The 121,896-nt window shown below is 57.2% G+C and overlaps 11 protein-coding genes and 2 long non-coding RNA genes across 31 annotated transcripts in view; 9 read left to right on the top strand and 4 right to left on the bottom strand.

Annotated features, from left to right (window-relative positions):
• Nucleotides 1-7,908: 7,908 nt before the first annotated feature.
• On the top strand, nt 7,909-9,909 carry LOC109497746. The gene is made up of 2 exons (XR_002154166.3): nt 7,909-8,616; nt 9,248-9,909. It is a non-coding gene; the product is annotated as an uncharacterized LOC109497746 (long non-coding RNA).
• Nucleotides 9,910-18,068: 8,159 nt separating this feature from the next.
• On the top strand, nt 18,069-32,790 carry CAMSAP3 (calmodulin regulated spectrin associated protein family member 3). 5 transcript variants are annotated; one of them, XM_045045170.1, is made up of 19 exons: nt 18,069-18,299; nt 23,722-23,975; nt 24,298-24,420; nt 24,500-24,595; nt 24,763-24,795; nt 25,687-25,734; nt 25,986-26,124; nt 26,732-26,871; nt 26,956-27,049; nt 27,123-27,177; nt 27,319-27,392; nt 27,645-27,714; nt 27,862-29,248; nt 30,502-30,641; nt 30,722-31,020; nt 31,500-31,599; nt 31,855-31,967; nt 32,051-32,169; nt 32,259-32,790. In XM_045045170.1, the coding sequence occupies exons 1-19, from the start codon at nt 18,152-18,154 to the stop codon at nt 32,562-32,564; spliced, it is 3,738 nt and encodes a 1,245-aa protein (XP_044901105.1). In that variant the 5' UTR covers nt 18,069-18,151; the 3' UTR covers nt 32,565-32,790. The 5 variants fall into 5 exon arrangements, with proteins under 5 accessions (XP_044901105.1, XP_044901090.1, XP_044901094.1 ...); XM_045045155.1 differs by having other exon boundaries at nt 18,071-18,299; nt 27,811-29,248; XM_045045159.1 differs by lacking the exon at nt 24,763-24,795 and having other exon boundaries at nt 18,071-18,299; nt 27,811-29,248.
• Nucleotides 32,791-33,900: 1,110 nt separating this feature from the next.
• XAB2 (XPA binding protein 2) lies at nt 33,901-46,768 on the bottom strand. The gene is made up of 19 exons (XM_003981809.5): nt 46,613-46,768; nt 41,800-41,948; nt 41,364-41,487; nt 40,938-41,135; nt 39,381-39,515; nt 39,114-39,278; nt 38,112-38,256; nt 37,674-37,825; nt 37,473-37,592; nt 37,190-37,321; nt 36,963-37,094; nt 36,753-36,866; nt 35,650-35,812; nt 35,364-35,554; nt 35,097-35,219; nt 34,837-35,008; nt 34,454-34,583; nt 34,121-34,236; nt 33,901-34,028 (listed from the first exon to the last, which is right to left on the bottom strand). The coding sequence occupies exons 1-19, from the start codon at nt 46,661-46,663 to the stop codon at nt 33,967-33,969; spliced, it is 2,574 nt and encodes an 857-aa protein (XP_003981858.2). The 5' UTR covers nt 46,664-46,768; the 3' UTR covers nt 33,901-33,966.
• Nucleotides 43,867-44,307, top strand: LOC102901624 (ATP synthase F(0) complex subunit C2, mitochondrial-like). The gene has a single exon (XM_045045200.1). It carries the CDS (start codon nt 43,882-43,884, stop codon nt 44,305-44,307), a length of 426 nt encoding a protein of 141 aa, XP_044901135.1. The 5' UTR covers nt 43,867-43,881.
• A 76-nt stretch (nt 46,769-46,844) lies between the features above and the next one.
• Nucleotides 46,845-48,496, top strand: PET100 (PET100 cytochrome c oxidase chaperone). Its single transcript, XM_006928353.4, has 4 exons — nt 46,845-47,000; nt 47,751-47,837; nt 48,007-48,039; nt 48,366-48,496. The coding sequence occupies exons 1-4, from the start codon at nt 46,974-46,976 to the stop codon at nt 48,447-48,449; spliced, it is 231 nt and encodes a 76-aa protein (XP_006928415.1). The 5' UTR covers nt 46,845-46,973; the 3' UTR covers nt 48,450-48,496.
• On the bottom strand, nt 48,488-52,248 carry PCP2 (Purkinje cell protein 2). Of its 4 annotated transcripts, XM_019816911.3 has the most exons (6): nt 51,946-52,237; nt 50,923-51,026; nt 50,469-50,491; nt 50,281-50,395; nt 49,865-49,989; nt 48,488-48,680 (listed from the first exon to the last, which is right to left on the bottom strand). In XM_019816911.3, the coding sequence occupies exons 1-6, from the start codon at nt 52,002-52,004 to the stop codon at nt 48,561-48,563; spliced, it is 546 nt and encodes a 181-aa protein (XP_019672470.2). In that variant the 5' UTR covers nt 52,005-52,237; the 3' UTR covers nt 48,488-48,560. The 4 variants fall into 4 exon arrangements, with proteins under 4 accessions (XP_019672470.2, XP_044901129.1, XP_044901127.1 ...); XM_045045194.1 differs by lacking the exon at nt 50,469-50,491 and having other exon boundaries at nt 52,126-52,248; XM_045045192.1 differs by lacking the exon at nt 50,469-50,491 and having other exon boundaries at nt 51,946-52,231.
• Nucleotides 52,249-54,138: 1,890 nt separating this feature from the next.
• On the top strand, nt 54,139-62,501 carry STXBP2 (syntaxin binding protein 2). 3 transcript variants are annotated; one of them, XM_003981805.5, is made up of 19 exons: nt 54,140-54,246; nt 55,480-55,529; nt 55,798-55,879; nt 56,384-56,460; nt 56,648-56,726; nt 56,812-56,915; nt 57,321-57,469; nt 57,659-57,743; nt 57,833-57,963; nt 58,051-58,158; nt 58,469-58,526; nt 58,665-58,730; nt 58,840-58,920; nt 59,264-59,402; nt 59,928-60,037; nt 60,937-61,032; nt 61,678-61,763; nt 61,878-62,035; nt 62,359-62,501. In XM_003981805.5, exons 1-19 carry the CDS (start codon nt 54,210-54,212, stop codon nt 62,442-62,444), a joined length of 1,782 nt encoding a protein of 593 aa, XP_003981854.1. In that variant the 5' UTR covers nt 54,140-54,209; the 3' UTR covers nt 62,445-62,501. The 3 variants fall into 3 exon arrangements, with proteins under 3 accessions (XP_044901117.1, XP_003981854.1, XP_023100503.1); XM_023244735.2 differs by lacking the exon at nt 54,140-54,246 and having other exon boundaries at nt 55,483-55,529; nt 55,773-55,879; XM_045045182.1 differs by lacking the exons at nt 61,678-61,763; nt 61,878-62,035; nt 62,359-62,501 and having other exon boundaries at nt 54,139-54,246; nt 60,829-60,966.
• A 12,751-nt stretch (nt 62,502-75,252) lies between these two features.
• On the top strand, nt 75,253-76,965 carry RETN (resistin). 2 transcript variants are annotated; one of them, XM_023244723.2, is made up of 4 exons: nt 75,253-75,455; nt 75,588-75,765; nt 76,136-76,213; nt 76,726-76,965. In XM_023244723.2, the coding sequence occupies exons 2-4, from the start codon at nt 75,648-75,650 to the stop codon at nt 76,860-76,862; spliced, it is 333 nt and encodes a 110-aa protein (XP_023100491.1). In that variant the 5' UTR covers nt 75,253-75,455; nt 75,588-75,647; the 3' UTR covers nt 76,863-76,965. The 2 variants fall into 2 exon arrangements, with proteins under 2 accessions (XP_023100491.1, XP_023100492.1); XM_023244724.2 differs by having other exon boundaries at nt 75,254-75,455; nt 75,638-75,765.
• A 5,064-nt stretch (nt 76,966-82,029) lies between these two features.
• On the top strand, nt 82,030-84,931 carry MCEMP1 (mast cell expressed membrane protein 1). Of its 3 annotated transcripts, none has more exons than XM_023244712.2 (7): nt 82,030-82,386; nt 82,689-82,826; nt 83,357-83,485; nt 83,713-83,763; nt 83,842-83,988; nt 84,268-84,333; nt 84,450-84,931. In XM_023244712.2, the coding sequence occupies exons 1-7, from the start codon at nt 82,278-82,280 to the stop codon at nt 84,464-84,466; spliced, it is 657 nt and encodes a 218-aa protein (XP_023100480.1). In that variant the 5' UTR covers nt 82,030-82,277; the 3' UTR covers nt 84,467-84,931. The 3 variants fall into 3 exon arrangements, with proteins under 3 accessions (XP_023100480.1, XP_023100485.1, XP_006928409.1); XM_023244717.2 differs by having other exon boundaries at nt 82,034-82,371; XM_006928347.4 differs by having other exon boundaries at nt 82,036-82,338.
• A 1,034-nt stretch (nt 84,932-85,965) lies between these two features.
• Nucleotides 85,966-88,255, top strand: TRAPPC5 (trafficking protein particle complex subunit 5). Of its 2 annotated transcripts, none has more exons than XM_006928366.4 (2): nt 85,966-86,060; nt 87,643-88,255. In XM_006928366.4, exon 2 carries the CDS (start codon nt 87,655-87,657, stop codon nt 88,219-88,221), a length of 567 nt encoding a protein of 188 aa, XP_006928428.2. In that variant the 5' UTR covers nt 85,966-86,060; nt 87,643-87,654; the 3' UTR covers nt 88,222-88,255. The 2 variants fall into 2 exon arrangements, with proteins under 2 accessions (XP_006928428.2, XP_023100475.1); XM_023244707.2 differs by lacking the exon at nt 85,966-86,060 and adding an exon at nt 86,153-86,177.
• Nucleotides 88,256-91,458: 3,203 nt separating this feature from the next.
• On the bottom strand, nt 91,459-102,819 carry FCER2 (Fc epsilon receptor II). 4 transcript variants are annotated; one of them, XM_023244681.2, is made up of 13 exons: nt 102,784-102,819; nt 102,636-102,687; nt 100,176-100,262; nt 98,255-98,375; nt 97,119-97,238; nt 96,743-96,796; nt 96,145-96,207; nt 95,857-95,919; nt 95,691-95,753; nt 95,508-95,597; nt 93,212-93,696; nt 92,979-93,085; nt 91,459-92,753 (listed from the first exon to the last, which is right to left on the bottom strand). In XM_023244681.2, exons 4-13 carry the CDS (start codon nt 98,274-98,276, stop codon nt 92,615-92,617), a joined length of 1,206 nt encoding a protein of 401 aa, XP_023100449.1. In that variant the 5' UTR covers nt 98,277-98,375; nt 100,176-100,262; nt 102,636-102,687; nt 102,784-102,819; the 3' UTR covers nt 91,459-92,614. The 4 variants fall into 4 exon arrangements, with proteins under 4 accessions (XP_023100449.1, XP_023100460.1, XP_023100444.1 ...); XM_023244692.2 differs by having other exon boundaries at nt 93,212-93,363; nt 102,784-102,810; XM_023244676.2 differs by lacking the exons at nt 98,255-98,375; nt 100,176-100,262; nt 102,636-102,687; nt 102,784-102,819 and adding an exon at nt 97,896-98,243.
• A 12,477-nt stretch (nt 102,820-115,296) lies between these two features.
• On the bottom strand, nt 115,297-120,426 carry CLEC4G (C-type lectin domain family 4 member G). 2 transcript variants are annotated; one of them, XM_003981803.5, is made up of 9 exons: nt 118,448-118,643; nt 118,016-118,117; nt 117,612-117,665; nt 117,337-117,399; nt 117,100-117,204; nt 116,689-116,778; nt 116,337-116,485; nt 116,102-116,217; nt 115,297-115,833 (listed from the first exon to the last, which is right to left on the bottom strand). In XM_003981803.5, exons 1-9 carry the CDS (start codon nt 118,581-118,583, stop codon nt 115,695-115,697), a joined length of 954 nt encoding a protein of 317 aa, XP_003981852.3. In that variant the 5' UTR covers nt 118,584-118,643; the 3' UTR covers nt 115,297-115,694. The 2 variants fall into 2 exon arrangements, with proteins under 2 accessions (XP_003981852.3, XP_019672422.2); XM_019816863.2 differs by having other exon boundaries at nt 115,820-115,962; nt 118,448-120,426.
• The window catches only part of LOC109494075, a 5,705-nt gene continuing 182 nt past the window's right edge, over nt 116,374-121,896 (top strand). Inside the window, exons 1-4 of one of the 2 annotated variants that reach the window (XR_006589855.1) lie at nt 116,382-116,510; nt 117,275-117,857; nt 118,972-119,082; nt 121,783-121,896. The exon at nt 121,783-121,896 is cut by the window's right edge and continues 182 nt beyond it. This is a non-coding gene — a long non-coding RNA (uncharacterized LOC109494075). Of the gene's footprint in view, nt 116,511-117,274; nt 117,858-118,971; nt 119,083-121,782 lie in introns of both variants that reach the window. The other variant, XR_002148672.3, reaches the window with a different exon arrangement.

Raw genomic sequence — 121,896 nt, 5'->3', positions numbered from 1 at the left:
CTACTTCTCCCTGGTTCTAGAGATTAAGGCTCAGCTAATGCTAAGAAATCTTGGGGTTCCAATGAGGGCCTGGGTTCTGGATCAGGAGGTTTACCTGCAGCTCAGGAGCTGACCCAGTGGAGTGGGAGCAGAGGAGACCGATGGAGCCAAGCTAACAAGAGGGTTTGCTTTACATGTTTCTGGCCAGCTCTCTGAAAATGGCCACATAGAGGTCAGAACCCTAGGACATCTGGAAAGCTGAGTTAAAGGGTCTCTCCTGTATAGAACGATCTCCTAGGATCTCTCCCTCCCCCAAAATAAAAACAGATGTCCACCAAAATCTTGTCCACAGAGGTTCATATGAGCATTATTCATAATAGCCAGATACCCACCCACTGATGAACAAATGAACAACCTGTTATACCCACACAATGGAATATTATTTGGCCACAAAAAAGAAGTGAAGTACAGACACATGATACAATGTGGATGAAACCTGGAAACTTTATGCTAAATGAAAGAATGTAGGGGCACCTGGGTGGCTCAGTCAGTTGAGCATCCGACTTGGGCTCAGATCATGATCCACATTTAGCAAGTTCGAGCCCCGCAATGGGCTCAATGCTGTCAGCACAGAGCCCACTTCAGATCCTCTGTCCTCGCTTCTCTCTCTGCCCCTCCCCGACTCGCACCCATGCGCACCTGCGCGTGCACACACACACACTCTCTCTCTCAAAAATAAATAAACGTTAAAAAAAAGAAAGAATGTATAATGTGATAATTCGATATACCCATACATTGTGAATGGATCCCCCACTGACTTAATGAACATATCCATCACCTCACATATTTACCATCCCCCTCTCTGGTGAATACATTTAAGTTCTACTCTTGGCAAATTTCGGTTGTAAAATACAGTGTTATTAACTATAGTCTCCGTATTATATATCAGCTCCTCAGACTTTATTCATCTTAGAACTGAAAACTTGTGCCCTTTTACCAACGTTTCCCTATTTCCCCCATCTCCCAGCCCCTGGCAACCACTTTTCTCTTCTCTGTTTCTATGAAGTCAACTTCCCCCTCCCCCACCCCAGATTCCACATGTAAGTGATGCCTTGCAGTATTTGTCTTTCTCTGGCTTATTTTGCTTAGAATAATGCCCTGCCATTTCATTCATGTTGTTACAAATGACAGGATTTCTTTCTTCTTAAAGGACAAATAAGGTGGCTCAGTGGGTTAAGCATCCCACTTCTGTTCAGGTCATGATCTCGCAGTTTGTGAGTTTGAGCTTGAGCCCCGCGTCTGAGCTGACAGCTTGGAGCCTGCAGCCTGCTTCCGATTCTGTGTCTCCCCCTCTCTCTGCTTCTTTCTCTCTCTCTCAAAAATAAACATTAAAAAATAAAGGATATATAATATTCCGTTGTATATATACACTATATCTTCTTTATCCATTCATCCATCCATGGACACTTGGGTTGTTTCCATACCTTGGACATTGCGAATAATGCTTCAGTGAACATGGCGGGGGGGGGGGTGCAGATATCTCTTTGAGATATCATGATTTCATGTTCTTTGGGTAGGTCCCTAGAAATGGAGTTCCTGGGTCATAGGGTAGTTTTATTTTTAATTGTTTGAGGCAACTCCATACTGTTTTCCATAGTGGCTGCATCACTGTGTGTTTCCACCAAAGTGCACGAGGATTCCCTCTTCTCCACGTCCTGTGTTGGAAATGCTTTCGCGCTGATAGTGGTGATGGTTGCAGACCTCTATGAATACACTAAAGTCCACTGAATTGTTCACTTCACCGGGGGGAATTGCACGGTGTGTGAATTAGATCCACAGACTCAAGGGAGTGGAAACAGGGACCTGGATTTTCTCAGAGTTGAGGAAGCGTCTGCCCCTTGCCAGCCAGGTAACTCAGATTTCTCACCTGTGTCTTTTACCTAGTTTTAGTCCCTGACTCAGAGGGTTGCTTTATGATTAGAATAAGATGAAATACAGCTCCGCACAAGAGGGGACACATACACACGCACTCTGAACTGTCCTGGATCAGCTTCTTATTTCTCTGCCACCAGGGGGCAATCTTGCTGTGATATTTGGGTGTCGCGCCCCTGGAGTGAAGACTTCAGGGGCGGGGCTTTCTTCTGCCGGCTGGGGGAGGTTGGAGGTGCAACAGTTGGCTAACTCCTTGCTTTTTTGGCCTTCGTGGTAAACGTTTCCCGGGGAGGGGGCGCTTTTTCTCATCATAAAATGACTGCTGGTGTGTTTAAAATAAATTTAAAAAACAAATGAAGCATAAAAATAAAGGTACTATGTGTTCATCAAAATATGAAAGCACATAACCTTTGACCTGGCCACTCTCCACCCAACAAGGGAGCCCATAAACATATGTGCCTAATGATATGTGTGCTCATCACAGCCCAGCTTGCAATGATGCCATTGCCTGTAAAAGTGAAACGTGGCAGACCGTCTCCAAGACTGACAATAGGGGCATAGTTAGGCAAATTAGGGCACGGCATGCTATGGGAACGTTCTGCAGCCATTAAAAAGAATGAGACAGACCTATATTCACCGACATGGAAAAATCCCTGTGTACCTGCTCAATGGGAAAAGAAAAAGCCACGTAACATTCACTATAGTATGATTGCATTGATGTTGGAGAACACGAATGTATACAAGTATGTCCACGCATTAAACACCCTGAAAATCTCTTCCAAACAGTTGACAGTGGCTCCTTCTTAGGAAGAAGAGGCGGGGTGAGAGTTTAAGGGGGGGGGGCAGATTTCTTTTCTGTTATTTGAGCCTTTTACAGTGAGATTGTGTTGTTTTGTTACTTTTTAAAGCCCCAGAAAATATCTTGTTAAATATTCTTTTAAAGCAGGACCCCTCCCCCTCTCCCCTGTCCCCTTCCATGGCTGCATAGTTATTTAACCTGGTCTTTCCTGCTGGGCGTTTAGGTTGGTTGCAACTTTTCACACTTTTACAGGAAATTGGGATGAATATTCATGTTTGTTCATCTCTGTGCCTCCGTGATGAACTCTTTATGTCTCTCCCAATTCATCAGTGAAGAAATGAATGAACGAGCACATATTTCTTGTTTCTCTGCTTGTGTTCTTAGAAAAACATCTCAGATGTGGAAATACTTGATCCAAAATATTGGTTTTGTTATACTTCTTGATGCATTTTGACAAGTTGCCCTGGAGAAAGTAATATACATCCCTGGGAATGGGTGCAAAGTCTTGCCTCCTAGAACACTTGAAAACTCCAGGCAGGATTGCAATTTTAGAATATCTATAGATGCAATTGAAAAGAGACTAGCTCACATTCATGTAGTGGTATTATTGTGCCAGGTTCCATTCTAAGTGTTTCACACGTATTTTTTAATTTATTGTGTACAACAATCCTACTTTGCTCTTTGCTTTTTTAGTAAACTGAGGCACAGGATGATGGAGTGACTTGGTGGATGGTCTGATTTTTTAAAAAAATTATTTATTTATTCTTGAGAGAGAGAGAGAGAGAGCGGAGGTGGGGGAGGAGCAGAGACAGACAGACAGACAGAATCCCAAGCAGGTTCTGTGCTGTCAGGGTGGAGCCTGACGTGGGGCTCAAACCCACGAACCTCGAGATGAGCCAAAATCAGAAGTCAGACGCTCAACCGACTGAGCCACCCAGGTGTTCCAATGGTCTGACTTTTTAACTAAGAAGCCCAGGGGCACCTGAGTGGCTCGGTGGGTTAAGTGTCCGACTTGAGCTCAGGTCATGATCTCATGGTTTGTGAGTTCGAGCCCCATGTCGGGCTCTGGGCTGACAGCTCAGAGCCTGGAGCCCGCTTCATATTCTGTGTCTCCCTCTGTCTGCCCTCTGCTGCTTGCACTTTGTTTTGTTTTGAGATTTAAGTAGTCTCTACACTCAACATCCGGCTCGAACTCACATCCCTGAGATTAAGAGTCGCACGCTCCCTCCCCTCCCCCGTTCCCGACTGAGTCAGCCAGGCACCCCTTAACTTTTCTATAGTCTTTGTTGGGGCCAGTCTTCGTTGCTCCGTTCTGCTCTCGTAACTCAAAAGCAGTCAGACAACATGGAAGTCAGTGGGCATGGCTGTGCTCCAGTAGAACTTTATTTATGGACACATGGAGTTTTGAATTGCATATAATTTTCAGGAATTGTCAAATATTCTTCTTTTGATTGTTAAAAATCAATTAAAAGTTTACTGATTTTGAGAGAGAGAGAGAGAGAGAGACAGTGTGAATGGGGGGGGGGGGCAGAAGGAGAGGAGAGAGAATCCCAAGCAGGCTCCACACTGTCAGCACAGAGCCCAGTGTGGGGCTCGGTCTCACAACCCGTGAGATCACGACCTGAGTCAAAATCAAGAGTCGGTCGCTTAATGGACTGAGCCACCCAGGCACCCTGGATTTTAAAAATTATGTTAAAATGTCGGGGGGCGCCTGGGTGGCTCAGTCGGTGAGGCATCCGACTTCAGCCCAGGTCATGATCTCGTGGTTCATGAGTTCCAGCCCCACGTGGGGCTCTCTGCTGTCAACACGGAGCCTGCTTCAGATCCTCTGTCCCCCTCTCTCTCTGCCACTCCGCTGCTCGCATGCGCACTCCCTCCCTCTCTCAAAAATAAACATAAAAAATAATCAAAAAAATAAAAATGATTTTAAAATGTCAAAACCATTCTTAGCTTGCAAGCCATGCAAAAAAAAGCATTGAGTCATACTTTACCACCCCTGTTTTAGATATTTCCTATATACTAAAGATGTTACACCCATTGTCAGTTACATTGCAAATATTTTCATTTTCATTTATTATTTTAATAAATATTTTAGTAATATTTAATAATAAATTATTTTTAATTTTTAATGTTTATTTTTAAGAGAGAGAAAGAGCATGAGCAGGTGAGGGGCAGAGAGAGAGAGAGGGAGACACAGAATCTGAAGCAGGCTCCAGGCTCTGAGCTGTCAGCACAGAGTCTGACGAGGGGCTCGAACTCATGGACCACGAGATCATGACCTGAGCCAAAGTCAGATGCTTAACTGAGACTCCCAGGCGCCCTTATTTTGAGTTACTTTTTATATATGGTGTGAGGTAAGGATCTAGGTTTATTTATTTATATATATTTGCATATAGATGCATCATTGTTTCCATACCGTTTGTCAAAAAGACTATCCTTTTCTCATTGAGTTACCTTGACAGCTTTATCAAAATCAATTGATTATATATGTGTGTGTCTATATTTTATGGGCTCTTTATTCCATTGATATATATGTTTACCTTATACCTGTAACTTTATATCTTGATACCAGGTAACTTAAGTCCTACAATTTCATTCTTTTTCTTTTTTTTTATTTTTTAAAAGTTTATTTATTTATTTTGAAAGAGAGAGAGAGAGAGAGAGAGAGAGAGCGAGCAGGGGAGGGGCAGAGAGAGAGAGAGAGAGAGAGGAAGAGAGAATCCTAAGCAGGCTCTGACTGTCAATGCAGAGCCCTAGTGGGGCTTGAACCCACAAACATGAGATCATGACCTGAGCTGAAGTCAACAGTCTGATGCTTAACCTAGGCGCCCCCTCATTCTTTTTCAAATTGCTTAGGCTGTTCTAGGTCTTTCACAATTCTGTAATTTTAGAATGAGCTCAGTGACCTCTACAAAAAACAAAAACAAAGACAAAACCTTACTGAAATTTTGATTGGGATTGCATTGAAACTATGGATTATTTTAGGAAGAAATAACATATTACCAACACTGAATTTTCTAATCCATGAATGTAGTGTATTTCTATGTTTATTTTTGCTTTCTTTGATTTCTCTGAATAATGCTTTCTAGTTTTCAACATAAAGGTCTATGTTAAATTTATCCCTAAGTATTTCATATTTAAATTTTTTTAATGTTTATTTTTGAGAGAGAGAGAGAGAGAGAGAGAGAGAGACCAAGCATAAGCAGGGGAGGGGCAGAGAGAGAGAGGGAGACACAGAATCTGAAGCAGGCTCCAAGCTGTAAGCACAGAGCCCAATGGGGGACTCAAACTCACAAACTGTGAGATCATGACCTAAGCTGAAGTCAGATGCTTCACTGACTGAGCTACCCAGATGCCACTAAGTATTTCATGTTTTTGATGCTATTGAAAATAGTACTGATTTTTCAAATTTTCATTGTATTATCTATTTTAGTTTGTAGAGATGGAATTCATTTTTATATATTGACCTTGTATCCTATAACTTTGCTAAACTCACGGTAGGTCTATTCTTTATGATTTTGTCCATTCTTTATGATTTTCTATGTAGATTATTGTATTTTACTTGTTTTCTTTCTTTCTGTTTATGTAGATTATCACATTTAACTTTTCTTCCCAATCTGTGCTTTCTTATTTCTTTTCTTGTCTTATTACACTGGCTATGACCTCCAACACAATGTTGAATAGAAGCCATAAGAGATGACACCTTTGCCTTGTTTCCAGTCTTGTGGCAAAATACCCCAGCATTCACTATTAAATATATTGTTTTGGCTACAAGTTTTCATAGGTGCTTTTTAGCCCATAGAGGAAATCTCCTTTTATTCCTGGTTTGCTGAGAGGCATTTTCAATAGCAGGAATCCGTTTTGATTTTTGTCAAATAAGTTTTCTACATCTGTTAAGATGATGATTCTCATCTGATTTTTTCTTTTCTGATCTCTTGGTATGGCAAATTAGATTGATTTGATTTTCAAATGCTGAATCAACCTTCCATGCCTTAAATAAGCCATCATGTGACCATGATGTGTTTTCCTTTTTATAAGTTGCTGGACTCTATTTGCTAATATTTTGTTAAGGATTGTTTGTGTCAATAGTCATGAAAGATATTGGTCTGTGGTTTTCTTTTATTTTCTTTCTTTCTTTCTTTTTTCTAAGTAGGCTCCCCACCCAATGTGGAGCCCAGTGAAGGGCTTGGGCTCACTACGCTGAGATCAAGACCTGAGTTGAGGTCAGGAGTCAGATACTTAACTGACTGAGCCACTAGGCACCCCATTTTGTTGCTTTCTTTTCTGGTAATATCCTTATCTGGTTATGGTGCCAAGATACTACTACCCTTCTAGAATGAATTGGGAAATGCACCTTCCTATTTTCTGGAAGAATTTGTGTAGAATCAGTATTATGTCTTTTTTATATTTTTGTAGGATTCACCAATGAAGACATCTGGGCATGGAGTTTTCTTTGTGGGAAGGCTGTGTTTTTTTTTTAAGTTTATTTTGAGAGAGAGAGAGAGAGAGAGAGAGAGAGAGAAAGAGAGAACGTGAGCAGGGGAGGGGCAGAGAGAGGGAGAGAATTCCAACCAGGCTCTGCACTCTCAGTGAGGAGCCCGATGTAGGGCTTGATCTCACAAACCATGAAATCGTGACCTGAGCCGAAATCAAGAGCCAAATGCTTAACTGACTGAGCCACCCAGGCACCCCTTCTTTGTAGGAAGGTTTTTAATCATAAATTTTATTTATTTATTTATTTATTTATTTATTTATTTATTTATTTACTTAAAAATCACTCTTCTGACCATCTTTATTATTTTTTTATTAAAAAAAATTTTTTTGACATTTTTATTTATTTTTGAGAGACAGAGAGAGACAGAACATGAGCAGGGGAGGAGCAGAGAGAGAGAGAGACACAGAATCCGAAGCAGGCTCCAGTCTCCGAGCTGTCAGCACAGAGCCCGACTCGGGGCTCGAACCCACAAACTGTAAGATCATGACCTGAGCCAAAGTCAGATGCTCAACCAACTGAGCCACCCAGGCGCCCCCATCTTTATTATTTTTTAATTTTTATGTATTTATTTTTATGGGGAAGGGGCAGAGAGAGAGGGAGATAGAGAATCCCAAGCTCTGCACTGTCAGCGCAGAGCCCCCAAGCAGGGCTGGAACTCAAGAACCATGAGATCACGAGCTGAGCGGGAACCAAGAGTTGGACACTTAACCAAGTGAGCCGCCCAGGTGCCCTCCGAATTCCATTTTTAAACAGAGGACTATTTAGGTCATCCATTTCTTCCTAAGTAAGCATCTACATTTCCAGGAATTTGTCTATGCCATGTAAGTTCTCTGATTTGTTGACATAAAATTGTTCATAAACTTCCCTCACTATCCTTGTAAATGTCCGAGGACCTATAGCAATCTCCTGTCTTCTTTTCCACGATGTAAGTACTTTTCAAGCCTCTGCTTCTGTCACCTATCCTATCGTCCCATTGGCCAAAATAAGTCCCAGGGCTAAGCCCTGACTCAGTGTGGATGGGGATCCCCTGAATGGGTGGAGACAAGCAGATGTGAACAAATTGGGAGCCATAACTTCAACAGTCTGCCATAGAGAAACCTCCTTGCAGAAGGTTTCTGCCCCTAAGGAACAGATCTGTTCTTATGACTTGCTTGGCAACTTCGTGAGGCGAGTTTCATGCCCGCACGTTCAACAAGAGTGTTGGACATTCATTAAGACCACCTTGTCGTATGGTCTCCCTGTCTATAATCCAGGCTACATCTCTCTCTCCCAGAGCGCTCACCACAACTGTAATTAAATAATTGTGTCTTTGGCTGTTCTGTGTCTTGTGTTCCCACAGGAACATAAGCTCCATGAGGACAGAGACGGCGTCTGTCTTCATCCAGGATGAATCCCCAGCTCCTGGCACATAGTAGGTGGCTGTATTGATCCATGTATTTGAAATGGAAACCTATCATCTGCAAGTTACCCCGCACATTGGCAATTAGCTTCGTGTCTGGGATATGTAATTTGCTAGGGAGGTTAAGAAATGAGTCGGGGGGACAGTGACACAAACTCCACAAACAGGAACTGAGGACCTACTGTGTGCATGATTCTCCCGGAAGAATAGATCTGGAGCCTCTAGTGCTGGAAGGAGCTGTTTTTCTCAGTAGTGAGCCCCCTTCCCACAGAAAGAATCAAAGATAGGCTGCACAAGAGGGGACAGAGATGCTGTAGAGGGAGCTTGTTTTAGCTTGGGGGGGAAGGTTTGGACTAGCCGAAGGTTACGGTTCCTTTCCTCTCCAATACCCTGCAATTCCACAGCAGGGATTGACTTGCAGAGAAAGCTAGGCTGTGGCAAAGGCACGCAAAGGGAGGCCTCCCGGAGGTGGAAGGATGGGGTCGTGGGGAAGAATAGCTTTGGGGAGCAGTTGGAGGGTGGTTGGAGACGCAGAGGGGTTGCAGAGGGAAGATTTTAGACAAAGTTTCCACTGCCTCTCGTCTTCTTTGACTCCCTCCCTTGTACCTCCCACACACATACGCTTGACTCTGCCTTCCTCAAGGTCGTTGCCGGACTCTCTGTTCCTGTATCTACTGTGAACCCTCCAGCAGGCCCCAAACACCGGGGAGCACTCCCACCTTCCAGAAACCCCCACCCTCTGTGTTTCCTCTCCCAGATTCTGTCTCGTTTTCCACGGGGGGTCTTGTTTTCCACGGGGGTTCAATTTCTGCCTTCCACGCGGACATCCCAGGTCCTGGCCACGATGACTCTTGAGAGTTCCCAAGCCAAAGGGTCTTGGCAGACGGCGGCATCATGGGACCCAAAGTTTATACGTGACTTGTTTTTTTCCCAGTGTGTCCTTTGCTGTGCCCTCAGGGTTGGCAAGGGCCGGTGGGGCGCAGCAACGAGTTAGGGGGTGCTACGCAAGCTTCATCCGGGTTGAGTCCTCACAGGCTTCACCAATGTCAGAGAAGCAGCCAGAGCCCCCCTTCTGTCTCCACTTCTCCCTCTACCCTCCATCCCCTGCAATCACGTAGGTCTTCATGCTCTATACGTGCAAAGTGATGGCCTCACTCTGCCCAAAGACCGTCTCCTACCAGAGGGAGAAAAAACAGACACGAAGCGGACAGAAAATTTCTTCCCACCAACGATGTGCAAAACAAAGAAGGCGTTCTAGAGATAATCTGTCTCCCTTGACCTACATCAATACAGACTGTGTGTGTGTGTGTGTGTGTGTGTGTGTGTATTATAGACGATTTTAAAAAACAGTTTCGGGGGGAGGGGGGCACCTGGGTGGCTCCGTCGATTAAGCGATCGACTCTTGATTTTGGCTCAGGTCACGATCTCATGGTGTGTGAGGTTGAGCCCTGCATCAGGCTCCTTGCACTGACAGTGTGGAGCCTGCTCAGGACTCTCTCTCTCTCCCTCGCTCTCTGCCCCTCCCCCACTCGTGCTGTCTCTGTGTCTCCCTAACTAAAGAAATAAACATAAATGAATAAATGAATAAATAAAGAAATAAAAATTAAAATCATGTTAAAAAAAAAACAGCTTGGGGGCGCCTGGGTGGCGCAGTCGGTTAAGCGTCCGACTTCAGCCAGGTCACGATCTCGCGGTCCGTGAGTTCGAGCTCCGTGTCAGGCTCTGGGCTGATGGCTCGGAGCCTGGAGCCTGTTTCCGATTCTGTGTCTCCCTCTCTCTCTGCCCCTCCCCTGTTAATGCTCTGTCTCTCTCTGTCCCAAAAATAAATAAACGTTGAAAAAAAATTAAAACAAACAAACAAACAAACAAAAAACAGCTTGAAGTTATGGCAAAATTGAGCAGAAAATATAGAGTTCCCAGAGAGCCCCTGCCATCACAAAAGCACAGCCTCTCCCACTATCGACATGAACCTGTGCTGAGGTACCGTCATCACCCAGCATCCATAGTTTATGTCAGGGATCCCTCTTGGTGTCATACGTTCTGTGGGTTTTGACAGATGTGTAATGACAGGTGATCACAATTATAGTCTCCTAGGGAGTATTTCATTGCTCCGAAACTCCTCTGTGCTCCGGCTTTTCATCCCTCCCGCCCCCACCAACCCCTTGGCAATCACTGATCCTTTTCCTGTCTCCACGGTTTCACCTTTCCCAGAATGCCCTAGAGTTGGGATCAGACCCTCTGGAGCCTTCTCAGATCGGCTTCTTTCACTTAGAACCAAGCATTTAAGACTCTCCCGTGGCTTTTTGTGGTGTGAAAGCGCATTCTTTTCAAGAGCTGAATGATATTCCAGTGTCCCACTCGAGCGCAGTTTATGTTTCTATGTACCCGCTGCGGGACATCTCGGAGCCTCCCAAGTCCCACTGCGTTTTTGTGTGAGAGGAGAGGGGCGGGGAAGGAGCGCAGAAGTTCGTGAACCTGTACACATCATGATGAGTGAGTGATGCCCCATGTGCCTAATCAAATGCACAGTGTTCCCCGAGGGGCCACGTCAGAAAAGCAGCCAACGTGATGGTTGCAGGGGAGGAGGGAGAAGGGGGCTCTGCTCTTCTGGCCTCGCCCCTCGGGGAGCACTGTGCATGGGATTAGGCCCGTGGGGCCTCCCTCATCACGATGTGTACCAGCCCGTGAACTTCCGCTCTCCCCCATGGCCCTCCGGGACCCGAAACTCCACCTGTCCAAGGCGAAACTCCTCACCCTCCCCTCCCTCGCCCAGCCTGGCCCCTCATCTCACGTTCCCATCTCAGCACATGACACCGCCAGCTACCCAGTTGCGAAAGGCGGCAGCAATCTGTGCATCTACCCCAAGCCCCTCCCTTCCCCTCTTCGCTTCCTGCCCCCATCGATCGGCAAGTCCCGTCACCTCTCTCTCCCAAACACATTCTGAATCTTTCCGTGCTCTCCGGGCCCAGAGCCACACCCTAGGATGGGCCTTCCGAACGAAGCTGCCACAAACCAGCCGGCATCAGCAGGGTTGTTTTGGAGACACCAGGCCCTTCATGGCAGACCTGGAACTCCCAAACACGCACGGGGCTTCCTGGACCACGTTTCCTGATTTGACTTGGTTGCCTGCGTACGTGCGTGCACGTGCGTGGTTTTCGATGGGAAAGTGATTTGACCTGCTGGGGTAATGTCTGGAGACATTGTTGCTTGTCACGGTCGGAGGGGGCTGCAAGTGACATCCAGTTGTGTAGAGGTCAGGGATGCTGCTGAACACCCTGCAATACACAGGCACCCCCCCCCCCGCCAAGAATAATCTGTCCCCAAAGGTCAACAGCGGTGAAGGTGAGGAACCCTTGTCTAGAACCACTCAAAACCTGCCACAGACCAGGGCCGGTCCCGAGCTGCTGACCACCGTCCAGATGAGAAAGTATAGAAAACAGTAAGTGTAGAGAAGCTTTATAGTAACTTGATAGAATGATTTTGACCATTGGGCTCATGCTTTGCCTGTCTTTTAAATGTTTTAAAATCAGGCTTTAGAACAGGTTGAAGCAACATTAAGAAAATAGCACAGTTTCCATAGACGCCCTTCTCCCAGCGCACGTGAGCGCGCACGCGCGCGCGCACACGGTTTCCCTTCTTAGTAACATCTTAGACTAGTATGCGACATTTGTTACAATTAGTGAACGAATTTTGATACATTAGTATCAACTAAAGCACATGCTTTATCCAGATTTCTCCAGCTTTACCAGAATGTCCTTTTTGGGGGGTCCAGGATCCCACACGAGACTGAGTTGGCTCGCTTCCTTAGGCTCTTCCTGGCCGGGATGGTCTCTTGAGCTCTCCTCGTCTTTGACGACCTTGACAATCTTCAGGGGTATTGGTCAGGGGTCCCAAAGGGTGCCTCTCTGTTGGAATTTTTCCGATCTTTTCCTCACGGTTAGGCTAGGGTTATGGGTTTGGAGAGGGAAGATCACAGAGGCAAAGTGCCATCTTCATTGCATTTTATCACGAGAGGACGTACTGTCCGCCTAATTATGACTGTTGATGGTGGCCTTGATCACCCAGCCAGCAGGTGACGTGGGTGTTTGTCACGAGGCTTCTCCACTGAAAACTTACTCTTTTCTCCTCTCTTTCTACAACATCCTTCTTGGAAAGACATCACGCTGTGCAGCTGGACCTCTTTTGGGGGGTGCAGCATGTTCATGAACGATTTGGAATTCTGCACATCAAGTTTGCCTCTTGTCCCTCAACCGTTAACGTATTTGATCATTTCTTTGCATCGGTGCGAACTCATGGATAATTTACTTTATTCTTGGGGTTATAAGCCAATGTTACATTAATTTCGTTACTCAGACCGCTCCAGCTGTGGCCACTAGGGGCTCTTTCTTTCAGTGGGGCTCCTACGGCCTCTGACATACCCAATCCTTGCAGGTCGTTCCTTGCTTTCTGGCACTATGCATGTGTTTTTCAACGTCATTCTTTTTTTTTTTTAACTTTTTTTTCAACGTTTATTTATTTTTGGGACAGAGAGAGAGACAGAGCATGAACGGGCAAGGGGCAGAGAGAGAGGGAGACACAGAATCGGAAACAGGCTCCAGGCTCCGAGCCATCAGCCCAGAGCCCGACGCGGGGCTCGAACTCCCGGACCGCGAGATCGTGACCTGAGCTGAAGTCGGACGCTTAACCGACTGCGCCACCCAGGCGCCCCTCAACGTCATTCTTCTAGAAATTAATTTTCATTGCATTTTATGGATGGGGGGGGAGGCGACTCGTTCCTCACTGGAGAGAATTTGAGAAGCACTTCAAAGAAGCTTTCTCTGCACGTCCCCCACGGTGACCTTCCCTGAGGAGGCCAGGCTTGCACCTGCCCCAGGGCTCTTGCATTTCTCCGAGCCTGGAATGTTTTTCTTACAACTGTTCCTTTTTTTTTTTTTTTTTTTTTACTGTTTATTTATTTTTGAGGGTGGGGGAGGAGCAGAGAAAACGGGAGACAGAGAATCCAAAGCAGGCTCTGCACTGACGGCAGAGAGCCTGATGTGAGGCTAGAACCCAGATCGGACGCTTAACAGACTAAGCCGCCCACCCACCACAACTATTCCTTTTCATCCTTCCTGTCTCTGTCCATCTGTCCCACCCACAGAGTCGCCTCCCCCTCCCAAGCTGAAGCAGCCCTCACCCCAGCTGCCTTCAGCACTTGCACTCTTGCTTTGTTTTATTATCGTCCCAATATTTTTTCCCCTGCTGAAGTCATCTCTGTGGCGTACTAACAACTGCTTCTAAATGCATGTGTCAGGGGGAGCCTGGGTGGCTCAGTGGACTTCAGTTCGGGTCATGATCTCAGTGTGTGAGTTTGAACCCCGCGTTGGGCTCTGTGCTGACAGCTCAGAGCCTGGAGCCTGATTCGGATTCTGTGTCTCCCTCTCTCTCTGCCCCCTCCCCTGCTTGCATTCTGCCCCTCTCTCTCTCTTAAAAATAAACTTAGAAAATAATAAAATAAAATATTTATTTATTTTGAGAGAGAGAGGAGAGAGAACATGAATTGGGAAGGTGCAGAGAAAGGGGGAGAAAGAGAATTCCAAGCAGGCTACACTGTTAGCACAGAGCTTGACATGACTCTCAATCTAATGAACCTCAAGATCATGAGCTGAGCCAAAATTAAGAGTCAGTCGCTCAACTGACTGAGCCACCCAGGCGCCCCTGTATTTAAAAAAAATTTTTTTTAATCTTTATTTTTGAGAGAGAGACAGAGTGTGAGTGGGGGAGGGGCTCAGAGAGACGGAGACACAGAATATGAAACAGGCTCCAGGCTCTGAGCTGTCAGTACAGAGCCCGACGCGGGGCTCGAACTCATCAGCCGTGAGATCATGACCTGAGCTGAAGTCAGACTCAACCGACTGAGCCCCCAGGCGCCCCTGTTTTGTTTTTGTCTTTGTTTTTTAATGTTATTTTGAAAGACTTCAGAATTGTCTCCCTGAGATCCCTGGATGGGGGGAGTCCGAGAATAATCTCCCTCTACTGAGGCCAAACTTCAGAAAGGCCGCCATGGGACACTGTGTGGGCGGGTAGACAAAATCAGTGGCCAGACTTGAATCCGCATCACTATAGTTCACCGTGGACGAGAGGTACTGAGGGGAGATCCCAACCTTCCCCTGCTCGGAGGCCCCCCAGCCTCGGGCTTCATCCAACCCCATCTGAGGGTGACGAACGATTAGGGAAGGTAGGCCAGCCTCAGAACGGAAAGGCAGCATGGTGGTTCAGTGGGTGAATCCAGGTGCCTTGGGCTCAAAGCCTCCTTCATTCTCGTAGCTGTGTCATTTTGGGGCCCTTGGCCTCAATTTTTCTGTCGGCAAAATGGGTATAATACTCGTTACGCTCGGGATGTTGTAAGAATTAAATGAGATCGTGCTGGGTATAAAATAGCCTCAAAAACTGTTACTTGTTGATACGATCCCCAAAGTGCACACATATCCAGAATTTTGCAGGTGAGTTTTGGGGGCTTCATACACTTCCCCAAAACCTAGTCCTGAATTCCGACCTATGAACCTTCTAAGTCATCCCCACCTCCAGCTTCATAACCAGAGCCTGTCTGATGAGTTAGGAGGTGTGAGAACCAAAGGAAGCCCCAGGTGAGGGAGGAGGTGGCAGGCAAGGGCTTGGGGAGGGCCGGAGGGGGTCTGAGGGGAGGAGGCCACCTGCTCACAGGGGAGCCAGTGTGTCTGGAGCTGCGTGGGCCCCAGGAACTGGCCCTCAGGGGCAGGTGGGACCTCGGTTCCAGCCGGCTGTGTGTGGGTGGGGCAGTCTAGCCCAGCCAGGAGTTCCAGTTGGCCCAGTGTGGGGGCTGGGCCTGAGGAGGCCCCTGGTGCCTGAGGGGGGAGCACCGTGCCCAGTTCCTACTCTGACACCAGCAGACTCCCCCAGGCCCTCCAGTCCAGGACAGGCGAGGGCCTGCGGGTTCCCTCCCGGGGCAGGAGCCTTGTGCTTGTGTGTTTACAGAGCATCCCCAGGAGTGTGTCCCAGCTCGTGTTTGTCCTTGGGGTCCATAGAGGTCATGAGAACCTTCCCAGAAAAGCAAACACGCATGTGAGCCAGCGGGACGTGCCACGCTCATGGGAGTGGCACCCCGTGACGGTGTGCCCTTCCCTTCCCGGGCACCTCCCGATGCCAGGAGCCCCGGACCCCCCGGCAGTGCCACCAATGGGGAGACCAAGGCCCGGTGGGGAAAGGACATGTCCAGGTCATTCAGGGGGCTTGGGACAGGAGCCGAGACACGTGCATCGCGCATATCAACACGTGCACGAAAACACACGCACACTGGCCCCTTTGTGTGCCCACACCCACTCCTGCACGGGCACATCCAGACAGGAGGGCCGACACCCCAGCTCCCCTCCCTTGGGCACACCCACCCCCTCTCCAGTCACACGCTCTGGACCATGAGACCCATGCCTCAAACACACCTGTGCAATGTATGTTAAGGGGCCCCAGGAATTTCTACAAAGAATAGGCTTTGGGGACCATCTGAGCCTGAGAGGGGGGCTGTCTCAGGAAACTGACTCGCTATTGTGCTTTTTACAGAGTCAAGAGCCCCCCGATTGCTGTGTGTGTGTGTAGGTGTGGGTGTTGAATGAAACTCCCTCTATAGTTGTGAATGCAGAAACTCACATTTACATTCCCTTACATGGGATTCACCCACCCAGCCTCACTCATATATGGCACTCAATTGCATCTAGGTACACATACATACCCTTACACGCTCACAGAGCCATTCAAAACCCAACTTCTTGGGGCGCCTGGGTGGCTCAGTCGGTTGAGCGTCTGACTTCAGCTCAGGTCATGATCTCGCGGTTCGTGGGTTCGAGCCCCGCGTCGGGCTCTGTGCTGACGGCTCAGAGCCCGGAGCCCGCTTCGGATTCTGTGTCTCTCCCTCTCTCTGCCCCTCCCACGTTCATGTTCTCTCAATAATAAATTTTAAAAAATGTGAAAAACCTAACTTACTGCGTGTGCATACCTACATGTACACTACAGTCTTCGATTTGCCACCAGGCGCACATGTACTTGCACGCAAAGAGGGAAGCTCAGATACTCAATTTGCATTCAGCAAAGAGATACCCATGGACACTCTGACACACTCATGCTTCCACACAGATCCGTGCCAACGTCCCAAATTTCAAACGTAAATACCAGCTTCACACAAAAACACACAGAAAGTCATACATGTCAACACTCCTGTGAAAAGATAACATACAAACCCAGATACGTATGTGCACTTACTATACACATGTGATCACACCCGGTTATACACACCGTGGATATACAGGTCTGCGAAGACAACACACGATTCTACGTTCACAATTAGACACAGCTGAGAGGCACGTGGCAGATGTGTTGACACAAAAACACAATGGAATACACAGCAATTAAAAAAATTGTTAAATATTTATTTTTGAGAGAGAGAGAGAGAGAGAGAGAGAGAGAGAGAGAGACAGAGCACGAGCAGGGGAGGGGCAGAGAGAGAAGGAGACACAGAATCCCAAGCAGGCTCCAGGCTCCGAGCCGTCAGCACAGAGCCTGACACAGGGCCTGAACTCACGAACCATGAGATCGTGACCTGAGCCGAAGTCAGAGCTTAACCAGCTGAGCCACCCAGGCACCCTGACACAAGCAAATATTAAACAAATGTCCACAAAAAGGGCTCAGACATTTGCAAGTGTCCCCAGTAACTGCCATTAGCCCATCCATAGATATAAGTAAACACACTCCTGCATAAATACACCTGCTCTCAATTTCTCTCGCGTGCTCCTTCATCGACACCGATCACATCCTTATACAAAACATCCTTAGATGCTCACAAACACGTACACTCGCAAATCCACTGACAAAACACAAATGCACACGCACACTCGCCACCACTATACCCTCTGGACACAGACACCTACACCATACGATCCTTGCACACACATGAAAAACACGGACGCACACGCATACACACACACACACAGGTGCTGTCACACGCCCACCCAGAGAGCACACGCAGACACCCTCAAATTCGCGCGTTCACCACCCGAATGCGTTCGGAGACGCACACACGGCTACAAACACACACGCTCTCTACGCTCCCAACTCGCCATCGGACACAGGTGCAGCCACGCACGGACGCTCACGTTCACATCCAAGCGTACACGCTCGGCCCAGCACACACATCCGCAAACAGAGGGTCCCTCGTCCTCCCCAGCGCACGCGCGCACACGCACACGCACACGCACTCCTCCGCAGCCTCCCGCCAACACCGCAGTCCGGGCCCGCCCCACCCGCTGCAGGCGGCCAGGCGAAGCCGGAGGGGGGCGGGGAGGACCGGGTCGGGGTCTGGGCCGGGGGCGGGGCGCACCTGGGCTCCGCCCCGGGGCGGGGCCGACGCTGCGTCGCGAGCGCGAGCGGCCGCACCTGGCTCGGCGGCGGCGGCGGCGGCGGCGGCGGGCCCGGCCCGGGTGCGAGCGCGGCGCAGCCCAGCCCGAGCGAGCGCGGAGCCGGCTCCCGCAGCCCCGGCGCCGCCATGGTGGAGGCGGCGCCCCCCGGGCCCGGGCCGCTGAGGAGGACCTTCCTGGTGCCCGAGATCAAGTCGCTGGACCAGTACGATTTCTCGCGGGCCAAGGCGGCGGCCAGCCTGGCGTGGGTGCTGCGGGCCGCGTTCGGGGGCGCAGGTACCGGGCCGGGGGTGGCAGGGGCGGCAGGTGCGGGGGGCGGGGCGCCGGGCCGCGGAGGCCGGGGCCGTGGGAACAATAGCGCCGGCCGCCGGGTGTGGGGGGGGGGGGCCCGGGCTCGGGCCCCGCCGCGCCGGGCCTCCGGGCTTCCTGCTCGGCCCGGGCGGTGGACTTTGCCCGCCCGGCTGCGGGAGCGCGGTGGGGGTGGGGCCGGCGGCCCAGATCCGCGCCGGGACCCCGGCGTCCGGGAGTCCAGGTGAGCGGGGCGGGGTCTCCCGGGCGGGCCTTGCACGCCCTACCCCCCCCCCCTTTACACATCCACATCACGCACCCCCGAGGACCCCCCCCCTACCGCCCCGCAGCCGAACCCACACCCCGCGTCAGCCCTCCCTGCGCTGCGGGCGGCGAGGGCAGCTCTGGGAGCCTCTTCTTTCGCCTCCATGGCCCCGGCCAGCGGCTGGCAGCTGTGACTTATTACCCCATTTTGCCTGGGAGCCCAGAAGGGAATTGGCTTGTCCGAGATCGGCGGGGGTGGGGGCGCAGGTGTAAGGCCTTCTCCCACCCGGGGCAGAGCCTCCAGCCCTCCCCTAGGGCCACGTGTGTGGGGAAGTCAGGCCAACCCAAGGGGGAGGGTGCGGGTGGGTCCCCGGGATTCAAGGGCGCCTGTGGGCAAAGTCAGGGCCCTAGGGCAACCTCATCACCCAGGCCAGAGCTGGGAGCCAGGGCCTGCTGTGGGGCAGGCGGGGTTAATTAAGGTCTGGGCCTTCCCAGGCGTCCTAAGGGGGACGCCTGCTCTCCCACCCGCCTGGCCACTGGTCTTGGCACCTGCTGAGCACAGCCCATCCCCCCACCCCTTCAGTGGCCTTCCCAGATCAACCTGTTCTGGGTGTGGGGCTCGGGGACAGCTGCCCATCTCCTGGGTCCGCCCAAGCCTGTGTCTTTCTCCCAACACCCTCCCATGCAGGGTCCACTCTGGGGCCTGCCTTTCCCTGAGGATCTGCTTGAGGAAGAAAGGGGGCTGGTAGGCAGAGATCTGGGTCTGCCCCAGCCTCTCCCGTCCCGGGTTATGTGGCCTTGGTTAGAAGGCTCGACTTTGGGAATCAGAGTTGGGCTTAAGTCCCAGCTCCACCGGGTTATGGAGAAATTATGTCAATTCTCTAAGCGTCTGTTTCCCCTGTGTGTAAGAAGGCATTTATGTTCACTCATTTATCCGTTTCGCAAATGTCTGTGGGGCACCCACTAAGTGCCAGGGCAGTGCTCGGGCGGCTGGGATCCCGGCACCTTCCTCACAAGGTTGGTTCTGGCGCACAGTGCCTGGTAAACAGCTACTCGCTGTCACTGCTGCTGTGACCCGTTGTGGCACTGTTATTAATAATATTATCATGGAGCAGAAAATGCCATCCCATTTCATAGAAAGGAAAGGGAGGTCTCCTGAGGAGATGCCCCGACTCACCCAGTCCTGTTCTCCCTGACCCAGCTCCCTGCACTGTGCGATCTCCTCCCCGAGGGTGAGGGTCAGGGTGAGGGTCACGTTCAGTCGGCCTCATACCCACCTTTTCTAAGCAGAGGGGGCTGAGGAAGGTGGGACGCCTGGCCCAGAGGGGGAAGTGGGCCACAGAGCTCTGCTTGATTCACGAACTCTGGGACTTTTTACCGATGCCTGTTGGGTGCCAGGCTGGTGCCGGGACAGAGCGATGGGGGTGGAGTTGGGAAAATGGGGGATGGGACACGAAACCAGATCTCGGCTGCTTAGGGTGATAAGGTCTGTGTTGTAGAGGCGAGCAGTGGGGCTGGGGGAGGAAAGCCCCGAACTCTGCCGAGGAGGGGAGGGGAGGGAAGGGAAAGTTTGAACCTTGAGGGACGCATAGGAGTTTGCCAGGGGGAGGCCACATGTGAAAAGGCCTGGGGGTTGGCCCATCAGGGAGTTCTCAGAGAAAAATGTGCGGGGCCCAGTGGTGGGGTGGGGGCCCAGGGAGGGGGGAGATGAGAGGGGCTGGCGGGACAGGGGGCCTCTTGAACTGTGGCCGGGAGGTAGGGGGATGTGAGGGCACCGGGGAGCTATGGACTGGGTTTGGGGACTGACAAAATGAGATCAGCTATGCAGTTGCCCCCTGGGGAATGGTGGCTGGGCGGGGGGGGGGGGGGGGGGGGGGGGGAGGTGGTTCTGGCAGCCTGGGGGCACAGGTGTAAGGAGGCTGGGCATGAGTGCCGGCAGGTGGCCTCTGTGGGACCGAAGCTCAGAGATAAGAAAGGGTGCCATCTCTACCCAGTTTGGGAGACACCACCTAAGTCCCTTACGCCTGAACGTCACTCTGACCCATAGGGCAACTGGGTTCACGTCAGCTCGGATGTTTATTAGCGGTGCGATCCTGGGCGAGTTAGCTCTCTGGGCCTTGGTTTTCTCATCTGTACAGTGGGGAGAAGAATAAGCATCGTGAGGATTACACGAGCGAACGCATACGAGGTGGCCGTGTATGTCAGAGGCGCCGTAGAGCTGTGTGGTCCGGTCTGGTGGCCGGTGTTCATCGTGATGTGCTATGAATGTAAAAAACACACAGTGGCTTCCGAAGACTTAATACAAAAAAAAAAAAAAAAAGTGAAATACCTCACTAATAATGTTTTTATGTCGATTGTTGAAATGATAGTATCAGATATATATTGCGTTAAATATATACTAAGGTAATTATCCATTTCTTTTTTTTTTTTTTAGTTTATTTATTTATTTTTGAGAGAGAGAAAGCGCCAGTTGGGGAGGGGCAGAGGGAGAGGGAGAGAATCCCAAGCGGGCCGTGCGTGCACTGTTAGCACGGAGCCCGATGCAGGGCTCTTATCCACGAACCGTGAGATCATGATGACCTGAGCCGAAGTCGATCGCTTCATCGACGGAGCCACCCAGGTGCCCCCCGTTTCTACCTTTTTAATGTGGCTCCTAGAAAGTTTAAAACTACATGTGTGGGTTGGGGCGCCTGGGTGGCTCCGTCGGTTGAGCGTCTGACTTGGGCTCAGGTCATGATCTCGTGGCTCATGAGTTTGAGTTGCTGACAGCTCGGAGCCCGGAGCCTGCTTCGGATTCTGTGTCTCCCTCTCTCTCCGCCCCTCCCCTGCTCGCGCTCTGTTTCTCTCTCTCTCTCTTAAAAATGAATAAACATTAGAAAATAATTTGAAACTACATATGCGGGTCAAATTGTATTTCTGTCGGCCAGCACTATCCGATGGTAAGTGGTCAATAAACATTTTTAGTAGAGAGCGGTGGCTCTGAACCCCGGGGGTGGTTTTGCCTTCCAGGAGACCTTTGATAGTGTCTAGAGACCTCTTTGGTTGTCACTGCTTGGGAAGGAGGGTGTTACTCGAGTTCTGTGACTAGAGACCAGGGACTCTGCTGACCATCCTGACGCACCGGACAGCCTACCCCGCCCCCTGTGAGACACAAAGAATCATCCGCCCCCGAGTGCCGGCCGGGTTGCGGTATAGAGGCCTAGAGGAAGCGCTTGGTAAACATGAGCTGTTGGGTAGCCCTAGCTCACGTGTTTTCATCTCGAAGGCCCTGACAAGTCCTGCAGGAAAGAAACTTGTTTAATTTTGCCAGTGGGAGCAGGAGATGAGCAGGGGCTGGGGAGACGGGGAACAGGGTGTGGGTTGGGGAGATGCCTGGAGAGTATGAAAACAGAGGACCTTAGGTGTTGGAGGGGAAGGAGGGGGGAGGAGGGATGTCGACTTCTTACCTCCATTTCTCTCCGAGGGAGAAGGAGCAGGTTTGGAGCAAGGTACCGAGCATCATGGGAGATGCCCAGAGGGCAGTGGGACACACGGCCTGGGCCGCAGCAGGTGGCAGTGCTCAGATGGCCACGGAGGCTATCGCTGGGCGGGCGGGCTGGCAGGCAGGGGTGGGGGGTGCACGTGTCCACTTACAGGGCTGTTCCGACCGAGCTGTCAGGAACCTGGCATTGAAGGGGCACTAGGGGAAGAGGCCTGGCTTGAGTGGCGGGACAGAGAAAAAGATGGAAAGCGGGGAGATGCCGGGGGAGGAAGGTTTCTGGAACAAGGAGGTGCTGGGCAGAGCGCCCAGGCGAGATACAGCCCACAACCGCGCGTTGGAGGGCCGCTGCTGGCCTTGGGGAGGCTGGGAGCTGGGAGGGCAGGTTGGGGCGGGGGTCGGGTGGAAGGAGAAGTCTGTTCAGAGAGTGCACACAGCTGTCCACAGGGGTGGAGCGTTACGTGGGAAGGTCAAGTGTGACTTCAGGGGGCGGGGTGGAGTGAAGGCAAGGAAGCCTGGGTCCTTACAGGTGAGGGCAGGGGGGGTCTCCGGGGAGCCTGGCTGTGAAGACAGGCGCGTGAGAAAGGCCCGGTGTGTTGTGTGCCGATGTTTTTAAGCGGTAGAAATCTGCCCCCTCCCGTTATTTCAGACACATAGAACCCCAGTAGACAAAACAGCTGTTCTGGTTGGAATAAGAGTTAGGGCCTCCCTGAAAGACCCCCACGAGGGCAGGTCCCCTAGGCTGGCCTCAGTCACCTCCTCCTGGACCCTCCCAGAGAATCGTCCTGGTGACTTATTCTGGTCTTTCTGTTCCCCACCCATGGATCCTGCTTGGGGTTCCGTGCCCCCCCATCCCCCCACATGGGGCTTCCTCAAGCCTCTCCCTGCCCTGCCCGTCTCATTCAACGTCCTCAGGGGGTCTGTGGCCGCCCCCGCAAGGTGATCTCACCTCTCTCCAGAGCCCCGGCCCCTCACGCTCCGCTTTTGCGGCCTCACCGCCTGTACCCCCACCTTCCCACTCACACCTGATGGGCCCCTGGACGCCTCCTTGTCCCTCCCCCGCCTCCTCCCTTCAGTCGCCAGGTTCTGACCGTTCACCCCCCTCAGAAGGTCTGCAGTCCGGCCAGCTTTCCGGCTCCCTGGCCGGCCTGCCAGACCCCCGACTCCACAGTTCATCCCACCCCCGCTTCCAAGCTGACAGAGGGTGCGGGGGGGGGGGGGGTTGCTGCTAAAGGCCTGAGTTTGAATCCCAGTGCCGGCACTGGCCAGCTGTGTGGCCTTAGGCAGGTTGCTTTCGTTCTCTGTGCCTCAGTTTCTGGAGTTACCACTTGTGCCCTGGCTGCTGCTTCCTAGGCCTGCAGGGCACCCGGGGAGTTAGGTGGATTAAGGGATCTTGTCGTCTCGTTGTTGTTCTCCTCGGAGGGCCTGCAAGACCACCGCCCTCCCAACAAGCCCCTGCGCGGGTGGCCTCTCCCCTTCCAGAACTGCCCTTCCCCCACCCCCCAGGCACTGCCTGTCCCACCTCCTGGCCTTTGCCCCTCTGCCTGGAGCCCCTTCCTGTGGCGAGCTCCCGCACACCCGCGCCCGGGTCCCCTAGCCTCCCCGTCCCGTGCCGTCCTCCGACGCATGCCTGGGCCCTGACCCGCCGTCACCCCCCTCGCCCCGCAGAGCATGTGCCCTCGGAGCTGTGGGAGCCCTTCTACACCGACCAGTACGCACAGGAGCACGTGAAGCCCCCGGTGACACGGCTGCTGCTCTCGGCCGAGCTCTACTGCCGGGCCTGGCGCCAGGTGCTGCCGCAGCTCGAGACCCCCCCCAGTCCCTCCGCGCTGCTGGCCCTGCTGGCGCGGAGGGGCACGGTGCCCGCGCTGCCGGAGCGTCCCGTGCAGGAGGCCGACTTGAGGCACCAGCCTATCCTCATGGTAGGCCCCGCCCCGGCCCGTCAGGCCCCGCCCACCAGACGCGGCTCCTCCCCCAGGCTCCTCCCACCAGGCCTGGCTCCTCCCCAGAGACGCCACCCTGGTCCTTGAGGACAGGGCCCACCAGGAGTGGTTCTTCCCGGACCCCTGTCCTGGCTCCTTCCCCGAAGCCCCACCCACTGACCCTGGCTCATCCCCAAAGCCCCTCCTACTTCAGGCCCCTCCCCACACACCTCGAGGTTCTTCCTCTGGTTCTCCCTCAGAGGCGGCCAGGGGAACCCCCACCCCTCGCTGTGGTCTCACTCTTGAGCCCTTCCCTGCACAGGGAGCCCACCTAGCTGTCATTGACGCCCTCATGGTTGCCTTCGCCTTCGAGTGGACAAAGACACTGCCCGGTCCCTTGGCCCTGGCCAGCTTGGAGCACAAGCTCCTTTTCTGGGTGGACACGGTAGGTGGGGTCAGGCAGGCATGGGCTGGGGGCCGGCCTTGCCCAGGGAGCACGGTGCTGACCTCTCCCTGCTCCCCAGACCATCCGGCGGTTGCAGGAGAAGACTGAGCAGGAAGCTGCCCAGAGAGCCTCTCCCGCGGCCCCTGCAGATGGGGTGGCCCCCGCACAGCCCTCGGTGAGACTAGGGCGACGGATGAATGGACGGACACGAGGACGGTCGGAGGGAGGGCTGGGTGGGAGGGGAAGGGCTGCACTGGGGGGGCTGGAGGTGACTCTGTCTCTCTTTCTGCCGTCTCCCCTGTGCCTCTCCCGCTGCTCTCCCCTCTGCCTCTCTGGCATCAGTGCCCCACACGCTGGTACTGGAAGCTGGTTCCTGTAAGTGGGGCTGTTCCTCCGCCCCGTCTGCCTGCCTCGCTTGTCGCTTGGTCTGTCTTGTCTGTTCTGCCTGCCTGTCCGCTCCCTCTCCTACCTCCTCCCAGCTGTGAGCAGAGGATATGGGACCCCGGCCCTAGGGGACAGAGGGAACCTCTCCGTAGACCAAGAGAAGACAAGCGTGTTAACTGAGAAGGCAGATCACTCCCCAGTTACCTGACCGGGGAGGCGGGGGTGGGGGTGGGGGGGATGGGAGGGAATGAGCCTCTCCTCCCAGTAATCAAGAGGGCAGAGCTTCTGGGCTCGTTCATCTTTGCTGAGGCGGGAGACTTCCGGCACCCATGAAGGGGGTCCCTAGCCCATCAGGCACGTGGATCCTGACCCCTTAGCCAAGAGGAAGGCCCCCAGACCCAGAAGAAGGTAGAAGAACCTTCCTAAGACTCCAGTTTCCCTGCGGACAAGCCCGGCTTGGGTGGGAGGGGGCGTCCGTCCCTGAAACACAAGGGGCGAGTGGCCACTGCCAGTGGGGGCTTCGGGTGGACGGAGTCCCGCCTCTGCTCACTCTGGAGCCTCCCTCCTTCCACTCTGTGGCCTGGGTTGGGGGCTCCTCTCCTTCTGCCTCCCCGCTTCCTCCGCACCCCCTCCCCGAGCTGGGGCCTGGGTCTTTTGTGGGGGGGGGGATGATTCCCTGCATGGGAGGCTGGCTGTGTGGGGTCCCTCCAGGCTGGGAGGAGCTGGGGTCCCCAAAGCCGGCCAGAGCGCAGTCAGGGAGCTGGACGGCCAGGGCTCGTGACAGGAGTCAGGGCTCTCTCTCCCCTCCCCTGGAGGTGTGCTTGGGGGCCCAGCAAGTCAGCGCCCCTCCCGCCCCGCTGACGGCTGCTCCTCTCCCCCCAGCACGCAATTGCCTTCTGTTTGAAGGAGTCGGGGAGCAAACCCCCCATGGTAATGTATCCCCCGCCCCGGGGTCCCAGGAGTCCTGCCCCAGCCCTCGCTGCTGGCCTGGCTGCTCGCAGACAGTTCCTTTGCCTCTTGCTGCTGCCCTTCCCCTGCTCCAGGCTGGCCCCACTCTGGCTCCGGGACCCCCAGCTTCACGCCCCCTCACGGCGGAAACCCCAGGCCTCCCCACCCAGCCTGCATGACCGCTGCCCCGGGGGCCGGCCTGACCTCTGACCTAACCCGGCTCCCACCCACAGATCCGATACCGCAAGGACCGAGCTGTGGCCCGACGCGCCCCCTGCTTTCCAACCGTGACCACCCTCCAGGATCTGGCGAGCGGGGCCGCGCTGGCCGCCACGATCCACTGCTATTGTCCCCAGCTCTTGCGACTCGAGGGTGAGTGAGTGGGCCTGGGCCGCACCTGTCCGTGGGAGCTCGACACCCAGGCATCCGCCCCAGAGTGCTGCGGTGATCAGGAGTGCAGCTTTCAGAACTGGCGGGCCTGCGTTTGAACATTCCCTCCCCTCGTTAGCTGTGTGACCTTGCGCAAGTGTCTAAACTTCTCTGTGCTTCATAGAATTCACGCCTGCAGCAGATGTTTATAGAATGCGAGCTGTGTGCCAGATCCCGTTTTAGGTGCCGGAGACCCAGGGTGCACAATACGGACATGCTCCTGACCTCAGGCAGCTCACATCCTGGTCGGGAGAGAAAGACAATAACTTCATCCAGAAAAACATTCTGGACGTTAGGTGCTCCGCGGGAGGGCGAGGTAGTTAGGAGAAGCTTTCTGACTTGAGTTCCTGGGGGACGAGTTCTCCCGGCAGCTGGGAATAGTTGCAGAGGCCGGAGGAACAGCCCGTTGTAGTATCCGCTTTGTAAAGGGCACCTGGCCTGAGGCCCAGCCCGTAGGAGAGCCTCTGTGCGTGTGGCCTGCTGGGCCCTCGCTTCCCCAGGGCCCCGTCCTCCGCATAGAGCTGGGGACCCAGGTATCCTGTCCCCGCAGAGGTGTGCCTCAAGGACCCCATGTCTGTGGCGGACAGCCTCTACAACCTCCAGCTGGTGCAGGATTTCTGTGCCTCCCGCCTTCCTCGTGGCTGCCCACTGTCCCTCGAGGACCTGCTGTACGTCCCACCGCCCCTCAAGGTAAGGCCGTCTCGAGGCCTCGTGGGCCGAGGCTGGCGTCCGGGGCCGTGGATCCCAGTGGCTGACCCTGCCTTCTGCCTCCAGATCAACCTGGTGGTGCTGCTCGCCGAGATGTTCATGTGCTTTGAGGTGCTGAAACCTGATTTCGTGCAGGCTAAGGACCTTCCTGATGGTCATGGTGAGGCCTGGCCCGGGGTGTGGGGCGGGGTAGGGAGGCCAGGCCCTGCCTGACCCTCCTCTCTCTGCTGCAGCGGCCTCCCCCCGGGCCACGGAGGCCTCTTCCGCCCAGAACAGCAGTGGCTGCAGGTATGGTTTCCCCATTGGGTGAGTCTCCATGGCCATGGCCCTGTGACAGGGCTAGGGGATGCTCTCTGTTCTCGGCTCCTGGGAGAGGTGAGCAGGGGCGGGGCAGGGGGGGGCCCTTGGCTGATGTGCATCTCTTGGCAGTTCTCCTGTCTTCAATTTCCGCCACCCGCTCCTGTCACCCGGCGGCTCCCAGTCCCCACTCCGTGGATCCACAGGTGAGGGCAGGGGTACAGCTTGTCACTGGAGACCCCTATGCAGCCACTACCCCCGGCTGACTTTGTCTCTCCTCCTGATCCTTCCACTGGGTCCCTCAGGCGCCTGAATGACCCGGTGGTGACACTCACCCCCACAGTGGCCCCCAGCTATCTGTCCACATAATGCCCATCAGTGACACCCCCCGGCGGACCCCACCCAGGGTGCCCAGCGCCGTAGTGGCCACTGAATGACCGCTTACCACCCCTCCCCAGGCTCACTGAAGTCCTCCCCGTCCATGTCCCACATGGAGGCCCTCGGCAAGGCCTGGAACCGTCAGCTCAGGTGAGTGCGTCTCAGGGGCCTGGCCGGTGGAGCAGGCTGGGCAGGGGTGGGGCCGGGGCTTGTCCCAGGGGCTGACCCCTCCCTCCTGCCGCCCAGCCGTCCCCTCTCCCAGGCAGTGTCGTTCAGCACCCCCTTTGGCCTGGACAGCGACGTGGATGTCGTCATGGGAGACCCCGTCCTACTCCGCTCGGTCAGCTCAGACAGCCTGGGCCCCCCGCGCCCTGTGCCAGCCCGGACCCCCGTGCAGCCAGCCCCGGAGCCTGGCGACCTGCCTACCATCGAGGAGGCCCTGCAGATCATCCACAGTGCCGAGCCCCGGCTGCTCCCAGATGGGGCTGCCGACGGCAGCTTCTACCTCCACTCCCCCGAGGGGCCCTCCAAACTGCCGCTGGCTTCCTCCTACCCACTCGAGGGGGCCTCCAAAGCACCCGCCTACGTGCCCCACCCCGAGGCCCCCTTGAAACCATCTCCCTGCACGGTGGCGGAGATGTCGAAACCGTCGGCCCTATCCGAGGGCTCCCCGAAGGCGGCGGCTTCGTCCCCAGCGGCCAACAACTCCGAAGTGAAGATGACCAGCTTTGCTGAACGCAAGAAGCAGCTGGTGAGGGCTGAGGCCGAGGCAGGGTCCCCGACGGCCACCCCCGCGGCACCAGAGGCCCTGAGCTCCGAGATGAGCGAGCTGGGAGCCCGGCTGGAGGAGAAACGGCGGGCCATAGAGGCTCAGAAGCGACGGATCGAGGCCATCTTTGCCAAGCACCGCCAGCGACTGGGCAAGAGCGCTTTCCTGCAGGTGCAGCCTCGGGAGGCCGGAGGGGAAGCGGAGGCAGAGGCGGAGCCAGGCCCAGTCCCCGGTGGGGAGCGGCCGGCGGGTGAGGGCCAGGGCGAGCCGTCCCCGCGGCCCAAGGCAGTGACCTTCTCACCCGAACTGGGCCCAGTGCCCCCCGAGGGGCTGGGGGACTATAACCGGGCGGTCAGCAAGTTAAGCGCCGCACTGAGCTCGCTGCAGCGGGACATGCAGAGGCTCACGGACCAGCAGCAGCGGCTCCTGGCTCCGCCCGAGGCCCCGGGGCCGGCCCCGCCGCCCGCCGCGTGGGTCATCCCTGGTCCCACGGTGGGTCCCAAAGCCGCATCTCCCAGCCCTGCTCGGCGCGCCCCGGCTGCCCGGCGCAGCCCCGGGCCCGGCCCCAGCCCGACACCCCGAAGCCCGAAACACGCACGGCCGGCGGAGCTGCGGCTGGCTCCCCTGACGAGAGTGCTCACGCCTCCCCATGATGTAGACAGCCTCCCCCACCTGCGCAAGTTCTCGCCAAGCCAGGTGCCCGTGCAGACCCGTTCCTCTATCCTCCTGGCGGAGGGGTCGCCTCCAGAGGAGCCCGCGGCCCGGCCTGGCCTCATCGAGATCCCACTGGGCAGCCTGGAAGAGCCCACGGCCGAGGACGAGGGAGATGGGAGCCCCCCTGGTGCTGAGGATTCCTTAGAGGAGGAGGCGTCTTCGGAGGGAGAGCCCCGGGCCGGGCTGGGATTCTTCTACAAGGTGAGTCGCCGAAGCAGGTTGGGGAAGGGGCGGGGTGGGTGGGCACAGGCGTGGAGGCGGAGAGCCAGGTGGGAGTGGGCAAGGACAAGGTGGGCGTGGCCAGATGGACAGATGGGTGGGTGGGTGGATAGACAGATGGACGGGTGGGCGTGGGTGGACAGACGGGTGGGTGACAGACGGACAGGGGCGGGCGGATAAGCAGGGCTGGGGTCTTCCACTTCCTTCTGTCTCATGCTCTCCTTCACACTCTGCCCACCTCGGCCCTGCCGGTTCCCCTCCCCGCTCTCCCATGTCTGGTCCCTGTTCCCCATCCTCACGGCACCCCCAGTCTGGCCCGGTGCTCTCACCTGGACACTTGCACCCACATCTTGAACGGCCTCTGCTGTCCACCCCACCCCTCCATCCCTGGCCATCTTCAACTGAGCAGCCAGAGAGATTTTTTTTTTTTTACTATGAACTGGACCTTGTCAATCCCCTGTTTAAACCCTTCGGTAGCTCCCCTTGCTCTCAGAATAAAAGTCCTTCCGTGGCCTTAGGCTCTGCCCACCTCTGACCCTTCCAGGCCCCCCACCCCCACCCCATCCCAGCCACACCGGCCTCCCCATTCCAGGCCTGCTAGGCTTGTTCTAGCCTCAGGGCTTTTGCATTTGCTGTTCCCTCTTGCCTGGGATACTCTCTTTACCTCTCGCCTTCTTGCCATTCTCTCTCCCTGGTCACCTTCTCCAGGAAGCCTTGCTTAGTGCCCCCAGGCTGCGATAGATCCCTCCCCGCCCTGTAGACTGGTAGCTGTTTTGTCTTAATATTTTTTAAGTTTTTATTTATTTTGAGAGAGAGAAGGGAGAGTGAGGGAGAGGCAGAGAGAGAGAGAGAGAGAGAGAGAGAGAATCCCAAGCAGGCTCCTCACTGTCAGTGCAAAGCCTGATGTGGGGCTCAAACTCATGAACTGTGAGATCATGACCTGAGCCAGAACCAAGAATCAGATGCTTAACCCACTGAGCCTCCCAGGTGCCCCAGACTGGTAGCTGCTTCTGATGTATCAGGTCGTCTCCCGCCCTGGGTTAAGTGCTCTGTGTGAACAGCACCCGGGTCCACTCTGGTCCCTGTGCCGCACGTAGAACTCTGCACGAAGCAGGAGCCGAGGGGACGCCCTCAGCCCAATTACAAAATCGGAAGGGTGGGTGAGTGGTTGCCAGGCTGGGTTGATGGACGTACCAGGGGAGGGACGGCCAGCCGGACTCCGAGCCTGCCCCCAGGATGAAGACAAGCCCGAGGACGAGATGGCCCAAAAGCGGGCCAGCCTGCTGGAACGGCAGCAGCGGCGGGCGGAGGAGGCTCGGCGGCGGAAGCAGTGGCAGGAGGCCGAGAAGGAGCAGCGGAGGGAAGAGGCTGCCCGGTGAGCGGAGTGCTGCCCGGGCCCCCGGCCCCCCGCGAACCCGCGGCCTGTCTGACCGCTTGATAACTCTCGGTCTGCAGGCTGGCCCAGGAGGAGGCGGCCCCGGGCCCCCCGGCCCCCCCGGCCCCCGCAGCGACCCCGGCCCCTGCCGCCAGGGCCCCCGTCGAGGAGGAGGTGGGCCCCAGGAGGGGGGAGTTCACCCGGCTCGAGTATGAACGCCGGGCCCAGCTGAAGCTGATGGACGACCTTGACAAAGTGCTACGGCCACGGGCTGCGGGGACCGGGGGGCCGGGCCGGGGTGGGCGGAGGGGCCCCCGGCCGCGCTCCGGTTGCTGTGACGACTCGGCTCTGGCACGAAGCCCTGCCCGTGGCCTGCTGGGTAAGGAGCCCGTAGGGAGGGGTGGGGCGCAGGGATGGTGCCTGCTCAGTGCCCTTTTCCAGGGCTGTGGAGACCGCGCCCCCCCACCCCGAGTATGTGGGAGAGGGGAAGACTGTGCGTGGGGTGACGGGGGCCTTGCCCATGCCCTTTAGACTTCCAGAGGGGTGTGGGGGCTACAGTGGGGGTAAGGCGTGTTGGGCAGAGCTGGCCCAGAGTTGTCTCTGGGGTTTCGTGGATGAGGCCCCCTCGGGTACGTTCAGGGGCAACAGCTTTCTAGTGGGGGTTTCCTCACAGCCTGCTGGGCACAGCTCCTGCCCCCGTGGGTAGGGGGAGGTCTCAGTTGGAAGGCACAGGGTGAGGGTCTTGGGAAGGGCTGACCCCACGCGCCCTCCACAGCCTACCAGGTAAGGTTCTCCCCCCAGGCATTTGGGGACACCAGGGGCTTAGGGTGGGGATGACTCCCTGCCATCTTCTCCCAGGCTCCCGGCTCAGCAAAGTCTATTCTCAGTCCACCCTGTCACTGTCAACCGTGGCCAACGAGGCCCCCAATAATCTTGGCGTGAAGAGGCCGACGTCTCGGTGAGTTTGGCCGGGGTGGGCAGGTGCCCGCGTCTCAGGTGCCCCGAGTCTGTGTGTTCTCTTCCGCCGAAGGGATTAGAGGACACATTCGAGGCCGAGTGGGGCTCTGTCCTCTGCACTTGAGCAGGGCTCCGGCAGGTGCACCTGCCTCCCGTTGTGCGGTGTTCTGGGCTCGGCCCTTCCCCGGTCCCTCTGTGCGTGGGAAGGCTTCACCCACCACCGAGTGCATCCCCATCCCTTCCTGTCCCCCCACAGGGCTCCATCCCCATCCGGCCTCATGTCCCCAAGCCGCCTGCCTGGTAGCCGGGAACGTGACTGGGAGAACGGTAGCAACGCCTCGTCCCCGGCGTCGGTGCCCGAGTACACAGGTAAGTGGGGCTGGGGATCGCGAGCACCCCGCCAGGCCCTGCCCGCCTCCCGTCACCCCCGCTGACCACCCTGCCCACCCCAGGTCCGCGGCTGTACAAGGAGCCCAGCGCCAAGTCCAACAAGTTCATCATCCACAACGCCCTGTCGCACTGCTGCCTCGCGGGCAAGGTGAACGAACCGCAGAAGAACCGCATTCTGGAGGTGAGCCTGGGGCTGGCAGTGGGGGCGGGCGGGCTGGGGCCAGGGCCCTGCCGCCCACCCCCGGTGAACCGCTTCCACCACCCGACCAGGAAATTGAGAAGAGCAAGGCCAATCACTTCCTGATCCTCTTCCGCGACTCGAGCTGCCAGTTCCGGGCCCTCTACACGCTGTCCGGGGAGACAGAGGAGCTGACGAGGCTGGCCGGCTACGGCCCCCGCACAGTCACGCCCGCCATGGTCGAGGGCATCTACAAGTACAACTCGGACCGCAAGCGCTTTACCCAGATCCCTGCCAAGACCATGTCCATGAGTGTAGACGCCTTCACCATCCAGGGCCACCTCTGGCAGAGCAAGAAGCCCACCACCCCCAAGAAGGGCAGCAGCACCCCCAAGTAGCCTCGTCCCGGTGGTTCCCAGGGCAGAGGACAGCCTGGAGGACAATCAGTTGGCATTCCTGGGTCTCGTCTGTCCCCAACCTTGTCTGGGTAGGGCTGGAGTCCCTACCCCCTAACTTCTGTCCTGTCCTGCTGTGGGGGCTGAGCTGGGAGGTTCAGGGACTCAGGGCTCAGCTCAGTCCCCTGTCTGTCCTCCCCACCTTCTTGAATAAAATAATTTAGAAAGAGCTCGAGTGCCGGCATCTCCCTGAGGCTGGCTGGGGCGTCCAGTGACCTCTCTGAGGGGGTTTTCCAGCCTCACCCGCCATGTCCTGCCGCCTCAAGAGCCCTGATGCGGCTCGTGCCAAGGCCCCTCGTGGCTGCTCCTTGGCTGCCTCTTGACCAGCCTCTCCCCGTGGCCTCCCCACCCGCCACTCACTGCACTTCCCTCCTCCGTGCGGATGTTACCGGCCCCTCCGGGCACTTGGTCTGCGGCCAGCTGCTAAGCTTGACCTTCTCTCCTCCAGCCGCCTGCCCCCATTTAGGCCTCTGGAAAGGATTCCCATGTTTCCTACGAGCCCCACACCCAAGGGTCCAGGTGTGCCCTTGGCATCGCTGGGACAGCTCAGATGTAGGCCCTAGGCCGTAACTCGAGCTGCTGCTCTCCGTGGCCCAGACACAGGACCGGCTTCCCCAACCCCACCCGACACTGCACAGTTCACCTAATGGCCGCTTCTGTCTCGCTAGCCTCTCTCCATCCCCATAACTGGCCCCCAGTCCAGGCCACCAACCCGGGCCTCCCCCCCCCCCCACCCTCACCTCCCACCACCAACCAATCCCCCACAGCCCACATGGCCTGTTCAGAGCACAAATCTGATTATGTCTCTTGATGCTTAAAATCCCTTAATAGTCCAGAGCCCACTAATGGCTTCCCAGAGCTTAGGCCTAAGGACCACGCCCTGACCCAGGGCTGAGGTCTGGCTCCTGGCTGCCATCCAGGGTGAGAAGTACCTTGACAGGCTCTCAGACCAGTCTTCTGAGGGGGAGGTCAGCGCCCTGGCCCAGAATGAATCTGGAGAGGGAAGGCTGTGTATCTCCACCTAATGTGGGAATGGGCTGGGAAGGCCCTCAAGGAGGCCTCAGGCGGCAGAGACAGGCCTCTGAGAACTGGCTCTGCAGGGGGAGGGTGGGGCATGTGCCCTGGCTGGAAGCCCAGCTGCCCCACCTCCCGCATCAGCCAATCTGGGGGCGGGGGGGGGGGGGTGCCGGGCCCAAGGCCAGGGCACTACCCAGCTGGCAGTCCCCATAGGCACCTGGGCAGCGGGAAGGGTGGGCAGGAAAGAGGCTCAGACCGTGTGTACAAACATAGATTCTATTGGGGGAGGAGGAATGGGGGAGGAGGGATGAGGGGTGCAGGGCTGGGGTCAGTCCTCCTTCAGGCTCCCGAACACGGCAGCCGGCACACTCTGCTGCTCCAACCGCACCTCTGGGAAAGGAGAGAGGCCACGGTCATTCCGGGAGGGGGGGCCCCACCCGTGCCTCCGCCAAAACGTCCTGCCCACCTGGCTGGCCCCCTACCGTTGGGTTCCAGATCCATCTCGTCCTCGTCCTCGTCCTCGTCCCCCCCTAGCTCGATCTCCTCCGGGTTGGCTTGCTGGGCCAGCTCGGCCAGCTCCTCCCGGGATGCGTCGCTCCTGGGGGTGGGCAGGGGTGAGGGAGGGGGCAGGCAGGGGTGAGGGAGGGAAGGAGGGAGGGAAGGAGGGAGGGAGGGAGGAAGGGACGGGCCAGGCAGGGGGGAGGGAGGGAAGGAGGGAAGGAGGGACAGGGCAGGCGGGGAGGGAGGGAGGGAGGGAGGGAAGGAGGGAGGGGGACGCGTGCCGCTCAGCCTCCCCGCCACCCCTGCCCCCGTACCTCACAAACAGGATCTTGCTCTGGGCCCGCGGGGGCTGGTCCCGCTCGGCCTCGGCCGCCAGCTGCTCTGCCCGCTGCTCCAGCAGCTTCATGTCGTCCATGCCGCTCTGCCCGGGGGCGAGGTCGGACACTGGCGGGGGAGCGTGGGGGTCACACACCAGTCTGCCCAGGCCACGCCCGCGCCGGCCCCCGCCGCAGCCCACAGGCCGCTCTGCTCCTTACCGGGCACCCCACCCCCATCCGTCCGAGGACCCAGCCCTCAAGGAGCTCCCAGGTTCGGCAGGGGGAGGGGAGGTGGACGCTCAACGCTCTCAGACCAGGAGGCCAAGGGCGGGCAGAGAGCAGGGGCCGCGCCCTTACTGCGGGTGCCCGCAGCTGCTCACCGGTGCCCGTGGCGCTGCCCGACACCTTGAGCATCTGCGAGGCCATGAAGTTGACCTGCGTGTTGTACGTGGCCTGCACGCTGCGGCGGATCCGCAGCATCTCCCGGATGGTGTCCTCGTTGCCGTGCCGGACCTCGAAGTCCTTCCACGTCTGCCAGAAAGCCCCGGTGGTCTGTGCGGGGTGGGGCGCATGGCGTGAGCGGCTGGCTCGGCTGCAGCCTCCGTCACTGCCCGCCCGCCCGCCCGGGCCTACGTCCTACCCGGGGGTCACAGATCTGGGAGCAGAAGCTGTAGATGGCCCGCGCCCGGTCGATCTCGCCGAGCTTGCACTCCATGTCCGCGAACCGCAGGCACATCTCCCGGGCGTGTTCGTCCGACAGCACCTGGGTGGCGGTGGCGAGGAGGGGGCAGGGCGTGAGCGGGCTCCCCTCACCCCGGGCCCTCCGGAAGGCTCCCGGAGGTCCCATGCGTGGGGGCACGCTCTGACCTCTGGCCACCCCCGTTCCCCGCCCCGCCCCACAGGGCACCTCGATGGCCTTCTGGTAGATGCCGCGGGTGTGGGTGACCCCGTAGATCTCGGCCGCACGCTTGATGTAGATGTTGAACATGTCGTACTGCTGGGCGGGCTCCACGGCCCGGGTGGCGCGCTCGTACACTGCCATGGCGTGCCGGGCCAGGCCCCACTCTTCCTCCAGCTGGGCGTACAGCAGGTACAGCGCTGAGACACGAGGCGGTGGGGGGGGGGGGGGGAGCGGTCAGAGGCTGGTGCCTGGCCCCAGACAACCCCTCCCCTGCCCGGCCCGCCTGCCTCACTCTTCGCGTATTTGGGAGGGCAGCCGTCCAGCGCCTGTTCGAAGAGGTCCCGCGCCCGCTCCAGCTTGCGGCCCCCATAGCGGGCAATGAATTTGGTCAGGTAGGTGCTCCAGATGTCAGACACGTTGGGCCACTTGAACAGCGAGATGCCACGCTCGTACGCCTGCCCCGAGAGAGGGTGTCGTGTGTGGGAACCCAGGGCAAGAACACGTGGCGTCCAGCCTGCCAGGAGAGTCCCCACGTCTCCCTCGGGCTGGTCATGGCGGCCCCTTCCCCGTCCACCCTGCCCCACGATCACGGCGCGGTCAAGGGGGCCTGTACGTCTCCCTCAACGGACCAGGACTAGGACCTACCAAGTCACCGGTAGGTAACCTTATGGGCGGGGGAGTCGGGGGGTCCTCAGTTCTGTGGACACTGGAGCCCACGGCCTTGGGAAGAGGTTCCCATGCCCAGGCCAGGGGCAGGGGCAGGGGCAGGGCCGGTGTCACTCAGGCGGGGGGGGGGGGGGGGGGGGGGGGGGCACACGTGTATGTCATCTGGATACGTGCGGTCTCCGCCTAGAACCGAAACCTCTCAACAGAGAGGCAGGGCCTCCCAACACGTGCACGTGCAGGACCTCACGTACCTACAAGCTGTCACACGAGCAGAGCAGGGACAGCCCGCACACACCCGCCGCCCAGAAACAAGACTCGGTGCCTGTTAAGAGGTGAACTGTGTCCCCCAAATTCCTGTTGAAGCCACAACCCCAGGACCTCAGAACGTAACTGGACTTAGAAACCAGGCCTTTAAAGAGGAAATGAAGGGGAGTCGTTACAGTGGGCCCTAACCCGAGATGATGAGTGTCTGTGGGATTAAGACACATACACACACCGGTGGGAAGACAGCTGCCCGCTAGCCAAGGACAGAGGTCTTGGGAGAGACCAGCCCCGCCAGCACCACAGTCTGAGATTTCCAGCCCCCAGGACGAGGACGGTACGTCTCTGCTGTCTGAGTTCCCTGCTCTGCGACACCTTGTTAGGGCCACCGGAGCACACGGACACAGCGGCCGGGGCCCCGGGACAGGAGACCCCGCTGTCCAGGACCTCCAGATCAGCCCCCCTCACCTTGAAGCTCTCCTCGAAGTACTTGTGCTCCTCCAAGAACATGGCGTAGTTGATGACAATCTGGGGCGTGGCGATACGCAGATCCAGGATGCGGTCGTAGACGGCCTTGGTGGACTGCGGGGCAGCAGCAGGTCAGGGCACGTTCGGGGCAGAGACTGCGGCCCTGCCCCCGGCTCCACGCCGCCACGGGCCCTCAGCCCCCCGACTCACCTGGAAGGTGCCCAGGCTCTCCTCCAGGTCGGCGAGCATCGACCACACCTTCAGGGACTTGTACACGCGGTTCTGCACGGGCTCCGAGCCGTCGAAGTACTCGGCTCGGCGGGCAGGCAGCGCGGTGGCCTTCTGGAGGGAGCAGGCAGCAGGGCGGGGGCTTGGGGACAGCCGGACACGGCCACACAGCACACCACGCCCCCGCCCTAACATGGGCTCGCGTTTACCCGCAGCAGCCGCAAAGCCTGGTCGTAGTTCTCGTGCCGGAGCTCCAGCTCGCCACACTCACACCACACGCTGGCCAGGTCGTCCACCTGCTTGAAGCTCACCTTGGTGGCCTTCTCCAGGATGATGCGGGCCTGCACGGGTGGGAGAGGGCAGGTTGGGACCCTGTCTCTCTGGCCCCCGCCCGCCCCCGCGAGAGTGCACGTGTCTGTGCCTCCTGGGTCCTCTGGCCAAGCACACGCCTCTACTCACACACGCGCAAACCCACACACGCAGGGCACTCACATCGTCCAGCTGCCCATTGTCCTCGTAAAACTTGGCAAACGCGACCCACAGTGTGTGGGGCTTGCCTGTAGCCTTGAAAGGGTCCACCGTCTGCACGGCCTCCGTGTATGTGTTGATGATCTGGGTGGGAAGGACGGAGTCAGGCTGCACGGTCGGGGCCGGCAGGCAGGGGAAGGAGGGTGGGGTGGGGCCGTCACACACCTCCCGGGGGCGGCCCTGGTGCAGGGCCACGCGCTTGTGCCACTCGTGCACGTGATGTGGGTTCTGGCGCAGCAAGACGCTGTTGAGGAGCAGGGGCCGCCGGCCAATGAGCTGCTCGAAGCGGGCCAGGCGCAGCTCCAGGTCCACGTCATCTGCGCTCGAGATGGGGGCGGGGCCTCAGCACAGGGGCCCCGCCCCCACCTCTGCACCACCAGGGCCCCGACTATCCGGGGCCTGGCAGACTCACTCCACTGGCCACTCCGGCCAGAGATGCAGCGCTAGTCCCAGCTACTCACCAAAGTTCCACCCACGCCGGCCTCCCTCTGTTGTGCAGACGCCCCCCAACCCCCCCCCCCCCCCCCCCGCTGTCCCTTGGGGCTCTCAGAGCCCTGCCTGCCGGCCCAGCCCTCTCCCCTCACCGGCCCAGGCCTGCCTCACCTTCCTCCTCCCGCCCCAGTTCTGAGGCCGTCTCCATCTTGGCTGCGATCATGCTCTCCTCAAACTGTGCGTAGCTGTCGAACACCTGGGTGAAGTCGCGCACGGTCATCACAGTCCGGATGGCCTCCTCGTACACGTCTCGAGCCTGTGGGCACGGGCGGGATAAAAGGAAAGTGCTGGCTGGGGGGACGCGAGGGCCTGCCCGCGTGGACGCAGGGGACCTGGCCGCACCACCTGGAGCACCGACACGCAGCAGAGCCACAGCCGCCCCCTGCCCTCCCAGAGTGCAGGGCCCCAGCTCCTCCCCAGTAAATGGTGACGGTCCCCGTGCAGAGTGACTATGAAGCTCGAGGGAGACACGTGTGAGGTGGCCGACGCCCGGTTAAGACTCGAGAGGTGACGGACCCTGATGCCCCCACAGGTCCCCACTGCGGGGACCCCGGACTTGGCCATGGAGTTGGATGCTCAACCACCCCACTTCTGAAGCTCGTGTTCTTCCGGTCACTCCCGCCCCTAAGCTTGGGCCCCATCCCTCTACCCCTGTTCCTGGCCAGTCATGATCCACTGTCCGTCCAACCCCGGCCACTGGCTCCGCCCGCCTCCTGACCAGTCCCCTGCCGCCAGCCTCAGCCTGTGGTGGCCTGAAGGGTTTCTGTGAAGCGCGCAGCCGGTCCTGCCTCCGTCCTGCCCACACCTGGCTGGCGGCACCCCTCAGCAGGGCACGGCCGACCCCTCAGCCCGCAGGGCGCTCCCTCCCCTAGCCCGTCAGCGGCCCCTTCTCTGCTCCAGCTCCTCTCGCCTCCTCTTCCACGAGGCCCCGACGACTCCAGCCAGCAACTCTGGGGACCCGTCCGCCCCACGCACCCCCCTATTCCACTGCCTGACGACAAGCAAGCTAACGTGGACACTGACGAGAACACTGACACCTCGGGAGCGACTGCTGTGTCAGGCACCTGCGTGGCATCCGCCCCTCTCCCCTCGTCGCCTCCCGTGCCTGCGCACCTTCTCGAAGTGGCCGCTGCGGATGTAGTAGTCAGCCAGCGAGCACCAGAGCTTGCCCAGCTGGTCGGTGAAGCGGGTGAGGCCCCCGCGGATGATGGCGTCCACATTGAGTGACTGCACCTTGTCTGGGTTCTGGGAGATGAGGTCACAGAGCTCGTGCCACAGCTGCGGACCCAGGAGGAGGAGTCTCAGCCCTGTGCCCCACGGGGGGGGGGTGAGTGGGGAGGGCAAGCCTTCCTGCCCAACCCCATCCCCCCACAAGCCCACCTGGTAGTTGGACTTGCCAGCCTTGGACACAAAGCGCTCGTCGTTCACCACGGTGGCCAGGCGCTGCGCGGCTTCATCCAGCCGGTCACTGGACTTGAGATACTCGATGTACTCCTCTGCACTCTCGGGGCTCAGCTGGGCAGCGGGCGGCCCCACCAGCAGTCAGCGGAGCCGCAGAGCCACCCCACCATCCCCCCTGCTCCCACTCGGCGGCTCCGGGTCAGCCACGCACCACTGTCCTGACCTGGCGCCAGCCCTGCCGACCCAGCCTTAGCCACACGTGTCCCACCCGGACCCTACCAGTCCGGCCTCAGCCCCACGGGGGCAGCCTTGACCGGCGGTCCAGCCGAGGCCCCGCCAATCCGGTCTGGGCCCCTCTGGTGCAGCCCCAGCCCTGACCAGTCTGGCTTAGACAACAAAGGCACAGCCGGCACGGTCCGGGCCCGGCCTTTACCCCAAGTCCCCCAGCCAGACAGCGCCGTGACGAGTTTCACAACATACGACAGCTGTTAGAAGCGCGAGGGGGCGGCACCCCCCCCATGCTGTTTCCGCCTGGAAACATTCCCACAGCCGTTCGTCTCCCACTCCCTGCCCTCCCACGGTTGTGGTTTTACTGGTTTAAAAGATGTGACCAGGAGGGGCGCCTGAGTGGCTCAGTCGGTTGAGCGTCCGACTTCGGCTCAGAGTCTGTGAGTTCGAGCCCCACGTCTGAGCTGTTAGCACAGAGCCCGGAGCCTGCTTTGGATTCTGTGGCTCCCCCTCTCTCTGCCCCTCCTCTGCTCATGCTCTGTCTCTGTCTCAAAAATAAATAAAAAACCATTAAAAGAAATTTTGGGCGTCTGGGTGGCTCAGTCGGTTGAGCATCCAACTTCAGCCTAGGTCATGATCTTGCAATTTGTGAGTTCGAGCCCCACGTTGGAGCCTGGAGCCTGCTTCGGACTCCGTGTCTCCCTCTCTCTTTGCCCCTCCCCTGCTCATGCTGTGTCTCTGTCTCAAAAATAAAAACATTAAAAAAAATTAAAAGTAATAAAGAAGCAGAAGGGGGGGATGCTTGGGTGGCTCAGTCACTTGAGCATCCGACTTCCACTCAGGTCATGATCTCATGGTTCAGTTCGTGAGTTCGAGCCTCATGTCGGGCTCTGGGCTCACAGCTCGGAGCCCGCTTTGGATCCCGTGTCCCCCTCTGTCTGCCCCTCTGCTGTTTGTGCTCTGTCTCTTGCATTGTCTCAGAAATAAACGTGAAAAAAAAAATGTTTAAAGATGTGACCAGGAGACGTGGTCAGCTCGTGGGCACCTGTCTATCCAGTTAGATCAAAAGCTCCGTGCAGGCAGGGACTGTCTTTGTCACACGCTGTCCCAGCACTTGTCTCAATGCGAGACATGCAGCAGGTGCTGGCAGATTATTTGGAGGGAAAACAAATCGCCAACGAGAGCCTTCCCCGCCTCCCGTCTGTCGGGTGACACCCCTCGAGGGGCCAGTGTCCCAGTAAGCCGGCGCTGGGAACCTCGTGAAGCGGCCTCTCGCCGCTCGGTCCCGCCCCACCCCCACAGGCGTACCTTGAGGAAGCGCCGGTAGCCCCGCACGGCCGTCTCAGGTAGCGGGTGTGAGCGCAGGAAGCGCAGGTACAGGGGCCAGATGCGAGAGTGCTGCGTGATGGGCAGTGCCCGGAGAGCGCGGTCGAAAGTGCGGCGGGTGTGTGTGATTCGGCCCTGGTCCATCAGGAACTGGCAATAGTCCAGCCACAGCCGTGGCATCTGGAGGCGTGGGGGACGGGCAGGGTCTGAACCGCTGGCGCCACGGCTCGACCACAGAGACGGCACGTGTCCTGTGGCCAAAAACGCAGCAAGACCCGGGACCCCGTCCTCTAGGGCTAATCCAGCTCAACCGCGGGCACACCGAGGCGACAGGACTCCCAACCCCCGGTCCCCGTCCACTTGCACCTCCCCCTCAGCCCTCGCCCGGCCTCTGCCCCCGGCTCCCACCTTGTGCATGAACACAAAGGCCCTCTCGTGGCAGTTGTTGACATCTTCGTAGGCCGGGTCGGTCACGCAGCGATGCTTCACCTGTGCCCGGCGCGCCTTCAGATATCGGTACCAGAGTTTGTAGCTGGGGAACGCGGGAGGGGCAGACAACGACCGGTCAGCCTCACGTACCCCTGGAACCCTCTGCCCTGCGCCGGGAAGTGACTGCAGGGCAAAGGGGCCTGGGGAAGGACGGCAAGTCTCAGCACTGGGGGGCACGGGCCAGGACACCAGGGAAGGTGTGCTGAGCCGTCAGGGGACGTACACTTAGTGCCCGAACGACAGCCATCACCTGGGACCTACTGGCCAGTTCCGTTACGGCTAGATTAGGTGGGGTGGGGTGGGGTGGGGTGGGGTGGGGTGGGGGGCCGGGCAGGGCGGCTGGGACCGTTCCCACCTGCAGGGCAGCAGCTTCAGGGCCCGCTCGTACAGCTGATTGAGCCTCGGCTTCGGGGCACCCTGCTTGAACTCAATGTAGCGGAGCCAGCATTTGACGGAGAACTGGTTCCGCATGATTTCCTCCTCGTAGGGGAGGTCCTCTTCCTCCTGTGGGAGCCAGGGAATGGGAAAAGAGAGACCTGAGCTCAGAGCCAGGGCACCAGACAGCCACATACCAGGACTCAGGTTTGGATTTCACTCCTCGAAATCTTCCTGCCCACAGTCTGACCCGGGTCATCAGACTCCTCAACCACAGGGTTCTGGGCCAGACTTGAGACTGTCATCCAGACACCACTCTTTTGGCCCTCCCAGTCAAGCCACCTACCCTCTGGCCCAGGTCACCAGATTTCTCAGACTCCCCGTCCACTGCCAGGTCTCTCTGGACCTGGACGCCAAGCTTTAACTCCGCACAACACGCCTCTTCCTAAACACCAGGCCTTCAGCATCTCAGGCTCCCACTATCCAGAACTACTCAGCTGTCCCAGAACTCGGAAAGTGAACACGGAAACCTTATTTGACATGAAGTCAGGAAGCCCTGAAGGGGGCACTCCCATGCCTACCATCTCTTTGTCAATTGCAGATGCCCCCCCCCGCCCCCCCGCAGGAAGAAGGGCACCTTGCGTTCCCAACAGAAAGAAGCTTACTTTACTACCCCAGCAAGATTTTCTCCTTGCCCGGCAACAGCCCAGCCAATGAGAAGCCGCCACAACTCAGCCAATGAGAAGCCATCACCACCCTCAACTATCACTTTCACCTAATAGATTTTCCTTCAAACCGGCCCCTCCTAGTTTACTCCTTTTTCTCTATAAAGTGATGTTACTTGGGCACCCAGGTGACTCCGTTAAGCGTCCAACTTCGGCTCAGGTCATGATCTCATGGTTTGTAAGCTGGAATGCTGCATCAGGCTCCGTGCTGACAGCAAAGAGCCCGCTTGGGATTCTTTTCCTCACTTGCCCCTTCGGCACGTGCACGTGCTCTCTCAAAATAAACAAACAAGTTTTAAAATAAAATAAAGTGATGCTCCTCTCCTTTGTTCTCCAGACTTGCCTTCGGTTTTGCCATAGCTTGCATATCCTGAATTAAAATTCCTCTGCCGGTCCTAAATAAACCCACTCTGCTGATAAAATCACTGGCAGTTTTATTTTCCGAGTCGACAGAAGCTAGACCTTTACATCAGAAGGAGAGGTATGGACCAAACCCCAAGCCTCCCCAGTACGAAACACCAAACACCTGTGAAGATGCTAGGCCTCTACAGACACACCTCTGCTGTGTTCAGCCCCAGGCCACCACAATACACATCACAATACAGCAAGTCAAATGAATTTTCTGGTTTCCCGACACACATAAAAGTTATGTTTACACTGCAGTCTATTAAATTTGCATTGGCATTATGTCTAAAAAGTGTTATAACTTGATTAAAAGATACTTCCTTGCAAAAAAAAGTGCTAACCACTACTTGAGGTTTCAATGAGTTGTAATCTTTTTTTGCTGGTGGAGGGTCTTGCCTCAAGGGTGATGGCTGCTGACTGATCAGGGTGGTGGCTGCTGAAGGTTGGGGTGGCTGTGCAATTTCTTAAAATAAAACAAAATAAAGCCTGCCACATCAACTGAATCCTGCCGCCACGAACAACTTCTCTGTAGTACGTGACTCGGTTTTTGACAGCACTCGAAAAAAAATTTTTTTATGTTTATTTCTGAGAGTGAGAGAGACAGAGCACAAGCAGGGGAGGGGCAGAGGGAGAGGGAGACACAGAATCCGAAGCAGGCTCCAGGCTCCGAGCTGTCAGCACAGAGCCCGACACGGGGCTCGAACTCAGAACTGAACTGCAAGATCACGACCTGAGCCGAGGTCGGGCGCCCAACGGAGCCACCCAGGTGCCCCATCAGTTTGACAGCATTTTACCCACAGCAGGCCTTCTTTCCAAATTGGAATCCTCTCCAACCCTGCTGCTGCTTTGTCAACTAAGCATATGTCATATTCCCTCTCTGTCTTCTCCGCACTGGGAGCAGCTCTCTGGCCACAGCCCCTCATCCTCTGAAAATGTCTGCCTGTGCAAAGTTCGTCTCCACCCCCTCCTTGGTCAGGAGCACCTGTCAGCTGTTGAGCCGATCACTGTCTGCAGTGGCATTAAAACCCCCAGAGACACTGACAGATGCGAGCCTCAGCAGCTGGGCAGCCCCACGTCCCCTGACCTCACTTATTCCTAGCCGCAGTTTCCAAACCAGTGTTGCTTCAAGGGACGTCGACACAGCAGCCAAGTTCATTGGGACTAGGGCTGCCACAGTTGGGGTGGCTGGCTCTGGGGCTGGAATTGGGACTGTGTCTGGGAGCCTCATCACTGGTTATGCCAGGAAGCCCTCTCTGAAGCAACAGCTCTTCTCCTCCACCATTCTGGGCTTTGCCCTCCCAGAAGCCACGAGGCTCTTCTGCCTGATGGCGGCCTTTTGTATCCTCATTGCCATGTGAAGGAGCCATCTCCACCTCCCATAAGTTTTTCTCCTGTGTTTCGTCTGCCCTGGGTGTTCCTTTTCCTATACTTCCCCAGGCAGCCTGGGGAAAGTGGTTGGCTCAGGGTTTGACAGAGGAAAGACAAATAAATACTGTACTAACAAGAACAAAATCGTTTATGTCACATTCTAGAAGCTCTGTTGCCATTTCAACAATCTTCACAGCATCATAACCAGTAGATTCCATCTTGAGAAACCCCTTTTTTTGCTCATCCATACAAAGCAACTCCTGGCTGGGATGCCTGGGTGGCTCAGTCCGTTGGGCGTCCGACTTCAGCCAGGTCACGATCTCGCGGTCCGTGAGTTCGAGCCCCGCGTCAGGCTCTGGGCTGATGGCTCAGAGCCTGGAGCCTGTTTCGGATTCTGTGTCTCCCTCTCTCTCTGCCCCTAACCCACTCACATTCTGTCTGTGTGTCTCTCAAAAATAAATAAACGTTAAAAAAATTTTTTTAATGAAACTTTTTTTTACGTTTTTTAAAAATTTATTTATTATTGAGAGACAGAGAGACACAGAGCATGAGCAGGGGAAGGGCAGAGAGAGGGGGAGACACAGAATCCGAAGCAGGCTCCAGGCTCTGAGTTGTCAGCACAGAGCCCGATGCAGGGCTCGAACTCATGAACTGTGAGATCATGACCTCAGCCGAAGCTGGTCGCCTAACCAACTGAGCCACCCACGCGCCCCTGATTTAGCTTAATTCTTAAGGGCCCTAGGCTTTTCAGGGCACTGGCTTCCACTTCGAGACACCAGCTGCATTAGCCGGACAACAGAGTCAGCCTGTGCTTTGAAACGCTGAAGCCAGGCAGAGACTCCTCCTCTCCAGCAATGAAAGTCCTGGAAGGTCTCTTCTCCCAACAGAAGGCTTTCCCATTTCTGTTAAAAGTCTGTTCGGTCTGTGCAGTCACTTCATTAACTATCTTAATGAGCTCTTGCGATCGACTTGCCACAGATGGCTACATCAGCACTCGCTCCTTCATTTGCACTTTTGTGATGGAGACGGCTTCTTTCCAAAAACCTCAAGAGCCAACCTCTGTTAGCTTCCAAGTTGTGTTCTTCAGCTTCCTTACTTCTCTCAGCCTTCGCAGAACCGAAGGGTTAGGCTTTGGCTGAATGAGACTTTGGCTTAAGGGGATGCTGTGGCTGGTGTGATCTTCTATCTAGACCACTGAAGCTTTCTTTGTAACAGCAAAGGGCTGTTTCGCTTTTTTTTTTTTTTTTTAATCATTCATGTGTCCGTCACTTCTAATCTTCTCCAAGAACTTTTCATTTACATTCACAATTTGGCTATTGGTGCCAAAGGCCTAGTAGCTTTCAGCCCCTCTCAGCTTGCAACGTGCCTTCCTCATTAAGCTTAATCATTTCTAGCTTCTGATATCAGGTGAGACGGGTGACTCTTCCATTCACTTAAACACTTAGAGGCCACTGTAAGCTTAGTAATTTCAAAGTGGTTATGTCTGAGGGAGTAGGGCGGCCCAAGGAACAGCCTATGAAGCCATCCCAACACACACAACAATTATTAACCTCCCGGTTTTACATGGGTGTGGCTCTTGACGCCCCAAAAGTCATGAAAAAGTATGAAATACTGTGAGATTACCAAAAGGTGACACAGAGACATGAAGTGAGCAAATGCTGTCGGAAAATGGTGCCAACACACTTACTTCATGTAGTGTTGCCACAAACCTTCAATTTGTGTTTAAGAAAGAAAGAAAAGAAGAAAAAACCCCACAGTAGCTACAAAGTGCAATGAAAGGTCGTATGTCTGTGCTCCAGATACCAAGTCTTGGGACTCTTCAGAATCCCAATGGCCACTGCCTGACCACAGTTGACTCCACAGTTCTCCTAATCCAGACAGCAAACCTTCGTTCCACAAACTACAACGCTCAGGACTTGACCTAGGCCGTTACTCAGAGCACCAAGGCTTTACCACAGAAACCAGAACCCCGGCCTGATCACTATGCCTTAATTCCAGACTCCGGACTTCTACAAGATTTCGCTATGCGATTCCCCTCCCCCCCACCTTCCCGCGCGCTCCTATTTCCACCAAAGGTCCGGACGCCAGGCCCTGAACCTCGACTGCAACTCTTAACTCAGACCACTTGGACTCCACTGCCAGACTTTTGCTCCTGGACACCCTGGTCCGTAGGTCCTGCCCTCGGGCGGACAGAGCTTTGGCCCAGACACCCCAGGCGACCAGGCCCCGAACCCCTGAAGTATCCAAGCCCAGGTTCTCCCACGCGGGCCACCCCCGGCCCCGCCGCGGACTCACGAAAACAAGGTCCGGCCGCTCCGGCCGCGAAAGACGCGCCATCACCACCATTTTCCTGGCTCTCCAGACACGGCCAGAAGTCGCGTTATAATGACGTCTCCCGCTGAAGGCCCGCCCCCCAGGGCCAGACCTATTTCCTATTGGTTGAACCTTTTCCGACCGAGCGGACGACGTTTGTTGACTTTCGCGTGGACGGCTCCAGGGACCGGAAGCAGAGAAGAGGCTCCCGAAGATGACGTCATCTTGAAAGCTCCTCGACCAATCAGCTTCAGTAGTGGAGCCCGCGAACGCCCAATGAGCTGCTGTCTTGCTGGAGGGTTGACCTTGGGCGGAAGCGGCTTTGTAGCCTAGGAGAAGCGAGATGGGGGTGAAGCTGGAGGTGTTTCGGGTCAGTGATCTTTGGAGCGGATGGGCGGCTGGGTTCTTCCCGGATCTGACGGGGAGGCTCAGATAAGCGGGGATTCCAAGAGAGAGGGAAATCTGAGGAGACAGCTTCTGAGTTTTGAGAGGGGTCTTTAGGGTCGGAAGCCTAGAGGAGGGGGCGCCGGGTTAGGGGGCTCTGGGAGGGTTGGTGGGAGGAAGGACCTCTGAGAGGAGTGATCTGAGGAAGAGGTTCCAAGAAGGAAGGCTCCAGACGCTTGGGGAGCTCGTGGGGCTCTGGGTGGCATGTGTGTTTCTGATAGGGAGACGCCTATGTTTAGAGAAATAGACTAAATGTAAATAGTGAGGCCTCCTGGGTTTGGAGGTGTTTCAGAGATCCGACGAACGGGTGGGTAATGAGGCCTCGGCAGATGCTTTTGATTGTAGTACGAGCTTTTGTATTCTGAGTCGGGTGCGTGTGCGTGTGTCTTTCTCTGAGAAGGAGTCTAACCCTAACCCTAACCCAGACTCGGAGGGGGCTTTGAGGTCTCTTAAATTATTACTATTATTATTATTATTATTATTATTATTATTATTAGGGGCCTAGGCTTTTAGGTGTGAGGCTTCTGTACCCTTGGTGGGAGTTCAGGGGTCCTTGGGGGTCCCGAGGAGGTCCCTGGCTCTGCGGGAGGATGGTCCTCCAGGCTCTGAGCAGCCTGTGCACACTGCGGAAGGGGTTTAATCCCTGGCTCTGTTCATTTACCCCCTGCCCTTCTAGATGACACTCTACCTCACCTTCCCTGTGGCTATGTTCTGGATTGCCAATCAGGCCGAGTGGTTTGAGGATTATGTCATACAGCGCAAGGTGGGCATAGACGAGAATATTCACGGGCTCATTCCAGGGGGTGGGGGAGAGCGTGGGGCACCAACCTGCTGGGGAGCAATGTTTGCCTTCTACGAACCGACCCTGCACTGGGTGGGGGGTCTCCGGAAGCTCCTGGCTCCTGCTTCCAGCTGTTACTTTGTCCCCACAGAGGGAGCTGTGGCCACCTGAGAAGGAGGACCAGGTAAGTAACATACTCTTCTGCCTCCTGAAGGGATGGGGGTGCCTGGGTCCCTGTGACCATAATGGGTTTGGTGAAAACTTTACCCCCAGTCATGAAGAAGGAGAATTGAGAGCAGAGGGGCGTATGGTTTCCTTAGTGCCCTCTTCCTGAAGGATGAAACCGATCCCACTTAGACCCTGGTTGTAGTTGGCACAGGGCTTCCAGTGTAGATGATGAACTCTGAAGCTGTGGCCTAGGGGAGTAGGGGGCAGGCCGGGTGGTGGGATCGGGGTCCAGGCCCCTGAGGTGTGTGCCCTCTTCCCCCTTCCTTCCCGTTCCACCCCCAGCGCCGAGAGCTAGAAGAATTCAAAGAGAGGATACGGAAGCAGCGGGAGGAGAAACTCCTTCGTGCCGCCCGGCAGAGCTCCTGAGTCCTAGCCCCTCCACCCACCAAATAACACACACGCGGTTCCTTGTTTCTCGTGGGAGTGTTTTATTGTCTGCTTTCAGGGGCCAGGTAGGGCCCAGGACGTGTCAGGCCCTCAGGGGGCTTGGGTCTGGGGCTGGGGGCTGCTGTTCCGACGGAAGCTGAGAGCACTCGGATCTTGAGGGGTGAGGAGGGGTTGGGGGCTGAGCGTCCCGGCTCGTTTCTGCATTCCGTCCTGCGGATGAAGAGGGGTCAGCGAGAGGGAGGAACTTTTCACGCTTACTTACTTATTTTACAGGAAAGACAGACAGTGCAAGTTGGGGAGGGCAGAGAAGAGGGGTCAGGGAGAGAGAGAATCCCAAGCAGGTTCCACCCTGTCTGCGCAGAGGCCGATTCGGGGCATGAACCCATGAACCGCAAGATGATGACCGGAGCCAAAATCAAGAGTCAGACGCCTAACCGACTGAGCCGCCTAGGCGCCCCTTTTTTTAACTTTAAAAAAAAGTGTACACTGTGCATGCCAGTGAAGGGGGGCAGAGGGAGAGGGAGAATCTCAAGCAGGCTCCCATGCCCAGCGCAGAGCCCAGCGGGCTCGATCTCATCACTGTGAGATCATGACCTGAGCTGAAATCAAGAGTCGGGGGCTTATGGAGGCTCTGGAAAGGGGGGATCCCAAGAGAGAGGGAAATGACCGGCTAAGCATCTGACCTTGGCTCGGGTCATCATCTCACAGTTCGTGAGTCACAGCCCCACACCGGGCTCTGTGCCAACAGCTCAGAGTCTGGAGCCTGCTTGGGATTCTGTGTCTCCCTCTCTCTCTGCCCCTCCCCCGCTCGTGTTCTGTCTCTCTCCAAAATAAATAAACATTAAAAAAAATAGTGAGTCGAGGACTTAACCGACTGAACCACCCAGGCACCCCCATCTCCCAGCCTCTAGGCACCTTAGTTACTCAACACTTAGGGTGGTATTTGGGGTTTTGATCAGAACCCAGGCTGCTGTGATTTTGTGTGTCATAGACACACAGGAGTGTATGGATGCGTGTGTCCTTGGTATGAGCGCCTGTGCCCTCTTCCTTGGAGGGAACTTCCCCAGGGAGGGGGGCTGTTCATTGTCCTCTCGGACACCCTGAGACATGGAGGCAGGAGTCACGAGTTCCAGCCATGGCTCTGACAGTAACGTGCCCCCAGCCTGACCTTGGGCCCCTCCCAGCCCCGTCGGGGAGAGCCTTTGTCATCCCATCTGAAGCTGGGTATTGGATTGACCAGGGTCCTGTGACTGGCAGAGACACAGGGTGGCACTCTTACCAGGCACTCATCCCTAGGGGGCAAGTCATGGGTAGGTGAGGGTGAGGCCCCATTTCCTCCTGGCTGGGGGGTGGGAGGCAGGGTCTCGGCTTAGCCCCAGCAGGAGGTCACCTACCTTGGGGCCTATGGGCTGGAAGCCAGGCAGGGTGCTGACTGTCACACGCTGGTCATCCATACGGCGGCCCTGGGTACTGGCCAGCATGTCCATGAGACTGTCCATCTCGGGTGCAGGGCCACTCTCTGTGTTAAGCAGAGGCATGTGGGAATGAACGTATGCACAGACTGCAGGGGATGCGGCCCAGCTGAAGCCCCCAACCTGCCTCTGCACCCCCACTCGTGCTCTCTAGGAAACACGCTCGTCTCTACCCCCCCCCCCCCCGCCCCGTCCCTTGCCCTGGGTTCCCAGGTGCTGTCGCAGATTCTTGCCCACGGGCCCCCCGGACGGCCACTTCCCCGTACCCCTACGGCCTGCCCTGTTCGTGCCCCCCCCAGACATCACACCGCCCCCATGCACCCCCTGCCCGCTCTCACGGCTCTCGGAGGCCGGGTCCGGCCCCGCCTGCAGTGAGCACCGCTGCTCCTCCATCCGGTCGCCCTGCACGTGGGTCAGCAGGTTGAAGAAGCCCTCCTGGTCTGGAGAGCCAGCCTGGGGGACAGACACGCTCAGTCCAGCCGGCCTCTCAGCTGGGAACCCCTCCCCTCCCCTCCCCGGCTCTCACCATGGTCCCGCCGACGTGCTGCTCTGCAGAGCTGCTCAGAATGAGACCTGAGCCTCCTTCCCGAGCCCGGCCCCTGCCCCAGGGGCCCGGCCAGCGGGGCCACTTCACGTGGTGCCGCCTCAAGGGAGAGGCTGCGGGTGCCAGCATCCTGACGTCCTAAATTGGGGCCTGACGGCAGGGGAGCCTGGGGGCTGGGATGCGGGCCAGGGAAACATACGAGGGGCTGCCCCCAAATCTGCATCTCCCACCTCACAGGGGTCGGCACTGAGAGCCCCGACCCCTGCCCTGGGGCTGGACTAGGCACGTGGACCCTCGTGCCCACCAGCACTTCCTCGGGCCGTGGCAACTGGGTCAGGGGTCCCAGGAGACCTGCCTGCTAATTAGGTGCCCTACAAACTAATTAGTCTTGTCATTCACAGGCCCTTGAGTTGGGGGTGTGTGGGGGTGTGCTTACCTTGACGCAGGGGCCTGAGCTCCCGTCCACCTTCTCCTCCTGGTCCATCATGGTCCCCGCTCCCCTCCCCTGGGTCTCCCTCTCTGCTGGCCTCTAACCCGGCCCTGTGCCGGAGAAGGCTTTTTAAAAGATTGTGACGTGGGGAGAGCGGATACCCAGCCCCAAATCCCCAGCTCACGCCCCATCTGCTCCCACCCAGGCTTAAGCCCCATAAAGATGATCCAGATCATTGTTTTTGCAAAAGGATGCCGGTGCTGCTGTGGGGGTAGGAGGCAGGGGGACCCGGGTTTGGACCTCGCCCAGCAGGATCCACTGGGCCGCAGGGACTCTCAGGTGGGGCTCAACAGCAAGCCAGAGCAGCGTCCCCATGGTGGGGAGCGGGGGCTGGCTGGCCCCATCGGGAGAGCACGGGCCACCAGGGCGGCTCGGGCAGGATGTGGAGCCCCCCAGTGGGAAGCAGTGCAGGATGGCATCAGCCTGCTGGAGGGGCGGTTGTCATCTGCAGGTGCCGGGGGAAGAAGCTGGACCCCAGGACCACTGAGGTGCCGCCAGGCAGACTGGCTCCTTCTGTGTCTCCAGGCCACGCCTCCTGGTCACTGGCCCTGGGTCCGGCTGCCCACCACAGGCCCTGAGACAAGAAGGTCTGGGATTTCCTGTCCTGTCGCCAGTGTCAGGTTGAGCTGTCTCCTGTGATCTGTCATCTCAGTGCCTGGGGACCAGAGGCAAGGAGGAAAGTCCCTGCCCCCTCCCCCAAGCAGCTATGGCTTTCTTTCAGTGCCCTGGGAGAGGATGCCACTGGGAGGCTGTCACTGGCACCCCATCCCCTCCCCAAGATGCCTTTCTGGAAACCAGTTAAGATTTCTTCTTGGAATAAATGGGCCACACCGTCCCCACACCTCCCTAAGCGCGAAGCTTGGTCCTCCTCCCCAGGCAGCCCCCCCCCACCCAGGGCCCACGTCTACACCCCCTCCACAGCCCCAAGTCCTCGATGCCAACAGGATGCCCTGCTCCTCCGCGATGTACCGGTCTCCTGGAGCCGCCTTGACAAAGTCACAAACTGGGTGGCCGAGAGCAACAGACATTGTTGTACAGCCTGAAGTTGAGGTGTGGCAGCACCATGCTCTGGAACCTGTGCGTGTGTGTGTGTGTGTGTGTGTGTGTCCTTCCTTTCCTCTCCCCGGGTTCTGGTGGTCGCAGGCAGACCTTGGTGTTCCCGGGCTGGGAGCTGCAGGACTTCAAAGTCTGCCTCTGTCATCACACGACATTCCTCTGTGTCCTTGTCTGCACAAGGCCATCATAAGACAGGATACCAGTCACATTGCATAAAGGCCCACCCCTACTGCAGTGTGACCTCCTCTTAACTAATTGCATGTGCAACGACTCCATTTCCAAATAAGGTCACAATCTGAGGAACTAGAGGTTAGGGCTTCAACCTTTTTTGGTGGCGGAAGGTGGACAGGATACCATGCAGCCCATAAACAGCCGAGCACCCTGGTCACTCTCACAGTGTAGAGTAGGGGGTGGTAGGCCCTACAGACTTTCACCCCCAGGGGACAGGCTGAGAGGCTGGGGTGGGGGGGTCTCCTGGTCTCCCAACAACTCCCTTTGCCCCTGCAATCCATCCTTCCCCTCCGGAGCTGCAGGGACCCCCTCCTTCCCCTGCTCAGAACTCAACCTTGGCCTCCATTGTCCTCAGGAGACAACTCAAAACACCTCCGAGTAATGGAATGTTCTAAAATCGGGGGTGGGTGCGCATCTCTGCGTCTGCTACAAGGCATTGAATTGTCCAGTCTCAGTGACTGACGTGTGTGGTAGGTGAATGATCGCTCAATAAAGCTTTGAAAGAAAGAAAAAGAGAACAGGGAAGGAAGGAACAGAGGGAGGAAAAAATGAAAGAAAGCCCCAAAGCCCCACATAGAGTAACCAGCCATCCTGGTTTGCCCGAGACCGTCCCAGTTTTAGGGCTGGAAGTCCTGTGCCCGGGGAACCTCTCAATCCCAGGCAAATCGGACTGGCTTAGTCCTATCTTGTCCCACGACAAGTGACAAGTCGAGCCCTCTGCAGTCCCTCCAAGCTCACCTCCCTCCCTCTGCCCCTCGAGACACACCCCCTGCTTCTCTCTGCCTGGACCGCTGCAGAGCTGCTTTGTGATGTCGTTCAGGTTAAATCTAAAGGCCACCCTGTCAGGGTACCCCTCTGGTGGAGAGAGTTATTTTCTCTCCCCCTTCCGTTCAACTTTAAGCGCCACCTGGCAGACCCGAGAGTCATTCACTGCCGCCTTTCCCGTGTAAGTGGCAAAGGGCCAGGCGCCAGACCAAGCCTCGAGAAACACGGCCAAATGAAGGACCCAGTTCTGGACTCTGCGTTCACACACGTGCATCACTCTTGACGCCCGGGACCTCTTTTGCACGGGTGCTGCTGCCTGTGCCCTCTGTGTGACAAGGTGGCCGCCCTTCGCTGGCGCACAGCAGGAGCAGGCCGCGAAATTTCAGGTCACGTGTGAATCGCGTGTGTGTGTCAGCGTGCAAGGGGTTGAGCGTGCCTCCAAACCCACGAAGTCATCAGCCGATGAATGCGACGAGCAGCCTATGAGGGTGTGAGTGCCCCTGGTGAGGGCCAGGCTATGTGACAGGCAGTCCTCCCGGGACAGAGTCCTGGGGTTCAGATCCCAGCGGGCCTGTTCGTCACGTGGCCTTGGGCAAGGGCCCTGCTGAGCCGCAGCTTCGCCGTCTATACCGCACTCCCCACCGTCAGGGTTTCTGAGGGGACTGGGTGAGACTCTGGCACGGGCCCTTGGCACACAGTAGGTGCTGGCTTAGCCTCAAGCCTCCCTCCAGGCCTCCTCCTGACTTTATCAAATGCTGTCCAGCCGGCTGCTGTACTCTGGGGGACGGAAGGCAAGTGGGTCACAGGCGTATGGCCCCCGCGGCGCCGGCTGGGCACACAGCATCCGTCAACCACGGAGAAACTTCTGGCAGGGTGGTGGCTGTGTCTGGGGAGGATTAAAGCGTTGCTCCCCGGCGATCCCGCGCTCTCGCCGCACACGAGCAGGGAAGGTGCGTCTGAGCTCACGTCGGTGCGCGTCGTCGGGGTGTGCCCTTCGAGGGACTTCACACGCGTCTGCGGGGGACACACCTGCCGGCTCGGCGAGGTACACACCTTCCTCCCCGAGGACCGAGGGGGGGGCGGGGCCGGCCCAGCAGGGCGGGGTCCACGTGGGTGACGCGCGGGGCCACGCCCCCACCTTGGGACAGACCCGGAAGCGGCCGTGGCGCCCCTGGGGGAAGATGGCGCCCTCGGGGCTGAAGGCGGTGGTGGGGGAAAGTGAGTGCGTCTCCCGGGGAGCGGGGGCCAGGGGCGCACGAACCCTGGGACTCGGGCGGCGGGGACCTGGCGGCCGGGCTGGGCGTCGAGCACCTGATCCTCGAGGGGGCGGGCGGGACCTTGGTCCTGCGGGCGTCCCCGCTCTCCGGTGCCGGAGCGGAACAAAGTTGGAAGGCTGGACTCCGGGGGCTCAAGGGGACCGGGCTAGGGGTGGCCGTAGACAGGCACCAGGGCTCGCACTCCTGGACCCCCTAGGGTGCCGGCAGGGAGAGGGCACAACTGGACGCCCAGACTGCCGCGTCTCTGAGCCTGGCAAAGTCCGGGGGGCTGGACTCTTGGACTGGGGCCGGGCTGGGTGCGCTGGTCGACGACCCCAGGTGGTGTGAGAGCTCAGGGGACGTGGTCAGGCCGATGCTCAGGCCCAGGGGTGAGGGACCCCGGGTCCCCCACGATCCTCATGCGGCGTGGGGACTCGGGCGACTGGGCCGCGTGGGTCTGGGATCTTGGGAGAGGGGTGGAGGTCGTCCCCTCCCCCACCTCGGGTAGTTCCGGCCTCAGCACCTCCTTCCTGCTCCTTCCGCCCTGTCGGTCCTGATAACAGTGGACATGACCCTGTGGGCAGGCGGGGCCGCCCTGTCCCTTCTCCCTCCTCCCCCCGCTAGGCAGGGCCGACTGTGGCTCAAACCCCAGCACCCCAAGCAACAATCGGAGCCTTCTGCACAGGGGTAATGCGGAGAGGGGAAACCATTGGTTCCATTTTACAGATGAGAGAACTGAGGCTGGAGGTCGGGCAATGGGGTGACCACAGCTAGGCCCGTCTCAGAGCAGAGAGCCAGGGGTTCTTCAGGGAAACCGATGGAGGTGGGGCGAGGGTCTGGCTGCAACGTCCCCACCCAGAGAACCCGAGGTTGTCGGTGGGGAGGCGAGATCCCGGCTCTGGAGGGAGGTGGACCGTATGTGAGCGCTGGCTTCTCAGTTATTTGTTCATCTGACGTGTATTTATCGAGTGGCCACTTAGCCACTTGGGGCTGCGGGTGCTTAGACTAGTCACTTGTTCTCTCAACGTGTTTCCCTGCCTGTAAACCGGGGGTGACACTAGGGGTGACCTCACAAGACTGAGGACAGAAGTAAACAGGAGTGGAGGTGGAGGCCCAGCCCCGACGCCCAGAAGGCTCGGGGGCTTGTCGGGGCCAGAGAACCCAGCATTCTGAGCCCACCCTACTTCCCCTGCAGAAATTCTGAGCGGAGTCATCCGGAGTGTCAAAAAGGATGGCGAGTGGAAGGTATGGGGTTGGCAGAATGCCTTGTCCAGGCCCCTGTGGGGGGCCCTGACTGTGGGACCCACAAGAACTCTGGGAGAAGGCTGCTGGTCCCTGGGGTGGGGGTGGGGGGAGGGTCTGGGACAGGGTGGGGGTGGTTGGGGGGGTCTTGGGTCCTCCCATCCAGCCAGCTCGTGCAGCCGCAGGCCCTGCTCACACTACCCCAGCCCCACCGCAGCCTCTCCTGCCCGCTCCTCTGTCCATCAGTCCGTCTGTCCATCCGTCCGGACAGGTACTCATCATGGACCACCCGAGCATGCGTATCCTGTCCTCTTGCTGCAAGATGTCAGACATCCTGGCTGAGGGCATTACTAGTGAGTGGACACCCCCACCCCATGCTGCCCAGATGGGACCTAAAGTATTGGATCCCCGAAAATTGTTCAAAACTCCCAAGTGCGCAGCACCCTGCATAGACAGCCCTTCCCCCTCCTCGGTGTGGGAGCCTGTGGCAGGCAGACCTCCCGTGCAGGACTCCCCAGCTGCGACTCCTAAGGGGTCAGCCTCCCTGACTCTGCACCCCTGTGTGTGGAACCCCGTGTAGGACCCCAGGGTGAACTCAGTGTGAGCCTCTCGGAGCATGTAACTTTCTGTGGGGGATCCCTGGGAGCCTGGCCATGAACTGAGACGTGCAGAACCCTGCCCAGTAACTCTTAGCTGTGTGACCCATGGGCAGGTACTTCCCCATTAGGTGCCCGAGGGAGTACAGCATCCCCTGCCCTAGCATCCAGCCCTCTTGCCCATGTGTCCAACTCTCCCGAGTCGGAGACGCTCCATGAACCCTGGCCCCAATGCCAATGTCCCTTTCTCTGTTCTACTAGTTGTCGAAGACATTAACAAACGGCGAGAACCCGTCCCCAGTTTGGAGGCCATTTATTTGCTCAGCCCCACAGAGAAGGTGCCTATGCGAGCTAGTGTGTGTGTGTGTGTGTGTGTGTGTGTGTGTGTGTGTGTGTGTGTATGTGTACACATGCCTCTGTGCGTGTGTGCTCATGTGTTGGGGGACAGGCAGTGGCTGGGGGGCCGGGGCAGGGGGTTCAGAGGGGGGGCAGGGCCAGGCTTGGACAATGTCCTGCCTTCCCCAGTCAGTGCAGGCCCTGATAGCAGACTTCCGGGGGACCCCGACCTTCACCTACAAAGCAGCACACGTCTTCTTCACTGACAGTGAGTGCCGCGGGCTGGGGGCCGGGGGGGGTGTGTCGGGGCGTAGAGGCCGCTCTGGCCTGATGCCCCCGCTCGCTCACCCCAGCCTGCCCGGAGCCCCTGTTCAGTGAGCTGGGCCGCTCCCGCCTAGCAAAGGTGGTGAAGACACTGAAGGAGATCGACCTGGCCTTCCTCCCCTACGAGGCCCAGGTACAGCCCAAGCTAGTCCAGGGCTGGGGGTGTGGGGAGGGGGTAGTCCTTGATCAAACGTCCTGGGTTCCCTCAGAAACGGACCCTGAAACAAGGAAAGGGGACATCAGATCACAAAGGAAAGCAACTGAGTTCCTACCACCATGGGCGCCTGGAGTTCTGTCCCAAGGGGCAGCATAGAGCACACCTCCGAGGGGTCCTGCCCATGGGGGAGGGGGCTGGGTATGTCTCTGCCTCCTGTTGGTTGGAAGCTGCCCCAGGCCTGTCCCCGGCCCCCCCGCACTCCCACCTGGGCAGAGCAGAGCAGGGAGAGCAGGGAAGCCGCAGGGGGCGGCGGGTGCTGGAGGCTGCGAGCTGGCCAGGTGTGTGCCCACAGCGGCGGCCCTGGCACCTGTGCCCTCGCAGGTGTTCTCCCTGGACGCCCCCCACAGCACCTACAACCTCTACTGCCCCTTCCGCGCGGGGGAGCGGGCGCGGCAGATCGAGGCCCTGGCCCAGCAGATCGCCACACTGTGCGCCACGCTGCAGGAGTACCCGGCCATCCGCTACCGCAAGTGGGGACCCCAGCCCGAGGCCACCCCCGGCCCTGACCCCATCCCACGTGCAGCCTTGAACCTCACTTTTGACCCCCGTCCTGGTCCTCACCCTCACCCGACTCCCATCCCTAATCCCATCCTTGACCTCCAGCATGTGCCCGGCCCTCCCCAAGCCTAAGCCCCCTTGTCTGCCCACCCCACCCTCAGGGGCCCAGAGGACACAGCTCAGCTGGCCCACGCCGTCCTGGCCAAGCTGAATGCCTTCAAGGCGGACACTCCCAGTCTGGGCGAGGTGAGGGGGCGTGCTGGGGAGGTGGGGGTGAAGCCCCAGCCAAGGGCGACGGGGTCAGTGTCCTCATCCCTGCCAAACCCCCTTCCCAGGGCCCTGAAAAAACCCGCTCACAGCTACTAATCGTGGACCGGGCGGCGGACCCTGTGTCCCCTCTGCTGCATGAGCTGACATTCCAGGCCATGGCCTATGACCTGCTGGACATCCAACAGGACACGTACAGGTGGGCGGACCCCAGAAACACCGTCCGCCCATCACCACCTGGGTCCCTGGCCCTCAGCGAGCCGCCCTGACCCTCTGTGTCCCGCAGGTACGAGACCACAGGGCTGAGTGAGGCCCGCGAGAAAGCCGTGCTGCTGGACGAGGACGATGACCTGTGGGTAGAGCTTCGGCACATGCACATCGCGGACGTGTCCAAGTGCGTGCACGCGGCGGGCGCCGAGGGTGCGGGCCGCTCTGTCCTGTGCTCCCCGCCCATGTCCCCACTCCCATCCCCTCCTCCCCGTCGTGGGCCAGGTGCGTAGCCTTTGGCTCTGGGTGAGCCCCCCCACTACGAGCCACTGCTCTCAACCGGGCTCCTCAACGTGGGCTGGCACATGGCCTGGTACAGGGACGCGTGTCCCTTGGCTCCCATCCCCCCGGGCTGTGTGACCCCCCCCCCCCACTGCCGTCAAACCACAGCCTTGGCGCCAGCCCTCAACCTCATCCCTGCCCGCTGTCACCGCCAGGAGGGTCACGGAGCTCCTGAAGACGTTCTGTGAGAGCAAGAGGCTGACCACCGACAAGGTAGGGGCAGGCCTGTGTCGGGATGGGCAGGACAGTGCCCTGCCCCCACAGAGAGGGGCGGGGCCCCAATCTGTTTGCGGGGTCTGGAGTGGGATCTGGGGTGGGCAGGGCGGGGCCTCACGGCCTCCCTGTCCCCAGGCCAACATCAAAGACCTGTCCCACATCCTGAAAAAGATGCCTCAATACCAGAAGGAGCTGAACAAGGTGAGCGCGGGGGTGGGAGAACCTGGCCCCTCCCCCCCTGCCGCCAGACTCCTGGCTGGGTCTCAGTGCCTGTTACCCCCAACTCCCACATCCCCACTCCACCCCGCAGTATTCTACGCACCTGCATTTGGCCGACGACTGCATGAAGCACTTCAAGGGTTCGGTGGAGAAACTGTGCGCTGTGGAGCAGGTGGGCGTGGGCCTGGGGCAGGGGGCGGGGCCTCGGGGAGGCGGGCCTGTCGTGAGGGGGCCGGGTCTGCAGGGGAGGAGCCTTGTAGGGGTGTGGCCTGTGAGAGGGGTGGATCCCGTGCAGAGGCCGGCCTGGCACATGGGTGTGACCCTGTGGGCAGGTGCATAGAGAGGTAGGACCCGGGGTTGGGGCCTGTGGAGAGGTGGGGCCTTGTGAGGGGCGGGACCTGTTGATGGACAGGGATGAAATCTTAGGAGACCCGGTAGTAGGATGAAGCGGGTCCCCAGGGTGCTGCCGAGAACCCTGCGGGTGTCCCAGCCCTGGCCCCGCCCCCGGCCCGCAGGACTTGGCCATGGGCTCAGATGCAGAGGGTGAGAAGATCAAGGACGCCATGAAGCTGATCGTGCCCGTGCTGCTGGACGCGGCGGTGCCAGCCTATGACAAGATCCGGGCCCTGTTGCTCTACATCCTCCTGCGGAACGGTGGGCTGGGGGAGGGCCCCCGGACACCCCCGTTCACTGGGGTCTGTAATGATCCTGGGATTGTCTCTACCCCATAATTTCCTTGACCTTGGGCCGCCTCCACTCCCCAAGCACACTGGACCCCGCAGATGCCCCTCTCGACCCTGGGACCCCCCCTCCGTTAACCTAGGGGAACTTTGATTGACACGAGGGCTCCACTGACACAGGGACCCCCACATCTATGACTCCTCCGAACTTAGCCCCCTCGACTAATTCCAGAGGTTCCCCCATCTGTCCTCTCTGGGATCTCCATCCAGAATTCTGGGATCCTCCTAGCACCTGCCCCAGTGGCTCCCTCGGTCCTGAGGACCACCCCCCCCACCCCACCCCAAATGCAGGATACCCCCATCACAGTCTGGGGACCTCCTTCTGCCACCACCCAGGAGCCCCATGGCCACCTCTGTCCCCCCCGCCCTCCCCAAGCCGGCCCCCCTCGTGAGAATCCCATCTACAGGAGCCCCTCCCTCCCCGGTCCTCTTCCTCCAGGTGTGAGTGAGGAGAATCTGGCCAAGCTGATCCAGCATGCCAATGTGCAGGCACACAGCAGCCTCATCCGGAACCTAGAGCTGCTGGGGGGCACGGTCACCAACCCCGGGGTATGCCGGCAGCAGGCTGTGGGTCAGAGACTGGGCAGGAAGCCAATGTGGGTATGGGGAGGGGGGGTGCCTGTGAGAGTCAGAACCTGGGTCCCGGGGGGGTGGAGGGCACATCATCGGGGCCAGGGCACAGGGTTTGGTGTGGCTCTTGGAGGACAGAGAGGTCTGTGCAGGATCAGGTCTGGGACTGACGGGCCCCACAGCTGTCATCAGTCTTGGGTCGCATGATAAGCAGGGCGGCGAGGTGTAGTCAGAACCTTGGCCCCGGTGATGGTGTGGGGTGGGGTGTGTGGCCTGAGGCCCTGGTGGGCAGACAGCAGGGTCTCGAGCATTGGGATCAGGGCACACGGTCGACCCCGGTCTCTTGGAGGTCTTGGACGACTTCCCACCCAAAACACACACTCAGCAGCCTCCTGCGCCCAGCTGCCTGCCCAGCCGCTCCTGTCTCCCTCTGGCCCTATGTGTCCTCACCTCCCTGACCCTGCCTCCACTGCCGGGGAGGCTCTCGCGTCCCCCTCGCCTGTCCCTCATCCCCCTCCCAGCCCCTGTCTGTCGCCCTGGGCCCACCTCCTGGCTCCCGTTTTCTCATCCCCACCTCCTCTCCTTGTCTTTCTCTCTGCCCCATCGCTTGGTCTCATTTCATCCGTATTTCTTTCTCTCATTTTCTCTCCTCTCCCTCCCTCCCTTTTTCTTCCCTCTTTCTCCCTCTCCCTGCCCCTTTCTCTCTCCTTCTCTCTCTTTCTTCCCTGTCTCTCTGCTCCTCTGTTCCATTTCTCCATCTTTTTCTCCAGCCCTTCCCCCAAGCCAGACGAGCCCCAGCCCCATCTGTGACCCGCCTCCTTCTCCCCCATCCTCCCACTGTCCCACCACTCCCCCCTCCATCCCACCACCACCTGTAGGGCTCTGGGACCTCAAGTCGGCTAGAACGGAGGGAGCGCCTGGAGCCCACCTATCAGTTATCCCGCTGGACCCCAGTCATCAAGGACGTGATGGAGGTACCACTGGTGGGGCCTGACCTCCCCCTGTGCCCCCCCCACCCCCGCCAAGTCCTGCCCTTGACTAGGTGGGGGCTCCGTCCTCTTCATGTCATGGTGCTAAGCCTCGGGGCTTAAGGGAATATCCCTCATTATGGGCATCCCTCTGGCATCGGATCTGCTCTGCCAGGGGAGTGTCCCAAGCTGACATCCAAGTAATTGGGACCAGATGGGCACCTCGTGGGGGAGCCCCATTTCCTGTCCAACCGCTGGCTCCTTCCTCTATTCTCTTCCCCTGCTGCCCCCACCAGAAGTCCCCTTGCTCCCCCTTAACCCTCCCCACCACCTGCCCATCCTGGGGGCGCGAAACAGCAACAACAAAAAGGACCAGGCCAAGGGGCCTGCCTCCTGCCTGCTGTTCCTCTGGAACCTGGTACTTCTCCCCACTCAGGGGCCCAGCAGGCCTCCCCCTCCCATCCCTATGGACTCTGGAGCCTGGACTCCTAGGTCCCCAAGGAGCTGCAGATACAGATTTCTAGGTCCCCAAAGGCTAGAGATACAGATGGGGGCTCCTGTCTGCCAGGATCTTGGCCCCTGAACAAACCCGGGGGAGGGGGGCTCCAGACCCCAGGCCCCATCACCTGAGGCTCCCTCTGTGGCCCCCAGGATGCCGTGGAGGACCGGCTGGACAGAAAGCTGTGGCCCTTTGTGTCCGACCCCGCCCCCACCTCCAGCTCCCAGGCTGCAGTCAGGTGAGGGCCCCAGGGGACACCCCCCCACCCCCGCCCATGTTAGCTGAGGGTTGTGAGGGCGGGCGGAGAGTCTCCTGCCCGGAGACTGACCTCTGCCCTCCTCCCCCTGCACAGTGCCCGCTTCGGCCACTGGCACAAGAACAAGGCCGGTTTGGAGGCACGGGCGGGGCCCCGGCTCATCATCTATGTCATGGGCGGCGTGGCCATGTCAGAGATGAGGGCCGCCTATGAGGTGACCAGGGCCACCGATGGCAAGTGGGAGGTGCTCATTGGTGAGCAGCCGGGACTGGGGTCCCTGGGTGCTGGGGCTGGACTCCTAGGTGCCTTGGAGGAAGGTGGGGGGCTGACAGCTGGACTCCCAGCTGGGTCCCCAAAGCCTGGAGCCCACGCGGGGCTTCAACCTGCCTGTATCCTGAGCTTCCCAGGGGCTGGCGCCGGGGCTGGGCCTCCCAGGGAGGGGGTCACCTGCAGGCCAGACCCCTGTGTTTCTAAGGACCCCTGTGTCCTCAGAATCAGAGGCTGCTTTCCCAAGGACCTCAGCTGGGGGTCCTGAGACAGTGCCTCCCCCCCACCCCAACCCTCCCTTACTGTCCAGGCTCCTCACACATCCTCACTCCAACCCGCTTCCTGGATGACCTCAAGACGCTGGACCAGAAGCTGGAGGACATTGCCCTGCCCTGACCCGCTCCCCCTCCCCCTCCCCTTCCAGAGAAATAAAATCCTCCCTTCTCTCTGCCAGCCAGTGCCCACCTCGCCTTCTTTCCGAGGGAGCCGTATTGGGCCAGCCTCCTGTGGGCCCGCCTCCCTGACCTGTGTCTCAGGACCCAGGACCCAGGACTCATCCCGCCAGATGGCATCTTAAGCCGGGACCAAGGTTAAGGATTGGGCTCGGTTTGAACACTGGCTCCTTGGCCGACCTGCTGGCTTCTCCGTGCATCCAAAAATCGGGGCCAGTGACGGCAGCAGCTTTGCAGAGGAGATAAAGGATGGGCCAGAAAGCTGATAGCAAAACAGTGTGACAGCTGCTGTTCCTCCACTGTCACTAGAGTTATCTTGGCGGCTCTGATGGGACTCTTAGTGTTATTAAGCAGAACGGACCCTGCATCCTGCCCCCCACCCCCCACCCCCCGGGAACTGTCTTCCTGAGACCTGGAGCCGTACAAGGCTTGGGGGCTTCTCCAGCTCCTGGGATCAGAGTCGTCTTCGGTGGGAGGACAGGCACACAGCAATTCGTACCTGCTTCCCACCCCGGAGTTAGAACTCTGCTCATCGTCCTCCCCCCGCCCGGGGTGTTCAGAGGGTACACGAGTGTGACAGGGCCACCATACCCAAGTACCACATTCTGGGTGACTTAAACACCAGAAATGTATTCTCTCGCGGTTCTGGAGGGTAGAAGTCTGAGGTCAAGGTGTCGGCTGAGGCCTCGCACCTTGACAAGTAGATACCTAGATGCCGTCTTCTCCCTGTGTCCTCACATGGTTATTCACCTGCTTGTCAGTGTCCTAATCTCTTATAAGGACACCAGTCATATTGGATTAAGGCCCACCCTAATGACCTCATTTTAACCTAATTATCCTGTAAAAGACTCTGTCTCCAAATGCAGTCACGTTCTGAGGTCCTGGGGGCTAGGACTTCAACATGAATTTTGGGCGGATACAATTCAGCCCGTAACACTCAGCCGAAAGGAGAAACGGGTCTCACAGTGTGAATAGGACACGTGGTGACCGTTCTCTCTGGGGCACAGATGCAGAGCCAGGTGGACAGCAAGCAGAGGGGGCTGTGGGAGCCCAGAGGATACCCTAATCCACCCAGTCTGGGGGCAGTCAAGAAGGGCTTCCTGGAGGAAGGGGAAGTCTGAGTTGAGAATGGAAGGAGGAGTCAGGAGCACCTGGGTGGCTCAGTCAGTTCAGTGTCTGACTTCGGCTCAGGTTGTGATCTCGTGGGTCCTGGGTTTGAGCCCCGCATCGGGCTCTCTGCCGTCAGTGCGGAGCCCGCTTCAGATCCTCTGTCCAGCAGCACCCCCTTGCCCCTCCCCTACTCACACTCTCAAAAGTAAACATAAAAAAAAAAAAAAAAGGAGTCAGGGAAGGGAGGGAGGGAGGGCACCTGGACACAAAGGCAAGAGATTGAGACGGAGCAAAAGAGATATTAAGGGGTAATAAAATCTGAGAGCCACACGGGGCCTCTGGGGGCCCAGGGTGAGGATTTGGCCTCTGCTGGTGCAGTGGGAAACTACAGAAGGGATGTGAGCCAGGACAGGTGGGGACCGCATCTAACGCTGGTGAAGAGGTTCCGCTGGGAGGGGTGCCAGGGGAGGGCGTCTGGGTGGGTGGGTACAGCGCCCCCCAGTGGAGCGTTGCTTATTTCCATTCTATCACCTCGGGATGTGGCCCGTCCAAGACTGGGACCGGGAAGGCATGGGCAGAGGCAGGACGCTCAGGACGCTTCCTCACCAGCCCTGGAGGACGTGGCCCTGATTTAAGCCCCCCTATCCTTTTGAGAATTCGGGGAAATCTAAGGACATTTTTTTCCCCAGAAAAAATCGCACACGCAGTTTTGCAGGTGGGGCCTTGGAGAAGCGCTGAACACTCTGACCCCGCAATTCTGCTTCTAGGGTTTACACGAAACTCCCACCAGGGCGGGAAGATGCACAGGGTCCGTCGAGGGCGTGGGGTGCGGGGTGGCGGTGAGACGCCCGCCCTGGAGGCGCGGCTCCCCGCCAGGCCTCGGCAGGGAAGCCTTTTAACTGGCCGAGCCAGAGCGGGAGGGAGATAGTTTCACAGTTTAATATTTAAACTCGCTTTCCGGGGGGAAGTCGCTTAAGCAGGTGAGCACTGCGAGCACCAGGGGGCGCTGTGGCCCAATTTTTCGGTTTCTTCGCACTTTCCAGTCTGCGCCTGGAGTTTGGGTGGCCCTGGCTGGAAACGACAAGAAGTAAGCCAGCGGTGACTCCGTGCTTCCCCGCAGCAACAAAACTGTTGCTTACACCGGCCTCTGCCCCTTATCTGTACCTGGGAGATGCTGTAACGTCTCCCACTTAAGGACATTTTGATTCAAACAAATATTCACAGACCCCTCTGGGCCACAGCAGCCAGCAGTGTCAGGCCCTGACCGTGTTGCAGGCATCATGCCAAGCCCTCTGCAGGCATTACTCAGACTTCTCAAAACCTTCCTATGGGAATACTATCCAACCTCCCTCTCTCTCCTTTAACAAGGTCCCTCCGTGACTCCACTGGCTCCCTCAGCCACAGCAAGGCTGGACGTGCTGCTGTCTCTCAAACATACCACGCTGTTCCAGCCACAGGGCCTTTGCACCTGCTGTTCTCTTTGCCTACAATACTCTTTCCCCCAATCTCCATATCCCTCCCTCCTTCTCGTTTTAGCTCAAATGTCACGGTGCCTTATCTCCTCAGGACATTTATCCCAACTAGGACATTTTGGGGTTGTCTTCCTGTCCTGGGGAATGGCCCCCATTCTGGATTTGGCTGGCTGCTTCTCCGTGACCCTATGCAACTTGTTCCTTAGCGTCTGTCCCCACCATCCCCACCGTGCGGTTTCCTTGGTCAACAGGTGGTTAGCACGATAGCCTAGATCAGCTTAAGCTGTAGGTGAGAATCCTCTCTCCCTGGTGGAGCTGGATACTTGTACCTTCTCAGGGGATCCATAATGTCATGATGCTTCAATTGATCTGTGGGTTGGGGGGAGTGGGGCAAATGCCCCCTTGTCCCCACCAGTTCTCCCCATAAAGGTGTTAGCTGCTATGAAGTCTCAACGCCTGGACCCATGATCTCTTGAGGCTTATTTCCAACCTTATTAATCCTTCCACTGGAATTAGCTGGGATCCTTCTCAAATGACCTTTCCCTCGGCAACTAGTTGGACATAGAAAGCCACAGAAAGTAACAACCTGATACATTGTCTTCAGTATTCTCCCCAGGATCCCCAGGAGGCAGCAGGATCTGAGTTTATCAGGGAGGTCTGGGGTGGAGACAGACCTCAGGGTGATGGACGGTCACATTGTAAGCAACTAGGAAGAATCCAGGAAACTCTGGCTGCCTTAATGATGATCATCATAATAATACATTATTGATACAATATTATTATTATTTAACACTCTAATGGGGACCAGCCCTGGGCAGGCTAAGAAGGAGGGCCCTACAAAGGGAGCAAAAAAGGATTTATCAGGCTAACATCAGCGCTTTGGAGGGTCTGAGGGCCCGCCCCAGACGAAGTGAGGACTAAGGTTCTCAGCATCAGAAATGCACCGAGTGGGAGTTCTCCACCCTTGCCGTGCCCGGGGGCCTCTTCTAGAATAATACCTCATCCAAGTCATACAAGGAAGGGAAAGGTTTGTGGTCTCGAACTTGCTCAATTTACAGCAAACATGAGGCTCCAGGGCTCGCTGGAGCTGCCAGCTGGGCAGGAGGGGTGGTGGCCACTTGGGGACAGGCAGGACCCCCGCAGAGGAAGGGGCAGAGGAAGGAATGCCCCACGCCTTCACCTTGCTTGGTAGGAAGGGGCTCCGTGGCCCCAGCGCAGGAACGAGAAGTGAGTGTGACTCAGTGAGCCAAGGAAACCTCCAGGCAGGGAGGCACGTCAAAGGAGAATATCTGTTCCACGGGAGCCCAGACAGTGAGGAGGCGAGGCGAGCTTCCCTTTTCTGTTGTTATAAAGTTACTCAAAATCTTAAAACGCAAGTTAACCAACAGCTGCCAAGAATATTGTGAAAAGGCATCTGGAGTGAAGAAATTGTCTTGTGAGTGGGAAGTTTCTGCTCCAGCGGGGGCCAGAGACGGACGGAGTCATCAGGGCTGGGGTGCCGGTGGGGACAGGACAGGACGGGGAGGTCCCGGCTGGGGCTCTGCCCCACCCCCCACCCCCCACCCCCTGCCTCTAGTGACCACAGTGCTTTTTGAGACCACTCAGAACCTCAATCCCTGTCGGCAGCTGGGGAAATTCTGGGGAAAATAATGGAATAATGGTAAGGAAAGGCAACACATACGAAGCAGTCACTCTGTGTGGTGCCCCATTCTGGATGGTTCTGCAGATCCATGTGAAGCCCCGCTTAGTGAGTCAGAAGGAGCAAGACAAACACTGTATGGTTGCCGTCATGTGTGGACTCTCTCTCCCTCCAACTTTACTGAAATGTAATTGATATATAACACTGTATAAATGTAAGGTGTACAAGGTAGTGATTTGATATATGGATGTATTGCAAAATGATTTCTGTAATAGGTTAGTTAACACATCCAACCGCACACATAGTTACCGTGTGTGAATGTGTGTGTGCGTGTGTGCACGTGTGTGGTGAGAACTTTTACAATCTATTCTCTTATAAGGCAGTTTGCAGCACTGAGCCTGCTTGGGATTCTCTCTCCTCCTCTCTCCGCCCCTCCCCCCTCGGAAAAAATAAACAAACTTAAAAGAATACATATACAATACAGTAATGTTAACTGTAGTCCCCAGAATTTATTCATCTTCTAGATGGAAGTTGGACCTTTTGACAACCTTCACCTTCACCCCTCCCCCCGAACCGCCTTGACAACCACCTATCTGTTCTTTTTTCTGAGTTTTTTTTTTTTTTTTTTTTTTTTTTTTAAGATTGTTGCATGGGGGACACGTGGGTGGCTCAGTCGGTTAAGCATCTGACTTCGGCTCAGGGCATGATCTCACAGGTTTGCGAGTTCGAGTCCCGCCCTAGGCTCTCTGCTGTCAGCACAGAGCCCACTCCGGATCCTCTGTTCCCCCTCTCGAAAATAAACAAACATAAAAAAAAAAAAACAACACCTTCCTAGAGAATGGGACACTATTTGCTGCACTTTATTACTCTCCTCTGTTTACTTTGGTAAACTGTCCAGTGTCCAGATGAGCGTATGACGTTTATGCAAGATAGCGGGAGGCATTTTCCACAGCCATAGGGTGCCAGGGAAAGGTAAAATGGTTTAGGACTTTCTATGACCTGATTACAGCTGTTAAGGAATTTTCTGTATTTTTAGGACTTTTGGAGGACCTTGCAAAACGATCATCTTTCACAGCCCCAGAGTCGATGAGCATAATGAAACTAACATTTCAGTTGCTTTTCCTTATAAAAGCTATTTTAGGGGCGCCTGGGCGGTTCAGTCCGTGAAGCATCTGACTTCAGCTCAGGTCATGATCTTGTGGTTCATGGGTTCAAGCCCCGCATTGGGATCTCAGCTGTCAGCGCTGAGCCCGCTTCAGATCCTCTGTCTCCCTCTTTCTGCCACTCCCCCACTCTCTCTCGCTCTCTGTCTCTCTGTCAAAAATAAATAAGCACTAAAAAAAAAAAAAAAAAAAAAAAGATTGAAGGGCGCCTGGGGTGCTCAGTTGGTTAAGCGTCCAACTTTGGCTCAGGTCATGATCTCACGGTCTGTGAGTTCGAGCCCCATGTCAGGTTCTGTGCTGACAGCTCAGAGCCTGGAGCCCGCTTCGGATTCTGTGTCTCCCTCTCTCCCTGCCCCTCCCCTACTCTGTCTCTCTCTCTGTCTCTGTCTCTCTCTCTCTCTCTCTCTCTCTCTCAAAAATAGATAAATATTAAAAACAATTAAAAAAAAATTAGTATGTGAAATCTAAAAAAGCCAGGCTGGATGGAGGCAGTTTCTACAAAACTCTTTCTACCCCCCTGACTTTGCTCTCCACGCACCCCCTCCCTGGTCCATGTACCCCACTCCCCATGGCTTGGGTGGGAACATGCCTTAGTTAAAAGGGAAGACTTTGGCATTGGGCAAATCTGAGCCTGAAATCTCCCCTTTGAAAGTGATCGACTTCACCCAGGTGAGTTTTCCTGTTTTGCAAAACTTCACATGGCTGCTTGGAGAATTGGGAAGGCAGTCGTAGGGAGCGCGGGGGGCCGTGGTGGAGGCGAGGTGTGGAGGCTCCGGCCAGATGAGACCTCCCCTCTATCCCCTTATATTCATATTCCTCAGCTGAAGGGGGGGGTGCAGGTTGCTCTGTAATCGCCCCCATTTTTTGATTACTCTGCATGAGTAGGAATATGGGGGACATTTATTTTATAAACTTCTGTATTCTTGGAATTCCTTTTATTTTTTTTAATTTTTTAATTCCAAAAAATTTTTAATTTTTATTTTTGAGACAGGGAGAGACAGAGCATGAGTGGGGGGTGGGGCAGAGAGAGAGGGAGACACAGAATCCGAAGCAGGCTCCGGGTTCTGAGCTGTCAGCACAGAGCCCAACTCGGGGCTCGAACTCACGGAGTGCGAGATCATGACCTGAGCCGAAGTCAGCCGCTTAACCGACTGAGCCACCCAGGTGCCCCTTTGAATTCCTTTTTAAATACGGATGTTTTATTTGTCATTTCTTTTTAAAAATTTTTTTAACGTTTATTTATTTTTGAAAGAGAGAGAGACAGAGCGTGAGCAGGGGAGGGGCAGAAAGACAGGGAGAAACAGAATCTAAAGCAGGCTCAGCTGTGCTGACAGCTCAGAGCCAGATGTAGGGCTCGAACTCACAAGCTGTGAGATCATGACCTAAGCAGAAGTCGGACACTCAACCAACTGAGCCACCCAGGCGCCCCTTCTGTCATTTAACAGAAAAAGAAAAGCTGTAGGAATATTCTCTTTTTTTATTGTTATTATTATTTTTTAAAGAATATTTTTTTTAATTTTTTTTTCAACATTTATTTATTTTTGGGACAGAGAGAGACAGAGCATGAACGGGGGAGGGGCAGAGAGAGAGGGAGACACAGAATCGGAAACAGGCTCCAGGCTCTGAGCCATCAGCCCAGAGCCTGACGCAGGGCTCGAACTCACGGACTGTGAGATCGTGACCTGGCTGAAGTCGGACGCTTAACCGACTGCACCACCCAGGCGCCCCTATTGTTATTATTTTTAAAAAATTTTACAGAGAGAGAGAGAGAGAGAGAGCTCGAGCAAGAGGGGGAGTAGGAGGGAGAGAGAGAATCTTAAGCAGGCTCCACACTCAGCACAGAGCCTGACACGGGGCTCCATCTCACGACCCTGAGATCATGACCTGAGCCAAAATCAAGAGTCAGACACTTAACCGACTGAGCCGCCCAGGGGCCCCTACCCTTCTTTTTATTTTTTAAGGAAAGCGTGGACAACTTGCTGTGTGACCTCAGGCAAATCACTTAGCCTCTCTGAGCCTCAACAACCCCTTGTGTCGAGATAATAACCTCATCTGCCTGACAGGATGCTGGTCACATGTGTAAATTTCTCCACAAACAGTAGATGGGATCACCTCAGAGCTCCCTGAGGAGCCTCCACGATGGAAAATATTCCGGAAGGAGGCAACAGGCCCAAGGGACCGAGCCAGGGACGCTGGGAGGCGGGAGTAGGTCTCTGCAAAGGATAATCTCAGGGAGTTAACACTAGAAAGCTTCACGATCTTTACCACCCGGCCTCCAGGCTCTCTCTGTTCCTTGCCCCAGGGGACAGCCTGGCCTGGTCAGCTCCTGCCAGAGCCCACAGCTTATCGTCTCCAAACCTGTGCTGTTTGCTGGCCGCTGCTTAGACTCCCCCTTCTGCCCTGCAGTCTCCCCGCCCGCCCCACCCCTCCCCCACCAGGTCAGAAGCGTTTATAAATGAAGCCAGGCTCGCCAGCTCTCGCTTGAAGAAATCGGGCAGCCTTCCGAGGCTTTTACTTTCCTGTCATTCATGCGGGACAGGAAGCAAGTGTCAATGATTCTTTCCTGATTTGGCTCAGCCACCTGTCAGCTCAGCTCTGTCACCAGAACAGCAAGCTGTCTGTTGCCCAGGGAGGCGAGCAACCAACCGGAAGCTCATGTTGCTTCTAGAGGTCAGTTCCCCAGGCTCCGTGCCTGCAAAGCAATCCTTCAAGGGCACATGTACAGTAACCGAGGCGAGCACAAGCCGCTAACAGTTGTGAATATTTCCAGGATCTGCTGCCCCACCCAGGAAAACCAGTTGTACGGGGCACAAAAGTCCTCTCCGTCGGCAGTAGACTTCAGGACACAGGTTTCCTTCAGATTGTTGGGAAACTCCTTTTTTTCCAACCATCATTTAAGTTAGAAGACTTTGGTGCTGGGGGCGCCTGGGTGGCTCAGTCGGTTAAGCGTCCGACTTCAGCTCGGGTCATGATCTCATGGTTTGTGAGTTCAAGCCCCGCATTGGGCCTTGGGCTGACAGCTCGGAGCCCGGAGCCTGCTTCGGATTCTGTGTCTCCCTCTCTCTGCCCCTCCCCTGCTCACACTCTGTCTCTCTCTCTCTCAACAATAAATAAACATTAAAAGAAAAAAGCATTTGGTATTGATAATCACACAGCTCTATGCGTTTGTGGAAACTCATAGACCTCAGTAAAAAGGATGAATTTTACTTTATGTAAATTACACCTTATTTTTCAAAGAGACAATGCTTGGGAAAAACAAAACATTCGTGCTGCCTGCAGGCATATATGTTTGCAAAATGCATCCAACTGAATGCTTAAGATAGATGTGGTTTATTTAAAGAAAATCATACCTCAATAAAGTGTGTGATTGCCATACTATACATTTTAAAGGCCTGGCTCTGGAATTTTATTTGATAGCATTTGATGCAAAATTGAGGCCACTAGAACTCAGTTTCATTGATAGAAATCTGGGGGGTGGGTAAAAAGGGGTGGCTTGGTCGCTTAAGTGTCTGACTCTTGATTTGGGCTCTCTCCTCCTCTCTCTCTGCCCCTCCCCCTCTTGAGTTCTCTCTGTCGCTCCCTATCAAAATAAATAGATAAAAAAAGGAAGTCAGGGATAATGAAAACATTTTCTCTTTTTTTAAGATTTTTTTTAACGTTTATTTTTGAGAGACAGAGAGACAGCGTGTTTGTGTGTGGGCGGGGGAGGGGGGGAGAGAGAGAGGGAGACACAGAATCTGAAGCAGGCTCCAGGCTCTGAGCTGTCAGCCCAGAGCCCCACGCAAGCCTGACGTGGGGCTCGAACTCACAGACCCAGAGATCATGACCTGAGCTGAAGTCAGACATTTAACCGACTGAGTCACCCAGGCACTTCTATCTTCTTTCTTTCTTTCTTTTTAAATATTTATTTATTTTGAGAGGGAGAGAGAGAAAGAGAGAAAGAGAGCCCATGCATGAGTGGGGGAGGGGTGGGGAGAGAGGAAGAATCCCAAGCAGGCTCCGTGCTATTAGCATAGAGTCTGGTGAGGGACTCATCCCATGAACCTTGAGATCACGACCTGAGCCTAAACCAAGAGTCAGATGCTCAATCCACCGAGCCACCCATGTGCCCCTTTTCTTTTTTTTTTTTTTTTAACTTTGCCTTTTTTTAGTAATCTCTACACCCCACGTGGGGCTGGAACTCACAGCCCAGAGATCAAAAGTCGAATGCTCTTCCCACTGAGCCAGCCAAGCGTCCCGAAAATATTTTATTTTTCTTTAGAGACAATGAAAAGGCCTGTGGCCCTTTCCTGTTCCTTAACTAAGGGTTTTCAAACTAAGATCCCAAGGAATCCTAGGGGTTCCTCATACTCCCCCTGCTTTTCACCCAACCTGAAGTCAGAGCTGCCTACTTCTGTGCCCCTCAAAAGCTTTTACCTGAAAAGTTCTGAGACCAAAGGGTTTGAAGAAACAGAACTCTCAAACGATGACTTTTGCTGCCTCCTGAGTCACCCTTGTGCCCAAGCCGTGTCTGTCCCTTCAAGGAAGGGAGCCCGTGACATTGCTTATCCCAGCCAAGCTCTCTGTCTTCCTGCCCCCCTAGTTTTCTTTCAGTTCCTCAAAGCTGGTGCGCCCTGTCCTTCCCCAGGGCCTTGGGACATGCTGTTCCTTCCACCCAGAAAGCCTTCCCTCACTGGTTCTTTTGCGTAACTTGTCTCATCCTCTGATTTCTTCTCAGCCATCTCTTCCTCCACAAACCCTCCCTGGATTCTTCCACTGGGGGCCATGTTCTTCTTTTTTTTAAGTTTATTTATTTTGAAAGGGGGAGAGGAGGGGCAGAGGGAGGGAGAGAGAGCGAATCCTGCATTGTCAGCGCCGAGTCCGATGCGGGGCTCGAACCCATGAACCGTGGCATCATGACCTGAGTCGAAATCAAGAGTCAGACGCTCAACCAGCTGAGCCACCCAGGCGTCCCTTGGGTGGGACATTCTAATGTCAGAAGTTCTCCCAGAACCGGGTTCCTGTCCTTCAGGGCACAAGTGACTGGTGGGGGTTGAGGCTGACTGAGCACTCTCTTGGTGTCTGTCTTCTTCCGACAGGGCAAAGTGCATGGCGGGGTGGGAGGGGAGGGGTGTCCCCTTGCTCCCCACCACACGCACGTGCATAGCGTCACATCTGGCACATAGTAGGTGCTCAATAAGCATCGCCTATACTTTGGCTCGTGTACACGGCTGTTTTTACATAGGGATTTCACACACACCTATCACTTTCACCAAAATACGACATACAGAAAGACACGGGTGCGGATCTGAGCGTAAGCTCAAATTTTTCACTCCGTTCCCAGAAACCCTCCATCTGCCCTTTTCTCATCAGACTCCCCAGGAAACTTCCATCCTCCAACAGCATAGATTCGTTGTGCTTTTTTTTTCCTTTCTTCTTTTTTTGGTCCTTTTGTTTTTTTTTAATGTATATTTTTCAAATTTATTTTTTAATTTTTTTAATGTTTATTTATTTCTGAGACAGAGATAGAGCATGAGTGGGGGAGGGGCAGAGACAGAGGGAGGCACAGGATCCGAAGCAAGCTCCAGGCTCCGAGCTGTCAGCACAGAGCCCGGCGCGGGGCTCGAACTCACGAACAGTGAGATCATGCCCTGAGCCGAAGTCGGTCGCTCAACTGGCTGAGCCACCCAGGCGCCCCTCAAATTTATTTTTGAGAGAGATCGTGTGAACAGGGGAGGGACAAAGAGAGAGGGAGACAGAGAATCCCAAGCAGGCTCCATGCTGTTAGCACAGAGCCCCACGCGGGGCTTACACCCACGAACCGTGAAATTTTGACTTGAGCCAAAACCAAGAGTTGGACACTCAACCAACTAAGCCACCCAGGCACCCATTTTTGGTCCTTTTTAGTATATGAAATTGTGTGGTATATTCTTTTTTGCGTCTGGATTGTTTTTACTTTTTACTTTTTTTTTAATGTTTATTTTTGAGAGACAGAACATGAGCGGGGGAGGGGCAGAGACAGAGGGAGACACAGAATCTGAAACAGGCTCCAGGCTCTGAGCTGTCAGCACAGAGCAAGGCTCGAACCCATGGGCTGTGAGATCACGACCTGAGCCGAAGTCGAATGCTTACTTAAACCAGCTGAGCCACCCAGGCACCCCTGGCCCAGATTCTTTTGCTCACAATTATAATGGTGAGAATCTTCCAGACTGTTGCATATAGCTGCAAACGATATAGTGTGATCTCTCATTCATACTCATTTCTGTTGACCGGGGTGGGCAATTTTTTTTTTTTTTTCCTGTAAAGGGCCCGATATAGCCAGGTTCACCTCTGTAGGCCATAGAGTCAGTCTCTGTCACAACCTCTCAACTCTGCCACTGACCTAGGAAAAGCAGCGTCAGATAATCTATAAAATAGTGGCCATGGCCACGTTCCAAGAATGCTTTATTTATGAGCGCTGGGATTTGAATTTCATATACGTTTCATATGTCACTAAGGATTACATTTTTTCCCCCAACGATTTAAAAATGTAAAAACTCTTTGGCAGCCCCCCAAAGAGTTAAACATAGAATTGCCATATGATCCAGCAATCCCACTCCGGGGTATATACCCAAGAAACCTGAAAGCAGAGATTCAGAGATGTTTATACACCAATGATTACAGAGGCATCATTCCCGACACCCAACAGGTGGAAACAATGCACACGACAACTAACAGAAGAATGGGTAAACACAAGGTGGCCTGTATACAGAGGAATATTAGCCATAAAAAGGAATGAGGTTCTGGGGCACCTGGGTGGCTCGATCAATTAAGCGTCCGACTTCAGCTCAGGTTATAATCTCACGGTTCGTGAGTTCGAGCGCCCAGTCAGGCTTTGTGCTGACAGCTCAGAGCCTGGAGCCTGCTTCGAATTCTGCGTGTCTCTCTCTCTCTCTCTCTCTCTCTCTCTCTCTCTTTGCTCCTACGCTCACGCTCTGTCTCTCTCGCCCTGAAAAAATAATAATTAAAAAAAAAAAAACGCAAAAAAACCCAAAACGTAAAACCATGCTTAACTCCTGGGCTGCACAGATATAGACAGTGGGCCAAATCTGTCCCATGGGCTGTCGTTTGTCACCATCTGTTGCGGATGGTTCCATTGAAGGAAAATAAACCATGAATGTATCCATTCCATTGCTGATGGGCGTCCGGGTATGAACCTCCTATGCAGTTCACACACGGGGAGGTTATTTTGGACATGCCTGCACTCCCCACCCCTGCATGCAAACTCCCAGCGTCTGGAACCAGGGCTTCTGGAATTATGCCCCAGGCACTACCTCCTGGACCAGCCCCAGCCCGGATGTGACAAGGGGGGGGGGGGGCTCTTGAATGGGGAAACCGTGGCAGGGGGAGAGGGGGGCAGGGCTTCCCACCCCTAGGCCCCTGGAGTCTGGCCGGGGGGCTTCCTCTTGGCCCCGGATATGGGATGGGAGGGTCAGGGGGCCAAGAAACTTTGCCAAGACAGGAAGCTCCACATTCAGAAGCTTTAAAGAGGGACATGTGGCAGGGGCACGAAATCAGTGTCCGAGATTTGGCCTGCTGAGTCCATCCAGAGGGTAAGTGACGGCTGCCCGGAGCCCAGCCCTGGCTCAGCCCAGAGCCCCAGCCCGAGGGGGCCATGGCAAAGCGGGGACTCCAGCTGCATCCCCCACAGGGACCCAGGGTTCCATATCCCTCCTGCTCTGTAGGCCCCATCCTCCCCGGACCCAGCTGTGGGCGTCTTGGTTCCCTCTTGCAGTGCCTGCGGAATGAAGGCTCTTCCCCTCCTCCTCCTCCTCCCTGTCCTGGGGCTGCTGGTGTGTGGCAGGTCTCTGTGTCCGGTGGAGGAAGCCATCAATGAGAAGATCCAGGACGGCACCCGCTCAAGTGAGGACCCTCAGCAGGGGCCTCAGAAACCCCTTTAACTCCTGACATAGAGCCACCATGAAGCCAGCCCTAACTAGAACCAAACCTCACCCCCAGACCCGACCCAACCGCAGCCCCCATGCAGCTCGGCCTTCAGCAGAAGCCCCAAATCCTCCTTCCTCTAAAACACTCATGAGAGCCTGGGAGGCGGTGAGCTGCCCGCCCACGGCTCTCGCTCTCCACCAGGGCCCCCTCCACCAGAGCCCCCGACCACCTGGGCCTTCCTCCAAAGCGCTTTCCAGACCCCCTGGGCGGGTCTCCAAACCACCCCGGCAGCATGAGAGTGGGGGAGGGGCAGCTTGGTCTCATTCGGTCCCTTCTTCTCCCACAGTCCTTGAGACAATAAGGACCATCGGCCTGAGCTGCCGAACCGTCACCTCCAGGGGTGACTTGGCCACCTGCCCCTTAGGTGAGTACAGAAGTCCTTTGTCCAGGCTCTCAGTTATATTCCCAGTACCCCGTACCCCCTCCCCCTAAGACCAGCCTCTATTTCTTTCCCTTTAAAGGTTTCTTTATTTTGAGAGAGACAGAGGAAGGGAGGGGCAGAGAGAGAGAGGGAGACAGAGGATCCCAAGCAGGCTCCAGGCTCAGCAGGAGCCCAACGCGAAGCTCGATCCCACAACCCTGGGATCCTGAGCTGAGTCCGAGGTTTAACCAGCTGAGCCCCCCCAGGCGCCCCCAGCCTCGGTTGCTTGAGTCCACTTCCCTGGAGTCCTGGTCTGCAGTCCCAGCCCTCCCCGCGCCCCAGCTCCGGGACCGCATTTCCTTAGGACACTGGAGAGTCCAGGCCCCCCAGCCGCCGGCCTCCCTGCCGCAAGCACTGCGGCCCCCATTCCCAGGTGTTGGAGCCGCCAGCCCCCTCCGACCCCCAGGCCCGTAGCCTCCGGCTCGGGGCCAAGCTCCCTCCCCTCTCGCCCGCAGGCTTCGCCGTCACCGCCTGCACTTGTGGCTCCGCCTGCGGCTCGTGGGACGTGCGCGCCGAGACCACCTGCCACTGCCAGTGCGCGGGCATGGACTGGACGGGGGCTCGCTGCTGTCGCGTGCAGGCCCCCGCCTGAGGTCGCCCGAGCGCGGCTCGGGCTGGGGGGCGTGGCCAGGCCTCAGCGGGGCGGGGACGGGCTTCAGATGGGGCGGGGCTGGAAATAAACCCTGAGAAGACGACGGCGAGGGGCTGGGCGCCCCGCTGTCTTGCTGAGGTTTGGGGGAGAGAGCTGGCGTCTCCGAAAAGAGCGGGGCACGTAGACGCTGGAGGGAGGCGGTGGCCGGGGGGGCGGCGCCCGTGGCTGTCTTCTGGCCATCCCCCTCTTGCCATGTTTGTCCCCACCTCTGCCTCGGAGAAGAGGGCCTCAACTTCCTCTATAAGGACACTCACACCCAAGGAGCATGGCCTCCTTCGGGAGGGGAAGTGGGTGTTACCTTTGAGGCCACTTTGACGATCACCCTCGGGTCTCTGGCCTTCCAGGAAGGCGCTGGTTCATTCTGCCCCAGCCCCCACAACGAGGCTTCATCGGGGGTCTAGGTCTGGACGGCACGGGGACCCCCGCCCCGCCATCCCTCATACACTCCAGGCCCCCCAAGCCCCCAGTAGCCCCAGGGTCAAGGTGGACCCCTGAATCACGTCTCAGCCCAGAGTCCTGAGCCCCCGTCCGTCACTCCCCAACCTCATTGAGGGTTCCTCAAGGCACAGGCAAAGCCAGGCCGTGGACAGGGAGGAATCTCCACCGGAGCCGGCTGAGAACTCTTACCTGAGGCCACGAACCGCGAGTTCACGTTTTCACACTTGCAGGCGCAGTTTCGAGGGGTTAGTTAACAACCCGCGGTATATACACCCTCACGGACACTTGAATATGAAAACAGAGTGCAGGGTACTTGTCTGCTCTTTGGTGTATCCCTGGCGCTTCAAAGAGAGCATGTCACATAGTAGGCACTCAGGAAATGTCTGTTAAATAAATAACCACATACACACGTGGATACCCCACGCAGGTGCACACCCTCCATGTCCAGACACAGTTACACATGGCCATGTACACACAGTACACAACCCAGTTACTATGGTCACACAGGGATACACCATGCCTACACACACACACACATACACACACGTAGGCACAAGGAGGCACCCCTGAATCACAAAGGTGTGCCCGTGGAAAGAGGAGCATAGACACATAGACATATTTAAGCCCTGGACAGAGTCCGCATCCCAGCCTGGAATGACAGCGATCTCAGTCTGAATTCTGACCCAGAAGATGAGTCACGTGTGACCCCTGCACAGCTTCCTGGGGGCACAAATCTGGTGATTCAGAGTCCAGTTCCCTGGGACTCCTAATCCTAATTTATTATTATTATTGTTATTATTATCAAATAATAATCCTATTAGTTAAGATAGCTTTAAATTATCTTAAAACCCAGTCCCTTGAAAGACACAGACTCAGACTTCAGAACACTGGGTGCCTGGTCTTGAAAGGGACCCCGGCCTCAAATGTCACAGTCCCCAGCAGCACGCTCCAGGGACTTGGGAATGGGCAATGGGGTGGGATCCTGGTTTTCAAGATGTTTTGGACTCTCCTTCTACCGCCACCCACCTCCTACGATGCCACAGCCTCCTGTCTGCTCCTGGTGGCCATAAGCTGACATCACAACACTCCTGTTGCCCCTGGAGCCCACCCAGACCCCAATCCAGAGGTTCCTCTCCTAGGTCCTCCCTCCTAACCCCACGGCGGCCATGGGGTTGAGGTGGGACCACTGAGTCAGAAGTGTGTTGAGGAGGAGAGAAGTTGAGTCTAGTACCTGGCCTGTCCCGCCCCCTCACTCATGTGGAAGGGGGTGCCCTCCTTTGTCCCCAGATTCTGATCAGAAGGCGTCTTTACCTCCAAGTCCCACTCAATCGCCCCCCTGTATCTGGACCCCAAGAAGGTACTCTTCAGAGAATTCACTTCCAACACAGTCATTCTCTGTCCCACAGTGCACACTTGGACAGGCAAGCTCCTTTCTTAAGCCTCCATTTCCTCATTTGCCAACTGTCCAGCCCCCTGAGGCAGCCAAGATTGGTCTAGTTGCAAGTGCCACAAATGCCACTTCAAACTAGTGTGAGCAAAAGTAAAAGGAAATTTCTGGGTTATGTAACTGAGAGGCTCAGGGTAGAACAATGGATTCAGGTATGGCTGGATCCAGGTATCAGATGATGCCTCCAGGACCCGACTGCCTCTCCGGTCTGCTTTCCTCAGTGCTGGCTTCTCTCTCAGCAGGTCCTTCCCCATCACAGCTCCAGGCTTACGTCTTCCCAGTCTCTGAGAGTCCCAGTGGAGAGGAAAAAAAGACGAAATGCCTTTTTTTCCTGGTAAATGCAACCAAAGTCCCGGGCCTGAGCTTCATTGGCTGACTCTGGCTCATTTGCCCACCCCTGTGTCAAATCTTAGACTCTGATTGGCTGGGCCTGGATCATATGCCCACTCTAAACCAACCTCTGGTTTACGGTCGGTTGGACTTGAGACGCATATTCTTTCTTAAGAGAAAACTGAGACTATTACTCCATGGCAGGGGCTGGTCAGGGAACCCCACAGAGCCCTCTCATGACCGCTTGTGGGCCTCCAGTCTAACAGCTACCATTTTGCCAGAGGGCTGGAGTCTGGTCTTGGCTTCAACTGACCTTCCGTAATGTGCGGGGCTGCGGCCCCACCCCCTGCACCTGTCCATCACAGCAGAGCCAGCTGCCCATTGGTCCGGCTCCTCCGCGGCTGTTACATCAGGAAAGGGAGTTGAATTCTCAGTTGCTGACTTCTTTCTAAGGTCAGAGGGAGGAGCTGCCATCTAATCACTATTTTTTTTAATTTTTTTTTAACGTCTATTTATTTTTTGAGAGACAGAGCATGAGCTGGGAAGGGGACAGAGAGAGAGAGAGGGGGAGTCGCAGATTCCGAAGCAGGCTCCAGGCTCCGAGCTCTCAGGACAGAACCCGACGCGGGGCTCGAACCCATGAACCATGAGATCATGACCTGAGCCGGAGTTGGCCGGCCCAACCGACTGAGGCACCCGGGCGCCCCTGCCATCTAATCACTACTAAACCAATCTCTGAGCAGACAAGGTTGGCAATAGTTTAGAGAACAGTTTAATCACACATTTAAGAGCTAAAACATACTTCACACACATAAAAATCTTTTACATTCTCTTTTACTTATTGTTCCAAAGGGAGGAAACTAGAATAGCTGATGAGAGAGTATGAGGCAGGCTGAGCACAAGCTAGCACCCCCCCACCCCCTCCTCTCACCCAGGTGGGATCTGTGTGATATTCCTTGGACACTCCCAGCTACCCAAGAGCAAAGGAAAGGGGTTTAAGTGCTTGCCGTGGTGATGTGGGAAACTAAGGCAAATGGAAAATCAAATCTGCTTACTGCCTACAGCCCATTGATAAGTCCTTGAAACCAGCAGAGTGACCTCCCTCTAGGAGCTCAGCTGCCTCAAGGATGACACTTTCCTGGGGGCAAAAAAAAACCTTAGCTTAACACGATCCCTACCTCAAGGATCCTGTAAATCAACTTCCTTTATCTCAACCGCCCCAAGATATATGCTGGCAACCATCCTCCCAGCTTCTGGCCCCTCCCCCATATTCATCTGAAGGGTCTCGTGACTGAGGTTTTATCAAACAGTAACAAATGGTGTTTCCCTAGCAACAGCCAACCCCCGCAAGGTCCTGGAACCCTTGCTTCCAAAATTCCTTAGAGGCTTACTCCATCCCTGATCCCCTCCCAAATGAGGGCATATTTGAGTTACCTGTCACAACCCCAGCGCAGCTCTTTTTGCGCAGGCGTCCTGTCCCCATGCTTTAATAAAATCACCTTTTTTTGCACCAAGACATCTTTAAGAATTCTTTCTTGGCCGTCGGCTCTGGACCCATCACCCCAAAACTTCATCAATAGTCTAGACCAGCGCCGTCCAGTAAGGCAGCCATCAAATACTTGAAATGTGCCTTAAGTGTAAACACAAGACACGTTTGTTTTCAAGGATTTAGTACCAAAAAAAGGTCTCAGAGCCAAAACCGAAAGATCTAAAAACCAAAAACATCTCAATAATTTTTTAGTCTCGTCTACATGCTGAAGTGATAATTGTACTATGCTAAGTACAATACATTATTAAAATTAACTGTCTGTCTTTTTGTTATCTTTTTAATGCGGTTGCTAGAAAATTTTAAGATGATTTTTTTATTTTTTTTTTTAACGTTTATTTATTTTTGAGACAGAGAGAGACAGAGCATGAATGGGGGAGGGAGGAAGAGAGAGGGAGACACAGAATCTGAAGCAGGCTCCGGGCTCTGAGCCATCAGCCCAGAGCCCGACGCGGGGCTCGAACTCACGGACCGCGAGATCGTGACCTGAGTTGAAGTCGGACGCTTAACCGACTGAGCCACCCAGGCGCCCCCAGAACATTTTAAACTGGAGATGTGGTTTACATTACATTTCTACCAGAAGGCACTGTTCTAAAGTTAAAGAGAAAATTCCCTGTACACGTTGTCTCATTTTTATCACCAGTCTTCAAGGTCACAGACAAAGAGAGCTCTAAGACATCTAGACAGAGTGCCACCCTGTGAGTGCATGAATATGGATATTTCTCTAGGGCAAGCACATGTAGAGGCATGCCAATGAGCAAGCCATGTGAATACGTGAGCAGATGCGTAAGGGTATTTGGGAGTGTGTGTGAGTGTGGGTAGATGAGCAGATGTGTGGATGAGAGTGAGTGTTTCCAGTTAGTCTCTGTCTGGGGACCCGGGGAGAGGGGACACCACATCCAGGGTTAGGTCAAGGCGTGGGTCTGGCTTCAGTCCCAGATGTGGGTGGGGCTCCAGTAATTGGTCCTCTTGCCTTAATTCCGTTCCTTTCCTCCCATGGGGCCTTAAAGAAGCAGAATTCTTGGGGTGGAGCTGAGGGGTGGGACTGGGGCCAGGGGCGGGGGGCGGGGGGGAGAAAGAGAAAGACGCGGCAGGCTCAGGAATCCTGCTTCCAAGCCCGGCTGCCTCAAACCTAAAAGGTGGGGATCCCAGGTGCCCCAGGTTTTCTCCTGAGAGGGGCAGGGGACAAAGTTCATTTGGGGAGACACACACACAGCTTCCTGTAAAGTTCCTGATCATCCTTTAAATTCTTTTGAATTTATTTACATTGAGCATAATTGACATGTCACATTGTGTAAGCCTGATGATACATTTGTGTATTGCAACAGGATGACTGCCACGGGTTCCTGACCGTTCTGTCCTGTCTCTGGGTCCATGGGCTTCTCTGCTTGACCCTCCGTGAGACCTCTAGACTCCTAAGACCCTCTGGATCTGGGAGGGGAGGAGAGGATGCCCCAGGGTCAGAGGGTCCCAGATCACTGAAGAGAGGAGGCTGACCTCTCCTCCCCCCACCCTCAACCCAGAGATTTCCTCATCTGCCGCGACACCTTCCGGTGGGTGGGGTGTGTGTGGGCAAATTGGCAGACTGGGAACCATGGGGTCTGAGGGACTCTGCTTGAATCAGGAGGTCAGGATGCAAGCAGCAGACTTCAAAGGCAAGAAACAGAGGGCCCCAGACCATAAGGAAGGTTCGGTACCTCAAGGTGGGGAGGGGAGACGGCAGGAGGGAGAGGTTGGGATGGGAGAGGTAAGGGGCTGAAAGCTGGGTCACAGGGCTCCCTCCCCTACCCCAAAAGGCACGTGTGTACGTGTACCCCCCAAACACTCACACACGCCCTCTCCACCTAACCAAGAAGCAGATCTTGTTTCCCCATTCCTTCTTTTATCCCCAGAAATCTGTTATCTGCAGGGGTTTGGTTGAGCCAAGATCTCTGAGCCCCGCTCCCACCCCCACCCCAGCCCCAGAGCCCCAGGCAGGTTTCCAGTCTCACTGACCCACCCACAGGTGCAGACCCTGACTATGAGAATATCACCTTGACCTTCAGAAACCAGGAGCAACCAAGGGGCAGCCATTCACCACCCAAGAATCGAGGCAAGCAGCCACCTGCCAGCCCGCACCTCACAGCCTCGGGAGGGGCCCCTGGTAGGACATCACGGGAACAAGGGCACCGTGAGGAGGCCTGGGGCAATGGTGTGGGGCGTGGTGGCCTCAGGGCTTGTGAGTCACAGTCGCAGGGGTAGCTCCGCAGGTGGTGATGATGATGCGAGTGGTGCTGGTGTTGGTGGGAGTGTTGGTGACAGTGTGGGTAATGTTGGTGAGGTGATCGTGCAGTGGATCAGGAAGGAACCACCTAGACAAGAGCTGATGAGACTTGTTGCTGGGGACAGTGCTGATAACGACAGGCACTGAGGTGGATGGGCTTCAGTGACAGCTGCTGCTGATGTTGTGAGTGCTGGTGAAGGGGAGGGCAAGGGGGAGACCTGATGGTGACAGCGTTACGGACAACTACTGGTGGCTGTGGGCGGGGTGCATGCTGGTGGTCGCAGTGGCTGTATCGGCAGGAGTGGGAGCAGGTGAGACAGCTCTGAGTCGGAGCTCAGTGTAGAGTCAGTGCCGACGGTCTAAGCGGCAGTGTTGGGCCCTGGAGGTCACCTGTCCTGCCTCTGCTCCAGTCCCAGCCTGGTCGAAGCAGGCCCCAGACTCTGCCCAGGTCCCTCGTTGGCTGCACAGAGTCACCCTGAGCCTGTACATCCTCCTTGCCCTGTTCTGCATCGTTCTCTTGGCCTTGGTCCTGGTGAAGAGTGAGTAGGGTCTTCGGTTTCACTTTCCTTTTTGTCGTTCTTTGGTGGGTGGGGAGGGGGCTGGGGCGGCGTAAAGGGGGGCCTCGGGAGGTGGGGGAGGCCCCGTGTTCCCACCCTGTCTCCCTTCTCCCTCGTTGCTCTCCCTTCCCCCACCCTTGTTCCCAGGACAGCCCAACTGGGGGCGCTTCAAGGGTGTTCCTGCCTCCCCCGCCCCTCCTCCTGAACAGATTCTGAGGTGTCCCAGGAGCTGCTGGTCGTGAAAAGGGAGCTCCAGAATGGTAAGGGTGGGACCTGGGGGAGGCCCGTGGGGTCGGGGTGGGCAGCGGTGATTCAGACGTGTCTGTTTCTTGCCTCAGTCTCCATCTCGGGACAACAGTGTCAGGAGGAGCAGAAACAGGGCTGGAGCAGCGTCCAGCAGCTCATCACGGAGGCCAGGCAGGACATTGACATGATCAAGAGAAATGTCCACATCGGGAACGAGAAAGTGAAGACGCTGTCAACAGGTGCCCTTGCAGACCCTTACTGGGCGGGCTTTGTCTCATGCTGGGCGCTGGGGGATTGGGGGAGGCGACAGCAGGGGTCTGCCCTCCCAGTGCTCAGGGTTTAGGGGGTGATGGATGTCACCCTCTGGGCGGGGATATTTAAAAAGGGAAGGCCAAGTACATGGGCTCTGCAACACCCAGGCTGGGGCGGGGGCGGGGTGGGCAGGGAAGAGGCTTCCAATAAAGGTGAGGGCCTTGTCTGAGGCCCAGACCAGCTTTCTCCTGTCCCCCTGCCCCCAGACTTAAGCCAAATCAAGACTAAATTACATGAAATCTCCAAGATACTAGAGAAGAAGCCGCAGCCACGTAAGTTGGGCTAGGGAGGTGGATGAGGAGGGAGCCACATCTCTGGCCCTGGTTTCTCTCTGGGGTGGGGGGGGGGGGAAGGGATCTGCCTGACCTTGGGTCTTCATCCTGCTCAGAGCCCACAGCTCAATAAATGAGAAGACATTGACACCCAGGCTGCAGCTTGGAGGACGGGGCTGCACTTCCCCGTGAAGACGGCCGCATGTGTGCCTCATGGTGTCACGGGAGCGATAACACATGATACAGTGGGCGGCTGTGTCAGCAAGGACCGCAGAAGTGTGTCAGCCTGGGCGCGGGTGTTGGTAACACGTGTTGCACTGTGAACACGTGTGAATGTCCTGTGGTATGTTGTGTGTGAATGTCATGGAGCTGTGTGTGTGTGTGCGCGTGCGTGTGTGTGTGTGGAGCACCCCCTACATCACTGTAACTGCGGGTGTTGAGGGTGTACCCCGTCACTCCCTGTGTTGTGTGAACAGGTGGGTGTCAGTGTGTGACTGATTATGTCACCGAGGGTGTGCAGAGCGGGTACATTTGTGCGTTCCCTTGTTTCTGCACTCACGTTTTGTGATTTGTGACGATAAAGGCCAATGGGAAAGAATGTGGCTTTCAGATCTGTTCCTGGGAGCATCTGGGGGTGGGGGTGGGGACCCGGTGGCGGAGGGTCTGCAAGTATTAAGGGATGAGGAAAGTCACACAGCAAGCACGCGGACGTGATAACCAGGAGCCCTGGGGGCACGAGTGTGTGTGAGCATGAATGCCCTGAATGGGTCCTTTTGTGCCCATGAACTTGTACCCAGCAAGGAACAGTCTCCGTGTCTGAGACTGTGTGCCCAGCAGGGTTTGTGGCCCGAGATATACACTGTTTCCCTAAGTGGGGCTCCTGGGTGGCTCAGTCGGTTAAGCGTCCGACTTCAGCTCAGGTCATGATTTCCCAGTTCGTGGGTTCGAGCCCCGCGTCCGGCTCTGTGCTGACAGCTCGGAGCCTGGAACCTGCTTCGGATTCTGTGTCTCCCTCTCTCTCTGCCCCTCCCCCACTCGCGTTTTCTCTCTCTCTCTCTCTCAAAAATAAACATTAAAAAAAAATTAACAATGTCTCCCTAAGTGTAGGGGGACCCACAGATACATCTGAACCCTTAAGCATGTCCCCACGGGTGTAACTATTCCTGAGTGTATATGCCCACTGAGCATGTATTCGTGAGTGCGCATGCCCCTAAGTGCACTGTGCCCTGGCTCGTGGACGTATGTCCCCTAAGAGAACGTGTCCACAGGCAAACGTTTGTCCCTAAGACAAATGGACATGTGCACACGGGCAGACGTGTGTCCCTGAGAGAACATGTGCCCAAGGATATACACGTGTCCCTAAGACCAGAGACTGTGTCCCCAAGGCATAGGTATGCTCCCAGGCCAAATAGACGTATGCCCAAGGACACACATGTGCCCCTGAGACCGAGACATGGGCCCATCGTCAACTGTGTGCCCTTGAGCCGGTAGCCATCCGTGCAGTTTGCCTGAGCGCTTGGCACCCCACTCCAGCCCGGCCCTTGGCCTCAGGGCCACACCCCTCCGTCGGGTGCCCGGGACACGCGCGCCCCCAGGCGGCCGCTCTCTGGAATCTCCGTGAGCGCGCGCGCCCCGCCCACGAGCCTGTCCGCCGCAGCGCCTGCGCACTTAAGGCCTTTTACGGCGCCGTAAAGCTGCTCGGCCGAGCCGAAGGCCTCAGTACCCTGGTGAGACCCCGCCCGCCCGCGACCCCTACCCGCGTCGGGCCTCGCCCGTTCTCGGACCCTCCCGCGCCCGGTGGGCCTGGGGATCCCGGGCTAAGGTCTCGGCGCCCGCGATCCCCGGTCCGTCCGCTTCGGCCCACGCAAGGGGGGGGTCCTTGAGGAGGGTGGTCTCCCTCCCCGGCCCTCTGCCGGGTTCACGCCGGCGTGGGGGGCTTGGGGCCCCCGCCTCTCCGGGTCTTAGCTTAGCTTACTGGCCCCCATCACAGCCCGGTGGAGGGGTCTCAACGCCCCCCCCCCCCCCCCCCCGTCTCACGCTCTGGGCCCTCCTGTAGTTGGCTGCGCACCTGGGGGGGCGTCTCGGAGCCCCTGGACCCCCTCCCCCGCTGGCCTTCCCACCCACCCCACCGCCCACGCAGACTTCGTTGGGGCAGGCCCATCCTCCCCAGACCCCGCCGGCCTCTGGCTCCTTCCCTGGTAGTGGGAAGGGGGTTCTCCGCTCTTCCTCTCGACCCCACCCTTGGCAGAGGCTTCACACTTGAATGGGCGAGGACGGGGGGCGGGGAGGGAGGGTGTCTCCGCGCCCTGGGGATCCCCCCCAGCAGCTCCTGTCCCCCACACCCCCACCGTAGATCCGCTCCGCGGAGATCTTAGCGCCCCCTCTGGGTTTACAAAAACAGCCTTTTCCGGGTCTCTTCCCCCACTGACCACTGGCTTGGGGCGCTAGGATGGGAGGATCACAGCGCCCCCTCCTGGGCCCCCCAAACTTCGGGTCTCACAGTCGGCCTCGGCCTCCTCCACCTTGTCCTCCACTGTCCAGCTACATTTCTGGAGGGCGCGGAGATGGAGGGGTTCCCAACGCCTTCTGTGCGCCCCCCCCCCCCCCGCAGTCTTCCTTACAAACGCAGGCCCGCCCACGTCTCAAGGAGGCGTGCTTCGTGCCTGACACAGGGGCGCTGCTAGAGCCGTTTCCTCCTAGCTTGCCCCTCGCATCTCCTCTGTTCGTCCCCCAAACCGCAGCCCCCTTCCCCCCCCTCACCCCCGCCATGGGTCTTGACGCACCCTACTGCCTTCTCCCGTTTGTCTGGCTTTCCGCACGGGAGAGGCGGGGATGTTCTCTTCATCTGCAGAAGTCAGCGCTGTTTTTGCTGGAGCGCTTGCAGGGGACAGTACCCGGGTCTTCTCACGGCCCCCCATCCTTGTCCCGTTCCCCCCCCCCATGCACTAGTTCTCTAGGTGCTCCCACAGGTGGCAGAGGGGGCAGGGCACAGAGGTCCTTTCCACGTAGGAGCAATCGCCTGGAACTTAAGAGTGGTTTCCAGCGCCCCCTTCCCCTCCCCCTCTTGTGTCTTCCCACCTGCCCCCTTCCCCCAAAGAGGCAAACCTGCCTCTTTCCCCGTCTTCCTTCACGGGCTTAGGCTTCATGGAGGGGGCGTGCTTTACGCGCAGGCGGACGCCCCCCCCCCCCCTTTCTTTCCCCCTCTTCTTTTCCTACACGGGAGGTCAGCAGTGGAGCACACAGACCGGGTAGCGCGTTCTCCGCACGCCCCTCCCCGCCCCACACGCGCGTTTCCTTGTGTCCCCGCAGGGCGGCGGCAGGATGGAGGCGCGCTTCACGCGCGGGAAGTCGGCGCTGCTGGAGCGCGCGCTGGTGCGGCCGCGCACCGAGGTGAGCCTGAGCGCCTTCGCGCTGCTCTTCTCCGAGCTGGTACAGCACTGCCAGAGCCGCGTCTTCTCCGTGGCCGAGCTGCAGGCGCGCCTGGCCGCGCTGGGCCGCCAGGTGGGCGCGCGCGTTCTGGACGCCCTGGTGGCCCGCGAAAAGGGTGCCCGGCGCGAGACCAAGGTGCTGGGCGCCCTGCTCTTCGTCAAGGGCGCCGTGTGGAAGGCGCTCTTCGGCAAGGAGGCCGACAAGCTGGAGCAGGCCAACGACGACGCGCGAACCTTCTACATCATAGAGCGGGAGCCGCTCATCAACACCTACATCTCCGTGCCCAAGGAGAACAGCACGCTCAACTGCGCCAGCTTCACGGCGGGCATCGTGGAGGCGGTGCTCACGCACAGCGGCTTTCCTGCTAAGGTCACGGCGCACTGGCACAAGGGCACCACGCTCATGATCAAGTTTGAGGAGGCCGTCATAGCCCGAGACCGGGCGCTGGAGGGCCGCTGACCCCGCGGCAGATAAAGATGCAGAGAGCCCCCTTCCCAAGTGTGTCTTGTGTCTTGTGGGGGGGCCTCAGAGATCCGCTCAACGCCTCGACCCAGGTCCCTGCCTCAGGCTGGTGAGGGAGGCCGGGACCCGAGCCTGTTTGGGATGCCGTGGGGCTGCGGTGGGGGTGGGCTTCCAGACGGGGCCGGGGGAATGCGGGGGGCAGTGTGGAGAGAAGTCTGCAGAAGGAGCTGCTGGCGTGGCTGGAGGCAGGAGGATGCTGACCCTCTCTGGAATCACGATTGGAGGCCAGGCCGGAGAGGTGGGGGGTGAGGGATCAGGCGGAGAGAGGCTCCCTCAGGCGGCCACACTTCTTCTGTAAAGGACCAGATAGGAGTTTATGCCTAGAAGTCTCTGTCCAGTCACTCTGCTCCGCGGTGTAGACAGCAGTATGCCAAGGATTGGGTGCGGCTGTGTGTCTAGAAAACAGGCGGAGGGGGATCCTTTGCTGACCCCTGCTTTAGAGCCTTGCCTCTCAAAGTGTGGTCCACGACAGGCAGCCTCCGTATCTCCTGGGAGGTTGTCAGAAATGCGGACTCTCGGGCCCCCCCGAAGGCCCACTAACAGCGTGTCATTCGGCAAGATCCCCAGGGGATTCCTGTGTCCCCTATTTTGAGAAGCGGTGCTCCAGGGCACAGAGTATGTTCCAACTGGGGTGGCCGGGCCCCACCCCCAGTTTCCGATTCTGCAGATCTGAGTGGGCTGAGGATTTGCATTTCTGGAAGTTCCCAGGAACTGGCTGATGCTCCGGGGGGCCGCACTTTAAGAATTACCCCCCTGGAGACCTGGGGAAATGGATGGGCTCACTTCCGAAATCTCGGGGCGCCTACCGTATTTTGAAGTTGATATCGATGATACATGAACATATCCTTGTTGTGTTTTTTTACGATTTTACTTTTAAGTAACGTCTACACCCAACACGGGGCTCGAACTCACAACCCTGATCAGGATCAAGAGTTGCATGCCGTACCTTACTGAGCTAGCCAGGCGCCCCGTGTGTGCCTTGTTTAAAAAGTAAAATCTGACGCCTGAGGCAACCCTGCCTTTCCCTTCTGCCCACCACCCTCGCGGGGTTCCTGAGAGCTCCTCCTCCCCAGGGTCCATCCTGCCAGACTTTTGGGGGGAAACTTTTCAAGTGTCTCTTCCTCCCTCCCCCTCCCCCTTCCCCCGGATTTCAGTGAGCCTGATGTGAAGGAGAACTTGGCGGTGCCCTGGGCTGGGTCCCCTCACTGTTGATGGAGGGTTTAAGGGCGGGACGGATGCAGGTTTCCCATTGCGTTTTTGGGGTGCATGGTGGAGGCGGGCATGGGGGGGGCCGAGGTGCCGGGTTTGGTCAGGGGGCAGTTTCGGGAATTCCAACCAGGGTGATGGGGGGGGGTGTCGGCACATCTCGAAGATACGTGGTCCATAAACGGAACTTGGGGGCGCCTCCCGTGTATAGCACAGGGATGGCCATGGTCAGGAAATAGCTGTTGCCTGGGGAAGGGGGTGGTCACAGTGGCAGTCTGAATCGGGGGCGAGGGGTCAATGTCTAGGAAGCCAAGGAGGATCGGAGGTCTGGAGTCCAGGAGTCAGCACAGTGGCGGGTGCCGCCCGTCTGGGTGGAGTGGGCAGGGCACCTGGTGCCTGGGAAGCCGGATTTTCAGGGGGAGCTGCGGGAGGCTTTGGGCTTAGCAGCCTCAGGTCCCCCGGGGACCCTGGCGAGCTTGGCCTGCAGGGCCTGCTGGGTGAAGAGCAGGTTGCGGGAGGCAGGGATGGCCCAGCCTGCTGCATCCAGAGGCCTGGCAGTGAAGTTTGCCAGAGAGAAAGGGCAGGGGGAGGAAGAGATGGGCTGGTCCCCGAGGGCGGGATGCAGGGCGGGGGGTTGTGAGCTGCAAATAAAGTCCCTGCTGAAGTCCTGAAGCCCCCAGACAGGTTGGCGGGGGCCCGGGGGTGGGGGGTGAGGAGGGGGAACCCAGCACCAGCCCTCGGCGAGCCAGCCAGACATGAGGCTCCCCCTCATTGAACAGACCACAAAGTGGGTTCTGCGAGAAGAGGTCATTTGCCCATGGACACACATTGATTATCCAACAGCTATTTATTGAACCCCTACTCTGTGTCAGCTGCTGGGATCACAGCTGAGAGCAAGACCAATGCTCCTGCCCTCCTGAAGCTCACATGCTAGCCCTGGGCATGGCGGGGGGGGGGGGGGGGGGGGGGCGGCGAGCACACACAGATCCGGGAGTGACAAGTTTGGTTGGAAGGGGAAATGTTCTGTGGTGAGAAAGTAGATCAAAGGTAAAAGGGAGCCGGAGTCAGGGGTGTCATTTTAAATAGGAAGGTCGGGGAGCCCAGGATAGCCCTCACTGAAGAGCTAGCAGGGGAGGGGGCATGTGCAAAGGCCCTGAGGCAAAGAGCAAGCCTATATGTGTAAGGGCCAGTGAGGAGGCTGGTGTAGGTGCCGGGGTTGGGGGAGGGCAGAAAGGAGGTGAAGCTGGGGAGACAAGGCAAGCTGCAGGGATTCTGCAATTGCAAAGCACCCTGTAAGATTGTGGGTTTTTTTTTACCCTGAGCCAGAAGGAAACTTCTGGAAGGTCTGGGACAGTGAAGAAGACATTGAGACAAGCTAGGGCAGGGGCTATACCAAGGCGGTTGCTGGAGGGGTGAGAAGTGGACAGATTCTGCACATGGCTTTCCCTGAGGATTTGGAGGGTTCGGTGAGGGAAACCGGTGATGACTGTCATCCCAACATGGGCCTGGGTGACCTGCAGAGTGGGGCTGGGAGTCCCCTTTGCCGAGCTCAGGTAGGTAGTTGTGCTCTGGCCTGGGGGCTGGGAGGGGTCTGGAGGAGGCCGAAATTGGTGGGGGGGGGGGGGGGGGGAGGGACAATGGCTTGGTAACAGGTGACCTAGGACGAGCTCTATCCCTGCCCTTTCCCGGCCCCAGGTCTCCTGGGTGCCACTGTAGGGCCCTCCCCAGCCCCCTAGGCCCGGGCCCCTGACTCCCAGGTCCAAGGTGGTCCAGTGTGGTCCTCCCCCCACGGATTCCCCTCCAGGAGGCTTGAGAATCACGTGAGCCATCTGGTTCTTCCTTTTCTTTTTTTAATGTTGATTTATTTTTAGAAAGAGAGAGAGTGCAAGCAGGGGAGGGGCAGAGAGAGAGAGAGGCAGAGACAGAATCGGAAGCAGGCTCCAGGCTCCGCCCTCAGCACAAACCGATGCGGGGCTTGAACCTGCGAACTGTGAGGTCATGACCTGAGCTGAAGCCAGACCCTTCACCAAGTGAGCCACCCAGGCGCCCCTGGTTCTTTCTTCCTAGGCCGGGAGCTGGGGGTGGGGTGGGTAGGCGAGGAGTTTAAGGAGGGGTGTCCTGCGTGAGATCCTGGCCCGCCTCCCTCCTCAGCCTCTGGTGCAGGGCTGGTGCCACCTGTTTCTTTCAAAACCTGTGTCAGAGTCACACCAGCACCTTTGGACCTGGGTGGCCAGGCCACCCTGGGCCTGCTAGCATTTACTGAGTGCCTTCTGTATACCAGGTCCATTCAGCACTTCCCATGCGTCAGCTTGTGCCCTCCTGCCAGCAGCCTAGGCGGGGGGACCAGCCCACTGCCCTGCCCTGCGGTACTTTTAGGCCTCTAGGGTGTTCTCTGCTCCATTAGATCCCAGAGTCTTTGTCTCCAGCCCTGTCTAGTACATGCTTCTTGTAATAAAGTAGAGGGGAAACGGTGGAGAGATACAATTGCTGCTTCAGCTGCTCTGGATACTCAGACGGACTCAGGCACCAGGTTCTGGAACTCCCGGCTCCCACGCCTGGAGGCTTCTGAGATGGGGCCATCTTCGCCCCCATTTTATTGACATGGGCTGGGGGCAAGGGGGCTGGCTGCCTGAGCCGGGGACTTCTCCCTGGGGTGCTAAGACACGGGGGCTGCTTCTGGGGAGGCCAGGGGTGGGGCGGGGGTGTGGTCCTGACTCCAGCAGACTGCGGGGCGGCCCGACAGAGGAAGCTCATAGGGGTCTGAGGCTCTCTGGAAAGTTCTCGAGGTGGGTACTCTGAGCCCTTGAAGGCAGGGACATGGTGACAGCCTGCTGGGCTGAGGAGTAAGGGACAGGCCCTCAGGGGCATTGGCAGGAGCCGGGGAGGGGTCAACAGCCCTTCTTCCTCTTGGGCAGGAGAAAGGGATGCTGGGGCCTTAGCCACAAAACAGGCATCCAGGCCGCGGCTGCGGGCCCCGCCGTGGGCCCGGCTGCTCCTGTGTCAGAGCTGGGGGAGCAACGCAGGGGTGCACCTGGCAGGTGGGCAGGGGGCCATCAGGGTCTGCGTCTCCAAGGACCTCCCGGGGAACCCCAGGGAGGGGGCCGAGGTGGCGGGGGAGGGGCGGTCAGCATGTGGCCAGCCGGTCACACACCCAGCCGTCCAGCCGGCTGCCACAGAAGGCATCGTTCCACTGCCCGGAGCCCTGCATCATCACACAGTCCTCGCCCTGGCCCTGGTTGTTGGGTTCCCCCGGCCGCCAGTTGCTGGAGCAGAAGACTTCAGGTCAGAGGATGGGGTCGGGGGCAGGAGCCCTACTGCCTTCCGCCTAGACGCATCCCTCGGGGTCTGGGCCCCTCCCCCCATCCCTGGATTCCCCACTCCCCACGCCCTGCAAGCCCAGGGACACCGGCTGCCCACATCCCCTCCCCTCAACCCGACCACTGCGGACAGGCACCCCCCGCCCGCCCCCGTCGGAGTCTGGGCCTCACCTGTAGTTCAGGGGGTTCTCATCCATCCAGATAAACTCCCCCTCTATGTCCAGGTCCCGAAGGCCAATCCAGGTGCCCTTCCTGTTGGCGCGTTTGGCCAGGAAGTCCTGGGGAGCAGGACGGGGCTGCAGGGGCTGCGGGGTTGTGCCTGGGGTCCCCGCCCCCACCGCACAAGAGGACGCGGTGGGATCCCCGCCCCCTGCTGGCCACGCCCTCCGCAGAGCCCCGCCCACCTGCTCCTCTTGGCTGTGGATGCTGACCAGCCGCCCTTGCAGTTTGCTGCAGGCAAACCGGGCCTGGATCCACTTCTTGGCGCCCTCGCCGAAGTAGTAGCATTTCCTCTGGAAGTTGACCCAGTTCTCGGGGCACGTGTTACACGTGGAGCCTGGGGCGGAGGAGAGGCTCAGGGGTGCGGCCGTGGTGGGCGCCGTGGTAGGCGCCGTGGCGGGCTCTGTGGCCGGCGCCGTGGCTGGCGCTGTGGCCAGTGCGGTGGCGGACGTTGTGGCCGGCGCCGTGGCGGGCTCTGTGGCCGGCGCCGTGGCCAGCACGGTGGCGGACGTTGTGGCCGGCGCCGTGGCGGGCTCTGTGGCCGGCGCCGTGGCGGGCGCTGTGGCCAGCACGGTGGCGGACGTTGTGGCCGGCGCCGTGGCTGGCACCGTGGGGACAATAGGCAGGGTGGGTGGCAGCGTCTCTCCTGGGGTCACTCTTGGGGTCCGGGCTGAAAGCAGACCAACTTGCAGGTTGCCCCTCTTCCCGGCCAGACCAGCCACCCGGAGGGAGCACCTCGGCTGCCCGCACCATTGCCACAAATATCACCCCTCCCCGCCCCCCCCCCAGAATGCCTGTCACCGACACCGTCATCGTAGACACCTCTTGGCCAGCAGCTCTTTGGCCTCTGCCAGCATCAGCCCCACAAAAAGACCCGCGGCATCACCACGTCACCAGCTCTGTGGCCCGTGACCCCTCGACCACCAACGGAATCACCACAAACACGTTCACGGTCAGAAGCGTGTCAACCGCCAACACCATGGCCACCAACCCCACCACTCTCAGTGGCACCTTCAGTCCCACCGCCATCACCGGGGGGACCCAGGATCGCCAGCAACCTCTCTCCAGTGCCACCAGCACGGCCAACACCGTCTTCACACCAGCCACGGCTTAATCACCAGGGCCGACCTGCCGAGGCCACGGTTGCCAGCATCATGGTCCCCTTGTATTGTCCCCACCAACAGCTCCAGTGACAACCCTGGTGGCCATTGCTCCCGGCACCCCCAAAACCAGCCTTGTTGACCAGATTTGGGGAGAATGCGACGATTTCTGTCTAGTTGGAGGGACCGAGCAGGAGAGCTTAGGGAGGGCTGGGTCCGCATGGCCTTGACCTGGGGCCGCCTTGGTCTCTGTCTCCTCTTGTCCACATCCCGGAGAAACTCTTAGGCACTGTCACCACATCTCCCACCCAGGACTCCCAGATGGGGGGTTAAACCCACTGTTACTGGCTTGACTCACTCTTGATTGAAAACAGCTTTTCTTGGAATGACGTGCAGAGAGGGCTCCAGAGCTTGGGAGGAATTTTTAAGAGAGACCTGGGGTCCCCAAACTCTGGGGGATCAAAGCTGGATGTGTTTCTCACACATGGGCCAGTAACCAGTATGTGGCCACTGGTGCAGGGGGGTGGGGAACATTAAAACCGGAAGAGGATATCGCTGGGCACTTGAAGGAAACCTGGAGGGAGGTACCCTGCCTGTGTCCCCATCAAGAGACAGCCCTGGAGCTGGCCTCAGCCCCCAGGTCACCCCAGGGACCGGGTGGGAACTGGGAGGTCATCCATCCACATGAACGTGGCCCAGAGCCCTCCCCAGAGGGACCACTGCCGGGTTTCTGGCTGGGATTCCCACAGCCACGGCATGTCCCCGGGGGGCTGCACTCCACACCAAGCACAGAACCTTCCTCTTCTCTTCGCCAACTAGGGCAGCAGGGGCTTCCCAGGGGTGGAAAGTCAAAAACCAAGGGTGGGGGTGGGGAGCGCCCGGGTTCCTGTCCCAGGTCGAAGGCACGCTGACGGGACTTCTGCTCTTCCTGAAGCCTGCCGGGGCCACCCCTCACCCCAAGCCTTGTCACCACCAGCATTGCCCCGTCTCTGCAGAGGGGACCCGCCCCCTTGAGCCCCGTGGCTGGTCAGACAATCTTCTGGGAGGGCTGTGGCTGAGGGCGTCCTACTGATGACCCTCCTCTGAGCCACGAGGGGCAGAGGAAGGAGAAGCAAAGCGAACCCAGAGATGGTGACACACAGGGAAGCTTCAACCTGAAGGAGGGAAAAAAGCATGCGAGCTCCCCCCACCCCCCCAGCTCCAGTTCCGTGGAGAGAGGTGGCCGGACTCAGAGAGAAACTGCCGCATGTCCCCCATGGACCCTGCCGCACACATAAGCCCACACCCGTCCACGCTGTCACGTGCAGCCCTCTAGCACACACCCCCCCACACCCGTCTCGTCGCTCGCACGCCACAGGCCCAGACTCACAAGCACACTCACCGTTGGACACGTGGAGCTCAACCCACAGCTTTACCACCTCCTGCTGGAGCCTTTCCAACGAGTGCAAGGCTGTGCGCCTCTCGTTCAAGCCTCGGGTGATTGGGTGGGGGACGGTGGTCAGAGACGAGCTTGGAGCGCACCCCCCCGCCCCCCCCCCCCACCCCGTCCCCTCCCAAGGCTCACTCTGGGACTTGAGGTTGCTCAGGTCCGAACGAAGTCCATCCAGGTTCCGGGAGAGCTCAGAGTCTGACGGGGCCGGGCTGGGGTCAGGGCTGGGAGTCCCCGAGCCCGGCCCCCAGCCTCACGGTCCCTCCCAGCTCTAGGACCCCCGTCCCCACCAGCCTCTCACCCTGAGCTTTCATCCTTTTCTGTTCAGCTTGGATTTCCTCCATGTTCTGTGACACCTGGGCAGCTGGGTGCAGGGGAGGGGGCTCAGTGGTAAGCAGGTCCTCAGGGCCGCCCCTGCCCCCCCCCCCAGCTCCCCCGCTGGCCCCTTTGTCCTTCTCGCCTCTGTCTTCGGGGTCCCCTGCTCACTTTGCCATTCACAGGTGGCCTAGAGCACTCTGTCCACATGTTAATCCGGGCTCCCCCACCCCCACCCCACTCCTCCTCCTCGACCTGAGCTGACATCACTCACCCCGGGATTTCTGGGCCATCTCGTCCCCTCTGTGTCTTTCCAAGTCCTTGGCAACCTGAGAGACTGGGGCCGCAGGAAAGACGATGTGTCCTCAGGAACCAGGAAGGCACGTCCTCAAATCCTTCCCCTCCCTGGCCCCGAGTGCAGGGTCCCCTCACATTTTCATTTTGGGGACAAGGTACCGAGGAAGACGCAGGCAAGAATAGGATGAACACGTGCACCCTCCCCCCACCCAGAACGCAACCTAAAAGCAGCCGGCGTTTCCTGAAAGCTCACTGGAGGCAGGTCTAAATGCTTCACCAAGTCTCGGCTTGTTTCTGCCTCGACACCCTGAAATGATGCCCACTTTACAGGTGAGGGAACCGAGGCCTGGAGCCATTACTTAACAGCCCATCAGACACCTCGTGGAGCCCCCCCGTCTCTCCCAGAGGCTCCGGGTTTTCACCCCACGGGGAGGGGGCAACGCAGGCTGACCCCCACTTCCCGGCAGGGGATGCTGGAGCCCAGTCCTTCTCCCATGTCCCACAGTGGCCCGTGGCCGAAGCAGGACGAGAGCCCCCCTCCCTGCCTCCTCTCCCCCCTACCCCTCCCCCCCTACCGTTCTGGGCGGCGGTTTCTTCCAGCTGTTTCAGGTTCTGTACAGCGTCCCAGTCTGGGGAGGGGAGAAGAGGAGGGGCAAAGACGGGTTTTCAGGAGCCCCCGACCACACCTCCCCACTTGTCAGCTGGGGAGGGAGGCCTTGGGTACATACCACTCGGGAGGCACAGAAAGGATGGGAGACAGAGACGCTGGACGGGGTGGGGAGCTCTCGGGTGGGGGGCGGGCAGAGGGCCTCGGGAGGGGGCCGCTGGGGACAAGGTGGGAGGCACGATGGGGAAATTGGACTCGGAGGGGCGTGACGTCCCAGCATCTGAAAGTGGGGTTCTGGGAGAGAGCACAGGAGAGGGGCCGCATGGGGCTGGGGGTGTCCTCACGCCAGAAGAGGAGCAGGGTCAGCAGCCCGGCCCACAGCATGACGGTCACCAGCCCCAACAGTGCCATCTGGGTCCCTTGCCGACAGCACCACCGCCGCCTTCCGGGAAGGTTTGGGAACTCTGCCGGGCGTTGAGGGGGGAGCGCCAAGCGGTGCAGCGTGAGACGGGGCTTGGCTCTGCCTGTCTCCCCGTCACCCACAGCCCCTAAGTCCTGGGAGCCTGTCCAGAGCCCACACTAAAGCCGTGGGTCTCAGTGGACCCCCAGCCTACTCCGCACACCTTCCCCACATGCCGCCTTCGTGCCCCACCGGTGCCCCCCCACCCCGACTCCATCCACTTCTGAATCTGTGCATCTCTGAATCTGTCCCTCCACCCGTCCAGCCCTTCTGCCCACACCCCAGTGGTCAGCAAGCCTGACTTGGGGCCAGGGCGCCGTCCAGAAAGGCAGCCCGGGGTGGGGGGCCGGGAGCTGAGACCCTCCCTCCATGGTCCCCCATCAGGTGGCCGACTGCCACCCAGCTCTCGCTGTGACCCTCTTCCCTTACCCCCTCACGCACCAGTGCTCGAGCTCCAGCCTCATGCCCGGGAAGCTGGGTCCTCCTTCCCCTTGGACCTCCTGCCCTCACCCTGTGGCTGTCCTCCACCCCGCACCCCTTCTCTAAACCCAGGACGCTGGGTCTGTGTTCTTCCTCCATATCCAAGCCCTTCCCCAGACTTTTCCCTGGATGTCAGACCCCCCGGAGCCTCACCACAACCCCTGGGGCCCCAGGACTCTACCTTGACTCCCCACCGTGGGCCCGGGCCCCCTGCCCTCGCCCTGGCCGTGAGGATTCATCGTGCTGGATTCTACTTGCTCTGAGTACCCGTTCTACTTCCAAATCTATCGGTCTCCCAGCACCGGAGATGGAGCCGATTTTTTTTGTTGGAGGGCGTTGAGTCAGGGCAGGGAGGGGCCTGCGGCTTCCCCCTCCTGCTTGGCTCTGTGCCCAGAAGGCCAGTCGGGGCTCACCTCCCCCTCACCCCTTGCTGGGCCTTCTTCCCAGAGAGAGACCCAGGAACCCCTCTCCTCTCTTGGGTGGAAGGGAGGAGGCCAGGTGCTCGGTTTTGCCAGGGTCAGCTCCAGAGAGCCCTCTCACCTGAGTAGACATGTTCCTCCATGGCCGCCCTGCTTGGATTCTCCCAGTGACAGGCTGCTCACCACCTCCCAAGGCAGCCCACTTAGCGGGTGTCGTCGCGGCTCTGGCCGGGATCCGGGTTCTGAGGAGCATTAAGGTTAGACGTCAGGCTCTGGTTACGGGCGCAGGACAGCGTCTGGGACTCGAGGAGCTCGGTGACCATTGGCTGATTTTGTTTTGTCCGTGACCAGGAGTCAGCGTGGCATTTCACTGGGAGACACAGGCCTGAGACCAGAGGTGGGCGCCCCAGAGCCGACGCGGGCCGGGTACACGGCAGGTGCCTCATAAATGCAGCGAGTGACAGAACCTCAAAACCAACCGCCTCATCCATAAAACGCCAGTAACACCCGCACCACAGGGTGGTGACGTGCCCTTCACGGATGTGTCAGGTGCTTCGATCAAGGGCTGGTCCGTCGCCCCACAAATATCATCATCAGCTTGCTGCTGTCACCGCCGGTTGCCAACGTCGCTTGGGACTCAACCTTCCCGAGCGTCAGGGTCCCCTCTATAGAATGGGAGGGACACTCGCACCCAACTCACGAGGTCGAGGTAGGATCAAATGAGATGACAACATAGGTGAGTGTCTTGGCAAGATGCCGTGCACACACAGTGGGTCTTCAGATCCTAAACACTTATCAGGCACCTGCTGTGTGTCAGGCCTTGCTGGGCGGTGCAGAAACTCCGTCACCAGACCTCAGCTTCCTCTTCTGCAATGTGCCCAAGGCATCTTTAAAGTATCTTGAGTTTTTAAAAAAAATTTTTTTTAAGTTTATTTGTTTATTTTGAGAGAGGGAGTGAGCAGGGAGGGGCAGAGAGAGAGAGGGAGAGAGGGAGAGAGAGAATCCCCAGCAGGCTCCACACTGCCAGCGCAGAGCCTGACGCGGGGCTCGAGCCCATGAAGCGTGAGATCATGACCTGAGCCGAAATCAGGAGTCAGAGGCTTAACCGAGGGAGCCACCCAGGCGCCCCAAAGTCTTTCGAGCATCTATTTTGTGCCAAAGAGGGCGGGTTTGGTTACAGGCTGCCTCTCTTGCTGTAGGACTATGGGCAATATGCTTCCCCTCTCTGAGCCCCGGGGAGGTGGGTGTGGGGAGTGACCAGGCTCTGATTAACGGCAGCTCCAACTGGACCTTGTGCCATCATGGAAGAGGCCAGAGGCGTGGCCATCCTGCAGCCAAACGTGCCTGAGCCCAAGCTGGACAGACTGGGGGCTGAGTCCCGGCTTCTCCCAGGACGAGCGACTTAAGTTTGCTCATCTGTCAACGAGGGGTGACCGTGCCAAGCCCACTGGATGAAGCACGATGGGCGTGGCACGCAGCAGGCGCTCGGTTAACCTGCTGGTGGGGAGCTGGGGAAACTGAGGCCCCGAGGAGGTAAGTAATTTGTCCATGCCACACGATGGTAGAACGGGGACTTGAACCCAGGACAGGTGACATCGGAGCCTATTCGCTCAACCACCTGGGGACATGGTCTCCTGATGGGTGTCTGCCAGTGAGTGCCAGGGGGCAGGGTCCTGATGCCGGGCCGTCTTTCTGACTTAGGAGGTCCCAGCCCTGCGGACGGCTTTCCGCGGCCCTCCGGGGTCTGCACTATCGGCCCCCGGTGCACCCACCAAGCTCATCTGTTCTGCTCGGTCACGCCAGGCGCTGGCTTCAACTGCCCCAACCCAGGACCCCGCACGCCTGCCGATTCTGCCCACCGCCCTTCTGTCCCTTGAGACCCAGCCCCGAGGCCGCTCCTTCCAAGGAACCTTCAACATCCACGTCCCACTGCCGGCCCCAACACACACGCACACGCACAGAGGGTCACACGCGTGTGCTCCCACATTCACACGCAGACACGCAGTCGCACGCCCACCCACTCGCACGTATCTCGCACTCACATGCGCTGCGAACGGCGTCGCTGTCCTGGTCCGCTGGGGCGGGTTGGAGGGGCCGGCGGGGCCGCGGGCGGTGGTGAGGACCTTGGCCTGGGGAGACAGTTTTCTTCTGAAAGCAGGCCCACCCACGGCTTCTATTTTCACAGGCCTAATTATGGGCTTGCCACCTGGTTACCCATATTACACGCATGGCCTCCCCTGATGCTCCCCACCACCGGGTAAAGTCCGTCCTATTATTATCTCCATTACGCAGGTGAGCAAAACTGAGGTCCAGAGAGGCTAAGCCACATTCCCAGAGTGCTGGAGGAAGTAAGTGGGAGAGCCAGGACTGAACTAACGTGGCTAAGTCATTATACCACTGTGGCAGGGAAGAGGGAAGAAAAGGAGAGAGAAAGAGAGAGGGATGAGCAAGGAGGGAGCCCGGAGGTAGGGAAGAAACAGAAAGATCCATGAGATAACATTCTGGTCAAATAGTAACAATTTTGTTGCAGGGTTGAATTTAATACCAGTGTGTGCCAGAGAGTTGGGGGGGGGGGGACAGTTCCCAGTGTCCCAGGTGCATTGAAACATTTAACGTTTGCATGTTATGAAGTAGATGCTTTTGCTCCTCATGCTGCCTTCTTGGTGAAGAATGTGGAGCGCAGAGAGGTTAGGTAACTTGTCCAAAGTTGCACAGCTCATAAATGGCAATGCCGGGATTTGAACCCAGGCAGCGCAGGCCCCAAGTCAGCAGCCCTAACCCCCGTGCGCCTAGCCTTGGATTTATGGGGACTTCTTTTTTTTTTAATGTTTTTATTTTATTTTTGAGAGACAGAGAGAGACAGCAGGAGGGGGGGAGGAGCAGAGAGAGAGAGAGAGAGACACAGAATCGGAAGCAGGCTCCAGGCTCCGAGCTGTCAGCACAGAGCCCGACGTGGGGCTCGAACCCACGAACCGTGGGATCATGACCTGAGCCAAAGTAGGACGCCTGACCGACTGAGCCACTCGGGTGCCCCTTATGGGGACTTCTTCACACCTCACACCCTGCCCTTCCTCCCTAAACTGTGTCCTCTGATCCTTCACCCTCTTCCCATTCTTGATTGGGGGACACCCCAGGCCAATCCCCACGCCGGGAAGGGCTGCCTCCGTCCTCCAGGCTTGATGCTCTGCCTCTCACTCTGGAAGATGCCCACTTGGGCCCCTGTGTCCCACTTTCCCACCGGGACCGATCTGGGCCAACCACCAGATGGGGAGGGGCCTGGCCCGACATGTCCCCTGGACTTTGCACCCCAGGACAGCAGGCACGAAGCTGCCTCATGTGTCACACTGTGTTTCCAGCATGGAGGGGTGGCCCTCAGTACATGTGTACTGCCTGAATGACTGTTGGGTTGAGGCTGTTCATTCAGGGCCCAGACTGTCCCTCTCAACTCGATCTGGGCTACTTGCGGGGACTTGAACCCATGGCGTGTTTTGCCAAGGGACAGGAGATGGTCATTGTAGGGAAGAGAGTGGTCAGGTGGGCACCAGAGAGAGGTCACTGGGGCTGCTGGGTGGACAGAAGGCGGCAGGAGCCCTGGCGGCGGGGGGGGGGGACCCTGAGTGTCATCATGGGGCCAGGTGGGGGTGGGGACACTGGGGAGCTGTCACCAGGTCCAGGCACCAGAGGAGGTGTCTGGGGCAGTGGCTGTGGGAATGACTGGACGGGTTTGAGAAGAGACGGGCTTTGGTGATGGGTGAGGATGGGGGGGGGGCATCCGGAAGATGCTGTAACAATTGACTGGGTCTCAGTCGCAGCCTCTGGTAGACAGCGGGGCTGTCCTAGTGCTGAGGACACAGGAAGGAAGAGGAGAAAGTTTGGGAAGAAGCCTCGCTGGGTGGCAGTGAAGACACAGGACGGGGTAGGAGGTGTCGAATCGAGGATGGGGTGGGGATGAGGTTTGGTGTTCCTGAGCCTCTGAGAGCTCTGCAGCCCAGGTGCCCAGCCCCCGTCCACACTGGTGCCCACCGTCTCCACCGTGTCCTTCCGGAAGGTTCCACGGCTCCTGCGAAGCTGGGTCCCTGCCAAGACTGAACTTAGACAAGAGGATGCTTTGGGGGTGACATCTCAACCCCCCTACTCGGGGCTGCAGTAAACCCTGTCACGCGACTGACCCCTCCCTCTTCCCTTCTGTGGTATCGACCCAGGGCTCTGTTCACTTCAAGGGAAAAACAGGAAACCGTGCGGATGTGGGCCCCCATCGAGGGTGTCAGTTCTTCTTTCACGTTTGGGATCCTTGAGCCCAGGGCAGCCCCCCCCCCCCCGTCCCCCCCGCCCCGGCCCCCGCTCGGCACAGACCTGGATCTGGACGCAGGAGGAACGAGTCAGGGGTCCTGCAACAACCACAAACGATCCCCGGGCGGGTCCCCACCCTGGCCCCGGCCCCGGCCCGACGCTATTCAACCCCAACTCACCCCCAAGGGTGTTCGGATCCCCAACCCTCTCACCTGTGCTCTGTGCGGAGAGGAGCCTCAACCTCTAAATTTAGAACCTCAGCACCTAGGACAGGGCCCCGCGTTCAATTCCACTGTGATGAAGGAACATCCACCCTGACCCCAACCCCACCCCAGTGGCCCAGCCCCCTGCTCTCCCCACCTGATCGGTCCCTCCTGGTGTTGCAAAAGGGAGAAAGGAAGGAGGGGGTGTGTGGGCGGGAGGGAAGTGGGTGTGTCAAATCCCAAAGGGCTTGCAGGAGGAGGTGGCTTTAAAACCGGGTTTCTCATTCTCAGTTCTGTTGGCACTGGGGCCGGATGATTCCTTGTTGTTGGGGTGGGGGGCTGTCCTGTAGATTGTAGGGTCTTTGGCAACATCCCTGGCCTCTAGCCTCTGGCTGCCAGTAGTCCCCCCTTCTACCTAGTCACGACCGCCAAAAATGTCTCCAGACATCGCCGAATGCCTCCTGAGGGGCAGAATCACCCCCAGTTGAGAACCACTGCTTTGAAGCATGATTTACAGACAAAGAGAAGGTGCTGGCTTCGGGCTTGAACACGCTTTCTCTGTGTCTCTGTCTGTCCCTCCATCTGCTGGGGACAGATGACCTCTCCTCTTTCATTTACTCAACAACCACTATTTGGGCACCTACTGGGTGCCAGGTTCGGAGAACAAAGGCCCAGTTCTTGCGAGGGAGGTTTCGGTTTTTCATCGTGATAAAATATACAGAACACAAAATTTGCTATTCGAATCATTTGCAGTGGCGTTAAGCACACTCACACCACGCCACCATCCCCACCCTCAGTCTCTAGAACTTTCCATCTTGCCAAACTGAGACACCAACTCCCCCTGCCCTCGCCCAGCCCCTGGCTCCCTCCATCTACTTCCTGTCTCTGCGAAGGGGACTCCTCTAGGGACGGCATCTAACTGGGATCCTACAGGGTCTGTGCTTTGGTGTTTAGTCCCTTTCACTTAGCACGACACCCTCACGGTTCATCCACGATGTAGCATAAAAACAAAGTTTAAAATTCACAAATCCGCAGGACAGTCTTAGGTGCTGGGGCGGGGGGGGGGGGTGGTGGGGGAGAAGGGCTAGTTTAGACTGGAGGGTTCTGAACCTGAGGGACGTGAAGTGAGGTCTGAGCAGACCCCTCGGGAAGGTTGCATTTTCCTTCTGTTTCATGCTGGCTGCCGGAGGCCCTCTCCCGGGGCTTTGCAACCTCAAAGCCTTGAGTGGTGCCCCGCCCCCTCCCAGACAGGGGAAATCCATTCATTCTTTTCCCAGAGGCCCCAGGTCCCAGAGAGGGGCTTGCCCTGCGGCCTCCCCCAGCTTGGCCACGTGGCTTCCACAGCCTCTGCCCTCTTTGGGTCTCAGTTTCCCCGACGGAGGAGGGCACCGGGCTTTGGGTCCTGGCCAGCGCCTCCCTGACAGGCACGGAAGCCTTATCACCTCCTGCAGGAAGGACCCCAGTGCTCTGGGAAAGTGGAAATTCTGCAGGGCCGGGGTCGGGCTCACGTGAGAGCCGAGTGAGGGGTACAGGTGGGGGCCCCCAACACGCAGGCACACAGAGGCACGCACACACACGGGGTGACGTGACACCGTCATCGGCAGAGGCACGCAGGTACAGAGAGACCGACGGTCCCTACGCGGCTTAACCGCAGACACACACACGCACGACGAATCACAGGAGGGATACACACAGGTAGGCGCGGGGGTAGGGACACACACACAGGTCCAAATGTGGCCACCCCCCACACACAAGATAGACACACCCCATGTGCACAGAGACACAAGTAACACAATCGCACGTACCAACATAACCCCCCCCCCCCCATAAACGCACGGAAACATACAAAGAAACGAAACACACAGACACACGGAGAACGTTCCAGGCCCACGGACACGTGCAGACAGACACAGACATACACGGTCACACAGACACGCACGAGGGTCCCCTTTGCTGTCCCAGAGGAGAGGCTGATGGGGAAAAAGTAGCTCTCCTCCACTAACAGCCCTCCCGTTTGCCTCTGCTCTCCTTGCCGCCCCCATGCACGCCTCAGTTTCCCCTCAGGGACTTCTCTCTGCCTCTCCATGACCCCCCCCCCCCCCCGCTTCAATCACCCCCAACCCCTGCTGACTTCCTATGTCTCCATTTTCTGCCCAGCCCCCTCCCCTGACCTTCATTTGGTCCTGGACTCACTCCTCACTCACTCACAGGCTCAGAGGCTCCCCCCCCCCCACAGCCCTCTGCACTCCCCTCTCCCCAGCCCTGAGCTCCTACATTAAATGGGCACCTTCCCCAGGACTGGGAGCTGAGGGGCCAGAGGGCTAGCCCCAGCTCCCAGCCACACACACCCCCCCCACTCACTCACACCCCTCCTTGCTCCCCTCCCCGACCCCCACCCCTGCAGTGACCTTGTCAACAGGAAGAGGGAAGGCCAGTGTGGGACAGGAGGAGGCTGGCTTTGCATTTTCATCTTCCTGGAGCCTGGGGGTCTGGAGCCCAGCTGGTTTTGTTCCTGTGTGTTGCTGGGATGGAGGGAGAGGTTGGAGGGGGGCTCGGGATGAGGGGGTCCAGAAGTCGGCTTGTCCACATCCTTTCTTCGGAAGGCCTTCCGGGGCCCACTGCCCGCACCTCCACACCACCCCCCAGACCCCAGCACATCCCCAGTGACTGGGGGGCTGAGCCAGCTCATCCCAGGAATCCTGAGAACATTCCAGGCCCACACTGGGAGATTCGGGGATTTCTTTCTGACAATGTCCACGGTTCTTTGAGGGGACAGGGTACCGTGTGGGGACCAGGCTGAAGGATGGCTCCCAGCCCCTCAGGGATTCAGAAATCCAGGCCCCGGGTCCCCGGCCCCTCAGAGACCCAGGCCCCCAGCCCCGTAAGACTTTGGTCTAGATCGCGTGCTTTTTCTACTCCATCGGGCCCTTTTGCGGGAAGGTTCTCCAGCTGGGCCGGCACAGGAGGCGTGTGCCCCCTGCTGGACACATCTGGTCACTGCCCCCCACTGGGCGACCCCCCACTGGGTGGGCAGAGGAGAGGGCGGGTGGCGTTCCAGCTCCACCCCCTTTCCCTGCGGGCTGACTGTATCCTCTCGGGCCTCAGTTTCCCCATCTGTAAAGTGGGAATAAGCACGATCCTCCTACCTAGGGCCTCGTGCTCCTAAAGCTTTCCACGGGTGCCGAACGGAGACAAGCCCACAGCACAGGCGAGCCCCTGGGGAGCGCTGGAGTCTCTCCCGTGAGTAACCCCTACACCCCGCCCCGCGAAGGCCCCTCCAAGGAAGCCCCGGCCCCCCGCAGCCAGCCGGGCCCTGTGTGGCTGGCGCCTTCTCCTGCACGGTTGCCCCTTTGCTGCAGCCACACCCACAGGCTTCTCTGGGTTTCGAGGCCTCTCCGTGGCCCTTCTTTGTCCTCCAGGCGTCTGCTCTCTGAGGGAGGTGACAGTCACCCCTGGGACGGTCTCTATGACCTACCTCCTGTGTGTGGACGCGTGTGGTTTGCTTGTTACCGGTACCCGCTAGAAGGTGCGCTCCGGGAGTGGGAGGGGCAGGACTGTCACCGCGTCCCCAGCCCAGGGCTCGGCACACGGCACGCGGTAGCTGCGCCACGAGGCGTCACAGCCGTGTGAGCGTCCTAGGACTGCGCTAAGGAAGTACCAGTCGCTGACTTGGCGGCTTTAAACAACGTAAGTTTATTATCTCACAGAGCTGGAGGTCAGAAGTCCCAGCACAGGCCTCACTGGGCTAAAATCCAGGCGTCCACAGGGCTGTGCTCCTGGAAAGTCAAGGGGAGAATCGGTTTCCTTCTGTTCTTTCCGCTTCTACAGGGGCCCACACCTCTTGGCTTGTGGCCCCTTCCTCCAGCTTTGAGGTCGGCAGCGGAGAACTTCTGATCTCTCTCCGACTCTGCTGCTGTTGTCACATCTGCTTCTCAGACTCTGATCTTCCTGCCTCCTTCTTCAGTTTTTAACTTATTTATTTATTTTGAGAGAGAGAGAGCAGGAAAGAGGCAGAGAGAGAGAGAGAGGATCCCAAGCAGGCTCTGCACCCTCAGCACAGAGCCCGACGCGGGGCTCAAACTCACGAACAGTGAGATCATGACCTGAACCGAAATCAAGAGCCAGATGCTTAACCCACTGAGCCACCCAGGCGCCCCCTGATTGCCTCCCTCTTACAAGGACTCGTGATGCTGACATTGGGCCCACCCGGATAACCCGGGATGGCCTCCACCTCCAGATCCTTGATTTAACGAATCCCGTCTGTAAAGTCCCTTTCACCATGTAAGGCCACATCATCACAGGTTCCGGGGACTGGGACAGGGACACCTTTTGGGAGCCATTACTCAGCCGATCGCATTAGTCGAAAATGCTGTTGCTGTTGTCATCCCATTTGGTGGATGCAAAACCAGAGGCACAGAGGAGGAAAGTCACGTGCCCAGCCTCACCCAGCGTGTAAGTGGCAAGCACAGGTTTTGGTTCGGACTCTGGGCTTTCTGTCGACATCTGCCAGACTAACCCACCGGAGCCATCTGTGTCTGGAGCCAGGGATGGGATGGGGGTGGGGGTTTGAGGCAGATGGGGAAGGGGCTAGCAAGGGCTTGAGGAGAGTGTGTCCTGCCCTACCTTGGGGGAGTCCCCAGACACCTCAGCCAACCTGGTAAGAGGCCTTGGGATCTCAGGGGGTTTCCTAGGATGGGGGGAGGGCAGTCGGAGTTTGGAAAGAACAGTCTATTCTGTCACAAGGTCACTTCCTGGGAAAGTGGGGTGATGGGTGGGGCCGGTCTGTCCAGGAAACCTGGCTGGGCTTCAGGGTCACCACTGACTTGCTGACTCAGCCCCAGAAAGTGTGGTCGTGTGTCACTCAGGGGGCTGTTGGTGGGGACACCCACTGGGAAAGGGTCAGAGGGCACCGGGGGTACCCTCCATGCCCCTACTCCCTGCTTCCCAGCACAAGACCCCTTGGCCCCTCGGAGACAGACCCTCATTTCCCTCCCCTGCCTTCCCCCCTCAGACTAGAAGTGCAGGGTATGGGGGGTTGCTTTTCCAGAACCTTCCACCTGCAACCTTATCATGGGAGCATACCATGTTCTATCCCTCCTCATCACCTGCCCCTCTGCCCACCAGACTGGGAGCCCCAGAAAGGCACCGACCACAACCTGAACCCCAACGTTGCGTTATGACAATTTTCAAGCATGCGGAAAAAAGGAGTTTAAGGATGAGAAACCCACCCCTAGACTGCATAATTGGTATATTACACATCAATGCGTCCCTCCGCCCCTCAATCCCCGTCTTAAATTTTTCTGCATTTTTCAAAGTAAGTTGCAGACATCAGCTCATTTCCCCCTAAAACTCTAGCCCACAAAACACCAACTAGAGTCCAATATTTGCCATTCTGACTTTTTTTCCTTTTGAGTAAAACAATAAAACGTGCAAATCCCGAGTGCGTTTTCTTCGACCTTTGACCAATGCATTCGCCTGTGGAACCCAAATCCCTGGGAAGACGTATCCATTCCTTCGGAAAGTTCTTTCATGGCTCTCCCTAAGCAACCCCTGCCTCTGCTCCCACATAGCTACAGTTCTCACGTCTCCTTTACCCCAGAGTAGTTTTGCCCGTTTCGATAATTTCATATAAACGGGCTCGTAAAGTCTATAATATTTCACAAATGGCTGCTTCCGCTCTGCCTGTTTTTTCGGATTCCTCTGTGGCCAGAGACCCTGACCTCTTGTTCTCCATTGGAATCCCTGTGCCTGGCATTTCATAAATGCTGAGGAGTGTTTATGGGTAGGGAAATAATTGCACTGAGTGAATGAATGAATGAATGAATGAATGAAATTGCTCCTTGCTCACAAGAGAGTTGATCTGACTCCTCTTCAGCTTTGCTCACCAACCTCCTCCTTGGTCTTGGTTCAGGGGCTGTAATACCAAATAGCAGAGACCTCCCCCCCCCCCCCCACCTCCTGCTTCCCGGTCCCCAGGCTTATCTTCCCACGAGAACACGGATTATCAGGCACATGTTACCACCAGCTTCCTGCTTTCCCCCTTTATCTGCCTCAACCTCCAGCAGCATTTCCTCCCTTCCTGCGCCTCTCTAGATAAACTCTTCCACCTGGATTTAGAACTGCTGAAGGCTTTCCTGGGTCAGAAACACCCTCCCCGAGCCGCCGGAGCTTCGAGACATTGCTGAGCGTGGGGACCCAAGATGGCGCAACCCCTTTGGGAGGCCGGAAGTGTCTTATCAACTTTCACGTTCACCTACCATCCGACCCACGCCGAGAGATTCCCCCGAGAGAAGCGACCACGGAAATCCGTAGAGAGATCTGTGCAGGAGTGTTCGCGGCAGCTTAATTCATACTAATTACCATCGCAGCCGCACAAACACCTGTCAACAGGTGAACGGATGCGCACGTTGTGGTCCAGCCACGCGATGGCAGACGAGACAGAGACGAAAAGGAACAGACTGGATACACACAAGAGCGTGGGTGAATCTCAAAAACGTCACGCCTGGAGAGAGAAGCCGGGCACAAAAGGGTACATACCGTGGGGCTCGATTCAGACGACATCCAGAAAAAGCAAGCGTAGCGAGTCACGATGGACGGCAGAGCGGCAGTGGCCTGGAGCAGGGGGTCGGGAAGGAATGTGAGGGGAGGTTGGAAATGTTCCCTCTGGAACCTTGTTGAATTGTAAGCTTGAAGTGGGTGCGTTACCTTTTTAAAATTGTGATCGTGGTATAAATGCACATAACAAAATACACATCTTAGCTATTTCAACAAATGTTTATTTATTTTGAGAGAGAGAGGGAGGGAGAGAATCCCAAGCAGGCTCCATGCTGTCAGCACAGAGCCCAGCGTGGGGCTCGATCTCACAAACTGTGAGATCCTGACCTGAGCCCAAAGCAGGAGTCAGAGGCGTAACCCATTGAGCCACCCAGGCGCCCCGTGTCTTAGCTATTTTTAAGCGTGTGGTATAGTGCATACACTTAACAGTAGTGTTAAGTATATTCACATTGTTGGGCAACCAATCTCTAGAAGTTTTTCATTTTGCAAAACTGAAACTCTATACTCATGAAACAACAGCTGTCCGTTTCTCCCTCCCTCCCAGGGACTGGCCATCACCATTCGACTTTCGGTTCCTACAAGTTGGACTACTCTAGATACCTCACGTAAGTGAAATAGTACACGATCCGTCCTTTTGTGACCGGTTTTATTTCACTGACCATAGTGTCCTCAAGTTTCATCCGTGTTGTAGCAGGTGTCAGAATGTCCTTTTTTTTTTAAGTTTATATTTATTTGGGGGGCACCTGAGTGGCTCAGGCATTAAGCCTCTGACTTTGGCTCAGGTCATGATCTTACGGTTCATGAGTTTGAGCCCCACGGCGGGTGAGCCCCCCTTCTCTCTCTCTCTCTCTCTCTCTCTCTCTCTGTCCCTTGCTCACTTGCACACCCTCTCTCAAAAAAAAAAAAAAGTTTATTTTTTGAGAGAGAGAGAGTGACAGGAGAGAGAGAGACCCAACGGAAGGAGGGGCAGAGAAAAGAGAGAGAGAATCCCAAGCAGGCTCTACGCCGTCAGCATAGAGCCCGACATGGGGCCCGATCGCATGAACCGTGAGATGATGACCTGGGCCCAAATCGAGAGGCAGACGCTTAACCGGCTGAGTCACCCAGGTGCCCCAGAGTGTCTTTCCTTTAGGCTGAGTCATATTCCACTGTATAGATGGACTGCATTTTGTGTATCTGTTCATGTGGCAGCGGACGCTTGGGTTGGAATGGGATTGCTGGATCAATGGTAATCTGTTCCTAATTTGGGGGGGGGGGTCCGCCATACTGTTTTCCACAGCGGCTGCCCCATTTTACTTTCCCACCAGCCATACATGAGGGTTCCAGTTTCTCCACATCCTGGCCGGCACCTGCCGTTTTGTTGTTGCTGTTTTTTGACAGACCTTGTCCGAATGGGTGTGATAAGTTGGTACGTTCTATTGTGTATCAGTTGCACGTCAACAAAGTCGATTTTTAAAATAATTTACAGAAATTTGTTTTTTTAGAGAGAAAGAGAGAGACCAGGAGTGGGGGGAAAGGGGCAGAGGGAGAGAGAGAATCTTAAGCAGGCTCCACGCTCAGCAGGAGCCCAAGGCGGGGCTCGATCCCGTGACCATGAGATCGTGACCCGATCCAAAATCAAGAGTCGGTCGCTCAACCGACGGAGCCGCCCAGTCGCCTCTAAAATTATTTTTTTTTAAAAATAGTTATATGGGGAGCAAGTGCAAACCAGGACCACATGAGACAAATAGAGACATGTGGCCACCTTAGTCAAGGTAGGAGGTATATGTGTATTGTCAGCTGACGGGAGGTGACGGTTAGATCTCAAGTGGTGACTGCCATGTTATGGGTGCTCAAAGTTTGTTACTGGTGCTTCCAGTGGCTTCTGTGAAGTCGAGATGCTTCTATGGGGGCGTATAGGCACCCACAGACATGTTAAGGTATGTTGCAGGATTATCACAGAGGGCTGGTTACCGCTGAGTTATGGGTGACCTTCAGGGAAACTCCTATTTAGTCCCCAGTGGCTGTGGTGAGAAATTACCTCAAACTTAGTGGCTTAAAACAACACAGACTCATTATCTCACGGTTCTGGAAAGCAGACGTCTGACATCAGTCTCACTGGCCCGAAGTCACGGTGTCAGCAGAGTGGCATTGGTCTTGAGGCTCTGGGGGGAAATTGGTTTTTTATCCTTTTGGGGGTGGGTGGGAGGTTAAGACGTTATTTTTAAAATTAAAAAAAAAATTGGGGGCATCTGGGTGGCTCAGTCGTTTAAGCCTCCGACTTCGGCTCAGGTCATAATCTCACTGTCTGGGAGTTCGAGCCCCACATCGGGCTCTGTGCTGTCAGCTCAGAGCCTGGAGCCCGCTTCAGATTCTGTGTCTCCCTCTCTCTCTGCCCCTCCCCTGCTCACGCTCTGTCTCTCTCTGTCTCAAAAGTAAATAAAAACATAAAAAAAAAAATAAGGATTTAAAAAATTAAATTAAATTAAATTAAATTAAAAATTTCGTAGCCACGTCTCCCTCCCCGATGCTCTCCTGCCTCCTCCTTTCACTTTCGAGGACCCTCGTGATTACAACGGGCTCACCTGGACAACCCAGGATGATGTCCTCACCGCAAAACCCTTAATTCAATCACACGTGCCTAGTCCCTGTGGCCATATAAGGCGGCATATTCATAGGTTCAGGGCATTAGGACACGGACATCTTTGGGGGACTGTTGTTCTGTCCGCTACGGGCCTATCAGGTGTTCTGAGCAATTACTGTTATGTCCCGGGCACATTACAGGTGTATTTCGGATCTTACGGGGGCTCTCAGAGCCTCTGGGGTCTCCAGGAAAGGAGGTCCATCTTTAAGACTGCTGGCCTGGCCCAGCCAGCCTCTCGGCGGGGGAGACATCACAGGGCTTCTCAGTATTCAGGTCCCCGCCTGTATCAGCTTTAGAATTTAGTCTTTCCGGCAAGACTGATTCTTCAGGAAAACAAAAGCCAACCAAAGGCCGAGGTCTGTTCTGGGATTAGGCTCCAGGGACACCTTGCTTCCCAGGGAGGTCGAATCTTGGAGGAGGGAGGGCCTGGGACCAAGAAGCCAAAGTTGGGGAACTTGATTGACCCTGACCCTTTCATGCAGGGTCTTCGTGTGCCAACTGGATGCTGACAGGTTTGAGCCAGGCAGCGGGGAGGCAGTGCCTGCGAGCTGACCGGGAGGGGGCAGGGCAGATGGCAGAGGGCATGAGGGGGGGCTCTAGGCCAGTTACCTTGTCTGGGCTCCTACCCAGGGCGCCCTCAGGCCCCAGACCCCAATGTCTGAGCTGAGGGGCTTGCTCTAGCCGGAGCCGGGTCTCTAAAAGGTTCCAAGGCAGGGGCGCCCGGGTGGCTCAGGCGGTTGAGCATCCAACTTTGGCTCAGGTCACGATCTCGAAGTTTGTGTGTTCAAGCCCCGTGTCGGGCTCTGGGCTGACAGCTCAGAGCCGGGAGCCTGCTTCAGATTCTGTGTCTCCCTCTCTCTCTCCCTGCCACTTTCTCTCTCTCTGTCAAAAATAAACAAACATTAACAAAATAAATAAAAGATCCCGGGGCAGCTCCTGCTTAACTCTGGGGCCACCCCCTTCTGCCTCAACCACGGTGCCCATTCAGCTCCATTCCCGGGAGAGACACCTGGGCCTCTTTGCCCGTCTGTGCTGCGGGGCGTCTGTCCTCCAGACCATCGCTGACCCCACTCACCAAGCACTTGGGCCACCAGGCAGGTGTTCTGGCTGCTGCCCTACCTGCGAGTCTGTTTGTCAGCTGGTCACGTCTGGTGCGAGGGTGCACAGTGGTCCCTAAAGATATCCACGTCATGATCCCTGGAACCTTGACCGTCATCTTACACGGCAACAGAGATTTTGCAGATGTGACTAAGAATTTAGAGGTGGGAAGATGTAGGTATTTCAGAATCTGGCGGGCCTTTGTCCCTTGTTCCTGCAAGGGATCATCTGCACCCTTGGGATTTCTTGAGTGATAGGAGTGTCTTTGTCATTTGTGGGGGCCCCTTGGGCCACACCTGAGTTACACGGAGGGGATAGCTCAGGGAGGGGGCTGGTCATGCCAGAGAGACCAGCTGTGACCGCCTGAGCTCCAGAGACGGGATCGTGTGGCCTCTGATGCCATCAACCACGCCTTCAAAATGAAGTCCCAATAAGAATTCTGGACACCAACTCTCAGAGGAGCCTCCTGGTTGGTGGAAACATCACTGTGCCCGGAAAGTGACGTGACCTGAGTCCCCGGGGACTGAACACAAAAGCTGTGTGTTTGGGACCCTCCTGGCCATCGCCACATGGGTCTCTTCATTGGACCAGTCTGGATGTGTCCCTTATAATAAAACTGTAAGAACTGTAGCAAACTCTCCTGAGTTCTATGAGTCATTCTAGCGAATTATGGAACCGGGGAGAGGGGGGATTGTGAGATCCTCTGAATTTCTATCAGTCGGTCAGAATCAGTTAGTTCAAAGAGCAGGTGGCCTAGGCAACCCCAAACTTGCAGCTGGCATCTGCAGTGAGGGCAATCTTGCCTTGCTGGTTCAGTTAGAAGAGCATACGACTCTTGATCGCGGGGCCGTGAGTTCGAGCCCCATGTTGGGTGTAGAGATCACTTAAATTAAATAACATTTTTAAAAGGTGGGTGGGGAGGCGCCTGGGTGGCTCAGTCGGTTGAGCGTCCGACTCTTGATTTCAGCTCAGGTCACGATCTCACGGTTTTGTGAGTTCAAGCCCCGCGTCGGGCTCTGCACTGACGGTGTTCACCTGCTTGGGATTCTCTCTCTCTCTCTCTCTCTCTCAAAAATAAATAAATAAATGTTTAGAAAGAAAAAGGAACTGTACCTTTCACCTGTGGGTGGCATCTGAGCTAAGTCAGGGTGATTAGTTTTACAACTGTTTTACAATATCCCAGGGGATCCTCCTGGATTATCTGGGTGGGCCCTAAACAGCAATCACAAGCTGTTTTGTAAGAAAGGAGGCAGAGGGAGATTTGACGTGGACAGCACTGTGGTCAGTGAAGCAAGATACTACCCCACCGATTTTGGAAACGGAAGAAGGGGCCAGGAGCCAGGGAGTGTGAGGGGTGCAGGTCTAGACACTAGAAAAGGCAAGGAGGCTGATTCTCCCCTGGAGTTTCCAGAGGGAGCCTGGCTCTGGTGACACCTTGATCTTGGTCCAGGAAAACTAACTTTGGACTTCAGATTTCTGGAACCGTAAGAGGATGGGTGTTGTTAGTAAGCCATCAAGCTGGCGGTCATTAGTTACAGCAGCGCCACAACACTCATACCCCTCCGAGCTGACTGCCTGGAAATTCATCAGTCTGGCCAGCAGTCTCCTAGGTAGGTTATCTGTTGGGGACAGAGGTGGCTCCTGAGCCGGGTTAGTGCCTCACTCTGGGCGAGCAGAGCACCCAGTAGAGTAGGAGAGCACCCAGAGAAGTGTCGGGGTTCTCAGCGAGGTCTCCCCTGGCCAGGGGGTCTGGGAGCTCCCAAGCTGCCCAGGACTAAAGGCCACTAGCCTGTCCTTCCCCTCAGTTGGACCTGTCTCCACTGGAAATTCTGGGAGAGCCCCCATGTCTCCAGGACAGGAGCAGGAAACTTTGGGAGTGCAGGGTGAATTCAGATCAAAAGTCCCCAGCTGCGAAAGCCAGGCTCGGTGCACCCTGCACCCCCCAGAATGGGTTCAGCCATACTTAACACCCCCTGCTTGCAAAGACCTTCCTTCCCAGGTCCTCCCGTTGTTGCTCGAAAGGCCGTGTTCTCTGCAATGTATTTCCTGATCGCTCCAACCAGTGGTCACCGAACCTAGGTGCCCAAGCCAGAAAGGGCTTGCTCTTCAGGTCCGGGCAGCCCCTCTCCCACCTGCCTCAGGGCCTTGTCCACTCCTTGGAGTCACTGATCATAGCATTGTTCCAGTGCCCCGCTAGATCAGAGCACTCGGTCTGAGTCATTCCAGTGTCCCCGGTGCCCTACAGCCGTCCTGGCCCAGTACACGTTACGCCCTGAGTTTTGGGGCACCATAGGACCGGGAGGTCACTGACAGAGGTCAGGGTCACTCACAGGGATAAATATCAGGGTCTCTGGGATTAAACGCTGAACAGCTCACCAAAGCCATGAACCAAGATTCATTTCTCAAGCATTTATTGATGCTTCCTAAGGGCTGCGAAGACAGCTCACAAAACCCCCGTCTGTAAGGCTTCCCAGTTGGGGGGGAAAAAATGCAAGAACACCAAACAGCTCATCCGGAGTTGCCCGGTTTGGGCCGGGGAGGGAGGTGGGGACAGTGGGCCGCCCGCGGTTTGGGTCGGGTGGACGCTCGGTTATGACCACCTGAGGGCCGGCGGTGAGGCTGGAGCAGAGGTCCCAGGGCCTGTACCTGACAGGACTGGGCGGGATGGCTCTCGGTAGCCGTGGATGGGGGAAAATGAAGAAATCGATGGCGGTGGGCGGCGCCGGGAAGGTGAACCGCTCAGGGGACCGCCCGCCGGGCGGTGGGCGGGGCGCGCGGGGCGCGGGGCGGGGTCAACAGCTGCGCCTCTTCTCACAAATCCAGTTGTCCCTCTCGTTGTCGCACGGTGCGTCGTTCCACATCCCAGTGCGTAGCATCATCACGCAGTCCTCGCGCCCCATAGAGTCATTGGGCTCCCCCAGGTTCCAGTGGCTGCGGAGGTTTGTCGGGGGGCTGTTTCTGGGAGTCTGAGGACGGGCCTGGCGTCCAGCCCTGAGGATCTATCCTGTTTATTGCTTGGGTCCAACCTAGACACTCTGAGGGTCTAACTTGAGCGTGCACCTGGGAGACAGCTTTCTAAACTCCCGGAATTTAAACCCTCCGCCCGGTCCTGGGGTCCAGCCTGCCCATCCCCACAGATCTGGCCACAGCACTGCCCCTGGGGTCTGACCCGTCCCTCTCCCCAAGTCCCTTCCCTCACCTGAAGCTGAGCGGGACTCCGTCTACCCACTGGTAGCCCTGGATCTGGCGCGCGCGGCGCACGGCCCTCAGGCCCAGCCAGTAACCGCGGCCGCGCGTGTTCCGACTCAGGAAGCCCTGCGCGGGGAAGGACACTGAGCCCGCGGGGTCCGCCTCGCCCCCGCCCCTCCCAGGCCCCGCCCCCTCAGGTGAATTCCGCCTCCCTCCTGGGACCTGGGGTGGGGGGGACTGCCCACCTGCTCCTCCAGGTCCCCCACTATCACCAGATGTCCGCCGGAGCCCGCGCAGTTGCGCTGCGACTCCTCCCACGTGGCCCGCAGGATGGAGAAAAGGTAGCAGGAGCCCTGGAAGGGCAGCCACGATGCGGGGCACTCCTCACAGGAGCCTGTGGGATGGCGAAGGTCAAAGAGGTGAATTGCCCCCGGGGTAGAGCAGACGGGGGAAAAAAACTGGGGGGAGGTGGACCCCCGAGGTCTAGGGGCGGAGCCACAGAGAACAGGCCAAGGTCAAAGGGCAGGACGGGGCGCATCCCGAGGCCCACACGTAGGGTCCACTTGTCCCCTCCTCTCTCCCCTCTGTCTTGCTCACTGTTCCCCAGCCGGGCGGCCTCCAGAGCCCTGAAGAGCTCACTGCGGATGTCCTCGCGGTCCCTGCTCGCTTCAGCCAAGCTCTGGGTCACTGCGAGGTCAAGGGAGCCCAGATTATGGCTCAGGTCAGGGTCGGGAGTAGGGTCATGATTAGGTAAAAGTCAGCATCCACGTCCGGGGTCATGGTCATGGTCAAGAATGACATCACCGTCAAGGACTGTTACAGCTGGTTGGGGCCAAGTTGCGCTTGGGGTTAGGAGTTGGAGTCGAGATCAGAGTCCAGCGGTCAGAGGTCAGGATCACAGGATAGGGTCGCGGTAACCCTCTTCAGAATAGGTGTTAGTATGTGAATCAAGGGTCGAGTGACAGCCCGGGTGAGGGATCAGGGGTCGAGGCAATGTCCAGCTCTCACCGCGATCGCTCAGTTCTTTGAGGGCACTCTCCTGCTCGATCAGCTTCGCCTGCGCCTCCCCCAGCTCCGCGCGTGCCTTCTCTAGCAGCGTCTGTGTCCCCGAGCCTGGGAAGGACGGGGGGAGGATAGGCGCGGGACGTCGGTGACCAACCTGCCCCGCCCCCACCTGCCACAGACCATCCCGGCTCGCCGCCTCCAATCCCGGCCCAAGCCCCGCCCCCAGCACACACGTCTTACAGCAGCTGTTGCAGGCTCGGACCTCCGCGTTCAAAACACCCAGCGCCGCCTTCTGCTTCGAGGCTGGAATGACCCCCGCACGCCCCCCACACACTCCAGGTCATCTGCGGGGACTCAAACAGGACACCCTCCCCCACTCCGGGGCCAACCCCTGGGACCGAAGGGGTCCTCACCCACCCACTACCCTGTCTCCAGGGTCCTAGACACTCCCGGCCCTCACATCTGGGGGGGGGGGGGAGGCGCTAAGAGTCACCGAGTCACCGTTCTGCACGCACCGTTTGTCCTCAGCAGGTCCTGGTGGCCGAACAGCGCCCCTCGCTCTGTGGAGGCTGTGGAGAGAGGCTCCTGCAGGCGGGGCCGGGGCCTCCGGAACTCTCCCCTTGCCCAGGGGGTGCAGGAGCTCCCATCTCCGGACGCACAGAAGGGACCGGCAGGCGCACAGCGCACGTGATGTGCACACACACACACACACACACAGACACACACGCCGAGGAGAGACATGCACGCATATGCATACACAGGTGGGTGCACACAGCCCAAAGACATGCACAAACTCTGTTCACACGTGTTCACACCCCCGACCCAGACAGGGGTCCAGGACCCAGCTGGGGGCGTCCTGAGACAGAGGGAAGGTCTATGCCCCCCCCCCCCCGGGGGGCCTCATTACGCGGTCACTCACCCTTAGAAAATAGGATGCTCAGAATGAGGGCCCACAGGGCTAAGGCTGCCACCAGCACCAGGGCCAGGAAGAGGAGTCTCCGTCCCCAGCGTCCCCAGTGCCCTGGGATAACACAGATGGGCTCCGTGGGTCCCTCCTGCACCAGTACTGCCCTGGATCTCTGGCCCTCCAAGGACAGAGCCCTGGGTGCTTGGGTTCCTCCCAGGGAACCGAGATTCAGAGAGACAAAGCAACTTGCTCATGGTCACACAGCTTCTAAGTGGCAGAGTTAGAATCTGAACCCAGGTCCGGCTGGTTCTGGCGCCTGTGATGTCTCTTCTGCACCCACTGCATGGCCCCGCTCTTGGCTGTTCCCCTCCCTTCTCCCATCAAACCCCAAACCTCTGGCCTGAGAGACCCCAGGGGGCCGGGGAGGCTGTCTTTTGCTCATACCTCCAGGGACTTCCTCGAGCCTGCTGTCCCACTTGCTGTACCCGGCAGTGTCCATGGTGAGCAGGCGCCCAGCCCTGGGCATAGATAGAAATGTAGCCCCCTGCTGGTCCCGCCTACTCTTTTCCTTCCTTTCCATCTCCTTCCTCTCAGTTCCTGGTACCAGGGACTCCTGGACCAATCACAGTGCAGGGCCCTCTCTGTTCTGGGCGGGTTTAGGGATAAGTGTGAAGTTTGTGTGTGTGTTGAGGGGTAGTGGAGAGGGGTGGGGAGTGGTGTGTGTGTGTGTGTGTGTGTGTGCGCGCACGCACGCAGTTCCCCCCTCCCTGGCCTGGTAGCTGCAGCAACATCTCTCTAAGGATACTGGGGGCTTCATTTTGGAGCTCACCCCCATCTCTTACAGGTGTGGGGGCCAGACCCCTTCCCAAGAGGAGCAGGTTGAACCCAGCCAAGTTCTGGCCCTGAGAAAGTCTCCTCAGGCCTGGCCCTCCAGGCCAGCTCAGCTTCCTTCCTCAACTCCCCTGCAGGTGCCTGGAGGCTGGATTTGACCCCCGATTTGACCTTGATTCAATCCTTCTTGGCCAGAAGGGAGAACACGGACATCTGTTGGGTGGTGGCCAGCTAAGCTTCTGCATTGGGTGAGTGGGGATGTATGTGTGTAGTTTCTGGAAGCCTCAGCTTCTCTCCTCTGTGCAAAGGGGGACAGTGAGGGAGAGTGACATGGCCTCCCCCCGAGGGATGTCAAGATAAAGACGTGAGCTTGTGCACGTCCACCCCTGAGCACAAAGCCCACCAAATGTTCACTCTTTCAATAAATATTGGGCACCTACCTTGGGCCAGGCATCAATCTAGGAACCGGGCGCACATCAGTGCCCCACCCAAACAAGCAAATTCCTTCCTCCTCAGAGCAAGCATTCCAGATGGGGGTAGAGAGGGACAGACAACGCAATAATGAACATAACGGGAAAGTTAAGTTGTGTAGCCTCGTGGTTCTTGACCGGGGGCGATTATGCTTCCCAGGAGACCTGCGGCCATGTCTGGAGACATTCGTGACTCTCACAGTAGGTGGTGGGTGGAGGACACCCACAGGACACCCCCCGCCCCCCGCAAAAAGCCATCGACTCCCAATGTCCATAATGCTGAGGGTGAGAACCCTAATGTCATATATAAACAAGCTCTTAGTGTCATGAAAAAAAGAAGATTAAGTCAAGCAGTATAAAAGGCTTGGGGTGCCGGGGGCGGGGTGCCAGGGCTGGGGCATAAGTGCCCTTCACTGAGGGGGACAAATGTTATCTTTTTTATCGAGTACTTCCTTCATTCCAGTCCCCCTGGTAGATGCAGAAACACACTCCACCTTCCCAAATCCTCTCAACAACCCTCAGAAATAACAAACATTATCCGCATGTTATTTAAAAATTGTATTTGCTGCCCACTTCCCTACCTTGTTCCAGAAAGACGTGAGAGAGACACACATGATAAAGTAAGACGAAAAGACAGAGAGGGGCGCCTGGGTGGCTCAGTCGGTTGAGCGTCAGACCCTTGGTTTCGGCTCATCTCACAGTTTTGTGGGTTCAAGCCCCACCGGTGGCTCGAACTGGCAGCACAGATCCTGCCTGGGGTTCTCTCTGCCCCTCCCCTGCTCGCACTCTCTCTGTCTCTGTCAAAGTAAATAAACTTAAACAAAAAACGATGAAAAGACAGAGGATTTTTTTTTTTTTTTTTTGAGAAGGCAAAGGAAAACTGAGAATCAGGAAGGGAACAGGAATCTAAGAGAGTTTGGTGCACAAAATTCAGCCAGAGGTGCCGGGCTCTTGATAAATGCAGCAGGAAAAGTGGGGTCAGACATCTGGAAATGTGCAGCAAATTCTTGGAGCGGAATCTCTCCAACAGACGTGTAGACCAAGTCCCCATTGAACTTTCCATAAATATGGTAGCAATATTCTACCACTGGGTCAAAGTGGACAGCTTCGTGGCCAGGCAGGGCTTTCTCGAAAGCAGACTTACCTTAAATGAACGGCTGTCCTCACTGTTTGGGGGTGCTTTTAGCATGTTTCCGGAAGCAGTGACTTTGAGACCATGGAGAGAATCTGGCTGAGTGAAGGGTGAGACGAGGGCTTCGGTGGGTACCTGGGGTCTGTCATTGGTGCTTGGTCTCTCTAAATAAGAATCCTGAGCCGAGAGGAAATCATTTCAGTGGGAGAAAATGGGCCTCGTACAGAGTAAGATATAAAATCTCACCTATGAGCCAGATAACCTCAGGCAAAGCACTTACTCTCTTGGTACCCCATTTCTTCATCGTTACCATCAACAGGTGATAAAGCTTTTGTCAACCCAATTCCTTACGTTTCTGTGGCCATGTAGGAGACAGATGGGGAAGGGGCAGAGAGAGGGCAAGAGAGAGAATCCCAAGCCCAAAGTCACACATCACGAGCTCATGAGCTGAGCCAAAGTCAGACAGTTAGCCGGCTGAGCCACCCAGGCGCCCCAAATGTTGTGATTATTTTTAACTTGAAATATTTTGATTAACTTTCTCAAGTGCCTGAAAACAAAGTTTTGTTGAGGTATCACTGACATACAATAAGCTGTCCACCTTTAAAGTGTACAATTGGATGGTTTTGACTAAACCCACGAAACCATCACAATCTGGAACGTGAAAGCACCCATCACCACCCACGTTTCTTTGCGCCCCCTGGTCAGCCCCCCCCCCATCATCCCCCAGCAACCACCGATCTGCTTTTTGTCTTTCGATTCGCTTGCATTTCTCTGGAATTTTGTAGAAATGGCAGCCTACAGCCTCTCGAGACTGGTTTCGTTTGCTCAGCATAATTATTTTGATTCATCCATGTGGCTGCATTAATACCTCCTTCCTTCTTACTGCTGAGTAGAATTTTGTTGCCTGAATATGCCAGCTCAATTATACGCTCACCTGCTGGTGGGCATTCGGGCTGTTTCCGGGTGTGGCGATCACGAATAAAACTGCCGTGAACTTCTGGGAGCAAGTATTTTCGGGCACGGACGCTCTCCTTTCTCCTGGGTATATACCCAGGAGTGGATGGTTGCGTTACATGGGAGGTGTGCGTCTCAGTTTTTAAGAAACTGCCAAGACGATTTTCCGAAGTGGCTGTGCCGTGTGTCAACCCGACCGGCAATGGATGAGAGTTCCGTTTCCTCCTCGTTCTTGCCAGGACATGGCATGGTTAGCCTTTTTCATTTGGGCCATTCTGTCATGTGCGCGGTGTGATTTTCATTTGCGTTCCCTTGATGAATCATGACGTGGGGCATCCTTTCACGTGTTTCTTTGCCACCTGAATATTTCCTTTGGTGACCTGTCTCTTCAGATCTTTTGCCCGTTGAAAGAAACGGATTGCCTCGTTGCGTCTGAGAGAGCAAGATGGTCACCGGCAGCTTTACTGGAGCCGAAGAAGCTGGGCCAGGGTTCCCGTTCTTGCTGT

Source organism: Felis catus, chromosome A2, assembly GCF_018350175.1.
Source record: "Felis catus isolate Fca126 chromosome A2, F.catus_Fca126_mat1.0, whole genome shotgun sequence".
NCBI lineage: Eukaryota > Metazoa > Chordata > Mammalia > Carnivora > Felidae > Felis > Felis catus.
Note: the sequence above shows the minus strand (reverse complement) of the source record. Positions and strands in the feature narration are given on the sequence as shown.

What these genes read in the sequence shown, in the direction of transcription:
- CAMSAP3 (XM_045045155.1), top strand. Translation starts at nt 18,152, where the DNA reads ATGGTGGAGGCGGCGCCCCCCGGGCCCGGGCCGCTGAGGAGGACCTTC. An exon ending in GTGAAGAGGCCGACGTCTCG is followed by an intron (nt 31,600 to 31,854) that starts GTGAGTTTGGCC and finishes GTCCCCCCACAG; the next exon opens with GGCTCCATCCCCATCCGGCC. An exon ending in AGAAGAACCGCATTCTGGAG is followed by an intron (nt 32,170 to 32,258) that starts GTGAGCCTGGGG and finishes CCACCCGACCAG; the next exon opens with GAAATTGAGAAGAGCAAGGC.
- LOC102901624 (XM_045045200.1), top strand. Translation starts at nt 43,882, where the DNA reads ATGTCTGCCTGTGCAAAGTTCGTCTCCACCCCCTCCTTGGTCAGGAGC.
- XAB2 (XM_003981809.5), bottom strand. Translation starts at nt 46,663, where the DNA reads ATGGTGGTGATGGCGCGTCTTTCGCGGCCGGAGCGGCCGGACCTTGTT. An exon ending in CTGAAGCTGCTGCCCTGCAG is followed by an intron (nt 41,488 to 41,799) that starts GTGGGAACGGTC and finishes CGCGTTCCCCAG; the next exon opens with CTACAAACTCTGGTACCGAT. An exon ending in CCCAGATCTGTGACCCCCGG is followed by an intron (nt 35,009 to 35,096) that starts GTAGGACGTAGG and finishes CACCCCGCACAG; the next exon opens with ACCACCGGGGCTTTCTGGCA.
- PET100 (XM_006928353.4), top strand. Translation starts at nt 46,974, where the DNA reads ATGGGGGTGAAGCTGGAGGTGTTTCGG. An exon ending in TGAAGCTGGAGGTGTTTCGG is followed by an intron (nt 47,001 to 47,750) that starts GTCAGTGATCTT and finishes CTGCCCTTCTAG; the next exon opens with ATGACACTCTACCTCACCTT. An exon ending in ATTATGTCATACAGCGCAAG is followed by an intron (nt 47,838 to 48,006) that starts GTGGGCATAGAC and finishes TTGTCCCCACAG; the next exon opens with AGGGAGCTGTGGCCACCTGA.
- PCP2 (XM_019816911.3), bottom strand. Translation starts at nt 52,004, where the DNA reads ATGTCTGTTGCTCTCGGCCACCCAGTTTGTGACTTTGTCAAGGCGGCT. An exon ending in AAGGCGGCTCCAGGAGACCG is followed by an intron (nt 51,027 to 51,945) that starts GTACATCGCGGA and finishes TCTCCGGCACAG; the next exon opens with GGCCGGGTTAGAGGCCAGCA. An exon ending in AGCACGTCGGCGGGACCATG is followed by an intron (nt 50,396 to 50,468) that starts GTGAGAGCCGGG and finishes TCTGTCCCCCAG; the next exon opens with GCTGGCTCTCCAGACCAGGA.
- STXBP2 (XM_003981805.5), top strand. Translation starts at nt 54,210, where the DNA reads ATGGCGCCCTCGGGGCTGAAGGCGGTGGTGGGGGAAA. An exon ending in AAAAGGATGGCGAGTGGAAG is followed by an intron (nt 55,530 to 55,797) that starts GTATGGGGTTGG and finishes CCGTCCGGACAG; the next exon opens with GTACTCATCATGGACCACCC. An exon ending in AACTGTGCGCTGTGGAGCAG is followed by an intron (nt 58,921 to 59,263) that starts GTGGGCGTGGGC and finishes CCCGGCCCGCAG; the next exon opens with GACTTGGCCATGGGCTCAGA.
- RETN (XM_023244723.2), top strand. Translation starts at nt 75,648, where the DNA reads ATGAAGGCTCTTCCCCTCCTCCTCCTCCTCCCTGTCCTGGGGCTGCTG. An exon ending in CCAGGACGGCACCCGCTCAA is followed by an intron (nt 75,766 to 76,135) that starts GTGAGGACCCTC and finishes CTTCTCCCACAG; the next exon opens with TCCTTGAGACAATAAGGACC. An exon ending in CTTGGCCACCTGCCCCTTAG is followed by an intron (nt 76,214 to 76,725) that starts GTGAGTACAGAA and finishes TCTCGCCCGCAG; the next exon opens with GCTTCGCCGTCACCGCCTGC.
- MCEMP1 (XM_023244712.2), top strand. Translation starts at nt 82,278, where the DNA reads ATGGGGTCTGAGGGACTCTGCTTGAATCAGGAGGTCAGGATGCAAGCA. An exon ending in AGCCTCGGGAGGGGCCCCTG is followed by an intron (nt 82,827 to 83,356) that starts GTAGGACATCAC and finishes CCTCTGCTCCAG; the next exon opens with TCCCAGCCTGGTCGAAGCAG. An exon ending in AGTGAAGACGCTGTCAACAG is followed by an intron (nt 83,989 to 84,267) that starts GTGCCCTTGCAG and finishes CCCTGCCCCCAG; the next exon opens with ACTTAAGCCAAATCAAGACT.
- TRAPPC5 (XM_006928366.4), top strand. Translation starts at nt 87,655, where the DNA reads ATGGAGGCGCGCTTCACGCGCGGGAAGTCGGCGCTGCTGGAGCGCGCG.
- FCER2 (XM_023244676.2), bottom strand. Translation starts at nt 97,953, where the DNA reads ATGAATCCTCACGGCCAGGGCGAGGGCAGGGGGCCCGGGCCCACGGTG. An exon ending in GACCCTGCTCCTCTTCTGGC is followed by an intron (nt 96,797 to 97,118) that starts GTGAGGACACCC and finishes TCCCCTCCCCAG; the next exon opens with ACTGGGACGCTGTACAGAAC. An exon ending in GAGAACCCCCTGAACTACAG is followed by an intron (nt 92,754 to 92,978) that starts GTGAGGCCCAGA and finishes CTTCTGCTCCAG; the next exon opens with CAACTGGCGGCCGGGGGAAC.
- CLEC4G (XM_003981803.5), bottom strand. Translation starts at nt 118,583, where the DNA reads ATGGAAAGGAAGGAAAAGAGTAGGCGGGACCAGCAGGGGGCTACATTT. An exon ending in GAGCATCCTATTTTCTAAGG is followed by an intron (nt 117,666 to 118,015) that starts GTGAGTGACCGC and finishes CTCTCTCCACAG; the next exon opens with CCTCCACAGAGCGAGGGGCG. An exon ending in CAAAGAACTGAGCGATCGCG is followed by an intron (nt 116,779 to 117,099) that starts GTGAGAGCTGGA and finishes TTGACCTCGCAG; the next exon opens with TGACCCAGAGCTTGGCTGAA.